The following is a 112,709-nucleotide window of genomic DNA, read 5'->3' as shown; positions in this document are numbered from 1 at the left end:
CAATTTGGCTCAGTGGGTAGAGTGTTGGCCTGCGGACTGAAGGGTCCCAGGTTTAATTCCAGTCAAAGGCACATGCCCGGGTTGTGGACTCAATCCCCAGTAGGGGGTGTGCAGGAGGTAGACAATCAGTGAGTCTCATCGTTGATGTTTCTATCTCTCGCTCTCTCTGAAATCAATAAAAATATATTAATAAATAAGTAAACTACACTTTCAAAAAATAAATAGGTACATCTACACAATGGAATACTACACTGCTATAAAAAAAAAGAACTCTTACCATTTGAAACAGCTTGGATGGACCTGAAGAGCATTATGCTAAGTATCACATGATCTCACTCATTTGTGGAATATAATGAACAACATAAGCTGATAAACAAAAATAGATTCAGAGACATAGAAGTATCAAACAGATGGACAGACCTCAGAGGGGGGTGAGGGGGGTGATGAGGGGATAAGAGATCAACCAAAGGACTTGTATGCATGCATATACTAGGTGTACCTGTTAATCAGGTTTTTCTCAATAGATGGAGTTACACGTATGTTGATATATATGCGATTTGATATGTATGCTATTTTGTTGTATTGACAAGCTTCAAAACTTCATGTCAAATTTGCTGAAGGTATTAACATCATAGATATTTTTACACTTAAAAATGTCGAATTTCGTGCCCAAAAAAGAGTATTTGTGGGAAATTATAATTCATTATTTTGAAGAAAAGTGCCGCTGAATACTTTGGGAAGCTCATGGTGAACATGCTCCATCTCAAGATACTGTGAACGCTGGTTTAAATGCTTTCAAAGTGATGATTTCTATGTAAAGACAAAGAACGTCTAGGTCAACCGATAAAGTTTGAAGACAAACAATTACAAGCATTATTGGATGAAGATGCGTGTCAAACTCAAAAACAACTTGCAGAAAGATTAAACATTGCTCAGCAAACAATTTCCAATCATTTACAAGCAATGGGAAAGATTTTAAAGGAAGGAAAATGGGTGCCACATCAACTGAACGAAAGACAAAAGGAAAACCAAAATGTCATCAGTAAAATGTTGCTTCAAAGGCACAAAAGAAAGTCTTTTTATTTTTTGCATCGAATTGTGTCTGGCGATGAAAAGTGGATTTATTTTGAGAATCCCAAATGCACAAAAACATGAGTTGATCCAGGTCAACCATCAACATCTACTGCAAGGCCAAATCTCTTCGGAAAGAAGACAATGCTCTGCGTTTGGTGGGATCAGGAAGGTATGGTGTATTATGAACTTCTAAAACCAGGTGAAACCGTTAATACTGATCACTACTGACGACAAAAAATCAATTTGAACCACGCTTTGATCGTGAAACGACCAGAATGTGCCAGAAGACCTTGCAAAGTAATTTTGCTTCATGAAGCACCATCACACACTTCAAAACCAGTTAAAGATGCGTTAAAAGATCTTGCCTGGGAAGTATTAACCCACCCGCTGTATTCACCAGACCTTGTTCCTTCAGATTACCACTTGTTCTGATCTATGGCACACTCACTTTCTAAGCAGCACTTCAAAACGTACTAAGTGGAAAATTGGGTCTCTGAATGGTTTGCCTCAAAACACGAAAAGTTCTATGTGGATGGTATCCACAAATTACCTGAAAGATGGGGAAATGTGTAGCTAGTGATGGACATTACTTTGAATAAAGCACTTCTGATGTTTCTCTTGAAATTATCCTGTTTTCTTTGATTACAAAACCCGCATTATTAACCGGTACACCTAGTAAGCATAACCAATGGACATAGACAGTAGAGGGGTGAGAGCAGCTGGGGGCAGGAGCAGGTAGGGAGTGTTAAATTGGGTGGGGGGGGGGGGGGGAAGGAGACAAATGTCCTTAAATTCTTTCAACAATAAAGAAATTAAATAAAAAATTAGCCTTAACTGGTTTGGCTCAATGGATAGAGCGTCGGCCTGCGGACTGAAGGGTCCCAGGTTCGATTCCGGTCAAGGGCATGTACCTTGGTTGTGAGCACATCCCCAGTAAGGGTTATGCAGGAGGCAGCTGATTGATGTTTCTCTCTCATCGATGTTTCTAACTCACTATCCCTCTCCCTTCCTCTCTGTAAAAAATCAAAAAAATATATTTTTTTTAAAAAAAAATAAAAATAAAAAATTAGCCCTGTTCTGTTTGGCTTAGTGGATAGAGCATCTGCCTGCCTGTGGACCGAGGGGTCTTGGTTCGATTCTGGTTGGGGGCACATGCCTGGGTTGCGAGCTCGGTCCAGCATGCAGGAGTCAGCCAGTCAGTGGTTCCTTCTCATCATTGATGTTTCTGCCTCTCTTCCTCCTCTCTGAAATCAATAAAAATATATTTTTAAAAAATAATTTAAATAAATAAAAATAAGCTAGGGAAGCTCTAACAGAATCATATTCACTATCTACAAGAGCCAAAATTTCCCTCTAAATATTTGATCCCAGGGAAACCAGCATTCTGACAAACCATGGCTGTCTGAATGTTGTATAGCTCAGTATTGGATAATATTACATTTAAACTAGTAAATGTACTGCAAACAATTAAAATCTAGAAATTAGAAAACTAAACTTCTAATTAGAAAACTATAGACGGGGAATGGGGGACCTGGGTAGAGGTTGCTATAGAAGCTGGGTTTGGATATAAAAGGAAAGATCATGGCAGGTGAGACATAGGGAAAAGTATGTTTTGCAGGAATAGATAACCTAATTCTAGGAATAGTCGTATAGACAGAATCCTAGGAAACAAATGATTGTATGAAGAATTTTGAGACAGTTTTAATTATAACATGTTGGACCAAAAGAACCCGAAATAATTTTCTCAGGACCTAAAGAGCTAATGTGCAGATTTACCAGATTTTGTTAGTCAAAGAAAATGTACTAGTAAACAACTGTAAAAGTCGAATCTGTGACTACCTAAAGCAGTGATCAGCAAACCGCGGCTCGCGAGCCACATGCGGCTCTTTGGCCCCTTGAGTATGGCTCTTCCACAAAATACCACGTGCAGTGCGATTGAAACTTCGTGGCCCATGCGCAGAAGTCGGTTTTCCCAGCTATCAAAAGAAATTTCGATCGTTGTACTGTTGATATTTGGCTCTGTTGATTAATGAGTTTGCCAACCACTGACCTAAAGTAAAACAGTTTTCCTACATACAGGACCTGGGTAATTCCACAAAGAAAGAGGTGTATGTACCCTAGCACTTTGCTGCTCAAAGTGTGGTCAGTCCATTGATAGTATCAACAATAACTTAATACTAATGATAGTAATATTTAACCATTTTTTCAAAATACCCTACAAATAAACTAAGTTCAAAGAAGCATAATTTTTTCACTTCCACTTCTCAAAGAACAGGGATTGTCAATAGGGGATAGAATTTGTCAATGTAAGAAACATCCAAACCTGTAGAGACTGTTTATGCGTTTGAGCCAAACAGACAGCATATGCATGGGAACCAATACACTACCGAAATAAGAGTTTCACAGCTTCTTTTATGCATTTGCAGTAAGGAAAATTTCATGGTGGTGGGCTTCTGTAATCCAAAACAGTTAACAAGATTATGTGCTCTCCTGAGGGTTAATACCCGCTTTCAGGGGTAATACTGGTGTTAACCTACGGGCACGAGAACAATGGACAAGGCTGGCTTAGTAAAACCTTTCACTAAAGAATTTTATAGGCCTCAGGCTTGACTGCCCACCATGAGGTCAGATAACCCAGAGGTTACTTTCCACAGAAACCTTTTTTTTTTCTTCCACCCACATTATAAATGAAGTCTAAATAGTTTGCCAGGAAAGGCAGAGTATCAATCCTAGCTATTGGTGGAGAGTTCTTAGGCAAGACACTTAAACATTTAAGAGTTCCTACTTACCTAGAAAGGTAACCTAGATTTGTTTTGAAACTGTTTTCATAGAAAGCACAGTGGGGTTGTTTTTTTTGTTTGTTTGTTTTTTGGTGTTTTTGTTTTGTCTTTTTTTTTTTTTAACCTATTTGTATAATACAGATAAGTGAGGGGGAAAAAGTTTCCTGAAGGTGCTTTTACTCTCATCTTTTTTTATTATTGTTTAAAGTATTACAAATGTCTTCTTTTTCCCTGATAGACCCTCCCCCCCCCCCCCCCCCCGCCCCGCGCCACTCCTACCCCCCAGGACAAGCCCCCACCACCCCAGTGTCCGTGTCCATTGGTTATGCTAATATGCATGCATACAAGTCTTTTGGTTGATCTCTTACCCTCCCTCCCCTGCCTTCTCACTTTATCTAAGATTGAATATATCAGTGTATTTATTGAAAGGAAGGTATGTGTGAAGCCTTTCAAACACACACCAGCATTGACCCTCACTAGAAGGTTAGAGATAATTGAAAGTAGTACTAATCCAAGCATTTAGCTCACACCTTTTATGATAAACAGGGCCCAAGGCTCTTTGACTTGGAGGTAATGTTGGTTCAGTGAAAAATTGGTCTCTTTTAAAGTCATTTTATAGGAAGTTACAAATCTCTGGGTTCCAGTTTTATCCTTTCCTTGGACTGTAGGACTTTGAAACAGACTATATCTAATGCATTCTCTGAAATCTCTCCAGCATAAAGTACACCTATTTGCACATTCGGTTTTCGCCAGCCTGAACCTAAATTGCACTGGTAATAAAAACAAAGACCTTGATGTTCTTGTGGGACTTTACTTTCCTGAGACACCAGGGGGAGGGGAAGAAGGAGTGGGTTCAATCATCTGATGATATATTAGCGTACTCTAAACAGGAAAAACAAGATTTATCTTTCAAAGGCTCATTTGAACAATCATATGAATATCAAGTTTGTATAAGGTAATTAGGTGTTTCATAACTTCTGAGGGCCTAGAGAACTAACTCCCTTTTTTTTTTTAAATTGATTTTAGAATGGAAGGGAGAGGGAGAGACAAACATCAATGTGAAAGAGAAACATGGATCAATTGCTTCCTTTGTAGGCCCCAACCAGGAATCAAACCCGAAACCTAGTTATGTGCCCTGACTGGGAATCAAACCTGAAACCCTTTGTTGCATGGGACCATGCTCCAACCAACTGAGCCACACCAGCCAGCACCTATCTCCCTTCTTTGAAAAGATAACCCTATACCTGTGCTCTAGATTCCAGTTTTCCATTACCAAACAAACAGGTTATGACTTCAGGTTCACAATCTTGAGTAGGTCATTCTCTTCATTCTTTTTGACATTCCAGTCTTTTTTCAAATAAGTAGGAAGAAACAGATTTTTTAAATTTTATTTATTGATTTTTTTTAATTGGGGAGAGAGAAAGAGATTGACTTGTTCTACATTCATATATTCATTGAATGATTCCTGTGTGTGCGCTGATCAGAGAGTCAAACCTCCAGGGATGACTCTCCAACCAATCTTGAGGAGATTATTTGCCTGGCTGTCAGTGGCTGTGAACATGCATTCAAAGCTTTTGAAAGGATACAATGCATTAGGGAGATTATTATAACTATAAGCAGCATAATTTCCACTGTTTAAAATGTACTTCAGCTCTAACCAATTTGGCTCAGTGGATAGAGCGTCGGCCTGTGAACTGAAGGGTCCCAGGTTTGATTCTGTTCCAGGGCATGCACCTTGGTTTCGGATACATCCCCAGTAGGGGGTGTGCAGGAGGCAGCTGATCTATGTTTCTCCCTCATTGATGTTTCTAACTCTATCCCTCTCCCTTCTTCCTCTCTGTAAAAAAATTAATAAAATATATTTAAAAATAAAATAAAATGTACTTCAGAGCCATAGTCCTCAAGACCCAAATCAATTAAAATCAAATAAACTAAAGAGCCCAGTGAAGGAGTCACTTTTTAAAAAATATATTTTTATTGATTACAGAGAAGAAGGGTGAGGGGGAGAGAGAGAGAGAGAGAGAGAAACATCAATGATGAGAGAGAATCATTGATCAGCTGCCTCCTTCACACCCCACACTGGGGATCGAGTTTGCAACCCCGGCATGTGCCCTGACCAGGAATCAAACAATGACCCTCTGGTTCATAGGTTGACGCTCAACCACTGAGCCATGCCAGTGGGCAGAAGTCACCTTTTTAAACCAAGTGGCTTGCTCAGTAATCCAGAGTTTTAGCTTCCCCACATATGTTAATGTCACTGCAGCAGAATGTACTAACCACAGCTCAGACATCTCTTTGCTCAGTTAAAAGATAATCAAGGTTTATCCTATTACCAAGAACAACTGTGGCCACAGAGTCTAAGGGTCAATATCTTTTTTTTTTTTTGTCCTTTTTAATTTTAATTTTTAAAAATTTCTTTATTGCCCTAACTTGTTTGGTTCAGTGGATAGAGTGTCGGCCTGCGGACTCAAGGGTCCCAGGTTCGATTCGGGTCAAGGGCATGTACCTTGGTTTCGGGCACATCCCCAGTAGGGGGTGTGCAGGAGGCAGCTGATCGATGTTTCTCTCTCATTGATGTTTCTAACTCTCTGTCCCTCTCCCTTCCTCTCTGTAAAAAATCAATAAAATATATTTTAAAAATTTTTTCTTTATTGATTAAGGTATTACATATGTGTCCTTATCACCCCCACTCATGCCCTCAACCGCCCCCCCCCCCCCCCCCGTTGTCTGTGTCCATTGGTTAGGCTTATATGCATGCATACAAGTCCTTTGGTTGATCTCTCTCCCTTACCCCCACCCTCCCCTACCTTCCTTCTGAGGTTTGAGGGTCTGATTGATGCTTCTCTGTCTCTGGATCTGTTTTTTTTTAAATATATTTTTATTGATTTCAGAGAGGAAGGGAGAGGAAGAGATAGAAACATCAATGATGAGAAGGAATCATTGATTGGCTGCCTTCTGCACGTTGGATTGAGCCCATGACCCAGGCATGTGCCCTTGACCGGAATCGAACCTGGGACCCTTTGGTCTGCAGGCCGATGCTCTATCCACTGAGCCAAACCAGCTAGGGCTGGATCTGTTTTTGTTCATCAGTTTATGTTGTTCATTATAAGGATGAATATCTTCAATAGTTAAGGAGAGGTTCCTGATCATGGCCTCATTTACATTTATTCCTAAATAGGGAAGTAGGGGCCTGCCAAAGGAAGCCATTTCTGAATCATGAATGCCTCCTTTCTAACTCAACATGTAAATCCAAAAGAGTTGACTTAAGAAGTGCACTACTTCCTTTGTGAAAAGTTAGGGGCAGTTAGAGAACCTAAGAGACATTGCCTGGTTATCTGCCAACCATCTAGGTATTCATAGACCCAAGCAGAATAATAATCACCACAGACAAAGACAAATCCTGTCAGGGCACAAACCACTTCCACCTAAGTGGCACTTTTATTTGCAGGGATTGTTACACTTGCCCATTGAAGCCAGAGGTCACATTTTTCGCACATATGCTAAGTTTCGTAGCCTGAAAGAAAAAGTTGTTCTAAATTCTAGATTTACCCCTCCCCCCTCCCCCTTAGTTATGGCCTGGAGATACTTACTGGTGATGGTGTTCTCTTTCTAGGCCAACGTCAGAGTAAAGAAAAGAAGAGTTTTATGTTTAGTTAAAGTAGGAAGTCTTAAGCAGCATCTTGTGTGGCAGTAGTCTACATTGATGTCAGCTACTTCTCTTCCTTGTCAACTTGATATAAAGGTATCCAGCGTCCGCACAGGATCAGATGTCAGGAAAGTCTTCTTCAGTTGTGAATATTTTAAATATTTATTTAAATATTTATTTAAATTATTTAAAAGCCCTTAAGTTTGGCTACCATCTGGGTAGTGAGGAGGACCTGGTATAGTCCCTTCCAAGGAGACTCAGGGCATTTTTTTTCTTTTAATTGAGGGAGCAGGAGAAGGGGAGGGGGGGAAGGGAAGGGGCGATTGAGAGATCGATTTATTTTTCCACTCATTTATGCATTCACTGGTTGATTATTGTATGTGCCCTGACAGGAATCAAAGGGCCAGTGCCTTAACTATGAATCTCAGTTTGACCTATGACCAAAAGGTGAAGGATACCTGGAGAGATTTGTCTGCAACCTGTAGGAGTTTCATTTTAAAAGTAACTGCCTAATAGTCTCTTCAGAGTGGAAAAATAGTTCAGAAGGAGAATTACTAAAATGTGAGTACTCAGGTGAAAAAGGATGGGGGACTGGATCCGGGTGAGGCCACGCAACCCTGGATCCGGGTGAGGCCACACGCCCCTGGGTCCGGGTGAGGCCACGCACCCCTGGGTCCGGGTGAAGCTAGATCCTGGGTCCGGGTGAGGCCATGTGCCCCTGGATCCAGGTGAGGCTGGGTCCCGGGCCCGGGAGAGGCCACGCGCCCCTGGGTCCAGGTGAGGCCATGCGCCCCTGGGTCCGGGTGAGGCCATGCGCCCCTGGGTCCAGGTGAAGCTAAATCCTGGGTCTGGGCGAGGCCGTGTGCCCCTGGATCCGGGTGAGGCTGGGTCCCGGGTCCGGGCGAGGCCGTGGGCCCCTGGATCTGGGTGAGGCCACGCGCCCCTGGGTCCGGGTGAGGCTGGGTCCTGGGCCCGGGTGAGGCCACGCGCCCCTGGGTCTGGGAGAGGCCACGCACCCCTGGGTCCGGGTGAGGCCATGCGCCCCTGGGTCCGGGTGAAGCTGGATCCCGGGTCCAGGTGAGGCCATGTGCCCCTGAATTCGGGTGAGGCCGTGTGCCCCTGGATCCCAGTGAGGCTGGGTCCCGGGTCTAGGGGAAGCTGCGCGCACCTGGGTCCGGGTGAGGCCACGTACCCCCTGGGTCCAGGTGAGGCCACGTGCCCCTGGGTCTGGATGAAGCCGTGCCCCTGGGTCCGGCCGAGACCCAACCAGAGGGAATTGAACCTGCATTACCACCATTTGTCCACCATCCAGAGCTGAGGGGTCAGTGCCGACATGTACACATAAGGAACTGGTGGACATGGATATTGGGTTTCAAAAGAACTGTTGGTCCAGAAAGAAACTCACTACAGACTGATTCATTTGCCTGTCAGCATAAATATTATTGCTCATCTCACATTCAGTTCATATAAGTATATCTCTAGGGACACATGATCTTGCTCATCTAGGGGAAATGATGAACAACATAGACTGATGAAAAAGAACAGAACCAGAAACAAGGAGGCATCGATCGGACTATCGGGCCTCAGAGGGAGGATAGGGGAGGGTGGGGGGAGGGGGGAGAGATCAACCAAAGGACTTGTGTGCATGCATATGAGCCTAACCAATGGTTAAGTTCAACAGGGGGTTGGGGCATCCATGGGGAGGGGTGTGGGATGGGAATGGGGGGATGAGGACAAATATGTGACACCTTAATCAATAAAGAAATTAAAAAAAAAAAAGGATGGGGGAGTAGAGGGAGTCACGTTTATCCTATTGTCTTTTGTTTTAGGTACCTCATATCTTTAAATTTTCATTAGCCTTTTCTAATGAGTTTTTTCATAAAGCTATTTTGGAATCCTGAGGCCTTTTGCATGCCAATTAATGCAGGCATCCATTTCTGTTTGTTCAACTCTGGATCCTTTGCTCAAGTGCTGTTCATAAATGAGCCATCTTGTTTAACTGGAATGTTCCAATAATGACCATCTTGATTCTAGGTTATTAGTAAAATTTTTTTGTCTTCCTAGATATATGCAGATCTGGCATTATACAATAGCTCTTAAACATAAAACAAGCAGGTGTGCTGGAAGGTGGCGTGCTCAGCTCTTTGGATATAAAGAAACTAATTTCTTTAGCTAGGCCTTTGGATTTCCTGGAGCCAAACTAATACCTAAGACCTATCATGGGAGTGTTCTTGAGGTAAAGAGAGCTCTAACAACCTTTACATGCTCAACCTATGCTCCCCAGTGTTTGCAGCTTTTTTTTTTTTTTTTTTAATTTTCGAGATCCCCCATTAGCAACTAACCTTATTTAAAAGAAATGTTTATTTCCCTGAGGCCTCCCACTGGACTACATCTGATCACGAAACCAGTCCAGTTTACAAGTTGGACTCAATCTAATGCCAGGTGGTAACTGTTAGGGTCGCTGAAGGAGGAATGCACGAGGCCAAAGTGGTAAGGGATTATAGATTTATTAGGTCATCTGGATACCAGATCGGCTGAGCCCCCAAATGTCGCCAGCACCCAAGGACAGGCAGTCAGAGATTTTAAAGGACTCTAGGATGGTTTTTCCTGGGCGGAGCATTCTTTGGGCAGGTGTGAATCCAAAGAAGGTCCGGAGGGGAAGGATGATGGTCTTAGCAAGTGGAATGTGGTCTTAGCGAAATGGAACGTGGTCTAACAAAAGGGAATATCAGTTGTGAAGTGATTTAAAGGTCAGTTCCCAAGAGAGGAGGTGTCGATTCAATTATCTGATCAAACCTAACTAATTACCAATTCTCAACATGGAAGATGCTGTACTAGCCTTTAATCTACACACAACAAGACAGACAAACGTGAACTTTAACAAACCAGCAGTAACCAAAGAAATGTTACTATGGACTGACCAATAGAAGGCTGTGCACACTATCAGCAATCCCCAGTGTGGATTACACCAGTAGAACCCTGTGAATAGGGACTGCAGACTGGAACTGGGGAAAGGACTAAGCCAGCAAACCCCAGTGAATGGGGACTACAAACTGGAATGGGCAAAGGACTAAACCAGTAACCTCCAGTGAATGGGGGCTTCAGACTGGAACTGCGAGAAAGGAATTTCAAACAACTGGGGAACTATATTGTCTGGGAGCTCAAACTGACCTCCTAATCTGTGGATTGGACAGCCAATTAGATCGAGAGCTCAGTGCAAACAGCAGGAGTTCAGAACACCAATGGCCCTCAGAAACAGCAAGACAAGAGAATTCAAAAAAGTTCTTGGGCACCACACCTGTTTTTTGCTGCCCCCAAATGCATCAGAACTTTCCTTCAAATCCCACCATTGCTGTCACCAAATCTGTAGAAGAACAAAAATTCAAACAAGCAAATTTAAAGATCTAATTGTGTCGAAAAAGGTAGGGGTCTTTAGGGAGCAGATTTCCTCACTAATGTAGGTAAACCAGACTGGCTTAAGGTCACATTCCTGGGAGGGGCTGAAAACAATTAAGTTTACATTTGTTGTGGGGTGGGGGTGGGGCAAGTGATACCACCTTGTTTCTTTTTAACAATTGGGAAAAGAGAAGAACATCTGGTTAAAGGATGCAGCTTTCTCACAGTCCTATTGATAACTGGCTTTCCCATCCCCATTTCCCTGATGGCTGTGTTTTAAACCAAATAACTTGTTTCTCCAGGCTAAACGATGACCCTACACAAGGGAAATAATCCATAGAATGGATAATAACTGTGGGTAATAAGGACTATGACTTATCTTCTGGCCTCTAATCACCTGCAGATACTTCCCACTGCCTGAACCCATGGAGATACAAAGGAGGGGCAGGGATCTATTACTACAATCTTAACAGGTCAGCCTTCCCTGACACAAAAGCAGGAAAATGGTGGAGAGCAGATATGGAGGGGCAAATAGAAGACTGGTGAGGTTGTTTCCAAGAGGCAGCTGTGTGGAAGCAGTCATTAATATGTGTTTAAAAGACAGACAAGTAGCCAAATTCCTTTACTGAGATAGGCATTGCCCTACAGTGAAGATCCCAAACACCTACTGCTGAGCTCTTTATAGACAGACCCCTTGAGAACATATTTACCTTCCAGTTCATCTCCCTCTTCAAGCACAACCTATTTCCAAGAAAGTCCTCCTGTGTTTCTTCAATAAAGTACCTTTATGATTTTTCACTTTAATAAAAAAAAAAAAGAGGAAAACAACTGTTAAAGTGAAAAACCAGTCTCAAAATGGTGTCACTTTTGCTAAAATCCCATGATACCAAGCCTAGATTAAATATCTTATCTGCCTGGCTTGTGTGGCTCAGTGGTTAAGAATCGAGCATTGACCTATAGACCAAGAGGTCACGGTTCGATTCCTGGTCAGGGTATATGCCCGGGTTGTGGGCTCAATCCCCACGTGGGGCATGCAGGAGGCAGCCGATCAATGATCTCTCATCATTGATGTTTCTATTTCTCTCTCTCCCTTCCTCTCTGAAATAAAAAAAAAAAAAAACCACACATATTTTTAAAAAATCTGATCTACCTGCAGTTTCAAACTGGACCAGAAACACAATCTTAATCAAACTGTCTGGAATTTTCTGGTCAATTCCTATGAGGTAATCTCCATAGAAGGAAGAGGTAATCTGCATGATAAAAACCCTCCTTTATAAAAGATGGCCTGGCCCATTTCTTTTGTTAATCCATTCCTTGCCCCACCTTTTGAGGCTCAACCACTGAGCCACGCCCGCCGGGCCCACATAACATTTTTCTCAACTGAATCAACCTTAAACCCATATATACAGCCATGCACCTCATAACAATGTTTCTGTGAATGACTGACCACATATATGAAGGTAGCCCCCCCATAACATTATAATGGAACTGAAACATTCCTATCACCCAGTGATCTTGTAGCCATCATAATGCCATAGTGCAACACATTACGTGTTTGTCGTCACGCTGGTGTAAACAAACCTACTGCACTGCCAGTAGCAGATACAATTATGTATACAATACATAATACTTGATAATAAATGATGATATTACTGATTTATGTATTTACTATATTGTACTTTATTTAGAGTGTATGCTTAACAATATACACTATACCATACAGCTTAGATGTGTAAGTACACTCTATGATGTTCATAAAAATGAAGAAATTGCTAATGACACGTTTCTCATAATACATCTTCATCGTTAAGCAACTATAGTTAAATAGCTACAGGTAAAATAGAATTGTGTTCTCTGAGTCTCATCAAGTGTGAATGTGTTGATAGGCTTTTGGAAAAAAGTCAGGCATTAACTAGCAGGACTCCTAAAGGCTGATTAGAAGGAAGAGCAGCTGGTTTCTAGTTAAAAACACAAAAGCTTCACTAGTAAAGGGGCTAGTAAAGAGGGCACCCCTCTGGGACTGTGGGTGCAAATAAAATCCCTATTGAACTAGAAATGGGTTTAGGAGATTGCTTACGTCGGATAAATTGGGCATTAGTTATATATATAAAATAGGAAAGGCTTTATTTATAGCTGTTGTAATATTTGCACAGCTGATTAGCTTTACAAAGTGAGACTCCCGAGAGGGGAGTCCTGTACAAATCGTCTGTTTAGTTTGACAGCCCTAAAGCGGAACCCATTTCCAGCAACCTTGCACCCCGAACATGAACGTTCTTAACTCATAAATGCACTTCACGTGAAACCAGTGTCATCTCTCGTTGATTTAAGTGGAAATTAGGAAGGCCTTAATCGGATTTTAAAAATCAAAACGTGTCCTGGGAAAAACATTTGGGACATCGTTAGTTTGTAAACAAGTGTTTTCTTTAAAAATTAAACAAGTAATTTTAAAGAGAGAGATACTTTGTTTCCATTTTGCGGGTTGGACTTGGGGCGGGGAAGAGCACTAAACTGCCTGGGCAAAGGTTTCCTAATACCTACAGATTGTACCGTTTTCATTTTGGACGAGGCTTAAGATCACAGGTGGCCGCGGTGCCCCAAAGCGCCAGCGGGGGGACTTTTCCTCACGTGGCGAGGCGACTGACGTCGGGACAGTGCGGCCGGGTCGGGGGCACCAGCTCAACCCGGAGCGGCCCAAGTTGGGCGCCGGAGACCACCGGGCCTCGCCTCGGGACGACTCCGCCTCAGCGCCGGGGCGAAGCTACGCCGGGTCCCACGTGCGCAGCACGCCCCGCCCCGCCACGCCCCCCCCCCACGCCCGCCGGCTGGCGATCGAGTCCGCCCCGAGTCACAGAGGCCCGGTGCGCGCCCCGCCCAGGCGCCCGCAGCCCGGGCGGCCCCAGCCCGGGAGCCGGGAATCGCCCAGTTCGCCCTCCCTCCCCCTCGGCGGGCCGCTGGGGCGGGACCGGCCCTCGGGGCGGGCACGTCAGTCAGCCTCCGCGGGCGGCGGCCAGGCGAGGGCCGCGGCCGGTGAGTAGCCACGTCACGCTCCTCCCAGAGGCCCCGCCCCCGCCGTCCCCCCTCGGACCGCCCCCTCACGCCCCGCGAGCAGTTACCGGCTGTTCGGGCGCGTGCCGCCCGCACTCCGCTAGAGGTCCTCCGGCCGGCTGCTGCTGCTGCTGCGGCTGCTCCTCGCTCGCTGCCTGCGCCAGGTGACGGCTGGCGGCCGGCGGCTCGCGGCTGCGGCGCCCGGCGCGGGTTGGCTGGCTCGGGCGTGCGTCGCTGAGGCGGACGGAGCCAACGGGCGGTTAGCGCTCCGTTCGACGCGGGGAGGGGCGGCACCCCGGGCGCTGCACGGCCTCGGCCGACGCGGGCGGCGGTGGCGGCGGCGACGGCGGCCGGGTTCTCGGGCTCTGTGCCCCAGGCCGGAGCCAGTGGGTGCCCCGGCGGAGAGACGGGCAGCCGGACTCCCTGGCCCCGGCCTCCCTGGCCCCGGGCCTCCCGCGGCTGGGGCGGCTGGGGCAAGGGGACCATGTCTGCTCGCGCTCCGGTGCCTGCGGCTCACTCTCGGGAAGAGTCGCCCGCGGCGGCTGCCGAGAAGGAGTCGCTGTCGCCCGGGGTGAGCCGGCAGACCGAGCAGCTGCCCCCGCCCGAACAGGAGGGCCAGCCGGCGGCGAAGGAGGAGAGGGCCGCCGCCGCCACCACCGCCACCGCCACCGCCACCAGCGCGGGGGCGCGGGGAGAGCCGTCGCCGGCGCCGGTGCTGGGTCACAGCGTGCCCCAGGCGGCCGTGCCCGTGAGGCCTCTGGCGCTGCACCTGGCGCACAGGGCGCGCGTGCCAGGGGGCCCCTTCGGCGGAGAGCCGCCGCCACCGCCACCGCCACCGCCGCCGCGGGACCCGCCGGCCGAGGACGCCCGGGAGGAGGAGGAGGCGACGGCCGGCTCCGAAGAAAAGCCGCCGCCGCCGCCGCCGCCGCTGCCTAAGGAGAACCCTTGGACCAAAAAGCCGCCTCAGCACCTGTCCCCGGCCGGGTCGGAGCCGCCGCCGCCCCCACTGGAATCCCTGGAAGCAGGTCGGTGGCTCCCGTGGTGGGCACCGGGGGGTGTGTTTGGGGCTGCTGGCGTAGCGACCGAGGCGGGCGGGGGAGGGGCAGGCCTCCTTTCGCTGTCAGTCGGAGGTATTCTGTTCCAAGGTGTCATTCACGCTGCCTCTTTACATAAATGGACATCTGGACGCGAGCGGCTGGAAGAGGTGGGACCTCGGCTTCTCCTTGGCCGATGGGCGAGCCCGCGGCCGCTGGGCGGGCGGGCGGGCGGGCGGGCGCGGCCTCGCTGGTTTTGCCCCCACGTGTGAAGGGACTCGGGAACGCTAAGTTTAGGTGGTCGCTCCTGCAGTTCACCCTCTAGGGAGGTTTCCGTGGGCGTTTTAAAACAAGGTGAGGCAAGGGGATTTATATGTGGAAGCACGGCTGCGTTTTATTTTTATTGTGAAATAATGGGTAAGCTGGAAATGTCAGTGTTTTTCAAAACACTACGTAGTCGGATGCAAAATGAGGCCCTAGTTGCTACTAAAATGTTTTGAGTGATGATTGGGTGGAAAATAGCTGAAGTAGGGTAGTTGACACGAGAGTGGATCGCACAGTAGGGGAATGGTAGTCTTCTAACATTCGTATCCCTCTTTAGAGGGAATTAGATTATGTCACTGCCCTTGAATGCTGACCAGTGGCCTTGGGTACTTTGATTGTAGCAACTGCATTTTTGTTTAAAAGTTTAAATGGAAATAGTAAAAACCAAGACAAAAACCTTTGTAAATTAAGTTGTAAATCAGCTGAACTTCTATTTATTCAGTTGAATTTTTTAAAAAATTTCTTTATTGATTAAGGTATGACATATGTGTCCTCATACCTCCATTAGCAGTTGAACTTTTAACGCAGACTTACAGATCTTCACTTTTTCTTAAAATTAAAAGATAGCAGTAGGATAGGGAAATATGAGGCATGTTTATAGATCTGTGGAGATCAGTTGAAATAAAGGGTATGCTGTAAATGTAAGGTAATTATTGTAGACATGCATTATAGTATTGTAAATATAAAGCATTTCTTCAGAGGAACTGCAACAGTTAATTGATTTCTTTAGCTTTTGCACTGTAATGTTCATCATTATTAATAATTTGTGACTTGGAGAAAAACTTAAAATTTTGTTTTAAATTTAATATTGCCATCATTCTCTATAGTTGCAAAGATCTATTTGTTTACTACTATTACTAACTGAAGAGAGCAAAAATTGTAAAGCAAAATGTCCATAAAGTTAGCTAAGAGAAAAAAGCCCTAGTGAATCTTAATGGTTATTTCATCTCCCTACTTACTAGACTTACAGTTATACATTATACTCAGTGAACTATCAAAAAACCCAAATTCTTTGTTGGCTATGCAATCAGTTTGACAGGTTTTTTAACCATTAAGGTAAGACTCAGGAGTTTTAATTGAAAATGGCCATGTGAAAAATATTTAGGAGTTTAGTATAATTAATTAACCTACAGGTGCTTTCATTGGGTACCTCAATCTTTGTTGGGGATTAAGAACAAGCTGGTGCTTATTGTATGGTGTGGTTCATGAGAATTTCAATTTTGCTGGTGTGTCTCTGTAGGCAACTCTTTATTTTCTTGGAATCCATTCTCTTCCCGTAGAAATTCTATTCTGCAAACTTGGAGTAGCTTCGTAATTTATCTCTCTAATCCTGTTTCTACACTGTTCTACCACAATTTTTATTTGTAGTTGAAGAATACTTAGGAAATTTAAATAAGAGAATGGTGTAGAAATGCACTGTATGAAAGACAGGGTTTTAGTCCAGATATTGTTACTACCTAGCTAGACTTTTGGCAAGATTTCTGGGCCTTATAAATGAATGAAGTGGATATATTAATCTCTTCTAGTTTCTAATACCAGAGTGCCATCTATATATAACTTCATAGTCTTGGCCTCCTATTTTCCTAAGCAGATTTGCAACTTCAAGAATAATAAAATAGCTGCAGAGGACCTTTAGTGTCCAGAGTAGGTGAAAACTAAGGAGTGTTAAATTAACACAACAATCTATTAATATGCCTGTAGGATGTTAGTTATGCTGGGATAACAAACGTAAACCATGCCTGTTCATGGCCAAACCTGGATTTACAGTCACTCTCTTAATGAAGTACAAGTATTCCATCCCAACATACTGCAAGAAATTTTATTACCAGAGATAGAAACATTATAGCAAATGTAGGGGAGTATTTCAGGATTGTTAATCATGAATTTTCTCTGATAGGAACTGCAGGTGAGGCATTATTGTTCCTTCAGTTCCCCTAAGACACTTCTGTTTTGGGGATTGTTCTGGCCTGTATATTGCTGTTTCTGGTAATCCAGATAAGTCCCTCTTTTCAACCAAAGCCTGGGCCACCCAGAAGTCCTAAAATAGTGCCAGTGCAGTTTTGAATTCATTCAGGAAACCAAAAAGAATTATTCCTCAATCTCTCCTAACCTTGTTTAAAGTAGTTTTATTTATTTTGGAGACTTTATTAAAATCACAGTATGGGGTTTATTAATCACTTACTTGTAGCCATGGTTATATTTTACATATTAAAATATCAGCTTTCTAGCCCTGGCCAGTGTGGCTTAGTTGGTTGAGTGTCATCCCATGCACCATAAGGTCACTGGTTCGATTCCCAGTCAGTGCACATGCCCAGAGTTCCTGGCTTGATTCCCAGTGAGAGGGTATGCAGAAGGTAGGCATTTAGTGATTCTCCTCCCTGCTCCTATCTCCACCCCTTCAGGTCCACAACACCCTATTGCCTGTATCCATGGGCTACGCATATAAGTTCTTTGGTTTATTCTCATCCCCCCAACCACACATTGTACAAATTTATCTTATTTCTAAAAGTTTTACATTTTATGCAGATGTATCATAATATAACTTTTCCATATTAATGAATGTAGAGATTACTTATTTAAATAGTTTTTTTTACTGTATAAGCTGCAGTGACCATCTTATACAGCATCTTTATATCTTGTCTTAATTCCAAGTTAATTTCCCAGAAATAAAATTGCTTTATTAAAAGGTATATTTTCTTTTCTCTATATATAAAAGTCTAATATGCCAGGAGAGTTCGACCAGGAGACTGGGAGTTTGATCACTCGCTATGACATGCGCTGACCACGGTGGGGGGTGGGGGGCGGGGGGCGTGGAATGAAGGAAGGCCCCAGCTGGCATCGCCAGCCAGGCCTAGGGACCCTAACCATGCATGAATTTCGTGCACCAGGCCTCGAGTACTATATATATATATATATATATATATATATATATATATATATATATATTTTAAATATATTTTATTGATTTTTTACAGAGAGGAAGAGAGAGGAATAGAGAGTTAGAAACATCGATGAGAGAGAAACATCGATCAGCTGCCTCCTGCACACCCCCCACTGGGGATGTGCCCGCAACCAAGGCACATGCCCTTGACCGGCATCGAACCCAGGACCCTTCAGTCCACAGGCCAACACTCTTATCTACTGAACCAAACCGGCCAGGGCAACACTTGGCATTCTTTTTTTTTTTTTAGTCAGTATGATAGGTGAAAAAATGTTTTGTTGTTTTAGTGCATTTATTAATTAGTGCAATTGAGTACCATTTCATGTTTGACCATTTGTATTTCTTTTTGGATCACTCAGATTCTTTTTGTTGTTGTTGTTAATTCTCACCTGAGGATATTTTTCCATTGATCTTTAGAGAGTGGAAGAGAGAGGGAAAGACAGAGAAACACTGATGTGAGAGAAACACATTGATTGGTTGTGGAGGATCCTGCAACCAAGGTTCGTGCCCTTGACTGGAATTGAACCCGGGATCCTTTGGTCCGAAGGCCAATGCTCTATCAACTGAGCGAAACTGGCTAGGGCTTTTAAGCTCATGATCATCCTTTCAACCATAAAAAGATTGGGTTGATGATGTGGACTAAGTAAGCAACTCAAAGGACTTCCTAATGTTGAACTTGGAATTAGAGGAATGGTGTTCACCCAGTTGGCATTTCACAAGTGCAGTTCTCTCCCCTCCACACTCCTCCCTTTTCTATCACTGGGAGCTTGCCCCTGTAAAGTTGACAGCATGAGGGAGCAGCTGTGGATAGCTAGCTTTTAAAGGGAAAAAGTGCTGGCTTTGAAAGTTCAATTCTTTTTCTAAACTTCTTAATCAGGAAATTGTTTCCAAGAGAGAAATTGGGACTTTGTAACAGGAATGTTTTAGGAAAGTCTTCCTCTTGGAAAAGTAAGCTAACTCACAGGACCATTTAGTAACCAGTGTTAAGAAATCACTATCCTAGAATATCCAACCACATTGGCCAACACAGTTTATCACATCCTCAGTGATGAGATTAAATTATGGTAAGGAAAAATGCATATCAACATCCCAGTTACAATGTATACATAAAGATACTCCATTAATAAACTGTCAGCATTATAGATTCCACTGTTAAATGTAAAAATTTCCCCATTATAGAGGAATTAAAGTTGAAAGATTAAAGTTTAAACAAAAATCCAAAATTTTTGAATCCAAAAGAATTGACTGAAATAAAAATCTTTTTGTTTTGTTTTTAAAAGTGTGAAGAAATAAAGTTCAAGATTCTTCCTCCCCAACTTCTTTACTTTTAGCTAGAGGTTGTAATCAGTGTCTGGATAGAGTATGTGATAATGCTGAGTTTTAAATCAATAGAAAAATAAACTCTGTCACATTCAAATATTTTTTTCTCCAGTTTCATATATATATATATATATATATATATATATATATATATATATATATATATTTTATTGATTTCAGAGAGGAAGGAAGAGAGAAAAGCATCAATGATGAGAGAGAATTATTGATCCGCTGCCTCCTGCACATCCCCTACTGGGGATCGAGTCCGCAACCCGGGCATGTGCCCTTGACCAGGATGGAACCTGGGACCATTCAGTCCACAGGCCAATGCTCTATCCACTGACCCAAACTGGCTAGGGCTCTCCAGTTTCTTAATAACTTCATTGTGTCATTCAGTGTTGAAATTTAAAAGTTTACTTTTGTTTGCATGTGGCCAGAATAATTTTATCTTTAATTTCTGACCTTAATTTTGTGAGTTATGTCTAACTTGTTTGTAATAAAGCCATAAAAATTTGCTTGTGTGGCCTATTCCTTCTTACTTTTCATTATATCAAATAGTTTGTATAAGGGTGTATTTTGTAACTACTAGGTTAATTTACTTGACTTAGCATATGTTGGGACATGTTTTTAATTTTCCTGTGGGAAATGTTCCCCAAATGTTCTATACCATAAAACTTCATAAAACATAGTATTTATGAAACATGCTTCAGTGAAATTCTAGATAATATTCAGGCAAATATAATTTTTTATTTGTTTTTTTTCCTACCCCCATTTTTTTTGTCCTACTTGCCCATATTTTTTACTACTGTATCTAATTTTTTTATTTTATTCTTAAGCATATTTACACATGTCTACACATATATGTGTGCCTAAAGTATAAAGAATAAAACAAATACTTGTGTATTCACTATTCTGCTTTATTTTTATTTTTTTAAAATATTTTTTTACTTATTTCATAGAGGAAGGGAGAAGAAGAGATAGTAACATCAAAGATGAGAGAGAATCATTGATTGGCTGCCTCCTGCACACCCATCCCCCACTGGGGATGGAGCCAGTAACCCAGGCATGTGCCCTTGACTGGAATCGAACCTGGGACCCCTCAGTCCGAAGGCAAATGCTCTATCCACTGAGCCAAACCAGCTAGGGTACACTATTCTGCTTTAGAAATAGAATTATTACAGTATTCAAGATCCCTGAAAGCCCATTCCTGTTGACATCTTCAACTTTTGTCCTTCATCCCTCTTTGGTAAGTACAGATGGTCTTTGATTTATGATGATTGGCTTATATACTGATAATTGTAAGTCGAAAATACATTTAGTATGCTTTAAAGCAGGGGTCCTCAAACTACGGCCCGAGGGCCACATGCGGCCCGCCGAGGACATTTATACTTTATCTGGTCCGCCGGGTGTTTTTGCCGCCGCTGCCTGTCCTGCTTAGCAGCCAACTTAGCAGTGTGCATAGGAATTTGTTCATAGTTGTTTTTTTTAAACTATAGTCTGGCCCTCCAACGATCTGAGGGACAGTGAACTGGCCCCCTGTTGAAAAAGTTTGAGGACCCCTGCTTTAAAGTATTGATTGTTTATATTCGTGATTGTGTGGGCTGACTTGGAGCTGCAGTTCTCTGTGGAGCATCACTAGAGTATTATACAGCATATTGCTAACCTGGGAAAACATCAAATTCAAAATTGGAAGTACAATTCTGCCTAATGTTTATCGCTTTTGCACCAAACTGTTTTAAGTCAGGGACCATTTGTATCTTACTTAAATTTGCTTCTGGCTTTTAATTCAAATACTTTTATTTTATGACTTGGTTATTGCCATAATTTTTTATGTTTTGCTGAAAAATTTATGTTTTGCTGAAAAATTATGTTTACTGTAGATGCAGATCCCAAGTTTAATCTTTTTAATGTTTACTATTTTGTGGGTCATGCTTAGGTAGATGACATTGCTCTTTGGGTATCTTGCTAGGCAGGGAAGCCAACTAAAAGACAGTGTAAAACTGCATTTGGAGACAGTATAATACATATTATTGTCCACTTCTGTGCTCTTATTTAAGGTAGAGACAAGTGGTGATTCCATCATATTTTTGTGCAAACTTTTAGGGGGACCTATTTGCTATGGCTTAATTTATTATAGTTGCCAAATTTGTGTGTTTTTAAGGACAAATAGTTTGAAAACTTCTGACTTATTTTCTGGATGTTCCTTGATGAGCATGTATTACTTTTATAGAAAAAAAAATGTATCCCATTGGGAATTGAGTTACTAAATTTACTGTATTGAAATATACTACATTTCTAATTTTTAATGTGTTTTGTTAGAGAAAAGATTAGTCTTATCAGTTTAAGTAAACTTTATATTTTGCACCTCTTGCTTTGAACACTGAAGACCAATTTGAACATACATTTGCTGAAATGTAGTTGATTTCTTGTTAGGAATTTGTGTCTCAGAACTTTGGATTTTATTGTGAATGATGATGACTACACTTACTTAAATTGGTATTATAATAGTTACTTTGTTTTGTTTTTTTTAATTGTTTTTTTTTTTCATTATTGATTTGAGAGAGGAAGGGAGAGGGATAGAGAGATAGAAACATCAATGATGAGAGAGAATCATTGATCAGCTGCCTCCTGCATGCCCCACACTGGGGATCGAGCCCACACCTGGGCATGTGCCCTTGGCCGGAATTGAACCCGGGACTCTTCAGTCTGCAGGCCGACACTCTATCCACTGAGCCAAACCGGCTAGGGCGTTACTTTGTTTTTTGTTGTTTTTTTTCCCCTTCAAAGCACTTCTGAGCATTTTATGAACTTCCCTCCAAAGGTTATGAAGCTACCAGGAAACAGGCCCCCACCTAATACCCTTAATCTTCTCAGCACTCCTGCTGAAGAATTTGGCCTTCACAATGACTGGCTGCTTTGGGAGCGTTTCCTTCCCCAGAACTTTGTAGTAGCCCAATCGCACCACATCAATGATAGGAGCAGCTCCAATCTTGTTTTTGGCAGCATTTACCCGTGTCTGCTCACTAACCAGTGTACATAGTTTATCAAGGTTGATGGTTGGGCAGAAGCTCTGGTTCCTCTTTAAGTGGTAATGCTTCATGCCAACTTTCCCAAAGTAACCTGGGTGATATTTGTCAAAGTTGATCCTGTGATGATGCAAGCCATCAGCATTACCCAGGGGCTTCCTATGTCAGTGCAGCCATAGCTGTGGCTCACATGGCCTGGAAGTTTCTTGGTCTTCCTCAGTCTGGATGGCATGCTGGTGTCCAAGATACAAGAAGGTTACTTTATCAACACTAATAAAAGAGTAAGATGCAAATTGACCATACTGTCATAACACCCACCAGCCAATCTGGAGTGACTATGGAAATCAACCCAACAAAGATGGCGGGTTAATTTGCATACACCGAGCGGCACCGAGCATACACAGGCACCGACGACACATGTCGATGACGCAGGTGTTCTGCACTGCCCTACCCGCTCCAGGCCTCTGGGCAGCGTGGGAAGGCAGAAAGGCGGCTCCCACCAGAGCAAAGGTGGTGCTGGCAGCCAGGGTAAGGAAGGCCCATTCTTGCACGAATCTTCGTGCATCGGGCCTCTAGTTAAATATATTTAATGAAGTGATTGTAAAAACAATTCTATGTGTGTGTTGTTTTGTTTTAGAGCTCAGTTCCCCAAAAATTATAAAAGCAGGAAAACTCAAGACAAAGAAATCCAACAAGGTAGGTCTTTACACAAAGAAGTTCTTCAGTACTCTATATTAATTTTGAAAATCATTGTTCTTAGATTATTGTGAATTTTTCTTCTAGTTGTGTTATTGATGGTAATTTGAAGTTAATATACTACAGAATTGTAGCTTTTACATAAACTCCCACATGCTTCTGTTAATCCTGTTTATATTAATTTAGTCAGTGTCATTAAATAGTGCTAGAGATAAATAAATAAATAAATAAATAGTGCTAGAGATCATAAGCCAAGGCCTTATTGTTTCAGTGTTCTGATGTTTGGAGAAACTTGGATTAATTTGGCAAATGCCTGCATAAATTGAATGTAGGTGATTTTTAAAATTGCTTTCACCTTTAGAAAATATTTTTTCTACTTAAAATTTCTAATTTGCAGACATAACACCTATTTATTACTTCTTAGGCTAGTGATTTCAGCGATATGGCGAATTGGCCAACACCAAGTGAATTAGTGAACACTGGAGTGAGTATTGTTTAAGGCTTTCTTTCCATATAGGGAAAAGATTCTCATTTCAACATGCAGAACTTATTTTACTTCAAATTTAGAGAATTACATTAATAAAGAGGTGTTGAAAACTCAGCAGCTACCCTTGTCATAGTTTTGCCCATTTTCATATAATGTATCTAAAGCCCATTCATTTTATGTTTCAGAATTTATACTACTTGTTTTTTCTGATTTATAATATTTCCAATGTGTTGCAGTACTAACTATATATATGTACATATATGATATATGTATGTTATTGATCAATAAGTGTTCAATGAATGGAATTTTTAAAAATATATGTTTTTTATTGATTTCAGAGAGGGACGGAGAGGGAGATAGAAATATCAGTGATAAGAGAGAATCATTGATTGGCTGCCTCCTGCACACCCCACACTGGGATCGAGCCCACATCTGCCCTGACTGGGAATTGAATCGTGACCTCCTGGTTAATAGGTCTACACTCAGCCACTGAGCTGTGCCAGCTGGGCTAGAATTTTAATTTTAACGATTAAAGAAGCTCCAAAAGATGTTTCTAAGATACTGTATCAAGTGGAGTTTTGTAGGATTAGCATGTGTGGTTATACATGTTTTCATTTGACACTGTGCACTTTGCTGTTTGTAATTTGTGTGGTGTATAATTGTAGGTAGTATATATTAGTTTAAACAGCTTAATTGGTACATGAATTAGATATAATAAACTGCAAATATGTGTGTTGTATTTGTATCTGTAGTTCATTCTTATTGCTGAGTAGTAGTAGTATTGTATGAATGTAATGTTGTTTGTTCATTCACCTATTAGTGGACATTTGTGTTGATTGTACTTATTTTAATTGTACTTATTCCAAATAAAGTTGTTATATTAACATTTGTATGTCAAATTTTGCATGGGTATATGCATTCATTTCTCTTGGGTAGATAGATACCTAGGAGTAGAATGGCTAGATTGTATGGTAGCTATTTGTTTACCTTTTTCAGAAACTACTAAACTTTTTATTCCCACTGTCAGTGTAATGAGAATTGTAGTTATTCCACACACCACTAATACTCATTGTTCAGTTTTTTTAAGAATTATAAATTTATTAGATCATCTGGAAAACCAGGTGGGCTGAGCCCCAAAATGGCACCAGCTGTTCATTCTTAATTTTAGTCATTATAGTATGTGTGTAATGGTATCAGATTGTAGTTTCAATTTACATTTCTCTAAAGATGTCAAGCACCTTTTCATATACATTTGCCATTCAGTGTATCTTTTTAAAGAAGTATCTGTTCAACTCAAGCTCATTTTTCAGAAATTGAGTTGTTTTCTCATTATTGCATTTTGAGAGCTCATTATACAGGGCTAGGCAAAGGCAGGTTTACAGTTGTGAGTACACGGAACAGTTGATTACTGTATTTATTAAATATTTTTCCATATGAACAACTGTAAATCTACTTTTTCCAAACCCTGTATATTTCAGATACAAGTTCTTTATCAGATACTTAGGAAATATTTTCTCCCAATCTATGGCTTGACTTTCTCTTAACAGTGTCTTTTGAAAAGTAGTTTTTTTATATTTTAAAAATTAGCATTTGTTTTGCAATATTTAGGTTAGGCATATTACCACAGATTTTTGGATATGCTAGTGAAAATGTTCATGAAAATTATTTCATTCCGAAATACTTTTTGCAGTGTCAGAGTGTCATCAACCAAGGAAATAAGAAACTACAAAATAAAAAAGAAAAAGAAGATAAAGTTGAAAAGAGAAATAGCAGTGAGAGCAAAGAAACCCGGGAAACAAAACTAGATGGTCCTGGTGAAAATATCAGTGAGGATGAAGCTCAGTCAAATAATCAGCGAAGGAAAGGTTTGTTTATCTGTAACTTCCATTTTATTGATATATGATTGTATTAGTTTAAGGTATAGAACACAATGATTTGATGTATGTATATAATGCAAAATGACTACCACAATGTTTAACATCCATCAATTCATAGTCACAATATTTTTTCTTTTTTTAAAAATTTGTTTTGTTCTTACTGAAAAAAAAAATTTGTTTTGTTCTTAAAAAAATGTTTTTTTTTTTAATCTTAGAGAGAAAGGAAGAGGGACAGAGATAGAAACATCGATGAGAGAAATATAGATCGGTTGTCTCCTGCAGGCTCCCTACTGGTAATCAAGACCACATCCTGGGCATGTGCCCTGACCAGGAATCAAACTAGCGACCTCTTGGTTCATGGGTTGACACTCAACCACTGAGCGGGCACAATTTTTTTCTTGAGATGAGAATTTTTAAGCTCTATTCTCAGCAACTTTCCAATATATAATACAGTATTGTTAATTATCGTTGCTATGCCGTACATTGCACACTAGAACTTATATAGTAGTAAGTTTGTAGCTTTTGATCATCTTCACTCAGTTCTCCCATCCATCAACTGTGTTCTCTTTCTTTGAGTTCAGTTTTTCTAGATTCCACATATAAGTGAAATCATTCAGTATTTGTCTTTGTCTCACTTATTTCATAGCATAATGCCCTCAAGGTGTATCTGTGCTGTTGCAAATAATAGGATTTTCTTCTTACTATTCCATTCACTACATTCAACACATTTTTTGTTATCCATTTGTCTGTCAGTGGACTGTTTTCCATGTCTTGGCTGTTGTAAAGTATGTGGGCCTGGTGAAAATGTCAGTGAGAATGAGGCTCAGTCAAGTAATTAGTGAAAGAGAGGTTAGTTTATCTATATGTTCATTTTAGTCTTACTTTCTGGAAGGAAGTTATAGTAATGAAGAATTGTATTTAATCAATTGCTTCCAGGTGGTCAGTCACCAATGAGTATTTTTGGATTTCTTCAGGATACCATCTGCAAATGGTAACTGATAGGTTTTTGTAGCATTCATTTCTGAACTATTAAGCTTTCCTTTTTTTTATGTGAGAATGAAATGAAGTTGCACTTAATAGAGATGAGTATAGATACATGATTGGAAAGTTGTGTAAAGCTAGTGTATTGATTTCTGTGAGGAAGGGAGAGATAGAAACATCAATGATGAGAGAGTATCATTGATCAGCTGCTTCTTGCAGGACTGCCACAGGGGATTGGGTCTGCAACCTGGGCAAGTGCCCTGACCAGGAATAGAACCGTGACCTGGTTCATGGGTTGACTCTCAACTACAGAGCCACAATGACTGGGCCATAACTGTTGTTTTAAAAAAATATTTTTATTGATTCAGAGAGTAAGGGAGAGGGAGAGATAGAAACATCAATGGTGAGAGAGAATCATTGATTGGCTGCCTCCTGCACACCTCACACTGGGGATTGAGCCCACAACCCAAGCATTGAACCGTGACCTCCTAGTTCATAGATCAATGCTCAACCAGTTAGCCATGCTGGCTGGGCTAACTATTGTTTTTTAAATCGGCATTGCAACTGATCCCTGTCTTTCAGGGAGTTCTGAGATACTGTTTTTCTGAGAAAAGTGAGAACAATTTTGGTCAAATTTTTTCCTCATACCATGCCCTCATACTTTGAAGAAAAAAGGATGCTGTCTTTATATCCTTTTCCATATTTTCAGAACTTTTCATGTGTCTAGGGGACACATGATTGAACTGCTTTGTAAAACCATATATTTATGTGTTCTGAGCCTAGGTAAAAGTGTCTGCAGGGGCCTTTTGGTAGAAAAAAAATCTGTAAACTGTCAGAAGGTCATAACTGAGGCAAGGTGAACTTTGGAGATGATATCGGAGAGGTAGGCATAGTCAACATTATGCAGGATTAAAACTTGGGATTAACATTTTGAGTTCCATGGGAAGATGTTGAAGCATTTTAATTCATGGAGGGTAGTCACCAACGAACTTCTTTAATAATGGAAGTAGCCATCCATCATGTATTAAGTACTTTACTTGATCTTTATTTTAACAATTATCTAGTCCTTAAGCTGCAGGGTAAGCATGACACAGGTAGTCTTTTCTTTTTGACTGTTACTTATAGACTAGAGGCCCGGTGCACGAAATTCGTGCACGGGGAGGGGGTGTAGGGGGAATGGTGTTCCTCAGCCCTGCTTGTGCCCTCTCACAGTCCAGGAGCCATCAGTCAGACATCCTTAGTGCTGCCACAGCGGAGGTGGGAGAGGCTGTGAGCCCAGCTCAGGGCTTCTGGCTGAGTGGCGCACCCGCTGTGGCAGCTCCTGCGTTGATCTTCCCCCTGGTGGTCATTGTGTGTCATAGCAACCAGTCGTTCTACCGTTCAGTAATTTGCATATTAGACTTTTATTATATAGGATAGTAGACCTGTCATCCTGCTCTAAGATTTGTTTTCCTTGTTAATTGCTTCAATTAAAACTATCAGCTAACACTAAAATCTGGGTGTTTATAGTTAGTGATTCATATACAGTAGGTCCTCAGGTTACGTCGGAGATCCGTTCCTATGGCGCGATGTAATGTGATTTTCGCCATAAGTCGGAACCCACCTACATAAGCACCTACATCACTCATATGGAGCACATAACACAGCAGTAATGAAGCGAAACAGTAAAAAAAATTTAAAAGATAACAATTCCTGACCTTTACTTGTGGCAAATAACTAATAAAAAACATAAAGCACATATGTACAGACGTCGAAATGACAGAACTTTTTTTTTTTTACAAATAAATGGGAGAGATATGGGTGGAAAAAAGGAGAAACAATTGTAATAATCTGAACAATAAAGATTTATTTTAAAAAAAACACAAATAAATGGGAGATGGCGATGTAACCACGAAGCAAGGTACGTCGAGTCCGACATAACCCGAGGACTGCATGTACTCAAGCACACATTTTTAAAAAATGTTTTATTGATTTTAGAGAGAGTGATAGCAACATAAATTCTGAGAGAGAATCATTGATGAGTTGGCCTCCTGCACAGCCCCTACTAGGGATGGAGCCCACAACTGGGACATGCACCCTTACTGGGAATCCAACAGTGGTTCATAGATTGACCCTCATCCATGGAGCCACACCAGCCAGGCACACATTTTTATCTTCAAACAAAAGGCTTGTTTATGCTCAAGAATCTCTTGATAGAATTTAGTCCTTAAAGAGTTTTTAGATTATTTCCTATTCTCTTTCACTCGTGTCTCCATATGTTGTAGGTTTTATAGGAAATCAGTACTGTAGTTGCACAATAATATTCCCTTTCCTTTAATTACCTTAATAGTGTTTCCATTAATTACCTTAATAGTGTTTCCATTGCTAATGAGTCTTCGTTTGGTCAAAAAATATTGGACAGAAGAGGGAAGATTTTGAAATCTTAACTGTGGAATCCACGAATAGGCCATCTTGAGAATTACATTATGACAATTACATTATCTTTTCGTCAACAAGAAAAGTTAAATTTCTTAATTCTCTTAAGAAGTAAGGAAAATGAGCTGGTTTTGCTCAGTGGATATAGTGTCGGTTTAGGAACTGAAGAGTCCCGGATTCGATTCTGGTCAAGGGCACATGCCTGGGTTGCCGTCTTGATCCCCAGTGGGGTATGCAGGAGGCAGCTAATCGATGATTCTCTCTCATCATTGATGTTTCTATCTTTCTGCCTTCCTCTCTGAAATCAGTAAAAATACATGTTAAAAATATAAGGAAAATGTGAGTAGTAGCTTTAACAAGATTTATCAAATGCAGTTAGATACATGTTACACTTAAACTTAATTTTGAAAAACCTCTTTCATTAGTATTAATGCTGAATAAATCAATATTTTATCTATATTTTAGATAGTGAATTAAAACTAAAAGTTCTTTTGAATCACTATCCAAGCTTTCCAATGTGTATAAGTCTCATTTAATTAAAATACAGTCTTTTAATAGTTTTATTTTTTAATTCTATTTTTATTGATTTCAGAGAGGAAGGGAGAGAAACATCAATGATGAGAGAGAATCATTGATTGGCTGCCTCCTGCATGCCCCCCGTGAGTTCTCTTTTTTGCTCAAACCTTCCACCACTACCCCACCCTCGATTCCGCACCCACCCACCAGGGCTGTCTCTATTTTGCTTGTTAGTTTGGATTGTTCATTAAATTCCACATGAGTGAAATCATATGGCACTTGTCTTTCTCTGACTGGCTTATTTCACTTACCTAGCATAATGTTCTTCAGGTCCATCATGCAAAGGGTAAAATTTCCTTTCTTTTTTACTGCAGAGTAGTATTCCATTGTGTAAATGTACCACAGGCTTTTTTATCCACTCATCTGATGGACAATTGGGCTGCTTCCAAATCTTGGCTAGCCTATATAATAAAAGGCTAAAATGCAAATAGACCTAACAGCTGAATGACCGGTTGCTATGACATGCACTTACCACCAGGGGGCAGGCGCTCAACGCAGGAGCTGCCCCCTGGTGGTCAATGTGCTCTCACGGGGAGCACCGCTCAGCCAGAAGACCTGAGCCAGGCTCCTGGCTGGTAAGCGCAGTGCTAAGGATGTCTGACTGATGGCTTAGGCCCGCCCCCCATGGGGAGCGGGCCTAAGCTGTCAGTTGGACATCCCCAAGGGCTCCCGGACTGTGAGAGGGCGCAGGTCAGGCTAAGAGACACCACCCCCCCCCTCAAGTGCATGTATTTCGTGCACCGGGCCTCTAGTTGTAAATAATGATGCAATGAACACAGGGATACATATATTCTTTTGAATTAGTGTTTCGGGTTTCTCTGGATATATTCCCAGAAGAGGAATCTCTGGGTCATACAACAGTTCTAATTTAATTATGTGAGGTAACTCCATACTCCTTTCCACAGTGGCTGCACCAATCTGCATTCCCTTCAGTAGTGCACTAGGGTTCCCTTTCTCCACATCCTTGCCAACACTTGTTGTTCGTTGACTCATTGATGATAGCCATTCTGACAGGTGTGAGGTGTTATTTCAAGAGACCTTTCAAAATTACAGTTTTATTAAAAATTGTGTTGTCATTAAATTATTTTATTTTGTTTTCTTCAAGCTAATAAGCACAAGTGGGTACCACTCCACTTAGATGATGTAAGACCAGATAGTCAAGAAAGACCAGGATCCCGGAACAGCTCAAGGTGTCAACCTGAAACAAATAAATCATCACAAAACAATAGGAGAAATGATACACGAAGTAAGTTACCCTTTTAGGAGAAAAATGACTGAGGAACTATGTCTTACTGATTACTATTAGTTTTTTGCTTATTATTTTAATTGCCATGAATAGTATAAACTATTTGAGAGTAAGTTGCAGGCAATGTTCCTCTTTTTTTATTTTTTAATACTCACCTAAGGATATTTTTTTCCATTGAATTTTCAGAGAGAGGGAGGGAGGGAGGAAGAAGAAGGAGGGAGAGGGAGAGGGAGGAAGAGAGAAACATTGACGTGAGAGAGACACACTGATTGGTTGCCTCCTGCATATCGGGACATGGGATGAAACTGCAACTTAGGTAAGTGCCCTTGTCTGGGAATCAAACCCGAGACCCCAGTCTGAGGGCCACCACTCTAACCACTGAGCCAAACCAGCCACCGCCAGCCATTGTTCCTCTTTAACCCGAAATACCTTCATAATATATGTTGTAAAAACAGTAATAACAGTGTGAATATCCACAGGCAGTTTTCCTCCTCTCTTTTTCTAGGATCTAATCTAGATCACACATTGCTTTTAACTGTCTTTTATCTTTAGTGTCCATTAGTTTGGCATAGTTCTTTTGCTTTTGTCTTTCATAACATTGATTTTTTTTTTTCTCTGAAGACTGCAGGACAGATATACCTCACTTTGCGTTTTCTCGTGTTTCTTTATGATCAGATTGGCTTATAATTTTGGGCAGCAATACTGCAAAAGTTAATGGTTTTCTTCTCTGAGTATCGCAAGGAGCTGCACATGATCTTAGTTTATCTTGTTCCTGGTGATACTTTGAGCACTCAAGTTGATGTACTCCAGGCTTTAATATATTTTTATTGATTTCAGAAAGGAAAGGAGAGGGAGAGAGAGAGAAAAATATCAATGATGAGAGAGAATCATTGATTGGCTGTGTCCTGCTTGCCCCCTACCGGAGCTGGGGCCCGCAACCCGGGCATATGCCCTGACCGGGAATTGGAACAGTGACCTCCTGGTTCTTAGGTTGATGCTCAACCACTGAGCAATGCCAGCCAGGCACTAACAATTTTTTTTTTTAAAGGAAGTCAAAATTAATTCCTTCATATCTAAAATCTAGTTAATAATTTAAAAATCTAGTCAGTAGTTATATTTACTCAATTTTCCACAAAATATGACTTTAAATTTGTAAAAGCTATCAACATAAAAATTTTCCTTTTGTATCAGTTTCTCAAATATATCATTTTAATGTTTTATTATAAAAATAATATATTCATAATTAAAATTTTAAATTAAACTTTGGGTATATAAGAAAATATAGGATTGTGCTAAAGTAGGTTTACATTCATGAATATGCAAAAACAGTTTATTCTTGTACTATGTATTTCTCCATACTAACAAGTATACCTACTTTTGCCCACCTCTATATATAAGGTTATGAAGACTAACATTAAAAATGCATGTTAGTATTACCTTCTCTGTGTGCCCTCTGCAGTTTTTATCTACTTGCCTCCCTTCTGAGAAAAAAGCCTCAAGTTATATATTTTTTAATGTTTTTGAAATTGACATCCAGTATGACTCCATTTACATATTATTTGGCACTAATCTTTTTACCTAGTGTAATTTTTTAAGGTGCATTTATATAGTCTTTGACACTAATTTTTTTAACTTCAGAGAGAGAAGGAAACTATGACTCTGAGAATAAAACATCGATTGGTTGCCTCCCACGCAGTCCCTGGGGTACCAGGAATCGGGACTACACTCTAAGCAACTGAGTCACACAGGCCAGGGCTTTACTTAATTTTTTTTACATTTATACATATTGGTTGTATTGTTGTGATTCATTCTTTTTTTTTATTCCCACCTGCTAAAGGGTATTTCACTATTTGACAAATTCTGTTTTGTTGGTGGACATTTTGAATTGTTATCCATTTTTTTAAAAATATATTTTATTGATTTTTCACAGAGAGTAAGGGAGAGGGACAGAGAGCCAGAAACATCGATGAGAGAGACACATCGACCAGCTGCCCCCTGCACACGCCCCACCGGGGATGTGCCCGCAACCAATGCACATGCCCCCGACCGGAATCGAACCTGGGACCCCTCAGTCCGCAGACCGACGCTCCATCCACTGAGCCAAACCGGTCTCGGCTTGTTATCCATTTTTTGATATTAAAGTGCTGTCATGAACATTTTTATGCATGTTTTCCAGTAAATGTATATAGGAGGTTCTCTAGGGTAATTTCTTTAGACTGCAACCCATAAGATGCATAATAAAATTGATGTATTGGGTCATGATCAAATATGTAAACAAAATTGACAGACTAGGGGACATTACATCGTAAATTTATTATGACAATTGTGTTGAAATTACAAAAATGTTTCGCTTGTATACTACGGTATATCATAAAATAGACTTACTATGGCTCTTGCCAGGTTGCTCAGTTGCTTGGAGCATCATCCCATACACCAAAAAGGTTGCGGGTTTGATTCCCAGTTATGGCATATAAATTGCAGGTTCATTTTCCAGTCGGGGCACACACGGGAGGCAACCAATGGATGTTTCTTTTCCTCTAGCCCCTCCTGCCTTTCTCTCTCTATATATATATATATCCTCTCTCTCAAATAATATCCTTAGGTAAGAATGAAAAAAATAAAAATAGGCTTACTATGGTTTAGGCAGAAATGTTTAGAGAATATTATTGGAAGAATTGGCAGAGTCTAGGCCAGTGATTCTCAGTGGGAGTGATTTTTATTTTTCTCCCAAGGGGACATTTGATATTGTCTGAAAATAACAGTGGTTTTCATAGCTGGAGGTGGGGAGTGTTGGGAGGTGAGTGTGTGTAACTGGCATGTAGGTGGAGACCATGGATGATGCTAAACATCATACCATACTGTAGGACAGCTCCCCACACTACAGAGTTATCTGGCTCAAAATGTCTATATTGCCAAGGTTGAAAACCCTGATCTATAGTATATATATGCCTTATTAATTCCAATATTTTAAAGTGGATGTATCTGTTTTTTCTTTCACTAGTAGTATACTGATATTCTGTCTTTACTATCTTGGTTCACAATTGATTTTGGCAGGACCTTGAAATGTTTGTCTGAGTGGAGCAGATGAAATGCTCTTTCACTGTCTTCATTTGCATCTCTCACAGCCAATGAGGCTGAGAACCATTTTCTTTTTTTATTATTTTCATTTCTTAGTTTGCCCTACCTGTCTTTTAGCCATTTTCCTGTGAGTTTCAGTGTGTGCACGTTTGTGTATAAGAACTTTGTATGACTTCTGTATATAATTTGTGTATTGTATTGCAGATATCTTCTCCCAGTATGTTTTGTGGTTTTATTTCTTTTTTCTTTAAAAGAAACGCCTTTTGGGGGGTGGGAGTGGCCGGGGAGAAGTCAATGGGGGAAAAAGAAGACATATGTAATACTTGAAACAATAAAGAATTTAAATTAAAAAAATAAATAAATAAAACATCTTTTAAATAGAAACACCCTTTTCTTAAACATTTTGTGAAAATAAGTATTTTTTTAGTATGTTATTTTTACTTACTAGAATTTCTTTTTTATATGTCAGTACTTTTATGAGCTCCCTTTATGCCAGAGACATTTTGACAAATTTCTACGGGATCTCTTAAGTTTGTATCTATCTGAAGATTGCCTGGTTACTAAATAACTAGATACAAAGTGAAGAGAAGTGGTTACCAGGTTTTCATAAAGATAATCATGTTATTCATATCTGTAAATTGGAATGTATAAAAATACTTTTATTTCAAAAAGGTTGGAGACGTGAAAGAGAAAAGAGAGATGATCAAGATGAAGTTTCCAGTGTGAGAAGTGAAGGTGGTAATATCCGAGGTTCCTCAAGAGGCCGAGGAAGAGGCCGAGGACGGGGAAGAGGACGAGGCAGAGGAAATTCTCGATGTATGACATGATTTTGTGTGTGTGTGTTTTTAATGAGATAAACTTTGAAAAAGGGGTGTAAACCTTCAGCCTTAGTTTTCCTTACTATCTTATATGTAACTATTTACTTGTCTGATAATACAAATGATTTTATTTTTTATCCCTTGAAATACTGTTCTTTGAATTTTTCTTTATAGTAACTACTTGTTCTGTTTTTTTAAAAAAGTTTGTGACCACCTTTCTTTTTCTTTATTCACATCAAGTGAACTTTGATTATTCATATGCTTATCGAGAACATGGTGAAAGGACTGATCAACCATTTCAAACAGAACTTAATACCAGTATGATGTATTACTATGATGATGGTACAGGTGTACAGGTATATCCTGTGGAAGAAGCATTGCTCAAAGAGTATATTAAGCGCCAAATGTAAGTTGATAAGCTGTAAGCAGATGTAATGATAAAGTTTGTTGCAATATTCAAATTTAACATCATTGATAGCATTTTGTATTATATTGTGTTGTTTTTTTAAAATAGGTTTTTATTGATTTTAGGGAAGTGGGGGGGAAACATCGATGTGAAAAACATCCATTGGCTGCCTCTTTTACACTCTGTACTGGGGATTGAACAGGCAACCGGGTATGTGCCCTGACTAGGAATTAAACTGGCAACCTTTTGGTACATGGGACAATACCCAACCTACTGAGCTATACCAGTCAGGGCTATATTGTTAAAATAAGTATTTTAAAAAATTTATATTTGGCTCATATTATTTATGACTATTGCTTTGTCTACTGTTTAGGTATTTGCTTAAAGGGTATTACTTATAATGTCATGGAATAATTAAATATAATAGAAATTAAGTATAATAGAAAACTATGTATTCTAAATGAGCAAGAAATTTGGATTACTTACAAATTTTGCAAATGAATATTAATGACAAAAATAGTGATTTTTATCTTTTAATTTTTTTCAACTGCATTTTATTTATTTTATTTTTTTAAATAAATCTTTATTGTTCAGATTATTACAATTGTTTCTCCTTCCCCCCCCCATATCTCCCCACCACCCAGTTCCCAACCCCCCTCTGCCCTTACCCCCCCCCCCATTGTCCTTATCCATAGGTGTATGATTTTTGTCCAGTCTCTTCCCGTACCCCCCACACAGACACCCCTTTCCCCCTGAGAATTATCAATCCACTCCCATTTTATGCCTCTGATTCTATTATGTTCACCAGTTTATTCTGTTCCTCAGATTTTTAATTCACTTGATTTTTAGGATCACTTGTTGATAGATATGTATTTGTTGTTAATAATTTTTATCTTTACCTTTTTCTTCTTTTTCCTCTTTTTAAAGAAGACCTTTCAGCATTTCATATAATACTGATTTGGTGGTGATGAGCTCCTTTAGCTTTTTCTTATCTGTGAAGCTCTTTATCTGCCCTTCAATTCTGAATGATAACTTTGCTGGGTAGAGTAGTCTTGGTTGTAGGTTCTTGCTATTCATCACTTTGAATATTTCTTGCCACTCCCGTCTGGCCTGCATAGTTTCTGTTGAGAAATCAGCTGACAGTTGTATGGGTGCTCCCTTGTAGGTAACTGTTTTTCTCTTGCTGCTTTCAAGATTCTCTCTTTGTCTTTTGCCCTTGGCATTTTAATTATGATGTGTCTTGGTGTGGTCCTCTTTGGGTTCCTCTTGTTTGGGGTTCTGTGCACTTCCTGAACTTGTAAGTCTATTTCAAGGTGTTTAAGCTTATTTTTGTATCTCACTCTGCCCTTCAACGTACCTCCTGATGTCATAGGAATTCTTTGTTTTGTTATTTGCTGTTAAATCTTAATGTCATTTATAGTATTTATCTCCCCATCAAAGAAAGGGGGAGATCTTGCATTGTTTAAATATATAATTGTGTGTGCGCCTGTGCCCATGTATATACTAAGTTTTTCACTAATCAATGTACTTGATTTCTAGGGTTCAGAGATATTAAAACAATGTCAGTACCCTGTCAGTTTAGAAAACAGAACAAACTGTAATGTGCTCTGAAAGTTGACAAAGAATACTTCCCATATACCATTCTTCTCAGTGATGGGAAGAAGTTGGAAGGCAGTCTGTTGACATGTGTATAGCTTTTGTTATTTGGTGCTTAAACAAAGCAAAGAAAAATAGCTTTGTAATGAAAAATTTCATCTAAGTGACTCATTTTAAAAATCAGTTATTGAACTTTTAAAGTAAAATGCTGGTTAATTGTTTACACTTAAGGTAAAGGTGATCTAAGTGTAAAGAATTAGTTTTAGTTTACTAGTAATTTTAGAATTACTGTTAGTTTTTTGGAAGATAACTAGTATTCTAAATTTTTTTCTCCTCATTATTAACTTGGTAAGATTTTGTGTTTTTTGTTTTTCAGTTACATGCAATATTAGTTTCAGGTGTACATTATAGTGGTTAAACAGTCATATACTTTACCTAGTGTTCCCCTGACATGTCCCATACCCAACTGGCACAATACTCAGTTATTACAATACTAGTAGCCCTGCGCACGAATCCGCGCACCAGTAGCTCTCTGCGGGGCCTGGCCGCTCCGCACATGCTGCTCAGAGGCTCTCCGTGGCCCAGAGGCCCATCCGTGGCCGGGCGCGGAACGCTTGCCTCATCACCGCAGGTTAGAAGCAAGCATTCCGCCAGGCTGCTCACGCTGCCCGCTCTCAGTGGCCACCACCCGCCCCCCCCCCCCCCCCCCGCCCCCGGGACTGGGGAACTCCAGCGGGTCTGAGAGGACTGGGCGTCGCCATCTTGTGGCTATGGGCGTTGCCATCTTTGTGATGAAGTGATGGTTAATTTGCATATTACCCTTTTATTAGATAGGATTATTCACTATATTCCCTATGCTGTACTTCTATATCCCCATGACTTCCAGTTTTGTAACTACCAATTTGTACTACTCAATCCTTTCACCTCTTTTGCCAATTCCCTAAACCGCCTTCCCCTCTGGCAACCATCAGTCTGTTCTCTGTACCTATGAGTCTGTTTCTGTTTTGTTTGTTCGTTTATGTTGTTCTTTAGATTCCACATATAAGTACTATCATTTCATATATTTGCTCTGTCTGTGTTGTATTAAATCTGTATAATGCTATTAGTAAATTAAAATAGGTTTTTAGAAGCTGATATTATTAGCAATAGATATTTTTATTTGCTATTGAACAAATGGATGAAATTGATACTTACTTTCTGTTTCTCTTTTTAGTGAATATTACTTCAGTATAGAAAATTTGGAACGGGACTTCTTTCTTAGGAGAAAAATGGATGAGCAAGGTTTCTTGCCTATTTCCCTGATTGCTGGTTTCCACCGTGTTCAGGCTCTCACTACAAACCTTAATCTCATTTTAGAGGTAATTATACATTTGCAAAACAGATAGAACAGTCTGCACTTTTTGTTTATGTTGCAAACCTAAAACTGCTCTAAAAAATAAATTCTATCATAATTTTTAAGAGAATAAACCCCCAAAACAATCTGTAGTTGCCTAAGGCTTTGGATGAATCTCATGGTTTTTTTCCAATTTTATCAAGCTCAAATAAATTTCTAACCTTGGAAACCACTGAAAGAATTACTAATGATGTTTCCTCCTGTATTTAAACTGATCCTTCAGACTTGAACATTATTGGCTTTTTTTGGCCCTAGTCATCTTCCAGGTTTAGTGTATATTCCCATTTGTTAAATTTTTGGGAATTTTTCATGTGGAATAGAAAGGCCTATTTAAAAAAGAAATCTCTTGTCTGTCCTGTTCTAGAAATGCTTTCAACATTTTCAGTTTTTTATTGCACAGTTCTATGAGCTTTCGGAAACTTAACACCCTTGTGCCCTGGTGTAGCCAGTCCCTTTTCTTATACTTAGCGCTGGGCACTACTGATGTGATTTTTGTCAATCTACTTTTGCCTTTTCCAGAATATCATATAAATGGTACTAATTCCATAGTACCATAGTTTAACAATTCACTTGATGATGGACATTTAGCATGTTTCTAGTTTTTAGATATTATAAGCAAAGCATAAAAGTCTTTGTGTGGACATATGTTTTCCTTTCTAGTGAATAAATATTGATGATTGTGATTGCTTGATTCTGTTCTCGTTCCACTTTCTGTTCTCTTTATTTTCTTACTGAATTAATTTTCCCCCAATAGGGAATAAATTCCTTATGATTCAAGATTCAAAGTGAAAACTTTCCTTCTCCTTCTCACCTTTCAACTGTAGTAAACTAGTTAAACTAACTTCCTTGGTGACAGTCATGTTACTTCTTTTTTGTGTATCCCTCCTAAGATAGTTCATACTAGACTACATACACTGTTGTATTGCCCTTTTTCAAACACAGCATGTTTTGTAAAAGCATTTATCTCCCCAGGTTTTTTTCTTTAATTTTTCCCGCTTTCAACAGGCATAATTTATGCAGTGTATATTAGAAATCATAAGATTACAAATTACTTTCTCTGTATATACCTGTGTAATTTCCACCTAGGTTAAGAAATGGAACATTTTCAACATTCTAGGAACTCCCTGTGCCCCATCCTAGTCAGTACCACTGTTCTCCTCAAAAGGAATTGCTTTTCAGAGCTCTCTCTCGCCTGTCTTTTAAACTTCACATAATCAGTTATATGTATTATTTTATACATATCTGACATTTGCTCATCATTATTTCTTTTAGGTTTATCCATTGTTGGTGTATAGCAGTTGTGTTTCTATTTTTGTGTAACTCAATTTATTTTTCCATGCTTTTGTTGATAGACATTTGAGTTCTTTTCAGTTTGAGTTTGTGATACACTGTTGTGCATATCAGTGCACATATTTTTTGGATGGACACCTGTACTTATTTTCCTGTGAAACTGATGGTTAACAGGAAATAAATGCTTAGCTTTTGAAGATACTGGTGAACATTTTCCTATTACATATGTGCTGCTCTCTTATGTCTGGGTCTTTGCACATGTATAAAGTGTTAAACCAGTTAAAACTACCAGTGTTGAGAGTTTGAATTATTGCATGTTCTAGCTAACACTATTGGCAGTCTTTTGCCAAAACATTATTTTGTAAAACTTAAACTCATAAATTTTTGAGTAGGGTTTTTGCTTCTTTTTATTATTATTATCTCAGAGAGGAAGGGGGAGAGCGAGAGAGAGAGAGAGAGAGAGAGAGAGAGAAACAGAAACATCAATGATGAGAGAGAATCATTGATTGGCTGCCTCCTGCACATCCTCTGCTGGGGCTCAAGCCCGCATCCCAGGGACGAGCCCTTGACTGGATCGAACTTGGGACTCTTCAGTCTGCAGGCTGACGCTCTATATACTGAGCCAAACCAGATAGGGCTAGGTTTTTGTTTTGTTTTTTGTTGCTGTTTTTTTATTCAGAAATAAATATCCTGTAAAATGCAGTGATCTTGGGTTTTCAGTTTGAGTTTTGAAAATTGCATAAGCCCTGTGCAAATAAGATATAATCTGGTATCTAGTACTCTGATGACTTCCTTAGTGACCCTTTCTAGTCACTCTTCCCCACCTCTCCTATCCGAAACCAAACTACTTTTTTATTTTATTAACATAGATTGATTGACTCTGCCTGTTGTTGTGTAAATGGAGTTCTTCTGTCTCCTGCCTCTTTTATTTGTAGTTTTTTAATATATATTTTTATTTATTTCAGAGAGGAAGGGAGAAGGAAAGAGAGATAGAAACATCAGTGATGACAGAGAATCATTGATTGGCTGCCTCCTTCACGCCCATACTGGGGATTGAGCCCGCAACCCAAGCATGTGCCCTTGAACGGAATTGAACCTGGGGCCCTTCAGTCCGCAGGCTGACACTCTATCCACTGAGCCAAACCATCTAGGGCTATTGGTAGTTTTTAAAATTCATTCATGTTGCAAGATCTGGATACTGGGTATACTGGTTTGCTACTGGGATGTTATTGCTTATAGAGTGTTCAGTGGACAAAACTAGGAAAGTTTATGTCAGAAAAACAGATAATCACCAGTTCAAACCCTTTACTATAGTATTATTATTTACTTTCATATTTCAGACTTCTCTTTCGTGAGTATTCTTATTCCCATCAAATGTTTGTATTTAAACAATTTTTAATACTAATTTTAAAGTAATGTCCAGTTATGAAAAATAGAACTTGAAGTAAGTACTATACTATTATTAAGGGCATCCTATATAATAAAGAGCTAATATGCAAGTGGTCATCACGCCCTCTTGCTGGGGCCGGGGGATCTGAGGCCGTGCCCCCCACCCTGCGGGGCTTGACGGGGATGGGGCCGGCCGGGTCTGAGTCTCGCGCGATTTCGAGCCGCGCATGGGTGGGCCGGGACTTGACTCTGGGTCCCGCCACGCACCCCAGACTCTGACAGGAGGGAGATTTTCATATACATTTTACTAATTTTCTTTTATCTCTGACACTTTTGTTATAGAGAAAGGGCAAATAGCAATATTAAAGTATTTCCTCTAATTAATTCCCTTTTAATTGTGCACGAATTTCATGCACTGGGCAACTAATACAAATATAAGATTCTTAAAGCGATACATATGTGTTCTTCAACTAAAATATAACTAAAATTTTAAAGTTAATATGTATGTTGAATTTTTATATCATATTTGTATTTGTATTTCTAAAAGCTGAATACCTTTGAATTTTAGTTAAAGTTCTGATCAATAAATCTTTAATTATTTTGAAGAAATTTTGTTCTAGTTTTTTTTAATATAGATTTTTAAAAAATTTCTTTATTGATTAAGGTATTACATATGTGTCCTTATTCCCCCATTACGCCCTCCCCCCCAATGCATGCCCTTAACCCCCTGTTGTCTGTGTCCATTGATTAGGCTTATATGCATGCGTATAAGTCCTTTGGTTGATCTCTTCCTCTAACCCCCACCGTCTCCTACCTTCCCTGAGGTTTGACGTTCTGATCGATGTTTCTGTCTCTGGATCTGTTTTTGTTCATCAATTTATGTTGCTCATTATATCCCATAAATGAGTGAGATCATGTGATATTTATCTTTCTATGACTGGCTTATTTCACTTAGCATAATGCTCTCCAGCTCCATCCATGTTGTTGCAAATGGTAAGAACTCGTTCTTTTTTACCGCAGTGCGGTATTCCATTGTATAGATGTACCACAGCTTTTTAATCCACTCATCTGCTGATGGGGCACTTAGGCTGTTTCCAAATCTTAGCTATGGTGAATTGTGCCGCTATGAACATAGGGGTGCATATATCCTTTCTGATTGGTGTTTCTAGTTTCTTGGGATATATTCCTAGAAGTAGGATCACTGGGTCAAATGGGAGTTCCAATTTTCGTTTTTTGAGGAAACTCCATACTGTTCTCCACAGTGGCTGCACCAGTCTGCATTCCCACCAGCAGTGCACAAGGGTTCCTTTTTCTCTGCATGCTCGCCAGCACTTGTCATTTGTTGATTTGTTGATGATAGCCATTCTGACAGGTGTGAGATGGTACCGCATTGTTTTGATTTGCATCTCTTGGATGATTAGTGACTTTGAGCAGGTTTTCATATGTCTCTTGGCCTTCCTTCTGTCTTCTTTTGAAAAGTATCTATTTAGGTCAGTTGCCCATTTTTTGATTGGATTGTTTATCTTTTGTTAAGTTGTATGAGTTCCCTGTAAATGTTAGAGATTAAAACCTTATCGTTATGTTCTAGTTTTATTTTATCCTTAAATTATAGCACATTTATTTTTGAGAATCCCCATAGCCTAGTGGCTAAGACTTTTACTGGTAAACAGATAAATGATTTGAGTCCTGTTATTAAAACTCATAATAAATCTGTGCCCTTTTTGCCCTATGTGGTTTGGCTCAGTAGATAATGTCGGCCTGCAAACTGAAGGGTCCCAGGTTCGATTCCGGTCAAGGGCACATGCCTGGGTTGTGGGCTCGATCCCCAGTAGGGGGCATGCAGGAGGCAGGCAGTCAATGATTCTCTCTCATCATTGATGTTTCTCTCTCTCTCTCTTCCCTTCCCTCTCTGAAATCAATAAAAAATTTTTTTAAAAAAAATCTGTGCACTTTACCAAGTTACTGCAGTCTCCCCTTTTTTCTGGGGATATGATCCAAGAACCCCAGTGGATGCCTGAAACTGCAGATAGTACAGAACCATATGTGTTTTATGTGCTAAATTTTTTCATAGCCATCATACCTTTTCACTTGAAGCATTTTATATGGTTTCTCTTTGGTATATTCGAATTGCCAGCATCACTACCCTTGTGCTTTGGGGCAATTATTAAGGAAAATAAAGATGACATGCCACAAGCACTGTGATACTGTGACAGTTATTAGTAGCAGATAGCTACTAAGTAATTAATAGGGTGCTTATGCTGGACAAAGGGACAATTCCCTTCTAGTGTGAGATTTCATCATGCTACTCAGAATAGAGTGTGTAATTTAAAGTTTATGTATTGTTTATTCCTGGAATTTTTCATTTACTGTTTTGGACCAGAGGTAACTAAAACTGTGGAAAGTGAAATTGCAGACAGAGGGGGACTGCTGTACTTTATTTCTTTGAACTTTAGTGTCCTCACCTATGAAATAGAAGTAATTTTTAAAATTTTTAGGTTATTGGAAGTAAGGATGTACAATTAAAATTTTTGAATGCAAGTTCTTTAATAGATCAAAATTCCTATTTATAGGCACTGAAAGATAGCACAGAAGTGGAAATTGTGGATGAGAAAATGAGAAAAAAGATAGAACCAGAAAAATGGCCAATTCCGGGCCCTCCTCCACGTAGGGTGCCACAAACAGACTTCTCTCAACTGATTGACTGCCCAGAGTTTGTACCAGGCCAAGCCTTTTATTCACATGCAGGTAACAGCTTTTCTTCTACAGCGAACAGCATAACACTGGGCTTTTTGATGCAATTTGCCTATCTTTTTAAAGCTTATTTAGCTTCAGTAGGAAAATTAAAGATAACTAAATGACTCTGATGCTCCAAATTCTACTCATAATTGTCTCCCACACAGAGCTATAAATTAAATAGGGTTTTAAGAATTATGAGTGAAGCTCTGCTCTATCTTAAATTATTTGTGTACTTTGTTACGTGGAGTTTGTACTTACCTTCTCTTAATTTTGCTAAATAATTATAGATATATTGTGCCAGTTTTCCCCTTGTAAACTTGGAATAGTCCAGTAGGATTCCAGTATCTAAGTCTCATACCCAAGAGTGGGGAAGACTTTATTTAATTTTCTTACCAATGTACTTCAACTTTGTCTTGAAAAGATTAGATGACCTACCTATATTCTAATGCATAATTGGGGTTCTCTTAAGAAGTTATTATAATTATTGATTAAAGAATTGGTGGTACTTAGAATTTCCAAAAACTGCTTTAATGTTAAGATTTTTTTTTTTTCCTGGATCATTTTTAAGACATTCCCTCTTGGGAAAAAATATGTGTGCTTAAACTTTTTTCAGTCAGGGTGATGATCTACTGATGCTCTTGGATGTCATTTGATCGGAATATGCAGAGGAATAGGTGACTCACTGAAATATCATTATAAATATTGGAACAAATCGTGCTGCAGAAATGAAAGCGACCAGAGTTACTTCTTTGCAAGAATGTCTACTCCCAACTCCTTGTGGAGGACGTTGGGTCAACACTACAGTGGAGATAAACACCTATGTGATGATGATGATGAGAGACAGACCAGAGGACTGCTGTTGTTTTTATACGAGCTGCCCATTTGTGTATAAATAACCTGGGCTGTATGTGCTACTTTTTATTCACGGTGGGAAAGTTAATTTTCATTCTGGAAATATTACAAGATTCTGTCTTTTCCTTTTAGACTTATGTACTTGTGTCCAGATCAATAAAGTAGAAATAGAGAGGCTTCAGTGGCATTTCCCAGATTGTTAGGTCCTTTGCTATTTAATTTGCCCCTCTTTTATAGTGTACTGTATCTCACATGTTGTCATATTTCACATGGACTTTAAGATTTATTAATGTGGATACTAAGGAATAAGAAATTTAAGAAATGAAAGTATTTTTTTCACTCTTTAAAATTTATTTTTTATACACTAGTGTGAGGCACCTGCCATCAAAAAAGCACTGATGGACAGTCTCACAGATAATTTTATTTATTGTTTCTTTGATTGTCAGCCCTCTGTGCCTCTAAACCTAGAAAGCAACTTGGGCAAGTGTTTTAAAATTTGAAGAAACATTTTTAAGGTTTTTTAAATAAAGATATGCTGTCTGTATAAGTTAGATTAATATATTGTGTAAATGTGGGGTCCAAGATGACATTTTTAACCTGCTCATGAACAGGCATTAGTTGAGTTAGATAAAATAGAAAACACTTCTTCCACAGAGTAGCTAAGATAGGTTAGTCAAGTTGGTGATGCCTGTCCATAAGCGATTTATGCATTATTAATAAAATTACAGGAATAAAATCACAATGTCTGATAAATTTTTGTGTTCTTTTTTAATGTACTCATTTACATGCACACATACACTGCCTGAAACCAGTCAGTGTACATTTAAAATGTTAAAATATTTAGGTTCTTTACATTATATATACATCAGAAACCAGATGGATAATGAAGGCATTATAAAAAGATGGAATGTGTTTTGAGTTATGCTGATTCACTTTAAATCATAGGAATAATCACGTAAATTCAGTCTTTTCCTGTGACTGCCCAAATTTCTGACCTTAACAATTCTCCTCTGATAAGAAAGCCTTAGTTTCCTAAATTCAGTCTAGAGTACTGCCACCAAAAATTTGAAATGGGAATAAGGGATAGGAAATTTAGATTATTTATCTATACCCATGCATAGAGAAAAATAGTGAAACTTTTACCTTAAATCCTTTTCACTCAAGTGAGAAGACCTCAAATTTCAAAAACATAACCCATGATAATATATTTTCGAAGGGATTTGTGTGGTAAAATAAACATTTTTGGTCCTTTTCACTAAAAAATTAAAATTTCTATTTTTTCCTCTATGGAGCTTGAATTGTCTAACATGGATTGACCTTTGTGCTGAACAGAGGACCTTAATGCACCAGGAAAGGTTGATTATGGGAATGGTAAGGTGTTCTGAAATGTAGGTTTTGCAGTTCTATGGATATAGTATTGCACTTTCAATAGTAAAAGAATTGCATTCACCAAAATTGAGAGGTCAGGTATTTGACAGTCTTGTGTTGTTTTTTGTTTGTTTCTATTTGGCTTTAAAAAATACAAGATTTTCCCTAATGATTGCTAAGCTGTGGGATTTTTTTGAAAAGTTGATCTGTAGAAGTGTTCTTGAATGTGCCACACATAAAGCATGTAAATCATTTTTAAAGCAATCTATGTAATTACTCAGTGCTGTGATTCAGGGTGGATAAAAAAAGTCATGACAGCCTGGCCATTGTGCTCAGTGGTTGAGTGTCAACCTATTAGCCAGGAGGTCAAGGTTTTATTCCCTGTCAGAGCACATGCCCGAACTGTAGGCTTGATCCCCAGTAGGAGGTGTGCAGGAGGCAGCCGATCAATGATTCTCATTATTTCTATCCCTCTCTCTTTCTGAAATCAATAAAAAATATTTTTTTAAAATGTCATGACAGGTAAATATCATGGAATATATACAGCAGGCAAAAGTAGGTTTACAGGTATTCATGTGGAAAATAATGTAATAGATATAAACTCACAACTGTAAACTTGCTTTTGCCCCACCCTGTATATGATGATTTATCTTACGTCATATGGACAATTTTCAATTACTGAAAATGCAACAATGTTTTTTATTCCTGTTGAGTTCTTACAAATTAGAAACCATAAATGTCAAAGTATGCATCTAATTTTTTGTCTAAGTTTAGTTTCAAGTAATCCAAGCCATATTCAAATTCATTTGGTCTTGGAAGATTAGTGCTTTACTATTAACCCTTAAAATTTTCACACATATCGTTTGAAATCTTTTCATTGTAAAAACAATCACACAAAGCATATGTATAGCTTAATTATAAGGTAAACAACCTTTAAAAGCTAAATTTTTCTTGTCCTACCCAATTTCTTGGGCATTTTAATGTCATTTAATTTATAAGCACATGTGCTGTGAACATAGTAAAACACTTGACTTCATGGTAGAAACATTCAAGCTTAAAGAATATTTAGACATGATTATGTAATAAGCATAAGTAGTTGTTAAATATCTATGTTAAAAATAGTTGCAACTGATTTTCCTAATAGTTGCATAATGGTAAGTTACTTTATTCTCACACACATTCTAGGATGGTGGTTCTGTGTCTACTTCTAAAGCTTTATTCACTCTATGAACATAGATGATTCATAATATTAGAAATAGGGTTCTCTCTAACTTGAATAGTATGGACAGCCCGAAACTAGTATTTTCTTCATACTACTTTTGTGGATCATGTGATCACATATATACCATTAATTAAGGAAGTTAGCATCAATGTTCAATAGAAATGTATTTGCCATCCCTAGCCAGATTGGCTCAGTGGATGAGGGACAGCCTGCGGACTGAAGGGTACTGAATTCGATTAATGTATCAATGTCCCCAAAGCCGCCTTTTCTCTGACTTTAGTGAGGCAAAGCAGACCAGTCTAGGCTCATATCCCTAGCCCTTTCTTGTTTCACATCCCCAGCTTTAATAAACATCCTCTAAAATGAAAAATAAATAAATAAACATCCTCTAAAATGAAAAAACAAAACAAAAAAAACCCAACACAATTTAATATAGCTAAATATAGCATATTAGCATAAAAATTATGGATGTTTTTTTGTACCATGTCTTTGAAATCTGGTACATGTTTTATACTTATCCTGAGCACATTTTAGGATTAGTCATCTTTCAAGTGCTCAATAGCTTCATATGGCTAGTGGCTGCTATTGAACAGTGCAGCTTAAAGCATTTTTTAAAATATAAAACTATATATTTTTAAAGTAATATAGTAATCTATGGGTTGGTTCCTAGAATAGCTATTTGTCCATCAAAAAGATAAACTTATCTGATTGTAGTATGTAGTAGATGAAATTAAAATCTTGGAATATTCTCAAACTCAGATTCCTGGAATGTGCCTTTGCATTTTAATTTAGCAAATAAAATGAAAATTGTTCATTTATTTCAGTTTTCTCTATGTAATATATTCAACTTTGCAGAATTTCTAAGGAATTGGCTTTTGAGGAGTAAATGTTTCGAATTCTGCAGTATAAAATATTTTTTAAATGTTTTTAAGTGAGCGTCTTGTTTTGTTTTTTTAAATATATTTTTATTGATTTCAGAGAGGAAAGGAGAGGAAGAGAGAGAAACATCAATGATGAGAGGGAATCATTGATTGGTTGCCTCCTGCACGTTGGACTGAGCCCACAACCCAGGCATATGCCCTTGACCAGAATCGAACCTGGGACCCTTGAGTCCCCAGCCGACGCTCTATCCACTGAGCCAAACTGGTCAGGGCTGCAGTATAAATTTGTTTTTAGAACACTTTTTGTCCAAAGCAAGTTTACATTGCATTATAACTTAAATAGTCTTTGACTTTTAGAAAAGGAATTTATGAAGGACTCAGTTTGAATTTTACTTATGAGTATACTTCGACTTAAAAAAATAAAAGATAGTGTGGAGAAAGGCATTTTTAATTCCAACAGTTATAAAGTGTTTTAAATGTTATTGCCAGGGCAGTGCACTTTAATGATATGATGTTCTACTCTTTATTCAGTACTAGTAGCCCTGCACATGAATCCTTGTGCCAGTAGCTCTTTGCCACCCTCCTGTAGCTTCCTCCCCACCCCCCCATAGCCTGCTGCCCTGCCTCCTCCTTTAGCTCTCCACCGCCCACTTGTAGTTCACTGCCCCACCCTCCTACAGATCCTTGACCCAGTAGTTACGCCTCAGGGCGTAACAGATAATTAGCATATTCCTCTTATTATATAGGTAAACCTTGTTAAGCAAAGGAAATGTTCAAAGTGTTTGAGTAATGGCTGTCTTAGTATAAAACCTAGCAGAACAATGTAGGACCGGTTTTTGTCCACAATAAAATAAATAGTTTAACTGGCTTAATAGCTTTCAGATTTCATAATCTCATTATGATTAATAGATTTTAATATAAGATTTTGCAGAGAATTGTTTCCCAAATAGATGTACTGTCATAATGGTGACTTTCATTGATATTCTTGAGAAGTTTTAATGAATTTGGACTTTGTAAGGTTTGGTGACATTGCACTTATTACTCATTGGTTTCACTTGAATGCATCTTACAAACTCTTCAGGTTTGAAAATCATTGAAAAGATTATAATTGAGATTGACTTATCATGCTGTGTGAAAAAAATCAAGCCCAAGGAAAAAAATGAAATGTTTTATAAGTAATAAAACTATTATTTTAACTACTGAACTAACTTAAAATTTTAGAGTCTGCCCCCAATTCTCCAAGAATTGGAAGTCCACTGATCCCAAAGAAAAGTACTGAAACAAGTAATCTCCAAGCAATGACTAGAGTTTTGTCTACCAGTTTGCCTGACTTGGACTCAGAACCTTGGATAGAAGGAAAAAAGAGACATCGTTCATCCCCAGTGAAATTGAATGTAAGTTGTTATAAACCAAGTGAACTGTGATAAATTTTATGTGAGATATATATATATATCTCACATAAAATTTTATATATATATTTTTATATATTTATATATATAAAATTAGAAAACATTTTTAGAAATTGTAAAAATTGGAACCATTGGCCTTCAGTAAAAACTTGTGGGTTACTCATTAGCTGAAAATATGTGGCATTAGCTTTTAAAATTTATCTTTTCTGGATAAGATTTCGCTTTTTTACTTGTGACTAATTTAAATTTTAATACTTTTCATTTTTTAAAAATCTAAATTTTTAATTTTATAACCTTGTTATATTATTTGTAACCTTGTAAATTATTTTTAAAGTTCGTATACAAATAAATACTTCTAAAGGGTAAAGAGCAGAATTTTTTATGTTTTGGTGATGCACAATAGGAAAGGGAAAGATAGTTGATTTCTTGGTGGGAGTGAGATGGGTGTGGTTAGGAAACAATAAGAGAGATCCCTGTGGTAGAACTGTATTTTTGGTGGCTGGATGCACGAGCTCTCCAAGGTGATAAAAATTGCTCTGATCTAAACCACAAACAAATGTTCAAGTAACACTGGGGGAACCTGAATAAGATTGATAGGTTATGTCAGTGTATACCTTGTTTCTGATATTGTACTATAGTTTTGCAAGATTGGGGGGGAACTGGATAAAGAATAATTGAGATCTCTGTTTCTTATAACTATGTGAATGTACAGTTATCTTGAAGTAAAAAGTTTACTAAAAATAAACTTGTAAACAGTGCCACTCAAATGATTTGAATAGTGAAAATAAGCTCTATAAGGTAAAGCTCACTAAAAATAATTGGGCACAGATGTAAAAAGGATAAGAAAGCTATCATATTGAAGGTTATTATGAACAGCGCTCTTTATCCCTAAGAGCAAAGCATGAAGAAAGGAAACATGCAGGATTTAAGAATGGTTCTTCTCTGCTGGACCTGGAGGTATTGATATTTTTGCCTCACCAGAGGGCATTTGGCAGTTGTCTGGAGACATTTTGGTGGTTACAACTGGAGGAGTGCTACTGCATCTTGTGAGTGGAGGCCAGGGAAGCTGCCAAACATCCTAGAGTGCACAAGACACCCTTTTATACACACACACACACACACACACACACACACACACACACAATTATCAAGCCCAACATGTCAGTAGTGCTAAGTTTGAGAAATCCTGACCTAAGATAAGGTCTTAATTTGCACTAATAGTTAAATGTAGTACACTTAAATGTTAAAAAGAGTTTTATTTTTCCTTGGGGGCATTTGAGAAACCTAACAAAGTTTTTCCAAACATGATTTTCTAAAGATCCTGATTAATTTTTATATCTGTCATGGCAAACCTGGATCACTAGAGAGGGAGAGTAGTGTCCTGGACTCGTTGACAAAAATTTACCATATTTATACTAAGAGCCACATTTTCCCTCCATATTTAAAGTCTCCACATTTATTTTTTTATTTTATTTTTTTTAGTGGAGAATACCAATTCTCTTTTTATTTTAAATATTTTTTACAGAGAGGTAGAGAGAGGGATAGAGAGTTAGAAACATCGATGAGAGAGAAACATCGATCAGCTGCCTCTTGCACACCCCCTACTGGGGATGTGCCCGCAACCCAGGTACATGCCCTTTACCGGAATCGAACCCGGGACCCTTGAGTCCGCAGGCCGATGCTCTATCCACTGAGCCAAACCGGTTTCGGCTAAAGTCTCCACATTTAAACATTTCTTTTAAAAATAATGGTTCATTTTTCAATTTGTTTATGTGATTTGTTAAAAATGATAGAAAAGTTTTTATAAAAAATACCAATTTCTTCTTTTAGGAATCAGCATCTCTACCTGAAGAGGCATCAAATCAGCTATATCCTCCAGATGAACAAGAACAAGAAGAACTTGATTTTTTATTTGATGAAGAGATGGAACAAGTAGAAGAACGAAAAAACACATTTATTGATTGGTCTGATAATGATTCAGATTATGAAATAGATGACCAGGATTTAAACAAGATTTTGATTGTAACTCAGACACCACCTTACATGAGAAAACATCCTGGAGGAGATCGAACAAGCAACCACATGTCTCAGGCAAAAATTACATCTGAACTTGCTAAAGTTATCAACGATGGCTTATATTATTATGAACAGGATCTGTGGATGGAAGAAAATGAAAACACACACACAGCCATAAAGGTAATTGTTTCTGGCCAACATCTTTCTGCTGATACTATGGCTTAATAGTGTGTTGTTGCTTATATTTTCCTAAACTTTAAATTTTCTTTTATTTTATGGGTCTTTATTTTAGAAAAATTTAAATATAAATAAATTATATTTAATTTGAAAATTTCCAAGAAATATATCTGATAATCACAAACTGAGAAATATCTTATTAAAATTACAGTGAAATAAATACTTAAATTACAAAGAAAATATTAGCACTCTGAAATAAGTCAGTCAGAGAAAGACAATCACATGATCTCGCTCATATGTGGAATCTAAGTAACAAACTGATGAGTGGAGTGGATCCAGAGACATGGAAGCATGGAACGGAGTGTGGAATCTTGGAGGGAAGGTGGGAGAGGGTAGGTGGATGGGAGGTAATCAACCAGAGACCTTGTATGCATAACCCATGGACACAGACAATAAGGTGGTGAAGATGGGAGGCAGGGACGGGCTGGAGAGGGTTAAAGGGGGAGGGGGGAAGGCACATATGTAATACTTTCAACAATAAAGAATTATTGAAACAAAAAAAATAGAGCTTGGGGCTCAATATGATCATTGAAAAAAATTACAGTGAAATAAATACTTAAATTACAAAGAAAATTTTAGCACTCTGACTAAAATCCTTGCTTTTTTTAGGTGAAAATAATAAGGCTCTTTCTCATAAGGAATAAAACCTGAAGTTATGGACAGGCTTAGTTTACATGCTCACTCCTAACCTGGCGTTGGTCACCACAGCTATATGAGTGGGGCTTCTGAGTTGGGTTACTTTTTTTTAAAATTTCTTTATTGATTAAGGTGTCACATATTTGTCCTCATCCCCCCATTCCCATCCTACACCCCTCCCCACGGATGCCCCAACCCCCTGTTGAACTTAACCATTGGTTAGGCTCATATGCATGCACACAAGTCCTTTGGTTGATCTCTCCCTCCTCCCCCCACCCTCCCCTATCCTCCCTCTGAGGCCCGATAGTCCGATCAATGCCTCCTTGTTTCTGGTTCTGTTCTTGTTCATCAGTCTATGTTGTTCATCATTTCCCCTAGATGAGCGAGATCATGTGTCACTAGAGATATTCTTATAAGAACTGAATGTGAGATGAACAATAATAGTTATGCTGACAGGCAAATGAATCAGTCTGTAGTGAGTTTCTTTCTGGACCAACAGTTCTTTTGAGACCCAATATCCATGTCCACCAGTTCCTTATGTGTACATGTCGGCACTGACCGCTCAGCTCTGGATGGTGGACAGACAAATGGTGGTAAGAGTTGGGTTACTTTTGTTGCCTCCTTCCACCTTAGTCTATGATGCATTCACTGTGATAGTAGAACTGTGTGGACAAATGTAGAAGATTAAACTGGATGATTGTTTTTCATTCTCCAGTCATTACTGTGGTGCTAGGGGTGCTATTTGAAACCTTGTTCCTTTTATTTTAATTTACTTCATTTCATTTTTTATCTTTTTTATAGTCTGATACCTATCTCAGTTATTAAGGTAATATATGAGATTGCCAGTGTAGTCAACTGACAATCTGCATTTTTATATGAATTTTAATGGGATAGGTATTTATTTATTTATTTAATAAATCTTTATTGTTCAGATTATTACAGTTGTTCCTCTTCCCCCCACCCCCTAGCTCTCCTCCACTTGGTTCCCATCCCACCCTCTTCCCTTACCTCCCCCCCACTGTCCTAATCCATAGGTGTACGATTTTTGTCCAGTCTCTTCCCGCACCCCCCATACCCCTTTCCCCGTGAGAGTTGTCAATCCACTCCCTTTCTATGCCCCTGATTCTATTATATTCACCAGTTTATTCTGTTCATCAGACTTTTTATTCACTTGGTTTTTATATTCACTTGTTGATAGATATGGATTTGTTATTCATAATTTTTATCTTTAACTTTTTCTTCTTCCTCTTCTTAGAGAGTACCTTTCAGCATTTCATATAATACTGGTTTGGTGGTGATGAGCTCCTTTAGCTTTTTCTTATCTGTGAAGCTCTTTAGCTGACCTTCAATTCTGAATGTCAGATTGGCTGGGTAGAGTACTCTTGGTTGTAGGTTCTTGCTATTCATCACTTTGACTATTTCTTGCCACTCCCGTCTGGCCTGCATAGTTTCTGTTGAGAAATCAGCTGACATTCGTATGGGTTCTCCCTTGTCCTCTGTAATAAAATGGCAATATGCAAATTAACCATCACTCTGCTACATAAGCCACACCCACCAGCCAATCAGGGCGAGTATGCAAATTAACCCCAATCCAAGATGACTACAGCCACAGAGAGCAAGGTTTCTCAGGTAACAGAGCAAGCCAAGCTTTCCATAGCCGTTGCAGGCCTAAGCCTCCACTCAAGCTACAAAGTTTCAATTATAGAAGGTAAAGAAATTCAAACAAAGGGCTGCAGAATGGAGCTTGAGAGAGCAGGCCAGGGTTGCCGGCGGCAACAGGGGAAGCAAAGCTTTCCGCACACCCTGGCCGGGCCCACCCGCTTAAGGCAACAAAGTTTCAATTGTAAAAGGTGAATTAACTGCCACAGAAAATGGCTGCCGCCCCGGAGGGAGCCCCAGGCTTGGCTCCGCTCCAGGTTACAAAGTTTCAGTTGTAGAAGGAAAATAAATTCCAGATACCAGGGCCTCCCCTTGGGTTGCCAGGGGGCGTGGCCGGTCTACAAACCACCACAGGCCCCTCGCTTAGGCTGCCCCACACCCCAAGGGAACCCCCACCTGATCCGGGACACTCTTCAGGGCAAACCAGCTGGCCCCCACCCGTGCACCAGGCCTCTATCTTATCTAATAAAAGAGTAATATACAGATTGATCATCACTGCAACACACAATATAGCTGCCCCCATGTGGTCAAAGATCCTGCCCCCATGTGGACACAAGATGGCCACTACAAGATGGCCAGCAGGAGAGGGCAGTTGGGAGGCACCCAGCCTGCAAGGGAGGGCAGTTGTGAGGGACCAGGCCTGCAAGGGAGGGCAGTTGAGAGGGACCAGGCTTGCAAGGGAGGGCAGTTGGAGGTGATCAACCCTGCAGGAGAGGGCAGTTAGGGGTGACCAGGCTGGCAGAGGAGGGAAGTTGGGGGCAAACAGGCTGGCAGGGGAGCAGTTAAGCATCAACCAGGCTGGCAGCGGAGTGGTTAGGGGGTGATCAGGCTGGCAGGCAGAAGTGGTTAGGGGCAATCAGGAAGGCAGGCAGGCAAGCAGTTGGGAGCCAGCAGTCCTGGATTGTGAGAGGGATGTCCGACTGCCCGTTTAGGCCCGATCCCACCAGGATCGGGCCTAAACGGGCAGTCGGACATCCCTCCAGGAGTCCCAGATTGGAGAGGGTACAGGCTGGGCTGAGGGACAACCCCCCGCCGTGCACGAATTTCGTGCACCGGTCTTCTAGTATGTAAATAACTTTTTCTCTTGCTGCTTTCAAGATTCTCTCTTTGTCTTTTGCCCTTGGCATTTTAATTATGATGTGTCTTGGTGTGGTCCTCTTTGGATTCCTCTTATTTGGGGTTCTGTGCGCTTCCTGAACTTGTAAGTCCATTTCTTTCACCATGTGGGGGAAGTTTTCAGTCATTATTTCTTCTAATAGGTTTTCAGTATCTTGCTCTCTCTCTTCTTCTGGCACCCCAAAAATTCGGATGTTGGTACACTTAAAGTTGTCCCAGAGGCTCCTTACATTATCTTCATATTTTTGGATCTTTTTTTCTTTTTGTTTTTCTGGTTGGGTGTTTTTTGTTTCCTCATATTTCAGACCTTTGGTTTGATTCTTGGGGTACGTTGATCTACAGTTGAGTTTCTGTATATTCTTTATTTCAGACATTGTATGCTTAATTTCTGACTAGTCCTTTGCCATTTTTTTAGCATTCTCATTAAGGTCCTTGAAGGTCTCATCAAGTTTCTCAGCAGTTTTTAGAAGATTCTTGAGTAACCTTATAAATGTGGTCCTGAACTCCATGTAGTCCCGTAGTTTGCTTTCCTCCATTGCCCCATTTCGCGACATGCCTCTGTGTCTCTGCATTTTGGCTGCTTCCCTGTGTTGATGGAGCCGCTTTGTGTGGTAGGTGACCCACAGGGGCCAGTAGCTCAGCCTCCCCAATCACCCGAGGTAGACAGTCTTGGTACACCCCTTTGTGGGCTGAGTGTAAAGTCTTGTTGTAGTTAAGCCTTGATTGCTGTTGGTACCCTGGGAGGAATTGTCCTCCAGGCCAATTGGCTGTGGGGACCCGCTGTGTTTATAATGGAAGAACTGCTGCGCTGGAGACACGCTTATGATGCAGGACTTGTTTCAGTGGGGCTTTGGTGCTCACTGAGTCTGCCTCTTGAATGTGTTACTTATGGATGTGAGGAGTTGAAATCTGTGTTTCACACTGACCACTAGGTACACTGGCTTCTGGATCTCCAATGGGGTGCAGGTCAGCTACTGTCTGAGGTCACCCGCAGGAGCTATAGCAAGAACTACAATCCTCTCCTCCCTGCTTGGGATTTGTAGATTATGGAGCTGTCTGAACTGGTTTGCAAGTTAGCAGCGATAGTGAAGTCCATTCATATGCAAAAGCCACTGCTTGGAGCTTGGGTGAGTTTGTAGGTTGTGCAGGGCGGGGTCTCAGGGCGTCACTAGGCTAGGGCGTGGCAAACAGCAATGGCTGGCAGCCAGCCATCCCGCGCCTCCTACCGCGTCCCCGCGTCTCGCGCCCCAGCGCAGCAAACAATTATTCCTCCGCGCAGCTCTGCAAGCAAGCCACCCTCACTTTCCGACCCAATGGCAGACAGTCCAGCTTCTCCCCATAGGAGTTTGGGTCTCGCGCATCTCCCCTTCGGGTTGAAGAAAGCAATGCCTGCTGCCAGTCAGGATCTGCTGCTAGCCCATATTGCGCGCGCGCCCCCGTACCTCAGCTTTTCAGCATTTGTGCACTGAGTGCTCCTCTCTTTTTCTGTCTGGTTGTAGAACTTCCACTCAGCCAGCCCTCCCGTGGCTCTGGGTGATAGACGTTTTGTCTTTTAGTTGTAGTTTTGAAATTGTTGTGCACGGCTGCAGTTTAGGTGTGTTTACCTACGCCGCCATCTTGGGCTCCTCTCAAATTATTGTGTAAGTAAATTGAGCAGCTCACAAGACAGTTTACAAGAAATCAGCACAGAGTGGCAGAGGTAGAACATATGAAAGAAGGTATGGAATGATATTATAGACAGTCTGCTATTTTTTGGTACACTGTAAATCAAATTGTAGACTTAACATCTAGTAGATTTTATTTAAAGCTTTTTTTTTTTTTTTTTACTTGGGTGATGTGGTTCAGTGGTTGAGCATCAGCGTACGAACCAGGAGGTCACTGGTTTGATTCCCAGTCAAGGGTATGCTAGAGTTGCAGGCTGGATCTCGCTCATCATTGATGTTTCTATCTCTCCCTCTCCTTCCTCTCTAAAATCAATAAAAATACATTAAATTTTTTAAAAATGTATTTTAAAAAAATAAAAGGTAAAAGCAAGTACGAAATGAGAAATATTGAGTGATAAATATGGCTTAATTGGACTTTCAGAGGGAAAGGAGAAAGATGGGGGAGAGTCAGTATTTTAAGAGGTAATCTCTAGGACCTTTTCTGAGCTATGGAGAGGTATCGGTATACTAGGTGTACCAGTTAATAATGCGGATTTTTTTCAATAGATGGAGTTACACATATATTGATATATATGCAATTTGATATGTATGTTATTTGTGGTATTGACAGCAAGCTTCAAAACTTGATATGTCAAATTTGCTGAAGGTGTTAACATCATAGATATTTTTACAATTAAAAATGTCAAATTTCATGCCAAAAAGAGCATTTGCGGGAAGTTATAATTCATTACTTTATTTTGAAGAAAGTTATATATTTCGGGAAGCTTATGGTGAACATGCTCCATCTCAAGATACTTGTGAATGCTGATTTAAACTCTTTAAAAGTGATGATGTGAAAGACAAAGAACGTCTTTGTCTCTGATAGAGTCTAGATGCCCTGCAGAGTTAAAGGCTACATTATAATCCTAGAGTGATTATCAATTTTTACAAAGTTATTAAGACAACATTTGTGTATGCAACCAAAAAAGTTTGAAGACAAACAATTACAAGCATTATTGGGTGAAGATGCATGTCAAACTCAAAAACAACTTGCAGAAAGATTAAATGTTGCTTAGCAAACAATTTCCAATCATTTACAAGCAGTGGGAAAGATTTTAAAGGAAGGAAAATGGGTGCCACGTCAACTGAACAAAAGACAAATGGAAAACCGAAAAGTCATCAGTAAAATGTTGCTTCAAAGGCACGAAAGAAAGTCTTTTTTTTTTTTTTTTCCCATCAAATTGTGTCTGGCGATGAAAAGTGGATTTATTTTGAGAATCCCAAATGCACAAAATCATGGGTTGATCCAGGTCACCATCAACATCAACTGCAAGGCCAAATCTCTTCGGAAAGAAGACAGTGCTCTGCGTTTGGTGGGATCAGGAAGGTGTAGTGTATTATGAGCTTCTAAAACCAGGTGAAACTGTTAATACTGATTGCTACTGAAAACAAATAATCAATTTGAACCACGCTTTGATCGTGAAACGACCAGAATGTGCCAGAGGACACGGCAAAGTAATTTTGCTTCATTATGATGTACCACCACACACTTTGAAACCAGTTAAAGACATGTTAAAAGATCTTCCTTGGGAAGTATTAACCCACCTGCCGTATTCACCAGACCTTGCTCCTTCAGATTACCACTTGTGTTCTGACCTATGGCACACACACTTTCTGAGCAGCACTTCAAAATGTACGAAGAAGTGGAAAATTGGGTCTCTTTATGGTTTGCCTCAAAACAAGAAAAGTTCTATTGGGACGCTATCCACAAATTACCTAAACATGTGGGAAATGTGTAGCTAGTGATGGACATTACTTTGAATAAAGCACTTTTGATGTTTCTCTTGAAATTACCGTGTTTTCTTTGATTACAAAATCTGCATTATTAACTACTACACCTAGTACAGCAGTCGGAATAAAAGGGATATTTACTTTCAAAGATAGAAGAGTAACTGACTGGACAGTTAACTAACTGCTGACCTACCACCAGCAACAGTTGAATGCAAGAATGGAAAGATAGTATTAACACACCAGGGAAAAATTGCTATCAGCCTAAAATTGTATGCTTTGGAAAGAAAGGTTTCAAGTATGAGGGTAAAATATGAGAAATTGCAACCAGCAGAACCTCATCAAAGGAAGTTGCAGAGGTAGTATAAAAATGATTCCAGATGCCAAAGATGCAGAAAGGACTGCAAAGTGAGTGATAAATGTCTGAAAGTCTAAATATATGATACCTATATTAAAAAACAACTAAGTCTTATAGATTTAATATAGCATTAAGTTATGAATGAGAACAATAAATGATAGTATTCAAAGGTTTTTAGTCTGAAAAGATTGATTATAGTTAAAGTATTCGTGTTGCCATTTGAAAGATAGCCATATGAAAAAAAAATAGCCGTGGCTTGGTTGGCTCAGTGGTGAGAGTGTCAGACTATAGACATAGGATGGAGGGTTCAATCCCCAGTCCAGGGCATGTTCCTGGGTTGCAGGTTCCATCCCCGGCCCTGGTTGGGGTGTGTGTGGGCAGCAACCAATTGATGTGTCTCTCACATTGATGTTTTTCTATCTCCCCTTCCTCTTTTCCACTGTTTCTGGAAATCAATGGAAAAAATATCCTCTTGGGTGAGGATTTACCTAATAAAAGAGTAACATGCTAATTGACCATACCTTCGCGACACCCACCAGTCAATCAGGAGTGAGTATGCAAATTAACCCAACAAAGATGGTGGGTTAATTTGCATACGCAGGTGCCAAGCAGCCCATGGCAACAATGCAGGCGTTCCGCACCACTCCAGCCGCTCCTGGCCTCTGGGAAGGTAGGAAGGCGGAAAGGCGGCTCTGGCCAGAGCGAAGGTAGTGCTGGCACCCAGGGGAAGGAAGGCCCATTCTTGCACGAATCTTAGTACATCGGGCCTCTAGTTTAAAATAAAATGGAATTAGAGGAAATAACCTTGAAACTAGGATAAAGGGAAAATGGAACAAGACAAAATATGAAAAGGGGGCAGGCCTCCAGCGCAAATATAATGTGGTAGAATTAAACTCAAATATTTAAGTAAGAGCCCTGACCGGTTTGGCTCAGTGGATAGAGCATTGAGCCGTGGACTGGAAGGTCCCGAGTTTGATTCCAGTCAAGGGCATGTACCTAGGTTGTAGGCTCAATGCCCAGTGGGGGACATGCAGGAGGCAGCTGATCGATGTTTCTAACTCTCTATCCCTCTCCCTTCCTCTCTGTAAAAAATCAATCCTATCTAATAAAAGAGTAATATGCAAATGGACCATACCTCCGCTACCACACCCATCAGCCAATCAGGAGCGAGTATGCAAATTAACACAAACAAGATGACTGCGACCACGGAGCGAGCAGGAGGCTTGGGTTTCTCCAGCAATGGAGGAAGCCAAGGTTTCTGCCTGTGCTGGCCTGCGCTCGAGGCTACAAAGTTTCAATTATAGAAGATAAATAAATCCCAGATACCAGGGCCTCCACTTGGGTCACCGGGTGGCGTGGCCGGCTTGCAAACCACCACAGGCCCCTTGCCCAGGCCACCCCATGTCCCAAGGGAACCCTCACCCTGATCCGAGACACCCTTCAGGGCAAACCAGCTGGTCCCTACCCATGCATCAGGCCTCTATCCTATCTAATCCTATCTAATAAAAGTAATGTGCAAATTGACTTTCACTCCAGCACACAAGATGGCTGCCCCCATGTGGACACAAAATGGTCAGCAGGGGAGGGCAGTTGGGAGGGACCAGGCCTGCAAGGGAGGGAAGTTGGGGGCAACCAGGCCTGCAGGGAAGGGCAGCTGCGGGGGACCCAGGCCGGCAGGGGAGGGTAGTTGGGGGAACCAGGCCTGCAGTGGAGGGCAGTTAGGGGTGACCAGGCCTGCAGAGGAGGGAAGTTAGGGGCAATCAGGCTGGCAGGGGAGCAGTTGGGGATCAATCAGGCTGGCAAGGAAGTGGTTAGTGGGTGATCAGGCTGGCAGGCAGAGGCGGTTAGGGGCAATCAGGAAGGCAGGCAGGCGAGCAATTGGGAGCCACCACTCCTGGATTGTGAGAGGGATATCCGACGGCCCATTTAAACGGACAGTTGGACATCCCTCGAGGGGTCCCAGATTGGAGAGGGTGCAGGCTCTGCTGAGGGATACACCCCCCCCCTGTGCACGAATTTCGTGCACCGGGCCTCTAGTAAAAATATACTTTTAAAAAATAGAAGAATATAAATATTGTCAAATTGTATGTAAACACAGTCAAATTACGTTATTTACATATACCACATTTTAAAAAAAAATAAGCCAAAGTTGAAAAGTTTAGAAAAATACATATAAAACAGTAATCAACCAAAATCAATCTACAGGTTCAATGTAACCTGTCTATATCCTAACTGGCATCTTTGCAGAAATTGACAAACTGACCTGAAAGTCATTTGGAAAATCAAGAAGGGACCCAAAATAATAAAAACTATCTTGAAAAAGAACAAAGTTGAGGTATTTATACACAGTTCTTTTACTAGTATAAGGTAGACATATGGATCAATGGAAGAGAATTGAGAGTCTACAAATAAACCCCTATGTCTGTGATGAATTGACTTTCAGCAAAAGTACTTAACCATTCAGTAGGGAAAAAGTAGTCTTGAGACAAGTACATATCTACGTACAAAAGAAGTGACATGGTTATTTATCATGTGCACAAATTAACTCTAAATCAATGAAATATAAGAACAAACACTCTCTTTGCAAGAAAACCTGGAAGAACATTTTTTAAGTTGTTTTTTTACAGAGAGGAAGGGAGAGAGAGAGAGAGTTAGAAACATCGATGAGAGAGAAACATTGATCAGCTGCCTCCTGCACACCCCCTACCGGGGATGTGCCTGCAACTAAGGTACATGCCCTTGACCGGAATCGAACCTGGGACCCTTAGGTCTGCAGATCAACGCTCTATCCACTGAGCCAAACCAGTTAGGGCTGGAAGAACATTTTTATGAATTCATATTTGACAATGGTTTGTTGTATGACAATAATTGCATAAAGAAAAAATATCAAAACTTAAATTTTGTGCTTTAAAGGATACCACTAAGACAGTGAAAGGACAATAAAAACATAATACCATTTAGTTTACCACCTCCAGAATTAAATACTGAGGTGTAAATCTAAGAAAATATGTACAAGTTTCATGTGAGGAATATAACTTTGACTAGAGGCCCGGTGTATGAAGTTCGTGCACGGGTGTGTGTGTCCCTCAGCCCAGCCTGCACCCTCTCCAATCTGGGACCCCTCGAGGGATGTCTGACTGCCCGTTTAGGCCCGATCCTACTGGTAGAATCGGGCCTAAACGGGCAGTCGGATATCCCTCTCCCAATCCAGAACTGGTGGCTCCCAACTGCTCGCCTGCCTGCTTTCCTGATTGCCCCTAACCACCTCTGTCTGCCAGCCTGATCACCCCCTAACCACTCCCCTGCCAGCCTGATTGCCCCTAACTGCCCTCCCTGCAGGCCTGGTCACCCCTAACTGCCCTCCCCTTCAGGCCTGGTTCCCCCCCAACTGCCTTCCCCTGGAGGCCTGGTCCCCCCCAACTGCCCTTCCCTGTAGGCCCTTGCCCCCAACTTCCCTCCTCTGCCGGCCTGTTCACCCCTAACTGCCCTCCCCTGCAGGCTTGATCTCTCTCAACTGCCCTCCCTTGCAGGCCTGGTCCCTCCCAACTGCCCTCCCCTGCTGGCCTGATCGCCCACAACTGCCCTCCCTCCTGCTGGCCTGATCGCCCACAACTGCCCTCCCTTGCAGGCCTGGTCCCTCCCAACTGCCTTTCCCTGCTGGCCATCTTGTGGTGGCCATCTTGTGTCCACATGGGGGCAGCCATCTTGTTTGTTGGAGTGAGAGTCAATTTACATAATCCTCTTTTTTATTAGATAGGATAGAGGCCTGATGCACGGGTAGGGACTGGCTGGCTGGCTTTCCCTGAAGGGTGTCCCGGATCAGGGTGAGGGTTCCCTTAGGGCATGGGGTGGCCTGGGCAACGGGCCTATGGTGGTTTGCAGGCCGGCCACGCCACCCGGCGACCCAAGCGGAGGCCCTGGTATCTGGGATTTATTTATCTTCTATAATTGAAACTTTGTAGCCTTGAGCGCAGGACAGAGCAGGCCAGGAAGTTGGTCTTCCTCCACGCTGGGAAACCCAAGCCTCCTGCTCGCTCCATTGCTGCAGCCATTTTTGTTGGGATTTATTTATCTTCTATAATTGAAACTTTGTAGCCTTTGAGCTCAGGCCAGGGCATGCGGAAAGCTTGGCTTCCTCCATTGCCGGGGAAACCCAAGCCTCATGCTCGCTCCATGGTCACAGTCATCTTGGTTGGGTTAATTTGCATACTCGCTCCTGATTGGCTGGTGGGCCTGGCTTATGGACGCAGCGTAGGTATGGTCAATTTGCATATTACTCTTTTATTAGGATGAAATAAATCAAACCTATTTCATTTAGGAATGCTCAATATTGTCATTTTTGCCCAATTTGTTCTATAGATTCAGTGTAGTCTCAAGCAAGATTCGAGGAATTAATTTTGTGACTGACTACCAATTGATTCCAGAATTTATATGGAGAGACATAAGACCCAGAATAGCCAATTCTTTATTAACAGTCAGAGAACTGATACTCCCCAGCTTTAAGAGTTACTGTAAAGCTATAATGATCAAAACAGTGTGGTACTGTTGAAAATATAGACAAATAGGACAATGCACAAAATAGAGAGCCTGCAATATAATGAACTTATCTTTGGCAAAGGAGCAAATGTAATACAATGGAGAAAATAGTGTTTTCAACAAGGTGATGAAATAATGGACATCCACAGGAAGAAATGAATCTAGACACAGACCTTATAATTTTTATAAAAATTAACTCAAAATGTACCACATACCTAAATGAATCACATACACAAAACTATAAAATTATTAGAAGATAACATTGCGGAAAATCTGAATGGCCTTGAGTTGGGCAGTGACTTTCTAGATAAGACATCAAAAGCACAATCCATGAAAGAAGAAATCGGTGTTTGATTTCATTAAACTAAAAACTGTTCTGTGAATGATAGTGTCAAGAAATGAGAAGACAAGCCTCAGTGTGGCAGAAAGATATCTGGTAAAATTATTATTAAAAATATACAAAGAACTCTTAAAACTTAACAACGTGATTAAATATGGGCCAAAGCCCTGGCCAGGTGTCTTTCTTGGTTGCAATGTTGTCCCATATACCAAAAAAAGATTGCTGGTTCGATATTCCAGTAAGGGCATAAACCTACGTTGTGGGTTTAATCCCCAGTCCGGCACCTATGGCAGGCAGCCAATCGATGTTTCTCTCTCCCTCTGCGCCTCTCTCTCCTTCTGCCTCCCCCTTTCCCTCCCTCTCCCTTCTTCTTTCTCTAAAATATAAAGGGCCAAAGATCTGAAAAAGACAAATGACTATTATGCATATGACAATACTCCATATGTCATCAGGGAAATGCAAATTAAAACAACATACTGCTACAGACAGAATGGCCAACATTGGACACTGACAATACGAAATACTGGGGAGGATGTGGAGCAACAGGAACTTTCATTCATTGGTAGTGGAAATGCAAAATGGTAGAGCCACCTTAGAAGACTGTTTGGCAGTTTCTTACAGGAACTAAGCATATTCCTTGTCATACAATCTAGCAGTCACCTACCTTGGTACTTACCCAAAAGAGATGAAAAGTTATAGCCAAAAGATGTTGATAGTGGGGAGACCATGTGTGTGGGAGGGTATAGCAACTTCGTACTTTTTGTATAATTTTGCTGTAAAACTAAAACTGCTTTAAAAAGCATCTGTTTAAAAAAAATAGAACATATTCACAAATCATATTTATTAAAGGAGTCTTACAACTCAAAAAGACAACCCAATTAAAAATCAAAGTCACTCCAAGAGATACCATTTCATACCTTCTATGATGAGTATATAGTTGTCTCTAGGAATTAGGGGCACTGATCCCTGCACAGTTGAAAATCCATGTGTAAACTTAACTACAGTCCCTCAGTATTCACAGGGGATTTGTTCTAGGATACAAAATTTATGATATTTAAGTCCCTAGTATAAAATGGCATAGGCCCAACTGGGTTGGCTCAATGGTTGAGCATCGACCTATAAACCAGGAGGTCATGGTTTGATTTCTGGTCAGGGCACATGCCAAGGGTTCGGGCTCCATCCCCAGTGTGGGTCATGCAGGAGTCAGCCGATTGATGATTCTCTCATCATTGATGTGTCTCTCTCTCCCTCTAAATTCCTTTCTGAAATCAATAAAAATATATTAAAATAAAATGGCATAGGAAAATGCCTACAATTGGTCCCCCTCATCCACAGATTCCAAACTGGATTGAAAATACTATTTTTGATCTGCAGATGGATGAATTTACAGATGTGAAACCTGGATATCCAAAGGGCCGACTGCATATTATTATTATTTTAATCTTTATTTTTCAGATTATTACAGATGTTCCTCTTTTTTCCCAACATAACTCCCCTTCACCTGGTTCCCACCCCACCCCAGGCCTTCTCCCCACCACTGTCCTCGTCCATAGGTGTAAGCTCTTGGTCCAATCTCTTCCCGCACCTCCCCCCCCCACAGTACCTTCCCCCCAAGAATAGACAGTCCGCTCCCTTTCCATGCCCCTGATACTATTACATTCACCAGTTTATTCTGTTCATCAGATTTTTTATTCATTTGACTTTTATTTATTTATTTATTTTTATTTATTTTTATTTTTTTTAAAAATATATATTTTATTGATTTTTTACAGAGAGGAAGGGAGAGGGATAGAGAGCTAGAAATATCAATGTCGACCAGCTGCCTCCTGCACACCCCCCACCAGGAATCCTGCATAGTTTCTGTTGAGAAATCAGCTGACAGTCATATGGGTACTCCCTTGCAGGTAACTAACTGTTTTTCTCTTGCTCCTTTTAAGATTCTCTTTTTGTCTTTTGCCCTTCGCATTTTAATTATGATGTGTCTTGGTGTGGTCCTCTTTGGGTTCCTCTTGTTTGGGGTTCTCTGAGCTTCCTGGAGTTGTAAGTCTATTTCTTTCACCAGGTAGGGGAAATTTTCTGTCATTATTTCTTCAAATAGATTTTCAATATCTTGCTCTCTCTCTTCTTCTGGCACCCCCATAATCCGGTTGTTGGTACGCTGAAAGTTGTCCCAGAGGCTCCTTACACTATCTTCATATTTTTGGATTCTTTTTTTCTTTTCCGGTTGGGTGTTTTTTGCTTCTTCGTATTTCAAATCTTTGACTTGATTCTTGGGATCCTCTATTCTGCTGTTGAACCTCTGTATATTATTCTTTATTTCAGTCAGTGTATGCTTAATTTCTGACTGGTTCTTTTCCTTTTTTTTTTTTTTTTTTTTTGGCATTCTCACTAAGATCCTTCAAGATCCTTGAAGTTCCTCGGATGTTTCTAGAATATTCTTGAGTAACCTTATAACTGTGGTTTTGAATTCTATATCCAGTATTTTGCTTTCATCTATTTCTTTCATTTATGACATGTTTCTTTGTCTTCACATTTTGGCCACTTCCCTGTGTTGATAGAGTGGCCTTGTGTGGTAGGTGTCCTATAGGGTCCAATGGCTCAGCCTCCCCAGTCACCTGAGGTGGACACTCTTGGTGCACCCCTTTGTGGGCTGTGTGCACAGTCTTGTAGTTAAGCCTTGATTGCTGTTGGTATCACTGGGAGGAATTGACCTCCAGGCCAATTTGCTGTGAGGACCAGCTGTGTCTACACTGGAAGAGCTGCTGTGCAGGAGCCACCCTTATGGAGCAGGACTTGCTTCAGTGGGGCTTTGGTGCTCACTGAGTCTGTCCCTTGAGTGTGTCTCTTATGGATGTGAAGAGTTATAATCTGGTATGGTCTCACACTGACCACTGGGTATACTGGCTCTTGGATCTCCAAGGAGGTGCAAAGTCAGCCACTTCCTGGGGCCGCCCAGCAGGAGCTACAGAGAGATCTGCAAATTCCTCCTCTTTGTATCGGGTTTGGAAGTGCCCAGACGAGGCCCAGCTGTGTAGCAAGGCTCGCTGCTGCTGCTGCTGCCTGTTTAACAGGTTTTAGGCTGAGAAAGGACAGGCCATTCATATGCAAAAGCTGCTACACACAGCGTGGGATTCACCAAGGTGGAGCAAGGATTCACCAAGGTGGAGCAAACAGCAGTGGCTGCCAGTCAGCCCTGCACTGGAAAGTCCCCCCACCCACCATCCTGCGTGCCTGCGCAGGACCAATGATTTGCTGCAAGCACCTCTGAAAGAAAGCTGTTCTTGCGTTCCTGTCCTGATGCCAGACAGTCCAGTTTCTCCCCGTATGTGTCTGGGTCCCCCAGAGTCTTGCCCGGAACTGGAGTTCAGAGCAAGCTGGAGCTTGTATCTCCCTCCTGATTAAAAAAGTAGCACACCTGGGTACCAGCACTTTCTGCGCCTCCGCACCTCCTACCAGTCTCAGTGCACTTTCTTCACCTTCTTCACCTCAGCCAGCTTTCCTGCGGTTCTGGATGCTAGTTCTGCCTTTTAGTTGTAATTTTGATGTGGTTGTGAGAGGCATCAAGTATAGGTGTTTACCTATGCCACCATCTGGGTTCTCCTCTGCATATTGAAAAAAAATTCAGGTATAAGTGGACCTGCCCAGTTCAAACTTCTGTCATTCAAGGGTCAACTATAATAAAAACGATACACACAACTGTTGGTAAGATGGGAAGTAGTAATCCTCATAGAATACTGGTGAGAATATAAAAAAGTCCAACTACTTTGGAATGCAGTCTGGCAGTTCTCAAAAGGTTAAACAGAGTAGTTAAACTTTTATTGTTGAAAGTGTTACATATGTCCCCTGTTTTCCCCTCATTGACCCCTTTTAGCCAGCCCTTGTCCCTCGCTCCAGGCCTTCACCATCCAATTGTGTCCATTGGTTATGCATACAAATTCTTCGGTTGATCTCTTCCCACCCATGCACCTCCGCCTTCCCTCTGAGATTCCATAGTCTGTACCATGTTTCTATGTCTCTGGATCTGTTGTGTTCATCAGTTTATTTTGTTCATTAGATTCCACATATGAGTGAGATCATGTGCTTCTTGTGTTTCTCTGATTGGCTTACTTTGTTTAGCATAATGCTCTCCAAGTCCCTCCATGCTGTCTCAAAGGGTAAGAGATCCTTCTTTTTTTACTGATGTATAGCATTCTGTGGTGTAAATGTACCACCTTATAAGTACAGGCAGGTCTTTGCCTGTATTTGTGACAGATGGTAAGAGGAACTTTAATTTTTTGAAGTCTTTGGTGTATAGCTGAAAATGGTGTTCAAGTTCAGCCGGAGATGCCACACTATCATAGAGACAGTGGCATCCTACTGATTTGGCAAGAGGAGAGAACCCTAAATTTCCCCTCACCCCACTACTTGAGCCATTCTCCTCACTAGAGAAGAACACCAAGTGAGAACCCTTTTGGCAATGCTTGGACCTATTCCTCACCAGGAGTCAACTCATGTTGTGCAAGTTGCACTAAATGCAATTCTGGACCAAAAAGTAACTTCTCTGAACCTAGGGTGGGGATTATTCTTGTCTTCTCTACTTCATAGGGTTGTAAAGGTTTTTGAAAACTAAAATACTGGGCATGTATGTGGCTATATGGTTAGGTGGGACCAGGAATAATGAATGATACAAATGGAGGGGAACCCAGGAATTTAAAGAATGCAGCAGCTCAGGCTTTATATAGAAATTCTGACTGCATTAACAAAGTTCAGTCTATGGAATTCTTTCCTGGTGCCAGCATCAGACATTTCCATCATTAGTCCTTTGTGTTATGTGTTTTTTTAAAATGTGGTTTTATTGATTTCATTGAGAGAGGAAGAGAGAAGGAGAGAGAGTAATATGGATGAGAGAGAAACATTGATTGACTCTGTCCTTCATGTCCTCTACTGGGGATGGAGCCTGTGGCCCAGGCATATGCCCTGACCGGGAATTGAACTACCACCCTCTCGGTGCACAGGACGTTTGCCCAACCAACTGAACCACACCGGCCAGGGCTGTGTTATATATTTTCAAATGCAAAATTTTAAATTCTGCCCTGACTGGTTTGGCTCAGTGGACAGAGTGTCGGCCTGCGGACCCAAGGGTCCCAGGTTCGATTCCAATCAAGGGCATGTACCTTGGTTGTAGGCACATCCCCAGTAGGGGGTGTGTAGGAGGCAGCTCATCGATGTTTCTCTCTCATCGATGTTTCTAACTCTCTATCCCTCTCCCTTCCGCTCTGTAAAAAAGCAATAAAATATTTTTTAAAAATTCTTTTAATTCTGTTTCCTAATACTTTCTTCCTCAGATTACTTTCTTCTTATGGGTAACATGAGGCCCAGACTCAATGTAGTCACTCTCTTTATAAACGGTTTAGATTTAACTTCTTGCTGAACAGACAAGTGAATCAGGAGACCTGATTTCAGGATGTACCTCACTATTTATTTATTTTTTATGTATTTTATTGATTTCAGAGAGGAAGAGAGATAGAAACATTAATGCTGAGAGAGAATCATTGATCAGTTGACACCTGCATGCCCCACACTGGGGATCAAGCCCCAACCGGGGCATATGCTCTGACTGGGAATTGAACCATGACCTCCTGGTTCATGGGTTGATTTTCAAGCACTGACCCATGCTGGCTGGGCTTATCTCACTCTTTAAATGTCAGCCATAGTCTTTTGCATAAGTCAGTCCCTATAACTTAATCTTTTTTCCCGCCTTGCTGTGCAACTCACTTCAGTGCCTGTGTCCTATAGGCAGAGGCCAGGCAATGGTTCAAGGCCATAGTTTGCTCTGTCAGGGGCACCATAAGAGACCCAGGGGGATGGGCCTGGCATAAATCCAAACCCATGCAGGCGTCCTTATTTTAACACATACTTAAATACTTAGACTAACTCCTTGCCGGGGATTCATTTAATAACATGCTGAGTGCTTGCTGTGTGCCAGACAATACTGGGAGCTGGGAATGTGGTAGTGGATATGATTGACTGTTGAAAATACAGCCTCCAAGTAATTCATAATGGTGATGTTGGTGGTAGTGAGGTGGATGGATAGAGATAATTAAACCAGAAAATCTAGGCAATAGATAACTACCATTATTGACCATGGAATTTAGTTATGAACCTCTTCTTAAACAGGAAAGAAGAAACCTATTTTATGGCCCAGGCTATGGTGTATTGTAGTGAAAGATTTTATCTACACTTGGAAATAATTTCTAATTTGCAGTTGCTGGTGTAATGTTCTGCAGATGTCAGTCCAGATTGTTTGATGGTGTTGTTCAAATGTTATAGGCTTTTTGATTGAATTACTGAAAGAGGATGTTAAAATCTTCAATTGTGGTTGAAATTTATTTGTTCTTTTAGAGCTGTCAGTTTTGCTTCATGAAATTTGTAGTACTTATATGTATATTAGATGCAATATGTTTCTGTTATGAGATGCAATATACATACATACATATATACATATATAGTTATGTATTCTTGATGAATTTACTCTTATCAGGGAATGTGCCTCTTTATATTTTGTAATGCTCTGTCTTAAAGTCAACTTGCCAGTTTTCTTTCATCTCTTTAGTTGCAGTCTGTTATTGCCTTTATTTTAAAGGAGAGTTACTTATAGACATTGTACAATTGGGTCTTAATTAAGTTTTAATGTTTTTTTGTGACCTCTGGTTATTCAAGTGTTTTATAATCATTTTATTTCCTCCTTTGACTTCTTATTTATGCCTTTTAAACATTTTAAAAGTGTTTACTCTATAGCTAATAGTATGCCTTCTTAACTTTTTAAAATCTATTTAGAGCCATTATTGTACTACTACTTTTTTAAAAAAATATATTTTATTGATTTTTTTACAGAGAGGAAGGGAGAGGGAGAGAGAGTTAGAAACATCGATGAGAGAGAGAAACATCGATCAGCTGCCTCCTGCACACTTCCTCCTGGGTATGTGCCTGCAACCAAGGTACATGCCCTTGACCAGAATTGAACCTGGGACCCTTGAGTCCGTGGGCTGATGCTCTATCCACTGAACCAAACCAGTTAGGGCTGTACTACTTCTTTTTACATCTCTCTTGACATTTAATACTTTTTGGCTTACAAATATTTAATTTATAATTACAAAAATATAATTCCATTACCTTTGTGCTATTGTTGTTCATATCCTTTTACATATATTATAAATTGCATCTTAAAATATTATTTTGCTTCAAACTAACAGTTTTTTTTAAGGAAATTGTAAAAAGAAAAAATCAGCCTTTTATATTTACTTCTTTTATTCATTTCTATAATTTGTTTCTATCTGATATAATTTCCCTCTTAGCCTGAATAGCATTGTTTAGCATTTCTTATACTGTAGGTCTGTTGACAACAAGTCATCTCAGCTTTGATTTACCTGATAATGTGTTTATTTTACTCTGATTTTTAAATGATGTCTTCACTAGATAGGGACTCTAGATTGATAGTTTTTCCTTTTGCCATTTTAAAGCTGATATTCTATTGTCTTCTGGCATTGACTGTTTCTAATGAGAAGTCAACAATTATTTATATGGTTGTTCCCTTATATGTAATGTGTCTCCTACCACACTGCTTTCAAGTTTTCCACTTTACCACTAATTTTCAGCAATTTAACTATGATGTGTCTTAGTGTGATGTTCTTTGAGTGTATCCATTTTATAGTTAACTGAAATTCTTGGACCAATAATTTGATGTTTTTCTTCAAAATTGGAAAATTTCGGTTATTTCTTTCTTACTCTTTAAAAAATTTCTAAAAAATGTTTTCTATTGATTTCAGAGAGAGGGGGAGAGGAGAGAGAAAGAAACATCGATGAGAGGCTGTCTCCTGCAGGCCCCCTACTGGGGATCAAGCCCACATCCTGGGCCTGTGGCCTGAACAGGAATGTAACTGTGACCTCCTGGTTCATAGGTCGGCTGTCAACTGCTGAGCCACACTGGCTGGGCTTTTTTTTAAAAAAAATTTTAGGACTTCAGTTAAACTATTTGATGGTTTCACAGACCCTGAGATTTTTTTCTGTTTTCTTACATTTTTTTTCTCTCTTTTCTAGAGATTGGGTTATGTCTATCGATCTATCTTCAATTTCACTAACTTTTGTCTACCATCTCCACTCAATTTTTAAGCTCATCCAAATACAAACTTTTTGGTTCTACAATTTTTTTTTTTTGTAGATTCTTTTTTTTTCTGCTGAGATTTCCTATCTGTTCATTCATAAAGACCATAGTTTTCTTTAGTTTGACAAATATAAATATATATTTTATATAATTTATATATAAATATATAACCATTTTAGCCCTTGCCAGTATGGCTCAGTTGGTTGAGTGTTGTCCTCTGCACTGAAAGATTACCGGTTTGATTCCCAGTCAGCACACATGCCGAGGTTGTGGGCTCAATACCTGGTAGGCGGCATGTAGGAGGCAGCCATTTGCTGTTTCTCACATCAATGTTTCTTCCCCTCTCCCTCCCTCCCTATCTCTCTAAAAAGTCAATTTAGCCGAAACCGGTTTGGCTCAGTGGATAGAGCGTCGGCCTGCGGACTCAAGGGTCCCAGGTTCAATTCCGGTCAAGGGCATGTACCTTGGTTGTGGGCACATCCCCAGTGGGAGGTGTGCAAGAGGCAGCTGATAGATGTTTCTCTCTCATCGATGTTTCTAACTCTCTATCCCTCTCTCTTCCTCTCTGTAAAAAATCAATAAAATATATTAAAAAATAAAAAATAAAAATAAAAAGTCAATTTAAAAAAACATATTAAAAAATGTTTTTAGCCGAAACCGGTTTGGCTCAGTGGATAATAGAGCGTCGGCCTGCGGACTCAAGGGTCCCGGGTTCAATTCCGGTCAGGGGCATGTACCTTGGTTGCGGGCACATCCCCAGTGGGGGGTGTGCAGGAGGCGGCTGATCGATGTTTCTAACTCTCTATCCCTCTCTCTTCCTCTCTGTAAAAAATCAATAAAATATATTTAAAAAAATGTTTTTTAGTCCTTGTCTTAAAATCTAACATTTGAAACATCTGAAAAATAGTTTCTATTGACTCCCTTTTTTCTTGACAATGAGATATATTTTCCTGTTTCTTTTCACAACTAAACTGGACATTGTAGCCATTATACTATAGAGATTATAGCTTATGTCATCTTCCTCTGAGGAATGTTTTAAAATGCCAGGCACACGGGTTAAAAATTGCTGCTCTACATATGTGTAGGTCAGGGCAGGGAACATTATGGTTAGAAAGGGGAAGTTTCAGGAGCCCCAAAGGCAGGGATTCTTCTTTTGAGGCAACAACTCAGACCTACTGACTCTTTTTGCTGCTATCTTTATAAAAAGGGTTCGGACTGAAACTCTAGGTCCATCTAGATTTATCCTTCTTCACACGTTTTCCATTGGTAGAGAATAAAGTGAAAACTTCTCGACCTGGTAGTAAAGATCTAACAGCTTTCTCCAACTTGTCAGGCCTTTTTTGCCACTGGTTTCTACACACATTTTCTCATTCACTGGATTACTTTCTAATAAATTATTGCTTATTTTAAGTTTCTCACCTTTTCTCACATTACCTAGTTTAGAATGCTTTTCTCTTTCTCTAAATTCTCATTCTTTTTTTTAAAAAAAATATATTTTATTGATTTTTTACAGAGAGGAAGGGAGAGGGAGAGAGAGTTAGAAACATCGATGAGAGAGAAACATCTATCAGCTGCCTCCTGCATACCTCCTACTGGGGATGTGCCCACAACCAAGGTACATGCCCTTGACCGGAATTGAACCTGGGACCTTTGAGTCCGAAGGCCGACGCTCTATCCACTGAGCCAAACCAGTTAGGGTTCTAAATTCTCATTCTTAAAGAGCTGCTTTTGCCCTAGCCCGTTTGGCTCAGCGGATAGAACACTGGTCTGCGGACTTAAAGAGTCCCGAGTTTGATTCCTGTCAAGGGCATGTACCTCGGTTGTAGGCTCTGGCATTAGGCAACCATTCGATGTGTCTCTTTTATACGGATGTTTCCCTCTCTCTGTTTCTCTCCCTTCCTCCCACACTCTCTAAAAATCAAAGGAAAAATATCCTCAAGTGAGGATTAACAACAAATTAATTAGTTAATAATAAAAAAGAGAGCTGCTTTTGTCCCATCCCTTACTTTTTATGTACTGCCTAATATTAGTTTTTATGGGTACATTTCCTTCTTTGTATCTAACTTGTAAATTTCTTAAGGGTAGGGAATGTATATTACAGTAGTGTCCTGGTGCACGGATTCGTGCACATTGCAAGGAAATTAATTAGAAATATTTTAATATTGCTATTCGTCCTTTCTCTATAATAGAAATGTCAACCAAATTCACGATCGACAATGACAGATCGAAACACACGCATGCGATTGGCGCCAGCAAGAGCTTTATATGTATTGCACATGCATGAGTCAACTTAGCCTTATATATATATAGAATAAACTTGCTTAATTAGACCTGCTTTCTGATTTAGCTAAACTTTTCCCAGCCCAATGAAGCACCCCAACTTGTTTTTCAGGTAATTGTCAGCAACACAGCAGTAAATATCAACATGAAGCAGATTATTATTGTAGATCACGCAGGGAGAACAAAGGGTAAAATATTTAACTGTAGCAGTGTTTGACTATATTCTGCGCAGTGAGAAAACCTGAAGTCATTTTCAAGTTCCACCATTTCTTTTCAGTCGGGTCAAGTTTCTAAACTTTCTAAATCTCCATTTTCCGGCTAATGAAAAGAAAATAGGATTCTACCGAGTTTCCTATCTACCTACTCCAGGACTTCTGTGAGGATCAAATGAGATGAGGCACGTGAAAACGCTTCACAAACATTTGGTTAAATTGTAAAACGTTTGCACCTGGCTATAAAGCAAGTTGTGTTCCTGGGCTGAAAAAACTCCAAGGAGGCTAGTCACTAGGGAGAGAAAGCCGGGTGTTGCTACCTGACATCATTACCTGGCACCAATAGTGACCGTTTCCAGGCTGGGCTGGGCTGTGGGCCGCATTTTGTGCCATGGGGTCTCGGCAGCATTGGCTGCAATTTGGTGGGGTGTTGCTCCGGGAGGTGGCGGGGCTTGTGTCCCACTTTGGAGAAGCCAAGTGTGGTTTGTCGGCGCCAAGTCCGTGGTGCAGTTTATTTTTAAATGGCCAGTGTGCATCATGGCAGCTCCTGCATTGAGCATCTGTCCCCTGGTAGTCAGTGTGCATCATAGCTACCAGTCAGATGGATGGACACTTAGCCTTTTATATATAGACTAGAGGCCCAGTGCATGATTGAATCATGCACGTGTAGGGTCCCCTACACGCTTTCGCTTTTCGCAGTGGAGCTGGGTGCCTGTCCGCTGGTACACCAGGCCTTTCAGAAGCCTCTGGCGCGGTGGAGGCTTCTGAAAGGCCTGGTGTCGGAGCAGACAGGCACCCAGCTCCCCCACTTTGGATGGTCCGCGGCCGCTGAGGGGGGCTACCCTGCTGTTGAGAGGCGCAGGGGGCGGGACTCCCGCCCCCTGCACCTCTCAATGGCCACTGAGGGGGGCTGCCGCGGACACCTGGCCACCCTGCCGTTGAGAGGCACAGCTGGGTGTCCGCGGCAGGCCCCCTCAGCGGCCGCGGATCTGGCCATTGAGAGGCACAGGGGGCGGGAGTCCCGCCCCCTGCGCCTCTCAACAGCAGGGTAGCCCCCCTCAGTGGCAGCGGATCCGTGCCTCTCAATGGCCGGATAGGCCACCCCGAGTCCCGCCCCCCAGCCTCCCGCCGCCCAATCGTGGGCGTAGCGGAGTGATGGTAATTTACATGTTACTCTATTATTAGATAGGATTATTTAGTAACCTCTATAATACCCTAGTAATCTTGTGTGTAAATGCTCAGCAAATTTAATTAGAATGAATGCTCTGTTTTAATTATAAAGTATTTATAATATTTCAGGGTTCTCTATGTCTCTTTAGACTCTGAATATTAATTATAATTAAGTAGAACGTTAGATTCTTTATTAGAACATCTTTTTTATTCTGTTGCAATTAATCCCTATTTTAAAAACTCAATTTTTGAGGTTGGTATCAATTATTGTCTGTTAGTTATGCTGTTAGCCAGTTTAGTAATTAGATTCCTCCATTCTACTTCAGCAAGAAGTTGAGAACTTTAAGAAGCTAAATCTCATTAGTAAAGAGCAGTTTGAAAACCTAACACCTGAACTTCCTTTTGAGCCAAACCAAGAAGTTCCTGTAGCACCTTCGCAGTCCAGGCAAGGTATGTAAATCTGCTTTTGTGTAAGTGTCTGAATGCTATTAAAGCAGTTCTAAATTATTTTTAAAGTTTGCTCCTTTATTTATGAAAACATTTAGATACCTGGTAAAAGGCTAGAATTTTAAAACTCAACTTTTTATTTACCTTTTGGTGAACTTCAAAACATTTTAGAGACCTAAAAATACAGATTTTAAGATTGGTAAGATAGCCTTGTAGTAAACGGGCAGAGTTTGAATCCCATTTTACTCTTGGTGAATAGGCAGGTAATTACAAAGGTGACCTAGAGTCATCTAACACCAGATTGTCTCAAACCTGGTTGCTTATTTTTTTAAAGTAGGCAGAATCGGTTGGTCCTCTATGTGTCTTTTTTGATTTTGAGATTGTGGGAATGTTTTTCTTCTCAAAACTTAGAAAAATTTTCACTGACTTGCTGATTTTAAAAAATACCCCACTAGCTCATTCTTTTGTTTTAAGATCTTAGCTTTGTATGGAAATCTAAATACATTTGGAATAATCATAAAATTAATCTGACTTTTTCAGGCAAGTGTAAGTATTTTTGTTATAGTCTTTTCTTGAAGTCAGGTTAAAGAAAAACCTTTAATTTGGCAAACTTAAAAAACCTATACAAAAATAGAGCAAATTATCTAATGAAGCCCCCATGTACTTATTACCTAACTACTAGTTACTTTGTTAGACCATTGCCAATTTTGTTTCATCTCAACTCCACCTGACACTTGATTTTTAAAAAGCAAAATCCCAATCATATTATTCATATTTTTTCATTTCTAAACATTTCTGTATGTGTCTTTAAAAATATAAGGAATAGCTCTAACCCAGTGGTCGGCAACTCATTAGTCAACAGAACCAAATATCAACAGTACAACGATTGAAATTTCTTTTGAGATCCAAATTTTTTAAACTTCTTCTAACGCCACTTCTTCAAAATAGACTCGCCCAGGCCGTGGTATTTTGTGGAAGAGCCACACTCAAAGGGCCAAAGAGCCGCATGTGGCTCGTGAGCTGCAGTTTGTCGACCGCGGCCCTAACCAGTTTGACTCAGTGGATAGTCAGCCTGCGGACTGAAGAGTCCCAGGTTCGATTTTATTTTATTTTATTTTATTTTTAAATATATTTTATTGATTTTTCACAGAGAGGAAGGGAGAGGGATAGAGAGCTAGAAACATCGATGAGAGAGAGACATCGACCAGCTGCCTCCTGCACCCCCCCCCCCCCCACCGGGGGATGTGCCTGCAACCAATGTACATGCCCTTGACCGGAATCGAACCTGGGACCTTCCAGTCCACAGACCGACGCTCTATCCACTGAGCCAAACCGGTTTCGGCCCAGGTTCAATTTTAGTCAAGGGCATGTACCTTGGTTGTGGGCACAACCCAAGTAGGGAGTGTGCAGAAGGCAGCTGAATCAATGTTTCTCTCTCATTGATGTTTCTTACTCTCTGTCCCTATCCCTCTCCCTTCCTCTCTGTAAAAAATCAATAAAATATATTTAAAAAATATATATGTAAGGAATATCTCTTTTAACATAAGCAACACTATTATCACATCTAAAATTAACAGTAATTTCATTTTTTTATAATAAATTTTTTATTCATTTCAGAGAGGAAGGAAGAGGGAAGGAGAGATAGAAACATCAGTGATGAGAGAGAATCATTGATTGGCTTTCTCCTGCACACCCCCTACTGGGGATGGAGCCCGTAACCTGGGCATGTGCCCTTGACCGGAATCGAACCCAGGACTGCAGGCCGACGCTCTATCCACTGAGCCAAACTGGCTAGGGCTAAAATTAACAGTGATTTCTTAATATAGAATACTTAGTTTTCAAATTTTCTCATTCATCATGTTTAAAAAAAATCAGTATCCATATAAGTTCCAAACAATGCAATAGTTTGATATGGCTCTTTTAGTCTATAGGTTCCTATTATTGTTTTTCTTGCAGTTTATTGTTGAAGAAATGGGTTTGTTTATACTGTAGAATTTTTTTTCACATTCTAGATTTTACAGATTTCATCCTAATGGGTTCATTTAACCTGTTTTCTACTGAATTTTTTATAAGTATTATTTTGCTACAAAGGCTTGATCATATTGAGACTTAAATTTTTGCATTTGATATATATATTTAAAGGAATCTTTTATTTTCATTGATCTATATTTTTCGTAGTTGTATTATTTTCAGCTCTAATCTTTAATATTTCTTTCTGCTTGGTTTGGGTTTATTTTGCTACTCCTTTTCTAGTTTCTTAAGGCAGAAGCTTAGATAATTGATTTGAGAACTTCTTTCCTATTATAAGCAATTAATACTATACATTTCAAGCATTGTTTAGGTGTATTACACCAATTTTGATATGAAGAAGGAAATTTATATTATTGATATGAGACTTTTCTAGTGAGGTATTTAATCATACATATTTTTCTTTAAGTACTGCTTTAATTGCATTTTACAAACTTGATATGTTATATTTTAATTTTCCTTTTCTTCAAAATATTCTAATTTCTCTTGAAACTTCCTCTTTGATCCATGGATTATTTACAAATATATTATTTAATTTTTAAGTGATTGGAAATTTTCCTTACTTTCTGTTATCAATCTTATTGATACATAGTTATTTTTCTCCAGTTGCTTTCAAGAATTTATCTTAAGTTTTCAGGATTTAGAGTGTGATGTGTCTGGGCTATTATATCTTTAAAAAATACTTTATCTCTGCACTCTTTCTCCTAGACTTTATGACTGGAAAAGCAAAAACTTTGCTGAGTTCTGCTTCAGTGGCATTTTATTTATTAAAAAAAATAAAGTGGCAATTGTCATGTGGCATTTTTTTCTTTTTCTCCTTTAGAGAGAGAGGAAGGGAGAGGGGGAGAGAGAGAGAGAAATCGATGTGAGAGTGAAACACCAATTGGCTGCTTCCTGCACACCCCCTACCAGGAATGGAGCCTGCAACCCCAGCATGTGGCCTGACCAGGAATTGAACCAGAGACTTCTCGGTACATGGGATGACGCTTAACCAATGGAGCCACCCCAGCCAGGGCATGTAGCATTTTAATTATCAGCCTTCGGTGAACATAAACAGCATAAAATAATGTTCTGTTTTTATAAAAGCAATTCCTGTCCATAAAGACAATGAGTACTATGGGCAAGCTTCATATGGTCCAGGTATACAGCTGTGCACTAATTTGATTTTGTAACAGTAAATTTTGGAAAATCTTACGTAGTAGAATAGCTAGCACACCCCTTAGTGCACTAGTTCCTAAACTTCAGCAAGTATCGGAGTCACTGGTAAAGCTTATTAAAAAAAAATTAAAGGGCTCTGTACCCAGTGTTTCTGGTTTAGTAAGTTGAGGTGGGACCAAAGACTATGCATTTCTAACAAGTTCGCAGGCCATCCTGATACCACTGGTTGGGAATACACTGAAAATCAGTGCTTTAGCCTAGTCCTCTGAAATATCAGTCTTCTCTGATAAACTTTTAGCAGAAACTGTGTGGTAATCACAATTGAGGTTCCTTGAAGAGCAGATGGCCTAATCTTTTGTTTTTCTACAGCTTTTTTAAGGCATCATTTACATACCATAAAATTAACCCACATTAAGTATATAGTTTGATGCTTTTCAGTAAATTTGTTTAGTTGTACACCAGCACCACCATTCAGTCTTAGTATAAGTCCATCATGCTAAAAAGTTCCCTGTGATCATTTGCAGTTTCAGTCTGAAGTAACCAGTGATCTGTTTTCTGTCTGTATGATTTTGTACTTCCTAGAAATTTTATTTAACTAGAATCATTCATTTATATTTTTGAGGTTAATTCATGTTGTAACATCTATCAGTACTTTGCTCCTTTTTTATTGCTAAGAAGTCTTCTGTAGTATGGACAGATACGTTTTGTTTATCCATTTGATGAATATTTGGATGTTATCCAGAAAGTTTTGGCTGTTATGAAAAATGCTATTTGGACATTTATGTGCAAGAGATGGCACATGATTTTGATTAAAAAGTAGTTCTAATATCTAGATGATATGTCATTTGAGGCTTAGAGATGATTAAAACTTTGTTAATATATTTTTGTTCCTTAATCACTTATATTTACAGCAATAAAATGTTTATCTACTATAGATATTTTTTGTACCTATTACTATCTTAACTACTTTTAAAAAAATATATTTTATTGATTTTTTACAGAGAGGAAGGGAGAGAGAGAGAGAGTCAGAAACATCGATGAGAGAGAAACATCGATCAGCTGCCTTCTGCACACTTAACTACTTTTTAAAATATATATATTTTTATTGATTTCAGAGAGGAATGGAGAGGGAGAGGGAGAGAGAGAAACATCAATGATGAGAGAGAATCATTGATCGGCTGCCTCCTGCATGCCCCCTACTGGGGATTGAGCCAGCAACCCAGGCATGTGCTCTTGACCGGAATCAAACCTGGGACCCTTCATTCCACAGGCCGGCGCTCTATTCACTGAGCCAAACCAGCTAGGGCTTAACTACTATTTGATAATATGTCAAAATATTATAAGTTGGTATATGATGTGCTGTAAAAATCCTGTAAAAGATTTCTTTTGAGATAACAAAAGTACTCCATAGATGGGTAAAATTCACATTGAATTAAATGTGATATAAAATAAATGTAAAACTGAAAGAAAATAGGAGAATGTTGAAATATAAATTAAAGCAGGGAGAACTGTGTAATGAACCCCTGAGGATCTATCTCACCTAATTTCAACAAATGTTAATAGTTTGATATTATTTTTTCATCTGTACCTTGTTCCCCATCTAATTCCATATTGAATCTCAAGCATCATATTATTCCTTCTACAAATATTCATTTTATATTGCAAACTGTTATAATGTAAATTTTCATGATACCATTATTTCACATAAATTAGCATTAAGTCCTTAATATTATATACTCCCCTGTTTATGTTTGGATGTCCCTGATTATATGAAATATATCTTTTTCTTTTTTAATAAATTTTCACTAGAGGCCTGGCACACAAAATTTGTGCACCGGTAGGGTGCCTAGGCCTGGCATGAGATTAGGGCCAATCTTCCCTGCCTGTCAGCAGCTGGCCCCACCCCCTGCCTCCGACGCCGGTTGCCCTCTGTGTGTGTGGCGACTGGCGGGGCAATCGGGGGCCCCACTCGCTCCCACCCACCTTGGCCAGGCGCTGCCCATGTCTGCCGCCACCCACCCCCAGTTCCCTGTTCCCCATCGGGCGATCAGAGCCGGGCAGCTCCTGTGTTGAGCATCTGCCCCCTAGTGGTCAGTATGCATCATAGCGACTAGTCGTTCCGCCGTCCAGTTGATTTGCATATTACACTTTTATATATATACTAGAGGCCTGGTGCATGAAATTCGTGCACGGGGGGGGGGGGGAAGGGGTGTGTCCCTCAGCCCAGCCTGCACCCAGAAAAGTTTAACATTAACATCATAGTACCATGATTATGTTCATATTGTAATGATCTAAAGTATCTTAATGAACCCTGAGAAAGGAACTCAATTTTGTAGACCTGGAATATTAAAAACAAAATCAAAACAACAAACAGTACATCTGCATTTTTAATGAAGCAAATATGTATAGTATATTGGCAGAAATCATTCTATTAACCAAATCATGTCTTAACTGGCCTAGTTAAAAACAGACTCACTGTAAAGAGTATGAAGCCAGAGGTTCTTCCTGTTAATTAACCATGTGGCCTATTCCCTTCAAACTTTTTTTAAAGACTAGAATATCATTATTATAAATAATACTATAGTATTTTCTATTGACAATAACCCTACAATAATACTACATTTTCTAAGCATATTATAAATAAAACTAGAGGCCCGGTGCACGAAATTCGTGCAGGGGTGTGTGTCCCTCAGCCCAGCCTGCACCCTCTCCAATCTGGGACCCCTTGAGGAATGTCCGACTGCCCTCTCACAATCCAGTACTGCTGGCTCCCAACTGCTCGCTTGCCTGCCTTCCTGATTGCCCCTAACCACTTCTGCCTGCCAGCCTGATCACCCCCTAACCACTCCCCTGCCAGCCTGATTGATGCCTAACTGCTCCCCTGCCAGCCTGATTGCCCCTAACTGCCCTCCCCTGCAGTCCTGGTCACCCCTAACTACCCTCCCCTGCTGGCCTGGTCCCCCCCAACTGCCCTCCCCTGCCAATCCAGTCACCTCTAACTGCCCTCCCCTGCCAGCCTCATCGCCCCTAACTGCTCTCCCCTGCTGATCTGGTCCCCCTGCCAACTGCCTTCCCCTGCAGGTCTGGGTCCCTCCAAACTGCCCTCCCCTGCTGGCCATCTTGTGGTGGCCATCTTGTGTCCACATGGGGGCAGCCATCTTGTGTGTTGGAGTGATGGTCAATTTGCATATTACTCTTTTATTAGATAGGACTAGAGGCCCGGTGCATGAAATTCATGAGCCCAGCCTGCACCCTCAGCCCAGCCTGCACCCTCTCCAATCCAGGACCCCTCAGGGGATGTCCGACTGCCAGTTTAGGCCCGATCCTCAGGATTGGGCCTAAACTGGCAGTCTAACATCCCTCTCACAATCCTGGACCGCTGTCTCCTAACCACTCGCCTGCCTGCCTGATCGTCCCTAACTGCCCCCCCTGCCAGCCTGATCACCCCTAACCACCTCTGCCTGCCAGCCTGATCGCCCCTAAGCCCTCCCCCCACTGGCCTGGTTGCCCCTAACTGTCCCCCTGGCAGCCTGATCAGCCCTAATAGCCTCTGCCTGCTGGCCTAATCACCCCCAACTTCTCCCACCCCCTCAGGTCTGGTTGCCCCCAACTGCCCCCCCCCCCATGCCAGCCTGGTCGCCCCACGCAGCCTGCTGCTCGGTCATTTGGTCACCCCTAACCCCCCTGCCAGCCTGGTCGCCCACGCAGCCTGCTGCTCGGTTGTTTGGTCACCCCTAACTAATCCCCCTGCTGGCCTGGTCTCCCCTCACTAACCCCCCTGCCATCCTGGTCGCCCCTTGCAGCCTGTTCGGTCATCCATTTGGTTGTGATGGTCGCTTAGGCTTTTATATAGATAGATTGATTTCAGAGAGGAAGGGAGAGGGGGAGAAAGGTAGAAACAATGATGAGAGAGAATCATTGATCTGCTCCCCTCTGCAGGCCCCCCCACTGGGGATCAAGCCCGCAACTGGGGCATATGCCCTGATTAGAATTAAACTATGACCTGCTGGTTCATAGGTAGATGCTCAACCACTGAGCTACACAGGCTGAACTGAAATATATCTTTTCAAATCAGTTTTTTGAATCAGGATCAAACAAGGTGCACTTATTGCATTTGATTAATAGGACCATTAAATTACTCTTAATCTATAATAATTTGTGTTTTGTTTTTCTATGCCAATGATTTGTCAAAGAAACTGGTTAATGTGTCATAGGATTTCTTATAATTTACTTGATTGTATCTTCATATCATTTAATATGTTTATTTCTTCTGTTTCTTAGGAACTGGTATTTAGATATAGAGGATTTAGTATATTCAGGGTTTTTATTTCTGGTGGCTAGACTTTCTTAGGCACGGTTGTTTACTTCTATTACATCATACAGTGTCTTTCAGGCTCACTTTTACTGGTGTTTTGATTGATCTGATCATTAGGTTTAGATGTTACCAGCCTGATTCATCATATAGTTTCCCTTCAACTTGTTTGTTTGTGTGTTTTTTTTTGTCAGTTTTAGGCATACAGTAAAATTAAAAGGAAGGCACAAAAATTTCCTTTGTACTCCAAGCCCTCAAATTGCATAGCCATCACCCATCTGGTGAAGGATGTTGTTTCCCCATAGCAGCATTCTACATCAGAGCAGTATACTGGTTATAATTGATGAACCTACATTGACACATCATAATCACCCAAAGTCCATCATTTACATTAGTGTTTACCCGTGGTGTTGTACATTCTATAGGTTTGGACAAATATACGATGATGTGTATCCATTATTACTAGAGGCCCAATGCATGAATTTGTGCATGGGTAGGGTCTGGCAGGCCCGCCCCGACTGGGGTGGTGGGGCCAATTGGGGGTGGGGCTGGCTGGGGAGGGGCTGCAGGCCAGCCAGAGGGAAGGGCCACGGGCAGTTGGCCAGCTGGCCCTGCCCCCTGGTCAAATTCCCGGTTGAACTCCAGGTCGAGGGGACAATTTGCATATTAGCCTTTTATTATAGGACTAGAGGCCCGGTGCATGAAATAGAGGCCCGGTGCACGAAATTCGTGCACTCGGAGGGGGGGGGTTCCCTCAGCCCGGACTGCACCCTCTTGCTGTCCGGGAGCCATCAGTCAGACATCCTTAGCGCTGCTGTGGAGGTGGGAGAGGCTCCCACCACCACTGCTGCACTAGTCAGCCATGAGCCCGGCTTCTGGCTGAGCGGCACTCCCCCTGTGGGAGCACACTGACCACCAGGGGAAAGCTCCTGCATTGAGCATCTGACCCCTGGTGGTCAGTGCATGTCATAGCGACCGGTCGTTCTGCTGTTCGGTCGATTTGCATATTAGCCTTTTATTATATGGGATAATGTCTTATTATGGGCAAGGCCTCTAATTCAATTTTTTTTAGGTAAAGGAAGGGGCAGAATTTTCACTTGAGCCTGAAGCTACAATTGCCCTTAGCTCAAAAATCTGCATACCACTGAGACACATCTTGGTGAGGCTCATTCTGAACCCCCACACTGTTCTATTATGTGGATAAGTATTGGGAACCATCTTATCTCTTTAGTGAAAGGAACCTTTTGTTATGTTACAATGACTAATTTTATCTCATGAGTTGTGTTTTGGCTTCAAGCCTGTATCCAGTATTCATGCAGCAACTTCAGCTCTTCTGTTCAATATTTACCTGGCATATCTTTCATTTTATTTTCTCTAAATCTTTCTAGATTTTTATGTATTAAATAGTTTAACTGCCCTAAAAATCCTCTCTGTTTTGTCTATTCATCCCTCCTCCCCCCACTCCGCCCCACTGGCAATCACAGATCTTTTAACTGTTCATAGTTTTCCATTTCCAGAATGTTGAATAGTTGGAATCATTCAGTATGTATGATTCTTTACAGATTGGATTCTTATACTTAGTATTATGCAGTTAAGGTTCCTCCATGCCTTTTCATGGCTTGATAGCTTGTTTGTTTTTTAGCACTGCATAACATTCCATTGTCTGGATATACCACAATTTATTTACTCATTACTTACTGAAGGATGTCTTGGTTGCTTCCAAGTTTGGACATTTATGAATAGAGCTGCTATAAACATCCATATGCAGGTTTTTGTGTGGACATAAGTTTTTAGCTCCTTTGGGTAAATACTAAGGAGGGTGATTACTAGATTATATAATAGTATGTTTAGTTTTAGAAACCACCAAACTATCTTCCATGCTGAATGTACTGTTATGCATTCCCACCACCAATGAATGAGAGACGGTTCCTATTGCTGCACATCCTCTGCAGCATTTGGTGTTGTCAGTCTTCTGAATTTTGGCCATTCTAATAGGTGTGTTGTGGTATCTCATGTTAATTCACATTTCTCTGATGACATATGATGTGGAGCATCTTTTTATTTGCTTATTTGCCATCTGTACATCTTTAAGATACCTGTTCAAATCTTTGGCTCATGTTTTTTTTAAATAAACTTTTTATTGTGATATTACAGATATCTCCCCTTTTCCCTCCCTTTCCCTCCATCCTACCAGTCCTCCCCTCCCCCCATGTCTTCACCACCCTATTGCTGGTGTCCATGGGCCATGCCTGTAAGTATATAAGTTCTTTTGTTTATCTATTCTTGTCCCCCAACCCCACATCGAGGTATATCAGTCTGTTCTATGCCTCCATGCTTTGGGTCTTATTTTGTTGGTCAATTAATTCTGCTCATTAGATTCCACAAATAAGTGAGATCATGTTATATTTGTCTTTCTCAGATTGGCTTATTTCACTTAGCATAATATTTTCCAGGTCTGCCCATGCTGTCCCAAAGGGTAAGAGATCCCTCTTTTTAACAGCTGCATAGTATTCTATTGTATAAATGTCCCACAGTTTTTTTAATCCATCCATCTACTGATGAGGGCAATTGGGCTGTTTCCAAATCTTAACTATTGTAAATAACGCTGCTATGAACATAGGGGTGCAAATATTCTTTCTGATTGGAATTTTGGGGTTTTTAGGATATCTTCCCAGAAGTGGTATCACTGGGTCAAGGGAAGGAAGTTCCATTTTTCAATTTTTGAGGAAACTCCATACTGTTTTCCATTGTGGCTGCACCAGTCTGCATTTCTACCAACAGTGAACTAGTGTTCCCTTTTCTCCACATCCTCGCCAGCATTTGTTGTTTTCTTGTTGAGTTTTTTTAAAATATATTTTTATTGATTTCAGAGAGGAAGGGAGAGGGAGAGAGAGATAGAAACATCAATGATAAGAGAGAATCATTGATTGGCTGTCTCCTGCGTGCCCCCTACTGGGGATTGAGCCCGCAACCCCGGGCATGTGCCCTTGACCAGGAATCGAACCTGGGACCCTTTAGTCCACAGGCCAATGCTGTATCCACTGAGGGCAGGGCTGTTGTTGAGTTTTAAGAGTTCTAGTTTTATTTTGAATAGCAGTTCTTTATCAGCTATGTCTTTTGCAAATATTTTCTCTCAGTCTGTGGCTTGTTTTATTTGCAGAGCAGACATTTTTAATTTTAATGAAGTCCAGCTTATCAATTATTTCTTTCATGGCTTATGTCTTTCTTAAAAAAATATATTTTATTGATGTTTTACAGAGAGGAAGGGAAAGGGATAGAGAATTAGAAACATCAGTGAGAGAGAAACATTGATCAGATACCTCCTGCACACCCCCTACTGGGGATGTGCCCGCAACCAAGGTATATGCCCTTGACCAGAATCGAACCTGGGACCCTTCAGTCTGCAGGCTGACGCTCTATCCACTGAACCAAACCAGTCAGGGCCATGGCTTATGTCTTTGGTGTTTAATTTCCCTTCAGTGTTTTACCAACTGGTTTTATACAGTCATTGATGAATATTCCCTAGATTTTTTTTATTTCATTAAAGTTGCAATATACAGCAGGTCCTTGAATAATGTAATTTCATTGAACATCATTTTGTTAAAATGTTGATAAGATACCATAGGAACTTAACTTTTTGTCTATATAAATGAGCCTGTGGTAAAGTCGTTTTTGTTATATGTCGTTTCCATTCAAGTCACAGAAGCTATCGATGATGTTAAATGCAACTTACAGTAGTCTTTTTTTAAAAAATCATTCCTTCTGTATTTCTTACCTTCAGTTCTTTAAAGAATACTCTTATCAATTTTTTGGTTACCCTGGATACTTAATTTTTACAGGAAAGGAAGGGTAAATACTTGTTTCCTTTTATTCAATTTATCCATTTTCTGAATGAGTAGGTGTCCCAGCAACCTACAAATATGATTTTAAGTTGTAAAGTGCCATTATGAACTTATAGAGCTTATTTATTTGATATGTTTAATTCATTTTAGTCATTATTTTTAGTGGTCAGATCAATTTATTAGTGGGATACCCTAAAGTTTTCTCTTGTGTCCTCATGACCAAAGCTAGTATTTTCTTTCTTTTTTTAAAAATTTATTTACTTATTTATTTGTTGTCTAAAGTTTTACATTTGTCTCCTTTTTCCCCAATTGACCCCCCCATTCTTTTTTTTAATATGTTTTTATTTCAGAGAGAGCAAGGGAGAGAGAGAGAGATAGATAGAAACATCAATGATGAGAGAGAATCATTGATAAGCTGCCTCCTACATGTCTCCTAATAGGGATCAAGCCCGCCACCCAGGCATGTACCCTGACTGGGAATCTCGAACCATGACCTCCTGATTCATGATCAGTGCTCAACCACTGAGCCACACTATCTGGGCAGTATTTTCTTTATTAATCTCATTGCTGTCTGGCTCCAGATTTTCCAGGCTCATATTATGCTTTGCTCCAGACTTTATTTCTTCTAGCAGACCAAGTCAGTAGGAAATGGAATTTAAAGATTATAGTCTGGTTTCTAGGAACCTTTCTGTTTCTGGGTTGTTATTGCTCCTAGATCTTCTAGAAAGGCACTGATTTTTTACATATATTTCAGTATAAGATCATAATGTTATCCTTGAGATTATTTATATTTTTGGTATAAGGAAAAACAGCATTAACACAATTCTGTTAAGTTGATCAGTCATTTGGTGGGGATATACTTTTTCTAGGTGCTATTATAGGCACTAGTGCACTAATAAAAGATTGTGGCCCTTACTTTTAGGGAAGCACTGAGACTTAGCCTTAGCATCTAATAGGATGATCTGTAAGAAAATAAATTTTAATTTAATAAATCAAACAATAAATGGATAAAATGCAGAGATGACAAAATCAGGAAAGTCTGGTAACAGTACAGAAAGTGGATTGGGAGGGGAGATGACAAGACAGGGAGACTAACTAATAGAGTGGGTAAGTTCACTTTTGAGTTTACAAACTTGTGTCTAGAATAGTGGGTACTCAATATTTGTTAAATGAACAAAAGATTTTTATGTGAATCTAAAGAAGTTAAGTCAGAAGAAAAATTATATAGAAATGGAGCTTACATTTTTTAAAATTGATATTTAGAGATTGGAAGGGGGAGAGAGAGAGAGAGAAAGGTGAGAGAGAAACATTGATCAGTTGCCTCCTGCACGTGCTCAGGCCAGGAATCAAATCTGCAACCTGACCAGCAATCAAACACACCACCTTTTGGTGTAAGGGTCAATGCTCTAATCAATTGAGCATCTCTGACGAAGGCTGGAGCTGACACTTAAAAAAACATACATGTATTTTATTGAGAGAGAGAGAAAGAGAGATCAATTATGAGAGAGAGTCATTGATTTGTTTCTTCCTACATGCCCCACATTGGGGATTGATCCTGCAACCCAGGTATGTTCTCCGACCAGGAATCTAACTGTGACCTCCTGTTCACGGGTCGACATTCAGCCACTGAACAACACCAGCCGGGCTGGAGCTTACACTTTTGACATTACTACTTAATTCATGTGCTTGCTTACTTAGTATTTTACCATAGGATTTTCACAAACTAATTAGTGAAACAAACCAATAGAAAAATAGTCAAAGGATATGAATGGAAAGTTTACAAAAGGGGAACTCTGAGTGATAACTATGCATATGAAAATATGCTCAACTTCACTAGTAACCAAGGAAATACAAATACCTTTTAAATCTCATGAGATGGAAAAATACTTAAAAATCTGAACAAAACCCAGTCTTGACCAGGGTGTGAAATTGCTGGGACTTTTACATTCTGGTGGGATTATAAATTGATGATGCCACTATACAAAGCAGCTTGCAGTCAATATTTAAGTCAGTAGATGCATGTGCCATTTGACTCAGCATTTCCATTTTAGATATGAACACTAGAAATATGCTCATACCTGTACTAGAAGACATGTTCTTTAACCTTCAGTGCAGAAGTGTTGATTATACAAAAAAAAAAAACACCCCAAAACTAGAAATAACATAAATGTTGATTTTCAGGAGAATGAATACATTTTGATATGTTTGTATAACAGCATAATAGTCTGCAGTCATATGAATAAACCAAAGATATGCAAATATGACTATTCAAGTCACAAACAAAATATTGACTGGAAAAGCTTTCAAAATGATACATTATGATGTCACTTATATAAAGTTAATTATGGAAAATAATATTACATGTATAATAATTGATAAAACTCTTAAACTTAAGACTCTGGTTATCTATCAAGAGGAAAAGTAAAATGTGATTAGGGAAGGTTAGACAGTGGGCTCCAGGCTGTTTTTCTTTAATAGAAAAAGAAAAAGATACAGCAAAATTAAAATTTAGAAAAGTTAGGTTAATTTGTAGACAAGTGATTTTTTTCATTTTTATTCTTATATATTTGAAATGTTCCCAATGAAGAAATCCTTTGAGAGTAGAGAATTTCAGAATTACCCTTTTTCTCAAAGTAAAATATTTTTCTAGCTATCGAAAATACTATTAATAGCTTTTTATTTTGCTGATTTGACTGATGAATTAGCTCAGAAATGGTTTGTTGTTTCAGAAATATCTTCAACAACAACAGTCTGTTCACTGCCAACAGCAGTTCCAGAATCTTCTAGAATTTATCCTGCAAGGACACCCAAAACACCCCGAACACCCAGGTTACAAGATCCAAACAAAACACCAAGATTTTATCCTGTGGTTAAAGAATCAAAAGCCCTTGATATAAAGGTACTCAAAACAACCAGGAATATAAAGCCTGCATTCTGTATCCTTTAACATTACAAAATGAGACTTTCTAGTTTATATCACATTTAAAAATGTATATTTTAGATTGTAAGAATTCGTTAAAAATGATGTTTTACTATAGTGACGTTTTCTTTTCCTTTTTTAAAATATATTTTATTGATTTTAGAGAGGAAGGGAGAGGGAGAGATAGAAACATCAATGATGAGAGAGAATCATTGATTGGCTGCCTCTTGCATGCCCCCTACTGGGGATCAAGCCCGAAACCCAGGCATGTGCCCTTGGCTGGAATTGAACCTGGGACCTTTCAGTGTGCAGACTGATGCTCTATCCATTGAGCCAAACCAGCTAGGGTAGGGCTATAGTTACATTTTCTTAGGTTAAGGAATAACTACTGTACAGTTGGGTTGTGTAGTAAAAGATGATCAGAAGGTATAATGAACAATTATGCTAAGTTGTATTTCCTTTCATCCTTAGTTTGAAGTCTAGCCAAGGGCCTTGTTTGTTAAGTTTTGTAACTTGTATGTGGTAGTTTGAGTTTTGTGACTTCATATGATTTCATAATGTGTCATCCACAGTATGAAAATGTTTGAGTTGGTTTACAGTCAGAGGGGTTTAATTTACTTGAGAAGTTCATACTAGTGAAAGTTATTGCAATGTTTGACTTCTCTTTAGAGTCCAAGAAAGAGAAAAACAAGACATAGTACAAATCCCCCTCTGGAGTGTCATGTTGGTTGGGTAATGGATTCCAGAGATCACGGGCCAAGAACACCCTCTGTCAGGTACTGTATTTGTCAAACATCGTTTTCTTCTTGATTTTAAGTTTGTTGAAAACAGTTATTAATTAGATATTTAGAAATAACTTACAAATTAATGTTAGCAAATTATAGAACAATGAAAATACTAAAGAGAAACCAAAGAAGGAGAAGTAAATGCTCTTGGATGAGCTGATCTTTTTTCTAATCTTTATCTGGAAATTTTGATTGATGTATATCCAAGTTTACTAATTCTTTCCTCAGCTGTGTCATCTACAGTTTTTTCACTAATCTTTAATTGACTTCCTCACAAGATGGGGGCTCCTGGGCCTACCTGTACCCAGTGACTTTGCCTTCTATTATACCGCAGGGCTTCTTTATCTCTGCTTTCCCTTGTCTCTCACTGCTCCTTCTTTTGAAAGTTCTTTCTTTCTGGCTCTTTGTGATGTGTATCAGCCATGGTATAATCATTGTAGTGAAATTATTTAATGCTGGCTAATGCTTACTACATTCTTTGAGCAGTGCCCCAGGCACTGTGCTAAATGTTTTATAGGCGTTATTTAAATTTTTATATTTGTCTTCTTCAGATAGTAAATTAATGGATGGCAGAACCTCAGTGCCTGGCATATGTAGTACTCAATAAATGACCAGGTGAATGAAACTACCTCTCCCACTTCAAAGCAGATAATGACCTTGTGTGAACAAATGGTGTTGAATATAGAACTACTTTGTATAACTTAACTCTAATTTTCCCATGGTTTATTTGGTTTGCTTGGGGGTGTCATGAGAAACTTGCTGGGCATGGACCATAGTATTGGTCTTGATGGATGAGTAAGATTTTAACAGGCCAAGGTGGGAAATAGGTACAGGATTTAGAAGGGAGGAAATAACAAAGTTACCAGAAATATAAAAATATATCGTGGTGTAGCACAAGGCACATCACTTATATGCACCTGGAGCCTAAGATATGAGAAGGCCTTAATGGGATTTTATGGGAAATGATTCTTGTAAAAATTAAGTCAAGGTTTGATCAGGCCCTTTTGAATATCCTGTTGAGAAAATTGGACTTATTCTGTAGGTAATGGGTTTTGAGCAGCAAAAGTGGTATGATTTTGTTAAATACTTTTGAAACCTTTTGGTTTACGGACCTTTTTAGACTTTAAAAAATGATTGAGGACCTCAGAGCTTTTGTTTTGGGAGTTATATAATTTACTGAATTAAAAAGTAAAACTGAGAAAATATAAATATTCATTTTAAAATAATAATAATAAACCCATTATATGTTAATATAATTTAATTTTAATTTGTTGATTTTGTTGAAGTAGAGGAATAAAATTCAGGAAAGGGAGGAATATTTATTAGCCTTTTCAGATAATTTGAAGATATTCTTGTTTGATATTATACCAAAGCTGAATGGGTGGTAGTTTTTTAAAAAATTTAGTTGCAATGTGGAATATGAAACCATATCAATTACCTTTACATACCAGTGAATTTTTAAAAAATATATTTTTATTGATTTCAAGAGAGAGGAAGGATGAGGGAGAGAGGGATAGAGACATCAGTGAGAGAGAATCATTGATCAGCTGCCTCTTGGATGCCCCCTACTGGGGATCAAGACTGCAACTTGGGCATCTGCCCTTGACTGGAATTGAACCTGGGACCCTTGAGTCTGTAGACCGATATTCTATCCACTAAGCCAAACTGGCTAGGGCAGTGGTCGGCAAACTGCGGCTCGCGGTTTGCCACTCTGTTGACTGAGTTTGCCGACCACTGGATAGGGGCTCACAAGGAACAACAACAGCCTGTAATTATTGGAATCGAGAGTCTAGGTCAGTGGTCTGCAAACTCAGTCAACAGAGCAGCAAACCAGGGCGCTCGCGAGCCACAGTTTGCCGACCACTGGGCTAGGGCATCTGTTTTAACCTTTAAAGCTTCCAAGGGAAAGCTTATCTGATAAATTGTGGTTAATGTTGGTCATTGTCAGCCTTTGATGTGGTAGCAGATACCCATCTCCCACCTCCCAGCTCTGTGACAGACTGGAAGATGGCTACCTACTTTATGGTGTGGCTTGCTGAAGTTCTGTGTTCTGACTGCTAACTGCCTCTGATCAACAAGGTGCAGCCACAGAGTCTGGTGTCCATTGTTTCATTTCCCTCTGTCTCAATGTCCTATTTTGGGGGCATTCAAAAACAACCGCTCATAGAGGGAAATGTAGAAAACTACCACACATGCCCAAGGAACGATGCAGGCTCAGAAAAGACCTGAGAAGACTTTAAGCTTTCATCTCAGGCTTATCTCCAGTATAGAAACACCCTGTAACAATAAAACAAACAAACAAAAACAAAACTGGCAAACCCTTGGGAAGAGGGAGAATCTGATTGCTAGAATTACTACATTATAAGAGTCATGTATATTTTACCACTCACAGAGACTTGTACACACAGACTCCTAAAAAAGTAACTACTAATTTCATTAGAAAAGTCTTTAGGTATTAGTGGAAACTGCCAAACTCCTGGGGACAAATACAAGGTTTCCAAAATTTGAATTTTTTCATGAAAGCTCAAATTTTTCCTTGATATTACAGACTAATTTTGTTCATTTTCAAGGAAATGTCTTACACAAAACAAAATCTGAATAACCATATTTTATTGGTTATTCTTCTAATTAAAAATGGTATTCTATGAAAAAGTCATTTAGTTCAGCTTACAACTTGATCACACACATGCTTTGACTTAAGACATTTCTCTTCGTTCAAGCTGTTGTAACTAGTATGCTATAGATTAGGAAGCTTAAACTACAAATCTTCATTTCTCTCAGTTTCAAGAGCAAGGTGCCAACAGATCCAGTGTCTGGTGAGAGACCACTTGCAGTTTTCAGATGACCATCTTGTTGTATCTTTACATGATGGAGAGCAGAGAGAGAGAGGGAGAGGAAGCAAGCTCTCTCATGTCTCTTCTTAGAAGAAGGGCACTAATCCCATTTCTAAGAGCTGTACCCTAATGACTTAATTACTTCTTAATACCATCACATTGGGGGCTAGGAATGAAATAGACATTTAGTTCATTGACTTTGATTTGTCACAAAAGTGCTTTTTGCTTCCTTCCATCCCATATTTTTCTAATTGTGATAAAAAAATGCATAACATAAAATTTGTCTTAACTATTTTAAGTGTACTGTTCTGTAGTGTTAAGTATAGTCACATTGTTGTAAAACATCTCCAGAACTTTCTCATTTTGCAAAAGTAAAGTTTCTGCCCCATTTTGTCACACACAATAAGACATACTTAGGGGTTGAGATTTCATGAAAAATTTTTTTGCTTCATCAAGGACATCAGAAATTGCCAGTGCATAGCAATCAATAATACAAGCACTAGTAAGTGAAATTTGGTGGCACTGTCTCAGTTTGCATCAGTGATTATATACACCATTGCTTTAGTATTATCAGTACAAATGTTAACACGGTAAATAGAACAAATACTATTTTAGATTTGACCTTACAGACTTTTTGGAAACCCCTTTAAGCATCCACAGACCACACATTGAGAACCACCAATTTAGAATAATGTCTTAGGAAGATAACTTTGGTGGAAAGATAGAGGAGGGAGATGGAAAAACAAAGATAAAAGTTCCATTGAAAGCATCTGAAAGTATAAATTTGAATAATGGAGTGCAAAAAAAAAAAAGAATAGGTGGATTTAGGAAATATTTCAGAAGTGGAATTGATTTACAAAATTGCAGGTATGTGAAATTATTGCCTTTGTGCCAGATTTTATTCATTATTTTCACTTACTCAATTTACATCATTAGCCTAATTACTCAAGAAAATTGAAAAATTTTCTACCATAAAAAATTATCTAAACTAAATAATGGATCTAGAAGAGGAATAAGCTAGCTATTCAGTTATCTGCTTCTAGTTATTATTTTAGGTTCAGAATTTGACTTTGTAAATCAACTTCTGAATTTACCTGCGTGTTGAGCATAAATAGCAATTCATATGTAGATCTATATATCATTTGTTTAGGAGCATTTTGGGGACTAATGTCTTTTCCATTGCTCATATTCTCAGTAGTGAACCAGTAGTGCAAATCGTTTTAAACACTTGGTTCTTGATATTTTAGTTTGAAGGCTTTCCCCCCCTCCTCAAACAGCAGTTCAAATGCTTCACCTTCAGAAGGTGCCCAACTCATAGGAAGTTATGGATGTACTCCTCACTCATTCCCGAAGTTTCAGCATCCTTCTCATGAACTTTTGAAGGAAAATGGCTTTACCCAACAAGTGTACCACAAGTATCATCGAAGATGCCTAAGTGGTAAGATTCTTGTCTTTTACATAGCTATGTTTAAAAATAAAATGTAATTCTAAAAATTTCAAATTGTGACATTTAATATTAGGTTAAGATATTCTTTTATTTGTTACTAGAGGCCCAGCACACGATTCAATCGTGCGGGTAGGGTCCCTAGGCCTAGCCTCCTGCGATCAGGGCCATCTTCTGCCTGTTCGCCAGTCCCCAGGCCCAATGCTGCCTCCGCCGCCGCCACTGAGCTGCCAGGCTGTTGGGATCCCCAGCTCATCCCCAGCCGCTGCCGCTGCTGCTGGGGCTTGAGGCGCTGACGAAGGGGAGCACGGCAGGGGATCCGGGTGCGGACAACCGGCTCCCCGCCTCTGATGGCAGCGGAGCTGGGTGTCCAGGGTGTCCGAGGCAGCCCCCCTCAACGGCCGCCAATCCAGCCGTTGAGAGGCAGGGGGGGCGGGGTGGGAGTCCCGCGCCTCTCAATGGCTGGATATGCCACACCGAGTCCCGCCCCCCAGCCTCCCACCGCCCAATCATGGGCGTAGCGGAGTGATGGTTATTTGCATATTGCCTTTTTATTATGAAGGATACTTATAGTTACCTTAATTAAACATGTTTATATATATTCTTAGGTATTTTGTAGCTTAGACACATATCCTATATAATAAAAGCCTAATATGCTAAGTGTACAGTTGGCTGTTCAACCAATCAAACCGTAATATGCTAATGATATGCTAAAGCCACTCAACCGCTCGCTATGACAGGCACTGACCACCAGGGGGCAGATACTCCAACTGGTAGGTTAGCTTGCTGCTGTGGTCCGGCCAATTGGGACTAAGTGAGATGGGACGGACACACCCTGGAGCCCTCCTGCAGTCCCTCCCTGGCTGACCAACCTCCAGCATCCCTCCCCGGCCCCGATCGGGCACCAGTGGGTTCCCTTGGCCTGGTCTGCACCCTCTCGCAATCTGGAACCCCTCAGGGAATGTCAGAGCCGGTTTTGGCCTGATCCTGCAGACCAGGCTGAGGGACCCCACTGGTGCACAAACTTGTGCACCGGGCCTCTAGTTAAGAAATAAAGTTGACCATATTCTTGTTACTTTTGGCAAATGCTTAAATTTATTTAGAAGAAACCCAAATACATTTTGAGGATTAATATGTTTCAGCTTTCTTTAAATTATGTAAAACATCTGTTGTTTTGCCTTTATTAAGTTTCTTTACTTTAAAAAATGTTTTATCATTTTAACTTTTTTCAGACAGAAAGCGCTTGGGAGTTGGCCAGTCTCAAGAAATGAATACTCTCTTTCGTTTCTGGTCTTTTTTCCTCAGAGACCACTTCAATAAAAAAATGTACGAGGAATTTAAACAACTTGCTTGGGAAGATGCAAAAGAAAATTACAGGTCCAATATTTTTCTGTATTTTTACACTTGGAGAGATTTTTTAAAAATAAAAGTAGCCCAGTTTTGAACTGTGAAAGTAGCCTGCATAACCGGAGGGAAGCTGTCCTAATGTCTGTTGCTGCATAGCAAAGTACCCCCAAGCTCAGAAACAGCAAACATTTAATAGTCCACAGTTTCTATGGGTCAGGACTCCAGGAACAGCTTAGCTGGGTCGTTCTTGTTCAGTTCTCTAATGAAATTGCAATTGAAGTGTTGGATAGGGCGACAGACTTGACTGGCTGGAGGATCCTTTTCAAGCTCACTCACATGGTTATGGGCAGGAGGCTTTAGTTCTTGACCATACAGGCCTCTGCTTAGGTCATCTTACGACATGACTCAGAGCTGATGAAAGACAAAAGAGGGAGAACTTCTAAGAGGGAAGCCTCAGTGCCATGTATAATCTACACTTGAAAGTGACATACTATCACTTCTGCCACATTTTGTCATTCGTAGACCCACCCTGATAACAGTGTGGGAGGGTATTGTACAAGGTTGTGAATACCAGAAGGTAGGATCATTTGGGATCATTTTAGGGATGGCATAAAGGCCAAATGAAATTTGAAAGATTTCTCTCTCTCTTGTCCACCATTACCAACTTCCCTTGCATGTGCATATATGTCCCCAAATTAATACGTGCTTGAGCCAAGAAAAACTAAGACCTCTCATGACCTGATTTACCTGTCCAATCTCATTTTTCCTGCAGTTAGTTCTCTAGGCAGCAGTGATACTAACTACGTGTTCTCTGAGTGAACCAAGCTCTCTAGCATCCAGATTATCTTTAGATATTCTTACCTGTTTGTTCTTTTCTTCCTCCCTCTGCTTTACTAACTCATTGGTTTTGTCCAGTTAAACCTTGCTCTTTTTTTTGAGAAATGTTCAGGGGTAATTTTAAGAGTGCCTATAAGGCTGAATTGAGACCAGATCAGGAGAGTGAGAAAGAACACGAAGTGGACTACTACAAGCTATTTATTCCTGGGTAAAGTGAGAAAGAAGTAGTGATAGAAGAAAAAAGATAATTTTCCTCTCAATATTTTCTAGATTTACCCATCTTCAAGGTCTAAAAATGGGTTCCTCTTGTAAATCTCAAATAAAAATATATTGTTAGCCTAGCTGGTTTGGCTCAGTGGTTAGCGCGTTGGCCTGTGGACCAAAGAGTCCCAGGATTGATTTTGGTCAAGGGCACGTGTCCGGGGTTGCAGGCTCAATCCCCAGTAGGGGGCGTGCAGGAGGCAGCCAATCAGTGATTCTCTCTCATCATTGATGTTTCTATCTCTCTCTCCCTTTCCCTTCTTCTCTGAAATCAATTAATAAAAAAAAAAAGGTATTGTGATCTTTAAGAGGGGAAAATTTGCTGCAAGAAAATTTTTTAGAAAACATTACATTTGCACTGACTTGTAAAAATAAAGCCCATTTAATTTAGTTTGCATCTAGAATCCTTATCTTGTTAAGGAATGACAGGCACATGGCATGTGTACCTAACTCTATTTTCCTCTCCTCTGTCCATTGCTGACATCTCTAATCAATCCAGCAGTTTTAATATTGCTCTTGAATTCAATAGTCTTTCTTTTATCACAATTTTAATAGCTATTGCTAGCTAGTTTACCAGATTTGACACAAAAGGCAAACTTGGCCATTTCTTATCTCGATGTTCTCATTCACAGTGTGGTTTATAACCCATTGAAGAGTTGAGAAATCAATTTAGTGATTCTGACTTGCTTAAAAATATACAGTAGAAAATACAGTAACATAGTAAGATTAAGTTGTTTCATAATTCATACATATGTATAAATTTAAGAGTAGTTTGAAAAACTTATATGTGCTTTTATGTACACACAGTGTATATGAGTGTTGTATTGACTTGTTCACAAATTAAAATATTTTTCTTACTATTAAACTCAGAAAAGTTTGAAAGCCATTGTTATAATTAATTTCAGCATATTTTGCTATTTAATAAGCAAACAACTTTTCTGCAGGACTCACTAATACTTTTCTGATCCCATTCCTACCCAAGTCTAGGTTGGGAGTTCCTCCTCTGTATACATTTCTAATAGCTTTTTAACATCTTTTATAATTTTGGGTCTGTTTCTTCAGTGTTCATGACTAGACTGGATTAGCTATTTCTTAGGAAGTATAGCATAGTGGTTCAGCACGGGGAGGCTTTGAAATGAGACCTAGTTTTGAGTTCTAGCCCATTAATTTATTGTGGCCGTGTCAAATTTTAATCCCCCAACCTTTAAGTTAGTTATAAAGTTGGGAAAATTATGGTAGATACCCTTGTAAGGTTATTGTGAAGATTAAACAAAACATCATGTAAAGGACTGATACATAGTAAGTGTTCAATGAGTGGTTATTATTATTAGGAAGAAGATTTTTACTAAATATATCCATTGACAAGAAATAACATTAAGATGGTTTCAAGAAGGAGGAAGAGAAATAACATTTATTACATATCTTCAATGTGTCAGCTATGGTCTAAGTGCTTTACAATTAGTATCTCATCTATTCTTGAAAAGTAGGATATTTTAATCCCTATTTACAGGGATATAGTTATAAGCCTAGAATTTAAATATTGTTCTTAGTCTTTGAGCATCTCACAGTGAGGGGTATGTGAATAAATGACAACTAAGATGCTGGTCACTTGCTCTGCTCTTCATCTAGCAGTTATGCTGCATATTTGGGTTGTGTTCTTAATGTTATACTTTTGGTCTTTGGAATTGATTTGCTAAGATATAAGAGTAAAACTCAAATGTTGTAGTAGTCTATTAGTTATTTCCAATAATCTAAAAATTCTAACATTCCTCTAAAGTATTAATTTGATAAAAACCAAAAGTTCTAAATTCTGCTTTTCAGAGAGAAAAGAAGAAAGGGGCTTAGGCTTCACCCCCAAAGATGCTGATTTTAATGGTTTGCAGTGGAGCCTGCACATCAGTGTTTTTTAAAAGCTTCTAGATGATTCTTATATGTAGACAAGGTTGAGAACCACTGATATCAATGTAATATGATCCCTTAAGAAGAGAGTCAAGGCAGATTTGTTATTCTGAGCTGGTGTTCCTTTAATCCTTAGTTCCCTTAACCTTCAGTCAAACAAGCTCAAAGAGTAGCCTCACTTATGGCTACCAGAGCACAGGGCTCCAGTTCATCTGTGGGTGTGTAGTTGGTAGTCCTACATTTCTCTTGGCAGGTTGATATTCCTCTGGACTATTACTCTTTATTTTGTAAATAAGCTAGTTACAAAACACACACTCACAAACACACACCCTTCTTCTCTAATACATTGAGGCATCCAGAATGACAAGGATTTTAAAAATGAGGAATCTTTTGTGGCATATTTTAGTTGAGTGAGCTAGACATGGCCCTTACACTGCTGTCCTGTTGATTTTGTCTGCTTTCATGGGTTTTACTCTCACCGTTAGTTGGAGGTTGAGCCCATGTAGTTTGCTGATCCACTATCCACAACTTGTCTCAGGCTCTCTAGGTAGTTTTTTGTGGCTCTTTTTTTTTTTTCTAATCTTCACCCGAGGATATTTTTCCATTCATTTTTAGAGAGAGTGGAAGGGAAGGGGAGAGACACAGAGAAACATCGATGTGAGAGAGACCCATCGATTCGTTGCCTCCTGCACATGCCCCGACCAGGGCTGGTACAACCCAGGTATCTGCCTTTGACCAGAATCAAACGTGCCTACAACCCAGGTACCTGCCCTTGACCAGAATCAAACCCAGGACCCTTTAGTCTGTGGGCCAATATTCCACTGAGCCAAACCGGCTAGGACTCCAATTCTCTAGGTACTTAAAGGAGAAAAACAAGGACATTTGTTTTCTGATTTATTTAGTGATTACAATTCTTTTAGCAAAATGTCTTTTATGAAATGTACTTTATCAAATGGGTCAACAACGCCTAAGGTTTAGAGCATAAGAGTATGGTCTTTATCTCTCTAGAGTAAAGATTATGTTCAAGAATATTTAATACTGAAACCGGTTTGGCTCAGTGGATAGAGCGTCGGCCTGTGGACTGAAAGGTCCCAGATTCAATTCCGGTCAATGGCACGTACCTTGGTTGCGGGCACATCCCCAGTAGGGGGTGTGCTGGAGGCAGCTGATTGATGTTTCTCTCTCATCGATGTTTCTAACTCTCTATCTATCTCCCTTCCTCTCTGTAAAAAAAGAATATTTAATACCATGCACAAACACACCATTATAAACCTTGGTTTGGGAAAAATCTAAAACATTCTCAATTTATCATTAAATCTTTTGGCTAGTTCCTCCAAAGAAGTTACATTCTCGTTGTTCAAGGGTTCCTCTCATTCTCCATGTTCCCAGTGTACCTCCAGGAGGTGCTATGGCTGAGTCAACAAAAACAGCAAAGCCAACTATGGATTACTAGTTACTGCTTCAACTAAACATCTGCATATTAAACATTTTTTTTGTTTGGGGTTATTTGTGCCATATTTGCTTGTATCAATGCTGTTAAATATGAGATATTGATATTGTCATGGCAAAAAAATTATAAGTATTTAATTTCTTTTTCACAGGTATGGATTAGAATGTCTTTTCAGGTTTTATAGTTATGGACTGGAAAAAAAATTCAGACAAGAAATTTTTAAGGATTTCCAAGAAGAAACCAAAAAAGACTACGAATCTGGTAACAAAACAAAAAATAACTTATTCTATTTATTCATTGTAAACCTGAGTGTCAATGAATAGGAAATTTATAACTTTTTCCTCAAGGCAGACCACTTAAGATCTTCAGGCCACTATTGTGGTGCTTGATGAAGGATGGGGCACCATAAGGAGTAAGACCTTTCCTATGAGGAGTTGTATTTGTCATTATTCACTTGACAAATGTGACTACTCACTGATATTCTCTTACACAAAATTTCTGTAGCATCAGTGGATGTGCCTGGAATGGTGGGGCAGCACAGTGGGTAAGAGCGCAGGCCCTGGGCGAGGTCAAAGTCCCATTTCCACTGCTTAGTAGCTATGTGATCTTGGGCAAGTTACTTAACCTTGTTAGTTTCAGCTTATTCATCAGTAATATATACAAAAGCAACTATATTCCAGGGTTGTATATCCTTCAGATTATTTTAATATGTAATAAACCACTGTATATAGCAAATGCTCAATGTTAGCTGCCTTATTCATTAAAATGTCTTATTCTCAAGACCTAGGTAATGTGTGTATTGGAAGGTAAATGGTTTATTGCTGGTAGGATTATGTTCAATATAAATAATTTTTAAAAAATTTCTATATAACTTATGTATATTCTTTTCTGTTATTAGGTCAGTTGTATGGATTAGAAAAGTTTTGGGCTTATCTAAAATATTCTCAATCTAAGACACAGTCTGTTGACCCAAAACTTCAGGAATACCTCTGTAGCTTTAAGAGGTTAGAAGACTTCCGTGTTGATGTAAGTTTTAAGTCCTTTCTTCTATATTGCTAATTTTATTTTTAACTTTTTATTTTGAAATTTTAACTTTCCAGTTTTGAAATCAAATTTTAAAGCAGGTACAAAAATAGTACAGAGAATTCCCATATACTCTTTTACCTAGAATTCCCAAATGTTAACATCTTACATAACTACAGTGCAATTGTCAGTTCACTTCAATTTTGATATGTTTCCTATAGTTAAACAAATTATAGATTTAGTAACTTTTATGTGGATATGTTGCAAATCTCCCACTTAGCAGCTTGAAATATTTTCACTTTTTATATATTTTTACTAGAGGCCTAGTGCACGAAATTCGTGCACGGGAGGTGCCGGGTCCCTCAGCCCAGCCTGCACCCTCTCCAATCTGAGACCCCTTGAGGGATGTCCGATTGCCCATTTAGGACCCTTCCCTGCAGGCCCAGTAGGCTCGGGCCTAAAGGGGCAGTCAGACATCCCTCTACAATCCAGGACTGCTGGATCCCAACTGTTCGCCTGCCTGCCTTCCTGATTGCCCCTAACCACTTCTGCCTGCCAGCCTGATAACCCCCTAACCACTCCCCTGCCAGCCTGATTGATGCCTAACTGCTCCTCTGCCAGCCTGATTTCCCCTAACTGCCCTCCCCTGCAGGCCTGGTCACCCACAACTGCCCTCCCTTGCAGGCCTGGTCCCTCCCAACTTCTCTCCCCTGCTGGCCATCTTGTGGTGGCCATCTTGTGTACACATGGGGGCAGCCATCTTGTGTGTTGGAGTGATGGTCAATTTGCATATTACTCTTTTATTAGATAGGATAGTTTTTGTAACATATGCTGATATAATATGAATCTAGGGTTCCCTGCATAATAAAATTAGGCGAGAATGTTAGGTGCATCTGTAGAGATAATAGGATAGACTTTATACAATGTGATTTTTAAAAGGGAAAGGAAAGCATTAAAAAAAGAATGGGATGAACATAAAAAGATAAAGAAAAAGGATGAAGAAGAGAAATCAGGAAAGATAAAGAAGCATCAAAAAGTAGAAAATAGAGGTGAAAGGAAGGCTAGGTTCATCGCTACTTAGTACTGTAATCTGTCTTGAAATTTTGTGTCTAAATGGATTAGATCAGTGGTCGCCAATCCTTTGGACCTCACGGACCACCGGTTGGCGACTGCTGGATTAGATGTCCCAGGGATGGAGTTAATGGAATGAAGAGCTGTGTTTCTAGAGTGGCCTAACCAGTTCTGTCACAGAGACATCCCTGCTATCTTTATAATAGTGATGTTTGTCCTTTCTGAATTGAAGCTAAGAATTCAGGCCTCCACTTTCAAATACAATAGAATATTGGTGAAGGAGGTTATGGTCTTAACTTGTCTTCAAATGAAAATATTTGGTTGTGTGTCATTTTGAGCTCTAAAATCTTGGTCACTGTAAAGGCCTAAAAGACTGATTTTTTAAAATGCAGGATACCTTTCTACTGCCTGCCTCTCTGTGCTTGCAGTCTGAATGGGCTGGATATTTATGTTTGAAAGTGTTTAAATTTAGTAGTACTATCAATAATGCTCTCCAGTCCTTATCCTAGAAATTTGAGATAAACCTTCAAACTTGCTAAAGGTGTTTGACTTGGTATCTCTTCCCCCCCACCCCCCTGTTGCTTCCATTTATCTGTTTGTTAAACATTACCATTTAAGCAAGCCTAGGATAGGAGGTTAGGGCTGAGGAAGGGACTAGAGTTATAAATGCTTAACATTTGACAGAAGTTGAATAAAGATGAAAAATATCCCCTGTGAAACATTTTCTTGAAGCAAGGAACCCAAGCTTACACTTATGCCCTGTTGTGTAGTTCAAGCCCTAAAACATAAGAGAAGCTTGATAAACATGTGTTAAGTGAAAGAATGAAAAAATACTAGCAAGATGATTTAGTTGGGAGGACATTCAAGTTAATACCTTAAATTGCTGTTAAGTTTTTTGTATACTAATAAAATCTGCTGAAGCACAAACAGTTTCCTCTTTGTTGGAAAAGTCTGGCTTTAGATTTTAAATGGAGGAAAAATAGTATAACCATTACTGTGTTGTCTTTCATAATTTGCAGCCCCCTATTAGTGAGGAATTTGGAAGAAAAAGACATTCATCTACTGGTTCAGAGAGTGATCATCATAGACTTCCATCTCATTCCTCCACAAAGTCACCAAATGCTGCTAAGCCTGCATCTGCCAGTCAACTTCAGATTCCAATAAATTCTCCCAGAAGGAATATGTCACAGGAGTCCAGTGACAATTCACACCAGAACAGTGCTGCCTCAGTCTCCACAAATGGTGAAATGTCTGAGAAGTAGATGCTTATGAAAGTTGCCTGCCCTTGAAATCAACATTTACATCGATATTTATTTGGGAAAACCTTCTGATGTTTAACTGTGATGATCAGAAAAAAGAAAAAGGAAGAAAAGTGGTACCATTTTTTTTTTTCCATAGCAAGATAAATTCTAAAAATGTTTTCTCTGACTTCATGAACAGGATAGTTTTGGTGATCTATTATAGAGATCCTCTAGTAATGAATAGGTCTCAGTATTTCTTTTTCAAGGCCATTGTTTACAAGAACAGCATTCCTTAAATATATTCAAAAACAACACAAGGAATGCCTAACATTTCAGGTCATACTTCTTAAAGAAGATATAGTATGTTGTATTCATCTATAGAGATTTCTTAAAGAATCTAATTACCCCACTATCAATTCATATTTGAAATTAAAAACAAAGGAAGATTACGTAAATATTTTTTAATTCAGAAAAAGAATATGAAATGATACATTTGCTTTTAGATGTGTAGTTTAAAGAAAACCTTTTTTTGTTTTTTGTTTTAACGAAAGTAGAACTATATTGCAGTTATATTAAAGCATAAGCACTTTGGATGCGAGATTTTACTTTTTCCCCTGTGAGTTTAACCTCATGATTTCTATAGTTATTGTGTTGGTGTGGAGTATTGTGAATTGGCATTAGCTGGTTACATATTAGGAGTGATTTACTTTTTGTGATTCTACATAAACCTGCAAAAGCAATTGAAAAGTACTGAAAACTGGGTTGGAATATTGTCCTAAATTAATTAAATCTTGCACTGTTTTGAATGCATCAGCTCTTTGTACATCTGCAGGTGGGTATATCACAAACAGATTACCTTCAATTTAAAAGGAGCATTTAGATTTCCTTTTTGTTTCTTTTAGTTTTTTATGCTCGTGTTTTCAAAAGTTATAGTACATTGATTTCTAATTTTTATTGCTATTGCAACTGATGTAAATGATAGTTTCAGTTTTTGTGGGAAGTAAAAAATAAAGCACTTATTCTAAGTTATTTGAATTGATTTTTAATTACTTTTGTTTAGCTATAATATTCAAATATTGCTATTAGAAGACCATTATATTTTGTGAATAAAGTTTCAGTTATAAACATATCCATTTTTATTTAGCACATATTTTCTTGTATTGGCAGTAGCAGCTGGTTTAATACACTGAATTTATTATTTTCTTTTTGGTGTCTCGATCCTATAGAATGGCAACATTGAAATACATATAATCTTGTTTGAATAAATGGGCTATTTGGTAAGAGATGTTCATTAGATTATTTCCCATGCATAAATAATAATTTTCAGTTTTATAATATTTAATATTTGGGGGGTCATTTTGATGTTTTAATTTTAAGAAACAGTCAAATTTGAATATTTAGAAAATAAAATAAATTTTACTTAGAAAGAGTTTTGGATAGACAATGCAAAACTAATGGATTAGGATAATAAATGCTTAAATGTTTTCTAGTGGATATGTAGCTTTGGCTTTTCAGTAAGATTTCCAAACCATGCTTATTCCCTTTAAGTCGTCTCTTGAAATGATCTAAAAATTTTCTCTCAATATCCCTTTTGTGTTGAACACATACATCTGAAACCTGTATTTAATATAAGATTTTGTACTTACCTAAATTTGATTGGAAAATTGTATGTTTTATATGAAAATATAGTAATCAAGAATTTTGTGATGTGTAATAAATTAGTAATTTTATCACATTTTTATTATAAAATTAATGTCTGTACATTGCGAACTTAGAAAAGCACAAAGAATAAAATAAAGTACCTTTTTAAAACAGAAAAAACAAAATTGGTATCATGCTATACATATAGCATAATAATCTGTTTTCTCACATGGAGGTGAGCCTTTTACTATTTTTTGATGCCATTAATATTTCTAGATTGTGGGAAGGTTTGGGCTCTTATAATCGGCAATGAAATAACATCTCTATAGATAAATCCTTTTTTTATTTTTAATCTTTATTGTTTAGGTTATTACAGTTGTTCCTCTCCCCCCATCCCCCCCCCCATAGCTCCCCTCCACCCAGTTCCCACCCCACTCTCTGCCCTTACTCCCCCCCCCACTGTCCTCATTCATAGGTATACGATTTTCGTCCAGTCTCTTCCTGCACCCCCCAGACCCCTTTCCCCCCGAGAATTGTCAGTCCACTCCCTTTCTATGCCCCTGATTCTATTATATTCACCAGTTTATTATGTTCATCGGATTTTTTATTGACTTGATATTTAGATTCACTTGTTGATAGATATGTATTTGTTGTTCATAATTTTTATCTTTACCTTTTTCTTCTTCTTCCTCTTCTTAAAGAATACCTTTCAGCATTTCATATAATACTGGATTAGCGGTGATGAACTCCTTTAGCTTTTTTCTTATCTGTGAAGCTCTTTATCTGCCCTTCAATTCTGAATGATAGCTTTGCTGGGTAAAGTAATCTTGGTTGTAGGTTCTTGCTCTTCATCACTTTGAATATTTCTTGCCACTCCCTTCTGGCCTGCATTGTTTCTGTTGAGAAATCAGCTGACAATCATATGGGTAACTGTTTTTCTCTTGCTGCTCTTAATATTCTCTCTTTGTCTTTTGCTCTTGGCATTTTAATTATGATGTGTCTTGGTGTGGTCCTCTTTGGATTCCTCTTGTTTGGGGTTCTGTGCGCTTCCTGGAGTTGTAAGTCTATTTCTTTCACCAGGTAGGGGAAGCTTTCTGTCATTATTTCTTCAAATAGGTTTTCAATATCTTGCTTTCTCTCTTCTTCTGGCACCCCCATAATTCGGATGTTGGTACACTTGAAGTTTCCCGGAGGCTCCTTACACTATCTTCATATTTTTGCATTCTTTTTGCTTTTTGCTTTCCTGGTTGGGTGTTTTTTGCTTCTTCGTATTTCAAATCTTTGACTTGATTCTTGGGATCTTCTATTCTGCTGTTGGATCTCTTTATATTATTCTTTATTTCAGTCAGTGTATGCTTAATTTCTTATTGGTCCTTTTTCATATCCTTGAGGGTCTCACTAAATTTATCGGCGGTTTCTAGAAAATCCTTCAAAAACCTTACGACCGTGGTTTTGAACTCTATATCCAGTCGTTTGCTTTCCTCCATTTCTGTCATTTGTGACCTGTTTCTTTATCTCTGCATTTTGGCTTCTTCCCTGTGTTGATAGAGTGGCTTTGTGTGGTAGGTGTCCTGTAGGGCCCAGTGGCTCAGCCTCCCCAGTTACCTGAGGGTGGACACTCTTGGTGCATCCCTTTGTGGGCTGTGTGCACTGTCTTGTTGTAGTTAAGCCTTGATTGTTGTTGGTATCACTGGGAGGAATTGACCTCCAGGCCAGTTGGCTGTGAGAATCAGCTGTGTCTATGATGGGAGGACTTCTGTGCTGGAGACACACTTATGGGCCAAGATTTGCTTCAGTGGGGCTTTGGTGCTCACTGAGTCTGCCCCCTGAGTGTGTCCCTTATGGATCTGAGGAGTTGTAATCTTGATGGTCCCACTCTGACCCCTGGGTACACTGGCTCTTGGATCTCCAAGGAGGTGCTAATTTAGCCTCTGCATGAGGCCACCCAGCAGGAGCTATGGAGAGATCTGCAGATTCCTCTTCTTTTGGGTTTGGAGGTGCCCAGATGAGGCCTAGCTGTGAAGCAATGCAAGCTGCTGTGGGGCCTTGGCCCTTCTTTTGGATGTTCTGGGTCTCTCTGACCCAGCTGTTGTTTGTTAGGTAATTTTAGATTTCAAAGTACCAGGCCATTTATATGCAAAAGCCTCTGCGCACAGCTTGGGTGGGGCGTGGTCTCAGGGTATCAACAGGGTAGAGCAAACAGCTATGGCTGATCCTCAGCCCTGCCCTAAGAGGCCCCGGGTCTCAGTGTCCCTCGGTAATCGCAGCAAGCACCTCTGAGAGAAAGCCGCCCTCGAGTTCCATCCGATGCCAGACAGTCCAGTTTCTCCCAGTATGAGTCTGGGTCCCCAGAGTCTTGCCCGGAACTAGAGTTCAGAGCAGTCGGGAGCTTGTGTCTCCCTCCTGATTGAAAAAGACAACCGTGTACTCAGTTGCCAGCCCTTTCCGCGCTTTCGCCTACGTACCTCTGCACTTTACTTCCGCACCTCCTCTGAGTCTCATTGTGCTTTTCTCTTTCCTTCTTAGTTGTAGAATTTCCACTGAGCCAGCCTTCCTGTGGTTCTGGATGATGTCCGTTTTGTCTTTTAGTTGTAGTTTTGAAGTGGTTGTGCGAGGCAGCAATTTCAGGTGTTTACCTATGCCGCCATCTTGGTTTCCTAGATAAATCTTTATGTATAAACTTGGAGTATGGCCTAGCATAAATTCCTGAAGTTGAAATTCTAAGTAAAAATGTATTCCCATTTAACATACTACTCTAAGATGGTTACACAGTTTATACTTTCTCCAGCATGTTTTCCTGCATCCTCACCAACACTGCTTATTATCAATCTTTCTCTGAAAGATTTAGCAGCAAAAAATAGTACTCTAATGTCATTATTTTTTTAGAATATATTTTTATTGATTTCGGAGAGGAAGGGAGAGGGAGAGAGAAAGATAGAAGCATCAATGATGAGAGAATCATTGATCACCTGCCTTCTGCACACCCCCCTACTGGGGATGGAGCCTGCCACCCGGGCATGTGCCCTGATTGAGAATTGAACCAGAGACCTCTTGGTTTATGGGTTGACGCTCACCCATTGAGCCACACCAACCGGGCTAATGTCATTATTAATGTCATCATTTTCATCAAGATGCTACTGAGTGATAATAGTTATTATTCATTAACTATGTTATTTTTTTATTTACTGCTTTCTAATTTTGTTAGTATATGTTTGACATGGTATGTACATTTTTTGGGTAAAACTTTGAAAAAAGTATACTCCTTAAAGAAACTCCAGCAATAAAACTCAAGCAAATAAAAGCATTGCTATTCAATAAAAAGAAAACATTATTGGCTATGAATCTAAAGAGCCCTACCCAAAATTTACCCTACTGACCTTCCTTCCTTATGATTTTGCAGTTTTTTTATTTTTATTTATTTATTTTTAATATATATTTTATTTATTTTTTTTACAGAGAGGAAGGGAGAGGGATAGAGAGTTAGAAACATCGATCAGCTGCCTCCTGCACACCTCCTACTGGGGATGTGCCCACAACCAACGTACATGCCCTTGACTGGAATCGAACCTGGGACCTTTCAGTCTGCAGACCGGCGCTCTATCCACTGAGCCAAACCGGTTGGTTAGGCTGCAGTTTTTTTAAATTTTATTTCATACAAAAGGCAGTGTTGTGCAAACTCGATCACTAACTCTGCATGATGTTGCAGAAGTGAAGGGAACCAGGTTTGCTGAAGTAATTGTGGTGATAGAAATGTATTAGCCTCTGAAGCTACTGAGGTGGTTCATTCTATCCTAGTACAGTGTAACTACCAATTACTGCTAATAATGATTCTAAACATTGTACTAATGTGTTTATTTGATTTTTAGCACCGTGTGGTAATAGGACAGTATCACAAAAGTTAGGGGTTGGGAAAATGAGCCTAAAATAATAAGTGCATGTATTGGAAATATTATTACAAATGAAACACAGCTCTGTCCTCTTTAACTGTATTTTTAAGAATAACATTTCTGTCTCTTTTTTGTTTTATAGAAAAATAAAAGGCAGTGTTAAAAAGTTTAAATCAAAACTACTTTCCTAGTAAAAGGGATTAAGGAAGGAAGTTATGTTTAAAATTGATTTTTCTTTTTCTTGCAGAGTTCAGCTTTTTATTGAATGTGATACAAAAGCGGTTTCGTCAGAAAGACCAAAGCCCATGTCATCCTCAGACTCCTCCATTCTTCTTTCTTTGCTTTCACTCTCTTCTGCCCAGCTGGGGCAGCCGTGGTGGAGGGCAGGACCTCCTGCTGGTACAGCACAGCTGCTGGGGCAGGTTCACCAGCCCCTACACTGCCGATGAGGCTCCCCTTGCTGATATTGGCCAAAGCCTTTGCAAACAGGCCCAGTCAGAAAGGTTCAACATTGCCCTAGCTGGTCTGACACAGTGGATGGAGTGTCAGCCTGAGGACCAAAGGGTCCCAGGTTCGATTCCAGTCAAGGGCATGTACCTTGGTTGCGGGCACATCCCCAGCCCAGCCCTGGTTGGGGCGCGTGCAAGAGGCAACCAATCCATGTTTCTCTCTGTCTTTCCCTCCCTCTTTTACTCTCTCTAAAAATCAATGGAAAAATATCCTCAGGTGAGGATTAACTAAAAAAACAAAGGTTCACATTTACACTGGCTTCTTTAATGAGGGCATTGATCTTATCCTCAGGGTGAGGGCCCAGTAGATGCAGGTGAGCTCAGAGACGGAGGCCATAGTATGGACAAGTGCAGGGTCCGTGCTGGGGGGCACAGTGCTAGTCGCCTGATGAACTGAGGGCCTCACCCCAATATGGCCCTAGCTTCTTTGAAAGGACCAAACACCTTACTGATAGCTAGGGAAAGAGGTTTTAATTTTTAAATTTTATTTATTTGCCAGTTTGTTACTCCAGTCTGACACACTCTCATGCTTCTTGCCGTTATACTAAATCAGTGGTCGGTAAACCACGGCTCGCAAGCCACATGTGGCTCTTTGGCCCCTTGAGTGTGGCTCTTCCACAAAATACCACGTGCGGGCGTGCATGTACAGTGCGATTGAAACTTCGTGGCCCATGCGCAGAAGTCAGTTTTCGGCCTGGGCAAGTCTATTTTGAAGAAGTGGCGTTAGAACACTCAAGGGGCCAAAGAGCCGCATGTGGCTCGCGAGCCTCGGTTTGCCAACCATTGTACTAAATGATATTACTACTTTCCTTTCTATATTTAATCTTGCTTTTCAACTAATTTCTTAGCTCTTGTGAACTGCTTATCTTTATTTTCCTCTTGCATAAGGAAGACTGATTCAATACAGCAGTGATTTTCTACTCGTGTGCCACAAGAATTTTTAAATTTTTAAATTTATTTTGAGAGAGAGAAACATAAATTTGTTGTTTCACTTATTTTTGCATTCATTGGTTGCTTCTTGTATGTGCCCTGACCTGTAACCTTGAGGAATCAGGACAACACTCTAACCAACTGAGCTACCCAGCCAGGGCATACTTTTAAAAAATAATTCTTAATTGATTTTTAGAGAGAGAAAGACAGACACACACGGAAAGAGGAAAGAATTCTTAAAGCATGCAATACCTAACTAGTCAGGGGCACTGACCTCTTTTCCCTTGGATTATCAAATAAAAAGACAACAATCAACACAATAATAGCCGCCTAGTGTGAATGAATCAAAATTATACCTATTTTTTTGTCAGAATGGCAAGATTATAATTTTTTGGTGTGCTACAGAATTTTAGTGATTAGTATGTGCCACGAGATGAAAAAGGTTGAAAATTGCCATGATAGAATAATGCCTACTTTTATTGCCACTAGATGGCAGGATGAAATAAGTCAGATCTGTAGTCTTTTGACAGAATGAGTGTGTGTGTGTTTGGAGAACTCTAACTCCATCTTGTGGTGACATAAAATTATATCAATTATTATTGCATTCCTAACAAGTCCTTATTACCTTGTTAGGGCAATGTCAAGTGGTGCTTAGTTATTAGTAAATACAGCAACAACATTAAGATTTGTGTATGGTTAAAGATAAAAATACTATTGCTTTGTTTTCTTGTCCTTTCACTTAAGAGTTTGAAGTGGCCTGCTGGTTTGGCTCAGTGGATAGTGTTGTGGACTGAAGGGTCCCGGGTTTGATTCCGGGCAAGGGTACATGCCTGGGTTGCAGGCTCAATCCCGAGTAGGGGGCTTGCAGGAGGCAGCTGGTCAATAATTCTCATTATTGATGTTTCTCCCCCTCCCTTTCTCTGAAATCAATAAAAAATATATATATATTTTTTAACCCTTTGCACTCGCTTGCTTTTTTCTCAATTCTTTTATTCTACACGGGATTTAATTTTTTAAATACCCCAGATTTTACAAAGCGCGGCAGTAGAATAAAAAACTGGAGTTTCTTTTCATACAAACTTATTTATTTGGATTTTTTTATATTTCAAATTATTGATACATTCAAAGAGTAATTTTAATCTCGACATCCGAGTGCAAAAGGTTAAAGTGTTAAAAAAAGAGTTTGAAGTGCTTCATTAGCCTTACTAGTGATGAACTCTCAGGTTGTAAACACACAGAAATTGTAAACTACATCTGTTTAAATGTCTGGCTAACTTAAGCTGTGTAGCTAAATCACACAGCAAGTTAGTGAATGGGTCCTGCCTGAAATTGAGAAAGTTAATACTAGATGTTACTCTTACAAATGTTTTCGCACAAATAGGTAAGGTAAAATAAAAACTAAACTGAACA

At 39.8% G+C, this 112,709-nt stretch overlaps 1 protein-coding gene and 1 pseudogene across 16 annotated transcripts; one reads left to right on the top strand and one right to left on the bottom strand.

Annotated features, from left to right (window-relative positions):
• Positions 1-13,843: 13,843 nt before the first annotated feature.
• LARP1B (La ribonucleoprotein 1B) lies at positions 13,844-106,183 on the top strand. Of its 15 annotated transcripts, none has more exons than XM_079770659.1 (20): positions 13,848-14,966; positions 23,224-23,282; positions 23,707-23,766; positions 25,460-25,634; positions 30,724-30,864; positions 34,615-34,758; positions 35,001-35,166; positions 37,976-38,120; positions 43,405-43,579; positions 49,115-49,287; positions 51,133-51,498; positions 65,404-65,535; positions 75,760-75,883; positions 89,950-90,119; positions 90,810-90,916; positions 95,037-95,197; positions 96,436-96,580; positions 101,149-101,258; positions 101,896-102,023; positions 104,111-106,183. In XM_079770659.1, exons 1-20 carry the CDS (start codon positions 14,426-14,428, stop codon positions 104,351-104,353), a joined length of 3,465 nt encoding a protein of 1,154 aa, XP_079626785.1. In that variant the 5' UTR covers positions 13,848-14,425; the 3' UTR covers positions 104,354-106,183. The 15 variants fall into 15 exon arrangements, 10 of the variants coding, with proteins under 10 accessions (XP_079626786.1, XP_079626788.1, XP_079626790.1 ...); XM_079770656.1 differs by having other exon boundaries at positions 95,007-95,197; XM_079770660.1 differs by lacking the exon at positions 23,707-23,766 and having other exon boundaries at positions 13,844-14,966; positions 95,007-95,197.
• On the bottom strand, positions 19,737-23,699 carry LOC307099310 (large ribosomal subunit protein uL15-like; annotated as a pseudogene). The gene has a single exon. The product of its transcript is annotated as a large ribosomal subunit protein uL15-like (transcript).
• Positions 106,184-112,709: the final 6,526 nt, after the last annotated feature.

Source organism: Cnephaeus nilssonii, assembly GCF_951640355.1.
Source record: "Cnephaeus nilssonii genome assembly, chromosome: 5".
Taxonomy (NCBI): Eukaryota; Metazoa; Chordata; class Mammalia; order Chiroptera; family Vespertilionidae; genus Cnephaeus; species Cnephaeus nilssonii.
Note: the sequence above shows the minus strand (reverse complement) of the source record. Positions and strands in the feature narration are given on the sequence as shown.

Excerpts from the sequence above, each read along its gene's own strand:
- LARP1B (XM_079770656.1), top strand. The coding sequence starts at position 14,426 with ATGTCTGCTCGCGCTCCGGTGCCTGCGGCTCACTCTCGGGAAGAGTCG. Across the intron at positions 75,884-89,949 it reads ACCTTCGCAGTCCAGGCAAG|AAATATCTTCAACAACAACA; the intron begins GTATGTAAATCT and ends TTGTTGTTTCAG. Across the intron at positions 96,581-101,148 it reads GATGCAAAAGAAAATTACAG|GTATGGATTAGAATGTCTTT; the intron begins GTCCAATATTTT and ends TCTTTTTCACAG.